The sequence below is a fragment of the Polypterus senegalus genome, chromosome 15 (genome assembly GCF_016835505.1).
Source record: "Polypterus senegalus isolate Bchr_013 chromosome 15, ASM1683550v1, whole genome shotgun sequence".
Lineage (NCBI taxonomy): Eukaryota > Metazoa > Chordata > Cladistia > Polypteriformes > Polypteridae > Polypterus > Polypterus senegalus.
In genome coordinates this window covers 137,375,417-137,519,595 of record NC_053168.1, presented here as the reverse complement: position 1 = coordinate 137,519,595, position 144,179 = coordinate 137,375,417, and the positions used below count along the sequence as shown (strand labels likewise).

At 37.7% G+C, this 144,179-nt stretch overlaps 2 protein-coding genes across 3 annotated transcripts; both read left to right on the top strand.

Annotated features, from left to right (window-relative positions):
* The first annotated feature begins 583 nt into the window (after positions 1 to 583).
* On the top strand, positions 584 to 16,647 carry LOC120515787 (glyoxylate/hydroxypyruvate reductase B-like). 2 transcript variants are annotated; one of them, XM_039737099.1, is made up of 7 exons: positions 584 to 636; positions 3,319 to 3,430; positions 4,065 to 4,440; positions 10,524 to 10,605; positions 11,377 to 11,555; positions 13,917 to 14,013; positions 15,110 to 16,647. In XM_039737099.1, exons 3-7 carry the CDS (start codon positions 4,068 to 4,070, stop codon positions 15,264 to 15,266), a joined length of 888 nt encoding a protein of 295 aa, XP_039593033.1. In that variant the 5' UTR covers positions 584 to 636; positions 3,319 to 3,430; positions 4,065 to 4,067; the 3' UTR covers positions 15,267 to 16,647. The 2 variants fall into 2 exon arrangements, with proteins under 2 accessions (XP_039593033.1, XP_039593032.1); XM_039737098.1 differs by having other exon boundaries at positions 10,434 to 10,605.
* Positions 16,648 to 31,602: 14,955 nt separating this feature from the next.
* pard6gb (par-6 family cell polarity regulator gamma b) lies at positions 31,603 to 140,232 on the top strand. Its single transcript, XM_039737051.1, is given in 6 exon segments — positions 31,603 to 31,931; positions 51,137 to 51,359; positions 137,907 to 138,577; positions 138,579 to 138,616; positions 138,700 to 138,738; positions 138,778 to 140,232. Coding segments are annotated over 6 exon segments (1,158 nt in total). The 5' UTR covers positions 31,603 to 31,859; the 3' UTR covers positions 138,893 to 140,232.
* Positions 140,233 to 144,179: the final 3,947 nt, after the last annotated feature.

The window sequence follows — 144,179 nt, the reverse complement described above, 5'->3', positions numbered from 1 at the left end:
AAAATAGCACTTAGGTAAAGAGACATATATCTTTTTTTGTTTGTCTGCATACACTGCTGATAAAAACCCCAAAGGAAGCTCTTGACAAAGCACAATAGTGGTGTTGAGGCCGGGTAGGCACAAGTTTCTAGGCATAAGTAGAAATGATGTCCGTACAACCGGTCTCACATCCAAAGTTTCATAGCCACTCTCTCTAAATTCTCGGTAATTTTCATCTTTTTCCCACCATGCATTGTTATACACCTCTCCATTCCAAGTTTCAGGATCCCAGTCACCTATTATTGTAGTTGTGGGCTAAACTTCACACATCACAAACCTTTGGCTACAGGCAGCAGCTCTGAGTGCTGTGCCGCCACACTGTCTTCAAGCAGTGCAATATTAAATAAAGTCTAGCCAATTGATACATTATTTAAGTATTTTTAAATCAACTGTGTGTTTTTTGCTGATCTCAAATAAAAGAATCGTTAAAAGATAATTGTTTAAGTCGACTTTGCTAGTGTTGTAAAAGTGAAAGATTAGCTAGTTAGCCAGACTGTGCCCATCTGTTAATTATCTACTCCTTCACTCCATGATTTCAGACCCAAGCTGAGCTGCTCTCAGTTCTCTTTTCAGTGGAGATCTGCACACCGCAAACTGGTAAGAACCTCAAATGCTAAAATAATAATAATACTTAAAGGGAATAATTTGTAATTATTGCAGTTTATTTGCAAGGATTTGCAATGCCCAAATTTGTTCAGCAAACAAAAGCACTAAAGGGGCAAACTTAACATATGGACTGTTGTTACAGATTAGTTGCACTGGAAGAGCCAAAGCACTCGGCCATCGCCTTACATTTGATCAGTCAACTGTTGTTATTGTGTATCCGAGAACGAATATGCACTGGAGAACAGCAAAAAGGCAAACAAGCTTTACAAGACACAAAAATCTTTTTGTATGGTTTGATAATTTTTTTATGATGCCACATTAATTCTGCCACTTTTTGAATTCTGTATTCAGTTTGATTCATTAAAGTGAGTAATGGATACTTACGTAGGTAATAGTTGTAATTAACAGTTTAATTAATGACTTACATTGCTATAGCGCTTTTAGATAGTAGGGGGAGCCACTTCAACCACCACCAATGTGCAGCATCCACCTGGATGATACAACAGCAGCCATTCATGTGCCAGTATGTTCACTTCACATTAGCTATTAAATGGTGAAAGTGTGAGAGAGACAGTTAGGGGGTGGTTAGGGGGCAAGAATGGACAAAGACAAAAATACCCTGGGATCTGTTATGATCAGAGAGAGTCTGACCCTCGGTTTTACGTCACATCCGAAGGACGGTGCCATGTTGAAGCGCAGTGTCCCCTGTTCACTGGGGCACTGGGAACCAAACACAGACCACAGGATAAGTGCCCCCGATGGCCTCACCAGCACCTCTTCCAGCAGCAATCCAAGCTTTCTGTAATTCAGGGGTACTCAATTACATTCCTGGTGGTCCGCAGTGGCTGTTCATACCAGCTTTGTAATTGGAAGCCAGGCCTAGCAGGTAATGAAACTTGGTATGGTTTGTTAGCACTTTCATTGTTTGTTTTCTGAGAAGTTTATACATGAGTTTTGCGGTCTTTCCCTTCTCTCTCAATTATTTCAAAACATTGTATTAAATGAGATGCTTCATGATGCACATACAAAGGTTTAAATGTAAGTATGTGAACTGTAGAGCTGCTGGTTCCTTTGTAATTTGTAACTCAATACTAACTAATGGCTGGTAAAGACAAACAGGCAACAATTAAAACCCAAATGCTGCTGTTGAAATGTAAAATACATAGATAGATAGATAGATAGATAGATAGATAGATAGATAGATAGATAGATAGATAGATAGATAGATAGATAGATAGATAGATAGATAGATAGATACTTTATTAATCCCAAGGGGAAATTCACATAATCCAGCAGCAGTATACTGATACAAAGAAACAATATTAAATTAAATAGTAATAAAAATGAAAAAAAAATTAAAATAAAATTAATGTTCGCATTTACTCCCCTGGGTGGAATTGAAGAGTCGCATAGTGAGGGGGAGGAACGATCTGCTCAGTCTGTCACTGAAGCTACTCCTCTGCCTGGAGATGATCCTGTTCAGTGGATGCAGTGGATTCTTCATGATTGACAGGAGTTTGCTTAATGCCCGTCGCTCTGCCACAGATGTTAAACTGTCCAACTTTACTCCTACAATAGAGCCTGCCTTCTTAACAAGTTTGTCCAGGCGTGAGGCGTCTTTCATCTTTATGCTGCCACCCCAGCACACCACCGCGTAGAAGAGGGCGCTCGCCACAACCGTCTGGTAGAACATCTACAGCATCTTACTGCAGATGTTGAAGGATGCCAACCTTCTCAGAAAGTATAGTCTGCTCTGTCCGCTCTTACACAGAGCATCAGTATTGGCAGTCCAGTCCAATTTGTCATCCAGCTGCACTCCCAGATATTTAAAGGTCTGCACCCTCTGCACACAGTCACCTCTGATGATCACAGGGTCCATGAGGGGCCTGGTCCTCCTAAAATCCACCACCAGCTCCTTGGTCTTGTTGGTGTTAAGGTGTAAGTGGTTTGAGTCGCACCATTTAACAAAGTCTTTGATTAACTTTCTGTACTCCTCCTCCTGCCCACACCTGATGCAGCCTACAATAGCAGTGTCATCAGCGAACTTTTGCACGTGGCAGGACTCCGAGTCATATTGGAAGTCTGATGTATGTAGATTGAACAGGACCGGAGAAAGTACAGTCCCCTGCGGTGCCCCTGTATTGCTGCACACAATGTCAGACCTGCAGTCTGAGAATTAAGTGCTCTGAGAAAGAGAGTTTCCAAAAGCTAAGCCCTAAAAATATGTGCTTTATTAGTAAACTAGCTGTGCTATCCGCCTAAGATGGGTTGACACCTAAATAATTAAAGCAGACCTCAGCGTTAACATTTGCAGTGCACCATTCAATGTGTATGTCTGTTATGTTCCATTTGGAATGGAATTTGTAAAAACAGTGTTAATGTTAATGTACCATCAGTTGGAAAGACATGTGCAATAAATATGCCTCTGTTTTATGTCATTTGGTATGGGGTTTGTAAAAGCAGTGTTAATGTTTGTGTGTCATCTGGTGGAATGAAAAATGCAATGCATATGTCTCTGTTATACGGCATTAGGATTGGAATATGTAAAAACATTTGTCACGCATGTGCGTTGGAGGACTCCACAGGCTCAGTACAGGTACGTATGTAATAACCCACTGAGACAAGAGGGGGAGCTACTGCTAACTTTATCTCCTCTTTCTTCTTCCCTTACAGTATAGGGAAGCTGTCCAGTGAGGGCACCTAACTGTTCGGTCCAACCGCCATAAAAGCCAGACGACCCTAGAAGTTGCATCTTACCAGAGAAAACCACAAGACAAGGCACCAAGTAGGGATCTTTATTTCTATTTTATGAGAAACTCCGGAGCAGGGAATAGTGCAAGGATGCGTGTTTTTCTTTCTTTTTTTAAAAGCATTTTCTTTGTCTAGTGACCCAAAAGTTCTTTGAGACTGCTGTTGCACTGCCCGACCACACAGTACTAATGTTTGTGATATGCCATCTGTTGGAATGACAAATGCAATGCAAATGTCTTTGTTACAAGCCATTTGGTATGGGAGTTGTAAAAGCAGTTTTAACATTTAATCTGGTAACAGAAACCTATTAATAAAGCATCTGTTTGATTAAATATGTTTATAAAACACAAGGAAATTATCCAAGGCATCATGCTTATTTTCAAATTCACGTTGGCCGAAGATGACATTTAAAATTTGTTGTTCAGTTTACTACTGAAGTCAGAGTATTTTGCCAAAGGAGAACTCTAGAAAATTATTTGCTTATACAAATGTGGATTATTAGGAAAACAGGGTTCTGCCTTAACTGGTTATTCACTTTAACTTGATTATGTGTGTGCATGTAAACGCACTGATTAACATTTTCATTATATTTATACACTCAAGGTTCATGTGTAACGGAATATTTTTGAAAGCATATTACAGATAAAACCTAAACATCTGTTTTTCAGGAGATGGAGAAGCCCCACATACTAGCCACGAAACCTGGAGAATACAAAGGCATACGTCAGATATTCGCACCTCTCCTCGAGAAGCATTTCACAGTCGTCCCCTATCATGAATTTGAAAAGAATCCAAATCTCTGGGCACACAAAATCCAGGCTGTAATCGTATGGTTCACCATTCCTAAAATTAGCAGAGATCTTCTGCTCTCCTTGCCCAATCTGAAGGCAGTAATAAGTGGAGGAGTTGGGGTGGACCACCTGGATATCCCTCTGATAACTAGCTTTGGGGTAAAAATAGCCAACACGCCCAACATCGTGGACAATGCAACAGCGGACATTGGGATGGCATTACTACTGGCGTCTGCACGAAAGCTCATAGAAGGTAACGAGAATGTTTGTTTTCTCTTGAGTTCTAAATTGGAAAGACCTACGCTGAAAAGCAAAATCAGGAGGGTTTTGGAATCGTAACAGGGCTGCTACTTTTCTTTAGCTGTACTTATACTTATTTTATGCTTTCTCTGCTGTGCTCCATACATGAATTTACTTGATCAGCCTAAAACATTGAGTCAGGTTTGACTTTAAAGATTGTTTTTCTCTCTCCATCCTCCTCCACATCCTCATGACGTCACAATTGGCTTAGAGGTACACTTCCAAATGACTGGTAGGACATCTCTAACAGTGTTAAAACGACACAGCCCAAACCTTATCTTTTCAGTGTACCCGCTAAAACCATGGGTGTCAAACTCAGGTGATGGGAGGCAGGGGCATAGCCCTGAATTCATTTTGGGACTGAAGTACATGAAACTTCTATAATCAATCAGTTGAAACTGTCATAAAATATATTTGGGTGAAGCGGGCAAACACAAAATCAACCTCCCCCAGGTAGGCCTATGCTGGGAGGGCTGCAATGGCTGCAGGTTTTTGTTCTACCCACTTTATGGATTAGTAACCAGTTGATGATAATGGAGTACCCTTCTTTGGCTTTAATTTTAATTAACTTGCTTTTTAAGATTCCAACCCCAGACATATTTTGTTGTGAAATGGGAGTCCCAAAGCATATACATTCTACTGTATTAAGTTCCAAAGCACGTAGTCCCAAATACTTCCAAAAATGCCTACTTGAAAGAAAAACCATCAAACCTGGCTAGTAACAATGGCTAACACAGAACTTTATAAAAAATTAAACAGTTTAATTTCCACAAAAATGCTCTGTCAAACAGTGAAGCTCTATATAGCACAAAAACCGTAAAGCTTTTGCCTAGACAACAAGGCAATCCCAAGCAAACACAGTCCCAAAAATCCAAAGTGAGGTCAAAACACAGGAGCAGAAGGTCAAATATCCAGAAATATCAAAAGGCACAGTAGAAACTTAATAACTCAAATGAACCACCAGGTGTATAGGCAGTTCCTGGCAATGATAGGCAATGTGAAAGAAACACAAGAAAAAGGTTTGGGGCAGCCACCCGTATATTGTCCCTGGCTGCAAAAGGGTATTGAAATAAGCAAATACTGTATGTGCTCTGGTTGAGTTCCAAAACTGAATTCACTTGAGTTGAGAAATGATGGCAGCTTTAAAAGCCCAAACCAGAAGTGATGTCATCTAAGGCTGGAACCGGAAGTGACGTTGTTCTTGGCACTGGAACCGGAAGTGACGTTGTTCTTGGCACTGGAACCGGGAGTGACGTCAATCTTTGCGCCGGAACCGGAAGTGACATTGTTGATGTTAAATCCGATAGATTTTCCCGTATCTGGCCTGCAGAGACAACAGAAGTAGGCTTAGCACACCCTGCCACCCCCGGTCTGGTGGGTAATTACCTCCTCTTGGTCCACTCAGCTTCCTCCTAATCGCACATGTGTGACAGCAGGAAGACTTGCCTCTTGGGACACCACCCATAAAATGTGAAATATAACCAAGGCATTGATACTCAGACAAAATGAAAAACAAAGAACCCAAATAATAAGCACAAACAATATTAATGTGCTCAGAAGCTATTAAGAAGGCAAGCAGAATGTCAGGTTAGTGGAGAAGGACAAACAAACTATAATGGCCTTTACTACATTATTTGTGCGTAGACTTATCTTGCTCAACTGGAAGGATCCTAACTCACCTCTTTAAAGTCAGTGGATAACTGATGTTATAGATTATCCGAAACTGGAAAAAATCTAATTCTCACTTAGAGGATCTGTACAAAACTTTTTCAGAACCTGGCAGGATCTAATTAATAACACTTTAGAATAAGTATTTCAATGGAGGAAGCAGATTCTCTCCCCTCTTATTTATTCTGTTTATTTTTATTCATTTATTAATGTATCTATTTACTTATTTTTACTAGTTTAAAGTTTTACTCTGTTGGCCTAGCTCTCATTCTCATGGTTGGGAGTTGATGTTCGAACCTAGTTTTGTTAAACTTGAGTTGCTTGTATGGAATGTTATTTGATTTTAATAAACACAGAACGGCAGGTTATATAGCGCCCTGATGTGTGGAGTACAAGTCACAGGAGGTTCTGCTCCAACTTTATAACGCATTGGTGAGGCCTCATCTGGAGTCGTGTGTGCAATTTTGGTGTTCAGGCTACTAAAAAAGACATAGCAGCACTAGAAAAAGTTCAGAAAACAGCGACTAGGCCGATTCCAGGACTACAGTGGATGAGTTATGAGGAAAGATTAAAAGAGGAGACCTGATTGAAGTGTTTAAAATTCTGAAGGCAATTAGTCCAGTGGATGGAGACGGTTATTTTAAAATGAGTTCATCAAGAACACAGCTGGAAAATGGTTAAGGGTAAATTTCAGACAAACATTAGGAAGTGAGGAAGTGCTCAACACCTGCCTAATATAATCCCTTCAGTGACTTATGGTGGTGACAGCTTCATGTTGTTGGGGTGCAGGGACAGGGAGACTGTTCAGAATTGAGGGAAGGATGATTGTAGCCAATCCAAAGTGCACACAGTTTCAGACTGGGGTGACGGTTCACCTGCCGACATGACAATGACCTGAAGCGTACAGTCAGGACAACATTGGAGTGGCTTCGGGACAGGTGTCTGAGTGTCCTTGTATGGCCCAGACTTAAACCCCACAGAACATTTGTATTAAGACCTGAAGATGGCACTTTTCAGATGCTCCCCATCCAATCTGAGCTTGAGAGGATCTGTCAGGAAGGATGGAATATACTGCTCTAATCCAGGTGTACAAAGCTTAAAAGAACTTACACAAGGAGACTCAAAACTGGAACTGCTGCCAAAGAGGTCTCTGCAAAGCTCTGTATTCAATTTTTAATAGATTTGCTAGACTTTCTGAAGACATGTTTTCACTTTGTCATTATGGGTTATTTAGTGTAGACTGATGGCAAAAATTGCAAATTCATTCATTCAAAATTAAATTTACAACACAGGGTTCTGAATACTTTCTAAATCCATTGCCTATCTTTTTATCCTTGCAGTAACAAACGTCACGATCAGTGGCAATTGACCACATTAAAAAAAGGGATGTAAATGGAAAGTGACGGATCACACAGACCACATTTGGAGTTGGCCATAAACTGACAGCGATCACAGTTATTATGAGTAGAAATACAAATGCTTTTTTCTATCCACATACAACAATCAAGTCAGCAGAAAAAGACTCATGTAGAATGGTGGCAGCAGACGGATATACCAGTAAAGTGAAGCCAGTGCTGGCACCTGTACGGCTTTAAAAAGGAAATGAAATCGAGCTCCCGCCTCCTTCATGAGACTGTCTCATCTTTGGGATCATGCTAAAACACTAAAGCACTCTATGGCAAGTGAGGCATGTCACCTTCCTCTTGTTAGATCATTACGAGTGCCCCATTTCCTTTCTAACTATAGTCCTGGCCAGTAATTGTGATGTTCAGCGCTACGCAGATAAACACAAGAGAACACTGGAGAATAACATCTGTGTGCATCTGTTTGCAAGGGTGTCTCCTCCTCGCCTTTAAAGATCTAAAATCAGGCACATTGTAGGAATCAAAAGTTAAACGAACGTGAGACTATGAATATCTTAACATGTAGTAAATCAGTTAAACTTAAACTGTAAACAGAAGCTAAAATATGTAAATATTAATCCTGTCTCAGTCACGGCCTAGTGAGAAAACTGGCCCCTGAAATCCATTGACGGCTTACTGACTGTTGGAGTATGTGAGGTCAGCGCAACACGCAGGCACTTCACAAGCTGCTCATGTGGGAAACGGTCACACTGACTGCTCTCGGCCAAGTTCACCAAGAACAAACAGAGTCACACAGTTAGCTCAATCAGAACATGGTCGGCAAAACAGGACAAGTCTGCTGAGTCCAGAATGCAGCAGATTCAGCACTTCCGAATCTTCTTTTTAAGAAGGCAGAGCTTTGAATTTTTTGCCATCTGTAAGTGAAATTCAGTCCCATTAATCACAGGCAGAAGTCTCTAACTTTAAATGAAGTTCTGAGATTCAATTTAACAAAGAACAGACAAATCACAAATAGAAAAACACTATTCAAAGAAAAGTACTAAATTGAGCTTTTGATTTGCTTTACCAGCTTTATGACGTTTAATACTTATGGTTGAAAAGGAACATTTTCATTAGCCATCTATGCAGCAGGGTAAAGGTGTTTTTTGTCAGGAGGTGAAACTGTTTGCTTCCTATGGCCACTCCATGTCCCAAAATCAGTTTATACAGATTTATATACTGTATTTATATATACTAGGGGGCTTTTCCCCCTACTCGCTTCGCTCACCAAATCCCTGGGCCTGTGCTACGCGCTAGCCTCTTTGCGGTTCTGTTGCGTATGGGGATGTGGATGTACAATATAAACAGATTTTTTATTTTCATGGGAATTGGTATATATGCATAATAGAACTATTTTACATTACAGCGAGTAATTAGCCATATTAAAAATGAGTAAAACGTAATCATTTGAAAGTAAATTATGCTTCATGTTGCGTTAGAGTTATTCGTTGCGTAATACAATTTCATTCTGTTTGGCTTTGAAATTAACACACAAATACTTTTTAAACTTATACTTTTACTGTAAAACATTTTCGTCAATATCGCATTGCATTTTGATTCTGTTTGGACTTTCATTGTAACAACGCGACATATAACTGCCCGTGATTAAATTTTGTTTCTTTCTCTCTATTAAATAAAACGACTTTTTGGAACGTTTGGCTCTAAGATTTGTTAAATGTCTTTGCAAAAGCTATTCTAATGGGAAACTGTTAACGTTTTAATATGAATGGCATATCAAAATCTCCTTTGGTGTCTAATGTTATCTGCAGACTACATTACCTTTCTTGGATACGTCCTTCTTTCTACAGTAATTTGTGCGGTGGAAGACCAGATGGTGTTAACAGTTGTAGATATTCTTTGTGATATTCTAAGTTGATGTTTTCATGTTCCGCACCATCACCACCAACTGTTTCACTATAGTCTGTTGATACGCATTTAACCAATTTGCTGTGTAACCAATCAACATTTTTGCTGTTAATTCATTTGACTTCATTTGTTTCTCAGTGCTAGAAGAATTGTACGTCTACTCATTTTTTCTGTTGATAACCCTTCGGGATGAAATTCTTCAATAAGATTTGGACATAATAAGTCTTCTTTAATTGAGAACTTAAAGTGAGGAAAACGTTAAAATTTATAAGAGCTGAGAGAGCAGAAACTGTGTCTGTCAAAAGCATTCACATGAATGAGAGGTGAGAGGACCGCGGGCGTTGACTGTTAACCGTAAATGGTTGAGATGAGGGGGGGACTTGAAAACATCTCATGGCCAAAGTCTCAACTAGCGGGACTTGAAAACATTTTCCAAAAAGTCTTGTCTTGTCGCAGGAATGTTTTATATAATAGAGAGAAATCAATTTATGTATAGGGGTGGGCAAAAGTAGGTTTACAGTTGTGAGTACATGAAACACAAAGTTGATGCTTGTATTATTATTTATTTATCAATTATTGTATTATTTATTTGTATTGTTTGTCTTCTTCTTTTTAAAGTTATTGAGTTGATAAATCTATTGCAATAATCCTAACCTGCATGTCTTTTTTCATACAAACAACTGTAAACCTACTGTTGCCCACCCCTGTGTATATGTACTGTAGTTTAAAGGTTATTTCTACTCTGCAAAGGAAAGATGCAACATTTTGGCTCTATAGGCTCTACAAGGACCCCATCCTGTCATTTTGCTGTATGTTGACTCAAAGTGATACCCCTAAATAAAATGTCAATTGTTTTCTATTAAACACATTACTTTGGCCATTTTGGATTTACACCCTGCTTGCTATTGTTTACCAGAATTGATGTCGTTCAGTGGAGTTACAACAATAAGCCATTTTCTTTATTGTTGTCTCGCTTGTTGCAGTTTATCAAATGTCTTACTCTTATCAGGATACAAGCTTGCCATTTCTCCTGATATGACAAAATTGTCGCATTGTGATCTTGGACATGATGTCAGCGGCTCCACTCTCGGTATTATAGGAATGGGCCGAATTGGACACAAGATTGCTAAGCGAGCGCAAGGATTCGACATGAAGATTCTGTATCACAATCGAAAACAAAGGTAAGGCAAACATGACGTGTATGCTAATGAACTAAAAACAGGCCAACAAAATGTGTTGATTATAACTGGTACTGCAGCATCAGTGTGCAGGCCTCCATTTCAAAGCTTATATATTATGCATTATGGCTTTCATTGAGATCATATGCACATTTAGAAATATAATTCATGTATTCTTTAATATTTGTTTAGCTTTAGTGATCCACTCACGTGAACTGGCCCAAGTGGTGTAAGACCTCTAAAATAAGCATGAAAGCATCCAAAGGCAGCCTAAGATCTTCTAATATGGACTGGCTTAAGCCTACACTAGAACTAAAGTGTGCTTCAAAATTACATATCCTTAAATGTCCCAATTATATCAAAAATCTCCAACTAGAGAAGGGACGACCAAAAACCCTTGGCTAGGAGACAAAAAGGGCAAATGATGAATCCTTATAAATTATTTATAGATTTATTTCAGAAATGTTCTAAGAAAACTCAAAAGAACAGAAAGGTACAATGGGGTTCAATAAAAAAGGCCAATCCATTTACACATAGATCCCCAAAACACAGAAAACAGAGCAAGAAGGTCAAAAATCCTTCCTTAGCTACCTGGTTTGAAGCCTCCATTGCCCCCTTTCATTTTTACATGTAAAGTTGACAGCACAGCGATCACACTCTTAGCAAGAGGCAAACTGGCACCATACAACCAAACATATTTGCAATTTTTTTTTTGTAGACGGCATTGTAAACCTAAACTTTGACTGGCTTTACTTGTTTTGGGATCTAACTTAGGGAAGCAGAAGATGAAAAAGCTGTGGGTGCTACCTACTGTGCAAAAATTGAAGATCTGCTGCGTGAGTCAGACTTTGTGATGCTCTCTGTGAACCTGTCTCCTGAGACGCACAAGTTGATTGGGAAAAGGGAATTGAGCCTGATGAAGCCCACGGCCACACTTGTTAATGTTAGCAGAGGTCAGTTTCAGCTCATTTTTAATTTACAGATCAGAGTCTTTGGATATTGGATGACCAACCCCAAATCAGCCACTCCATTGCTGACAATACTCCTTCCTGCATTCAACTTATTCAGAGTGATGAAAGACCCTCAGCAAGAGTCTTTGGGCACCTGGAGAACATGTAAACTGCACACAGAAGGTAGTTTTTATTGGAGAGAAACACAGAAGAAGCACTATATGATAGATAGATAGATAGATAGATAGATAGATAGATAGATAGATAGATAGATAGATAGATAGATAGATAGATAGATAGATAGATAGATAGATAGATAAGGCACTATATAATACATAGATAGATAGATAGATAGATAGATAGATAGATAGATAGATAGATAGATAGATAGATAGATAGATAGACAGACAGGCACAATGTATGATATATAGTGGGTTCATAAAGGATTCAGACCCTTTCATTTTCTGCACACTTTATTGTGTTATAGATTTAATTTTAAATGGATAAATTTGCTATTGTTGCCCTTCAATCTACACTCAGTAACCCATAATGACAAAATGTTCTCAGAAAGGTTTGCAAATTTATTTAAAATCAAAAAGTGAAATCTCTCCTTAATAGAAATATTTCGACCCTTCACTGTGGCACTCCACATTGTGCTCAGGTGCCTTCTGCTTGCTTTAATTTTCCTTGACGTGTGTCGAGAACTTGATTGGAGTCCACTTGTGGCAAGCTAAATTGATTGGACACTGTCTAAAAAAGCACATACGAGCCTACATGTCAAGCCACAAACAAGCCATGAAGTCCATGGTAGGCTACTCTCTGCAGACCCCCATGACCAAATCGTGGCACAGATCAGGGCAAGGATATAAAACCATTTCTAAACCTTTATGTAAGCACAGTGACCACAAGAATTGTGTAAGCGAATAAGTTTGCAACCACCAGAAAGAAGTCTTCCTCGAGCTGGCCATCTGGCCAAACTAAATAACCAGGCAAGAAGAGCCTTGGTCAGGAAGGTGAGCAAGAACCCAATGGCCACTCTAACAGAGCTTCAGAAGTCCTTTTCTGAAATGAGAAAACCTGCTGGAGAGACAACCATCTCAGCAGCACTCAATCAATCAGTGACTAGACAGACGCCACTTTGAAGTAAAAGGCATACAAAGAAAAGATTATCTGGTCTGATGAGACAAAAATTGAACTCTCTGAGCAGAACTCCATTCACTATGTCTGGTGAAGTCCAAGAAAGGTTCATTGCCTGTCTAATACCATCCCTATAGTGAAACATGATGGTGGCAGCATTATGTTATGGAGGTGCAGGAACAGGGAGACTGGTCAGAATTGAGGGAAGGAGGAACATAGACAAATACAGAAAGGTCCTTGAAGAAAACCTCCTGTGTACATAGCACTTCAGACTGGGGCAACAGCTCATCTTTCAGAGGAACAATGACAGGAAGAACAAAATAAACTGGCCAAATACAGGTGTGCAAAGCGTGTAGAGACTTAGCCAAGAAGACTTGAAGCTGGAATTGGCACCAAATCGGCTTCTACAAAATACTGAAATAAGGGTCTGAATACTTCTATGAATGAGAGATATTTCAGTTCTGTATTTTCAATAAATGTCTTTATTTAATCTTTATGAAAACATGTTTTCACTTTGTCATTATGGCTAATTGAGCGTAGAATGATGGACAAAAATTACAAATGTATCCATTTAAAATGGAATGTACAACACAATTAAATGTGCAAAGAAGTAAAGGGGTATGAATACCTTCTAAATAAATTGTAGATATAAATATAAAAAGCAAAATGAGATAACTGTAAAAAACTTTAAACGCAGTATTCCTGAATAGATGAGAAAAGCTCATTTCAAGTCAAAATGGTTAGGTTCTGTAAAGATACAAAACTAAAATTGTCCACTAAGTGGCACTGTAAGCCCATGAAGCAGAAGGCTTTAGTTGACAACCTTCTGGTCTCCTCATTGCTGCTAAAACGTTAGGAGTCTTAAAAGGGTCCTTTAATATTTTGATTACCTTTCCTTTATAATAGTCAGCAATAGGTAACATGGAGTGCCTCTCTTCCTTTGTGATTCTTTCTCTCATACTGGTGCCCCCCGTTTATAACCCTTGTCTACACACACTATCATGTAAAGTGTCTCTTCTTTCAGCAGTGTTTCATTCACGTTCTGTCCCTATGAGGCCCTTCAGCAGTCTTGTGCCTCTTTTCTACCTGTGACAACCCCATATCAGCTGGGCAACACAATGCAGTGGGTTCCAAAAGGACTGGAAAGAAATACGATTTTGCATTAAAACACTTTAGAGTGAACTGTCTCTAACATTTTATTTTACTTTTATGTGGTTGGGAATGAAGGGCTTGTAGTGGATCAGGATGCACTGGTTGAAGCACTTGAAGATGGTGTAATTTACGCTGCAGCGCTTGATGTGACATATCCAGAACCCCTTCCAAGGTCAGTCATGTGCTTACTGGTCTTAATGTATCATTTTTACTCATTAATAGAGCTTAATTTTGCAAATACCCCTGCATTTTTAACCATTTCAGTATATTCCATAGTGGTAAATGCTGATTCGGCATTATAACTCAACCACATATAGTTTGTTTGGTCGGATATGCAATTAAGAATTTCACTCTATTAAGTAAATGGGGCAAGAATAGCACCACTACTACTAAACTGGCCCAGTGGATGTGCGTATATGAGAGGGGGACGATTTGTGCCTTGTGTCCATGGAGCTGGCATGTACAAGTAATAGAGTAAGATGGTACAGAAAAGTAAGATCCAAAGGGTGGAATGGCGACATAGTGGTTAGCACTAGCTTGCATGCTCTGCTTTGGTGTATGTAGGGTTCTTGCCCTGGTATTCCAGTTTCCCTTCCACATTCCCAATTAACTGGTGATTGTGAAGTAAGCCCTTTGATAAACTTGAGCTACATCAACAGATTCTAAACTGCACCCATGTCTGGGTATGCAATGAGCCCCTGCAACCTTGAACTGGATTAAAAAGTTGAAAAATGGATGGATACAATATATCTTATATGTACGGTTAAATGCAAATAAAAGTGATATACAACATAGTGGTAGGCAACATGGATGGACTGACAATGGGAGACGACTTCCCGTGGCCATGTTTCCCCCTGTGCACTTCTGTTTTGACAACCATGGGGATGAACGGTAATTGATGTTCTAATTGGCTACCATGCTGGACTTCTTGAGTACTGCTGAAGGGAGCTGCCAAACAAAGGGCTCCCCTGTCATGCAACGGTTTTGTGTGACCCCAGAAGTGCTTCCCAGATTCAGCACGGTCAATTACTCCCAAGTTTGACTTGGACAGAAACCTCTGAACTCCAGCTATGTGAGGCAGAGTGTAGAGTGGTAAAGGGCAATGCTCACCAGGAGAAGAGTGGAAAAGAAAGTATTGCGTTTCACTTACTTAATTCTGTTTGTCAAATTAACATTTAAAATACTTGTCTACTGAAGATTCATCGTGGACAATATAAAAAAATTGTTTGGATTAAACCTTCAAACCGAATATATTTTGTTTATTGCAGAAATCATCCACTGCTCAGGCTGAAGAATGTCCTCATTCTCCCACACATGGGGACAGCCAGCTATCAGACAACTCGGGCCATGGTGGAGAGAATAATCGCCAACACCCACTTAGCATTGGAGGGTAGTCCATTGTTGGATGAGGTGAAACCTAATTAAGTAGAAACAGAATGTGCGGGGAAAAAAGCATTTGGTACTTCTCTGGATCAATAAAATGAAATTGGAAAATCTTCAAAATCTGTTGCGATGAGAAATTGTAACTAATGTGCAAAATTACCCACCTATTAACATTTCTTACACATATAACACCAATTTCAACAGGTGCCTATCCTGGCAGCATTGCACACAAGGCATAAACCAACCAGGGACCCTATTCACTCACAGGGCCTGCACACAGCCACACTCAGTCTGGTGTGGCCAATCAAACCAACCATCACGTCTTTTGGGATGTGTACCAGGTTAGAAACCCACACATAAACTGCAAAAACAGATAAACTCCAAATGAGCAGTTATTGGGCATGGGATATGAACTGGAAGTGTCATCACCATGCTAATGTGCTGTTGTCTTATTAAATAATTATTGCATAATTTCATTCATACACTTAACCAAACATGAAATGTTCATATTTTAATGTTTGTTCTTTTTGTTTTAAATAGCTAGAGTCTTCTTAATAACACATTATCTCATGATTGGTTGGGTCAAGGGTTAGCACTGTCAGCATCTAAAGTTTGAATCTCCGAGCCTGGTGTTTGTCAGTGTGCAATTTGCAGGTCAGTTTCACTGGACTTTGCAAATTTGGCCCCATGTGAATGTATTGACATGCTGGACTGCCACATCATCCAGGACTGGCATCTGCCTTGTGCCCAAGTGCTGCCCTCTTCATCTGAACCAAAATTAGATTCAGTGGGTTTGAGAATATTTTGTTGTTATGTTATTTCATGGATGATTACTGTTAATGCAACACTCCAAAACATATTTTGTAATTGCTCAGGAGGATAGATAGGCATCCCAGCGAGGATGAAGGAGAATTTCTTGCTGGCCAGGAAGCCATAATGTAAGGATGGCCAGACTGCAAACACTACCTGGTTGGAACACCTTATAATTCCCGTCCTGGCTGGGATGCTGGAAGGAAGAATGGATTGGAGAGAGCTGGACGCCAGGAACAGTTAATTCCCCAGATTAATAGGTGGCAGAATTCCTCACAAGTAGTCCCAGTCTGGACACCTGCAGGGCTGCATGGGAACTGGAGTCCAGAAGTACAGCCATGTAGTGGTCCTTGGCTGACAGTAGAGGGTGCTGCTGCAGGAGGACCTCCCTGGTTTTCACACGACCTGGAAGTGCTTCCAACAAGCCAAGACGTGCCACTGGAAGTACTCATGGGTCCAGCTTAAAAGGTGCCTGCCGCCATACCTCATGGAGTGAGAGTCAAACTCTCTTAGAGGATGGAAGGAAATAAGAGAGAGCATCAGTTTTCTGACTATTTTTGACTGTTTGTATTGCATTATTGCAGCTGGTTGGATTAAAAATGTGTTTATTGAACCCAGAGTTGTGTTGGGTCTTGTGTGTCTGGAGTTTGAGGGATCAGAGGCAACCCCTGGTGGTCACAATATGTTTGAGGGGCCCAAAATGTAAAAAAGCTAAAGTTGTTTTAGTATAACTAATAAAGTGTTTTGAGAATGCATAGTGAATACTGCATGTGTTTCTTGCGTTACTGACAGACTTCACAAAAGATAGAAATACAAAAATTAGAAAAAGGTAGAAAAAAGCTTCACCCTTCCAGGATAACTCAAAGATATCATAGATGCTTTTTTTCATCCAGAAGCCTTATTTATAGTTCAACATAAAAGAATAAAAGATATTGTACTTCTTACCTGTTTTTTAGTGCAAAGTCCACTTTGCTGCAGGTTTTGCAACATCTCAGAAATACTTGTGAGCTTTGCCAAACTCAGCAAAATGTCTTGAAATCAACGTGGAAGAAGAAACTGAACTAATCTGGAGTGGATTACAATTGTGCAATGGTCTTTTAAGTGACCCAAAGTTACTGTCTAGCAAATTCAATTAAATCTGTGAAGAAACAATGTAACTTTTTCTATCAATTTGATTTTTTCAATTTTTTTGTAAAATCCAAAACAATCTATCTACTACGTAATAAAATACTAAGGTCTGTGTGTCCAGTCTCACAGAACAATCTGATTGGTCAGCTTGGTTTTGGTGATGAAACGAATGAGGAAGTGCAAATCTGAGGAGGAATCACAGCATATGAGGCATACTGGGAGAGTTGCCTTCAAAGACGGCATTTATAAAACCGGATAAGAGGAGAAGGCACCTTGGAAATAATGACAAACTCTGAGAAGCAAGCTTTACAAGAACATATCTGAGAGAGGAAGCGCCGTTGAAGAGACATCCATACATGTGAATACAGAGGAAAGGCTCTGAAGATACATAAGCCAAGAGATACCATTTATTTTTTAATTATTCTATTGTCTGTCTTTGAGAGGTAATATGGCTAGTAAATAAATAAGTACTTTTCACATCTGTGTGGCACAGTGGTTAGTGTGTAGGACTATAAACTACATGGGTGCCAATTCAATCATCACGACTGACAGCGTGACCTTCAGTGAGCCAATTAACTCACATGTGCAGCCATTGTAAATAACGATACATACATAATACATATGAACAATTGTAGCCTATAATGGCAGTTAAAGACCACTGCCATAGCAATGACAAAACTGAGCATTCAAATAAGTGGAAACCCTTCTAGAAACGGTACCCAATGCTTCCCAGGTTGGGGGGGACCAACTAAATTTCATAACAAAATATAGTCTGTGCTGTTCTCCTGTACAAATGGTGAATCTGTGCCAAATTGGGTGGAATTACATATCGGACAAACACAAGCAGGGTTAACCTACACTGCCTAGGGTGGGGGCACCAACTTACACTTCCCAGTTGGTGGACACCAACTAACATTTAGAGCAAAATATACTCTACTGCAGGGGTGCCCAATGTGTCGATCGCGATCGACCGGTAGATCGGAAAGGTAGTGCAGGTAGATTGCATTGCAAACGTTAGTCTATCATATATCCTCCCTATGGCATTTGCCACTTGATTGACACACAAGGTGGCCAGTCTGAGATCTCTTCTCTTCTAACACACTGGTCATCCTGCACGCACGATCAAACGCGCAAGCTACTGCAAAACTCCGGCTGTGATCTAGTTAGCTTTCCAATTTATATCAACTAAAGAAGGGATTTAAAAAAAATTGTGAGGGTATGGGCTGGATGTGGAATTGGAAGAGGATTTTTTTTCTCACAATGTCACAATCGAAGTGCATTTGTCTGATCTGTCAATCTATCATTGCTATTCCAAAGAAGGAAAATGTGGAAAGGCACTTTTGAACTGTTCATAAAATCTGTAACTGACGTCCTTCCAAAAAACGATCTGAGAAAGAGAAAGGAGAGGGAACTAAACTCGCAGTTAATTGGACAGCCGTCATTTTTCACTCGGCTGAATTCAAAAGTGACCATTAATGTATTGAATTGTTATTGTGCCATAAAGGTTATTCAGTTATGCAATGGTACAACAACATACATTTTATTTATATATATATATATATATATATATATATATATATATATATATATATATATATATATATATATATATATATATATCTATCTATATTGTGGCCTTGAACCCGGACACACACAGACGGACATTGTTGGCTCCACCACACACTGTTTATTTACAATATTTACAATAAGTCACATGCACCACAAACCCCAGTGCCTCCAGCACCGTTTCCCCAGTGTCCAGGCCTCACAGTCTCAATGCCTCTCCCCTGGCCGCCTCCAGTCCTCTCTCCAGTTCCGTCTCTCTTCCACCCGACTTCCGCACTCGACTGAAGGGAGGCAGCCCCTTAAATAGGAACCCAGATGGGCTCCAGCTGCATCCCGGCACTCCTCTGTAAACACACCCCAGTGTGGCGGAAGTGCCGGCTGCGCACCCGGTAGCCGTCCGGGTGTCCCCTGTCATCTTCCCCCCAGGACTTCCTGGTGTGGCGGAAGTACTGGGCTCCAGGAATATTCAGGCACCGGGGCGCCGCCTGGCGGTGGCCACGGGTCCCTACAGGGCTTGGCTTCCAACGTAACCAGGGTGGATGCCCCCTCACGGTCTGGAGGAGGCACAAGCCCTCCTCCGGTCCTCCTGGATGCCACAATATATATATAATTATAATTTTTAATGTATGTAGATTATTTTGACCTGTTCATTTTAAAATAAAAAGTGTGGGCACCCCTGCTCTACTGCATTCCGCTATACAAATGAAGAATCTGTGCAAATACACATTTTGCTTTAAATACTAGACATGGATGTGATATTGGAACAATTTAGACATTAGCTAACCAAATCAACTTGATGGTCTGCGTGTTCTCCTCTTGTTTGTCATCTTCTGATATTCTTATGGCAGTCATCTGTCCAAATTGTCAGAGTGTGCTGTGCATTGTGAAATCACATTCTAATATATTATGACTTTTGCGTGAAGAAGTTTCAAAGGTTCTCAGCCTAATGTCAGATACAATCATTTTAATCTTTAAATGGCTTTAAGGCACTTGCTCAACAATATCTGGAGCAGTTTGTGCAGTATGGACCCTTGAGATACTGGCATTTTTCCATTACTTTATTCCTTTTTTGTTAAAGAAGATGTTAACATTGACATTTCAATGTGAAATTGTTACTACACAATGAAGAACATAGGGACTGTTTCTTTTTCATCTGCTACTAATTCTAAGACTTAAACAGTGACAGTTTGTTTTGAGAAAATGTGGCCCAAACGTTTGATACCTGGGAAAATTATTTACACAGATAAAAACATATTTCTGCAAACATTAACAGTTTTTGGGTAGGACAACAGTATACGGTGCTGCCTGATGGATGCTGGTTTGTATTCTGCTACTCTCGGTATGGAGTCTGCACCTTGTTCTAGAGCGTCCTTAGAATTTTTCTCCAGGTACTCTGGTTTTTCTCTCATATCTGAAAGTCATGCAGATTAGGTGAACTGGCAGTCCTAAACTGGCCCCGTGTGAGTCTGCACGTGAGTGCGTCCTACAATGATCTGTTGATCCATTCAGGGCTGCTTTCTGCCTTTCACCCAATTCTGAAAAGAGACACCCGGCCCACCTGAACCATGGAATGGATTAAATGGGTTTCAAAATGTTACGTTGTGTTTTCTTAATAGTTTTCAATTGTATCTGAACCTTTATCACTAGGTGAACTACTGTATTATTTTATTCTAAACCAGTGATTCTTAACCTTATTGGAGTCACGGACCCCTTTAAGAATCTGATGAAAGCTATGGACCCCCTTCCCCTTTGTATGCAATGAATATAATGTACTTTATTTATTGAGATTTGATTGTCTCACACATACCGTATATGACATACACAAAGTAGTATTAAACTTTAAAGTAAACAATGTAAAAAAACACACCTTTTTTATGAAAAAAGTAATGGCCACTCATTATAATTATGAAATACAATCCTCGTGTGCAAATTAAAATAGATCTACTACTACTCTAAATCAACAGTACCGGGCTGTATAGTGAATATAAATGTTAATGTTTATCTGACTCTCACTGAGCCCCTGAAACCCATCCATGGACTTCATGTTAAGAACCCCTGTTCTAAACACTTAATGAAAAATCAGTCTTTTGTGACAGTTTGGATGAGGTATCAAAGAAACAAAAATTTTCTATGAATTACTCTGCCATCTCCATAAACTGTTTTGGTTCTAATTATTGATTTTTTATACACACTTTCCACTTTTTAAGACTCTTGATCAATCAGTCAAATTTTACTTTCCTGAACCTTCCCAAACCTTGACCAGTTTTACCTATTCCTCCTTGTGTTATTTTCCCTCATTTTTGTGTTTAGAACTTTTCATCAGTAAACTGAGTAGGTCCCTCCTTGCGCTTTCTGCTTTTGTCTTTGTTATCACCTGTTAAGTTGACTTTCTCTTCCAGCTATACATCTAAAACAAAGCGCTAATTCTCTGTATGTCAGTCAAACTGTGCCATTCAGAGTACACCACTAATAGCAAACGAGAACACATGTGACAGCTTTACGATGCTTGTGGTTAGTACCTTAAAGTTTATATACACTGCCGTGCAAATGTCTTTAGCCACCCTAAACAATTATTTTTAAAAATAAAGTTTTTGTTTTGATAAACCACAAATATGATTGGTCATCATTCTAGATAGGCTAGTGATATTTATTTCATTACTAGCTTAGACTATCTGGCATTGTCTGGCCTTGTTATACCTAGAACATCAGCATTTCTGGAAATGTGAAAGCGAAACAATGACATATTCAAATTAATTTAGAGATATTTCATTTTTAAAAATTTCATATAGTGTATCATTTTGTTCTTCTATAAATACATACTTCTTCTTCTAAGTACATGCATAGATTATTGTAATATGGCTAATTAATTCATCTAATGCCTTGAAATATACAATATTTTTTTTATTTTGCCAGTGTGTAAATGTATAAAAGTTTTTGGTGTCCACCCGTTAGAGCAAGCAACATACAAGTGACCAGGGGAAACGCATGGACTTTCTAAGTTGATGCCAGCTACCCTGAGTGAATGACCTTGAGCCTTATTTATAGTCATGGCAAATGTAAGTCACACTGGATACTGCAGTGGCTTAAAACTGAAAGGCATGTCAGTGGGACTCATAGGAGCCATGGAATGTTCATATTGTCTCCTTTAGCACTGCCTGTTAAAATTGTTGCTTCTAACAAAAAATAAACAATGACCTCCGGTACAATACCTACATTTTTCACGTGGAGTAATTTTAGTCTGCTATATTAGATCTGCCATCTTGAATTTAGAAAAAAAAAAAAACATTTCAGATTTGTAATCTGTGATCCGCAAAACCCCAAGGACCAAGTTTAGTCACATTTGGTTAATAAACAAACATTACGTACATTTTTTATGTGTCAAGGAGATGAAAACGGGGTGGGGGGGTTGTTGTCCAGACTTCATGGTAGCCTACCTCATCCATATGGTCCCAGAGAGTAACTATTCAAAATTTGGTCCAAATCAGTCAAAGGGCTGATGATTGTATAGGAAACAGACAGACACGTAGACACATTCTATTTTCTGTACAAATAAAAACCCTGAAGAACTATACATTATTATATTATTAGAATGACTATATCTCTGCCTGGCTTGCTCCCTAGACCAGCTCCCATTACCCATAACCCTCCCTCCCTGGGTTATGCAGGACAGAAATACTGTACATCTGTGGAGCCGAGCTTTACATTGTTGCCATGAGAGGTCAGTATTGAGCTATCTAAGGTTAGTCATGAATCCAAGCCACATTAACAACAAAAGAATTGGGAGTGGCCACAATATGCCCATTAACAGGTAAGATTACAATGAAGTAGAGAGTGCAACACAACGTAATATAATATAACATAACATTCTCAAACCTGCCTAATTTAATTCAGGGTTGCGGGTGGCATGGAACCAACATGCATTAAGAGCGCTGCCAGGTCACACCACCAGACATGGCACCAGTGCAATGCAGGGAGCCACACTCACATAGCACCAGTTTTGAATGGTTAATAAACCCAACCAGACCGTCTTTGAGGATGTGGGAGGAAACTCCACAAACGCTTGAAGAAGAGAACAGGCGTAGGACTGGAATGCAGGATCCTGGATCTGTGAGAGTGCAGTCCTGACAACTGTGGTACCATTGACACCATATAGTATAGTATAGTATAGTATAGTATAGTATAGTATAGTATAGCATAGCATAGTATAGTATAGTATAGCATAGCATAGTATAGTATAGTTTAGTATAATATACAATGCTGCAGTTGGTCCTGGAGGATCCCTGTGGCTGCAGATTTTCACTCACACCAATTATTTAATGAGACACCAACATCTGTTTGTAACTTGACTTCTATTTTCATTATGCATGATTTTATTTCCATGTTTCTGTGTTCCTAATGGAACAGGTTTGTTCACTTTTCAAAAGAACAGAGAAGTATTTCTGTTTTTAATATCCAGGGATGTTTTGAATGTCTAATCTTGGTTAGGATGCTGGTGTATTATTTATTTTTCAAATCTTTGTGTAGTTTCACTCACTAACTTAATAAAGAGGAAACAATGACATTGAAGCCTTTCTCGTCAACTTCTTTTTAGTAAATGGTTACAGGGATTTGGAAACAATTAGGGGAACGCATTTTAAAGAAAATAAAATGAAAATGAAAGAGACAAGCAAGCAGAGCAAAAAGGTTTTTTTGTACACGCCTGACACATAAAATTGACAAACCATTCAAACCTTAAATCACATGTGGTTCAATTCTGAATACAGAACAAGTACAACAAAGGCAAAGAAAATAAACAAGAAATTCAGATAAAGACAGGAACTGGCTCTGATTGATATATTATTTGGAACAAAATTTTCAGCCATAACTAACCCCTGGATATACGATATCACCAGGGCTATGTCAAGGGGGGCCTGGGGTGAGTAATCCATGAGGGGCCCACTGTTAATGTAAAGACAAGACCAGCCACTGGTGTACACGTCAATAATACATTCAAGCTGAATATGCACTTATGCTACTCATGTATCCACCTTATTAAACGACAAGCACCTGTGTGCATCTCTGTAACTGTGTTTCTGGGGTTAGGTAGGAAATTTTAAAAATACACAAGACATATAGAAGACGGGGAAAAATTTTACAAATGATAATAACAATACCAAATAAATGTCTAAAAATAAAAAAAAATTGGTCATATCATCCTATTCTGTTGTCCAATGATGTTATATGCCAGCAACAGCAGTGTGGAAACAACTTTCCGCCTTGGCCACATGAATGAGGTTTATAGCTGTAATGTAAATGAATAACGACTAATAACTTTTCATGTTTGGAAATGGTTGAGTGAAAATGATAACCACGTGCACATCAGGAAATTGAAGACTTGACACAACTACGCTAGAATTGCTAAACCAGGCCAATGCAGAAATGACCCTCACTGTATTTTCCCAGCAAAACATTTTGAGTATAAGAGTGATCAGTCTGACAAATAATGACGAGAGGAAGCAACAAGAATGGTAGGCTCTATCCAAAGAGAAAAAGGCTGCCGCAAGGGAAAGGGATCAGGTGCATATTATTATAACTGACCACATGGACAACCCAAGTATCAAATAAAAAAACATGAGATCCATGTTGATTACTTAGATTTCAACCCATCTTGGATGAGTAGTATAGCCAGCGTATCATAGTAAACAAATAACTTTCATTTTACTGACTAAAGTAAAGTTTACAGTCTAATCGTTCTGGCCTTCCTTATGACGAACTCTGAAATTAAATCACTTGTCAGGGTCTCTGCTGCAAAAGTTGGACATTTTGACATGGTCACATGGGGGGGGGGTGCCTAGGCTATACAAACACATAACGTCAACTTTTGTAAACTAGTTTTGTTTGTAAATAACTTTCGGTGTGTTTGGTTATGTTTTATACAAGATTCTACATCATTGCAACTTGTATTTAAATATTTTAATAAACATTATTTTAATTAGCTTAATGTTCATCTCACATGGGCTCCCATAAATTATTGGGGCCTGAGACAGTTGCCCTGGTCACCACCCCTAAAAGATGGCCCTTGAGTATTATATTATTACACTGGGCATAAAATGGGAAACAGACTGACAACGCATCTCAAGGCCCGCGTACATATAAACACACTTACACTCACTCAGGTGCAAATTTGAAATCACCAGTTAAACTAACCTGCACATCCTGAGGGATATGGAGTGAAAACTGGAATAACCAGAAGATAAGCCATAGAAACATGAGGGAAACATACACAAGACGAGATTTCAGGATGTTGACTCCATGAGGCAGCAGTGCTAACAAGTGCATCCCAATGCCACCATATTATATTAATAAGGCAGTGGGCAATGTAAAAGATCTAAATTCCCCTAGTACTGTATGTCCAAAGCATTCCAAAATACTTAGGCTAATAAACATTTGCTGATTTTCAAATTCTTGAGAGAGGCCTGACAGCACTGCTTCCATAATTTAATAATGGCTTCTGCACCGAGTCGAGTTCTGGGTAGATTACAAATGATGTACCTTATATTTAATATCTATATCAAATTTGCCGCATCTTTATATGAACAATTATTACTATTCCATTAAGATATTGTGGTTTTTATTTTATAATCATATGTATGTCTTTTATTTCTTACAAGAGCCTTACAAACACAGTCCTATTCAACTGTATGTTTCTACATGGCTGCACGTTTTCATTGCTGACAGTGTGACAATGAATAGTTAGAAAGTGACTATTAAGGAAAATATTGCAGAATATTCATTTACTTATTTGTAAATTTAAAATAAACAAGCACGGTAATTTTTGGTTTTTCGACAAATATAGGCACATTTTTTTTTTTTATTATTATTTCTAAAGGTTTCAAGCTGCATAATTCTGGGAAAAAATACAGATTATATTATTTGAAGAATAACACTATGTACTGAGGTATTAATTATTATATGAATTTACTTATTAATTAACAAGATGCATTTTTATTGCTCACCTGTTTACCTTTGTGTGTGGACAAATTCTTAGGACTACTCTACTAACACTGGGTAGGCCCTCCTTTTGCCCTCCAAACAGTCTCAGTTCTTCATGGCATGGATTCCACAAGATGTTGGAAACAGTCCTTTGAGATTCTGATCCATGTTAATATGATTGCTTCATACAATATCTGGGGATTTGCCAGCTGTTCCGTCATGCCGCACGCCTCCCGTTCTAGCACATACCAAAGGTGTTCTGTTGTATTCAGACCAGGTGAATAGGAAGGCCACTGAAAAACACTGAACTCATTGTTATATTCATGAGACCTGTTTCAGATGACATTTGCTTTGTGGTATGGTGTGCTTCATTCTGAAAGTAGCCATTAGGAGATGGGTAAATTGTGGCCATGATGTGACGCACATGGTCAGCAACGATAGTCAAATAGACCATGGCATTCAAGCAATGAATAATTTATGTTAATGGCAGGACAGGAGTTGAACCCAACATGGTTGACTGTTGTTGTAACCCATCTGACTAAAGGTCTGACATTATATGCATTATTAGTTGATTTTTCTGCCCACTACAGTTGCGCAGAGTTGTTATCTGATTTACTGTAGCCTTTCTGTCAGCTCAAACCTGTCTGGCCATTCTCCTCTGACCTCTCTCATAAACAAGTAGTTTCCGCCTGCAGAAATTCCACTTGCTGGATGTTTTACATTTTTTGCACCATTCTGTGTAAACTCTAGAGGCTGCTGCACGTGAAACTCCCAGGAGATTGGCAGTTACAGAAATACTCAAACCAGTGAATTTCAGCACCAAACAGTCATGCCATGATTAAATTACTGAGATATCCCCATTTAAGTGTTTGATGTGAACATTAACTGAAGCTCCTGACGTGTATCTGCATGATTGCATGCATTCTGCTGCTGCCATATGACTGGCTGATTAGGTAGTTGTATTGATAAGCAGGTGTAAAGGTGTTCCTAAGAATTTGCTCAGTGAGTGTATATTGTGCCTCCAAATTGTCCCACCCTGAGTTAGTGCATCCTGCAATAAACTGTTTACCTGCCCAAAGCTCTTATTTGCTTTGAGTTTTTTTGCTGTCAATATAGGCTTGTCTTTATTAGCCCCCTAAATGTTGTTTAAGTGGGTAATAGTTAATGGACTGATGGATGGAGCCTGACATCAAAGAGTTCTTTCACAGTTAAAACAACCACTTAGCTTTTAACAAATATATCAGTACAGCTACATTCATGGAGGAAAAGGATTAGGATACAAACTTTTCAGAATTAAGGATCCAGTGGTTAATGATATCATCAGGGACAGAGAGATTAGTTAACACAAATAAATGTAGCATTTTGTGGTAGACATGATAAGCACAAATGTGTCTTTGAATGAAACCAAATCAAAGCAGTATAACAATTAAGAAACAAGTTGTTTGCAAAAGTGAGACAAAAGTGCAACTGTGTTACTGTAGTGATATTTAGATGTACTTCTGTATATCCAACAATTTGTGAATTTTCAGGCCAAGAGATATGGAAGTACTGCAAACATGCATTGGACAACAATCTAGGAACAAAAAAGAAAAAAAAAAAAACACAAGATAAAATGCAAATATTTACCTGCCTGTCTTGAGTGGATTGCTACTGATTGTTGTATCACGTAGAGCTGCAGTGATCTTTTTTTAATGGATTGGAAGGCTGTATGTATTCTGCATAATCTATTAGGAAATGGAGGTGACAGACTTGTCTACAACAGCCTTGGTTGGGTCACAGGGAGTATTCAATGTAGATGGATGGATGTGTTGAGATTAAAGAGTGTTTGAAGGACAGGATGGACATGTTTACTGAGCAGAACACAGTTACAACTATAACACAGGTATACATTGAATGGAAATGGGAAATGGGATCTTTATATATGTTTGGGTGTTGAATTCAAAAATGAAAACCATTGTCTCCATCACATACCTTTTTTTTCACCAAGCACATTTTCTGCTTTGCTCCCTCTCCCATCATAACCTATTGTCTATGGGGGAAAACCAAAAGCTTTAGATTTGTGAAAAATTTTGATCTCTGGTTTTCAATGGACCTCGACGTTTTAGGGTCCCCTGATACCAAAAACATTGATATCTTGATGGTGGGTGTCTGTCTTTCTGTGTGTCCATGTATCACAGTTTCTTGAGGACAGTCTAGAGCTAAAACAGCTGGACGGAAAAATACCAAACTCGAAACTTAAGCCTGTTATGAGATGACGATGTGCTGATTAGTTTATGAGCCAAACTGTGCAAGAGAAAGAGACACTCTAGAGGAACCCTCAAATACTATAATTCTGCAATTAATTATGATTTTTTCTCATCAATTGCTATCGTAATGGCCTATTTTATGATCAGAAAGATAAATAAATAATTAATGAAATGTTACAGAATACTTTGGGTAACTTGGTTCCTCGGAGGCAAATCCTACTGACGGTCATGTCTGAATTTTTTATCTGTCAGTTATAGTTTTTGTTGGTTGTTTTCACACTATAATTAAATATAAATATAGTATTTTAATGAAAATTTGTTTGAATGTAATATTTTCTAACATTAAAATCTATGTTTAAAGTAAAACAAAGAGAAAATTAACTTCAATGATCATTGCTGGTTCACATATGAGGTCTGGGTATGTGTGTCTGACTGGGTCAGCAGTGAGGACACACAAAATTTCCATGTTTTTTTCTGTGAGTTGGACAGCAGAGCCAAGAACTGATGATGGGTTCAGAATGAGTGGCCAGCCAGAAGAAAGCAACAGCTTGATGCTAAAAACATCATCAGATCCAGCTTGATGGATTCAGATAAAGGGATGCTACCATCACTTCATATTAAGCTTGGTGTAATAAAGCAGTTGGTCAAAGCTCTATCAAAAGATGGAACCTGTTTTATGGATTTGTGCTCAAAGTTTCCAAGTTTTTTTGAGGATAAACTGAAAGAGGGCTTTTTTGCCAGAACTTATATTAGGAAACAGAGCTCTTATTCATAATTTGATGGTGAGATGAATGACTTGGAATGAGAGGCTTAGGGATCATTTAAAAAAGTAATTTCTGTACTTTTAGGTAACAATAAATATCTAAATGATAATAAAATTGTTAAAAATGTATTGTTTAAGTTTAAAGAATTGGGTTGCAACATGAATCTCAAAGTTCACTTTTTGGATGTGCATTTGGAATTTTTCCCTGAAAATCTCTGAATGAAGAGCAAGGTGAAAGATTCCATCAGGATATTAAGGACAAGGAAAAAAGGTACCAGGGACATAATTGATATGACGGTGGACTACTGCTGGATGATTCATCTGATGCATGCATCTATCCATTTTCAGACCTTCTTAATCCAGTTTCAAGTTAAGGCAGTTGTCAACATACGAATGGCCTGGTAAGACTGAACAAGGGCCTGTAAAGTATATAGAGACAGCTATCCTGCTCTAACCTTGGTTCATGCTAGCATATTAGCTTGAAATGTTATGATTGAGTGACTAAGGCTCTGGACCACCACAATCTAGAACATGACTTACTATGCGACCCTGAGCAAGTCACTTAATTTGTCCCTGGTCCAACTGTAAAATTCAGCAATTTTAGTGAATATTGATCTAGTACAGTATGTGACAATTGATAAAGTATATCAACATCAGAATAAGTGTGTTCAGAAAATTCTAAATGTACAGTAACTATGTTGCTCGGAAAGGAAAAATGAAGAAAATGACCATTGTAATATTGTTAAACTTGCTTTATTCGGTTCATAATTTTAGGGGGCTGGAGCACTGGGTGTAAGACAGAAAGTGGCCCTGGATGAGAACCCACTCACACACACACACAGGGCCAATTTGGATCCACCAAATACCTAACACATTTTTGCCGGATATGTTAACTGAATCAATCACAATGGAGTCATGGCTGGGTAGTACAACCCACTCTGCCATCTGGAATACATCAAAAACAACAAATGAATCACCTAATAATACTTAGTTTTGGGGTCATTCTGAATACTAGATGGATCGCTTTAAGGAGTGTGTATTTCCTCAACCCATCTTTTCACGTGATGGGTGGGATGCCAATCCGTTTTATGAAGCACCAACATAGAATCAGTTGTGGTGCTGCTGGCATGTCTTGGTGAATTGAGAGGAGACCCATACAAACGCAAGGAGAACATGCATGCTCCACATAGAAAGCACCCAACCCAAGAAATAAACAGATCTCCGAGCACCTTGTGTTGAAAATGCTACCCATTGTGTCACTCAAATATGCTACAGGAAGACTGAATAAATGTGTTCGAATTAAAGTAATGACCAGTGTCCATTTCCATTTATACACCTCTACCATAGCTTTATTCCTTTCAGGGGATTACGAGGAAATATGCGTACCTGATGCAAGGTAAGAACACATTTTGCACAGCATAGGGAGAATGGCAGATGCTGATTAGTGTCTATTGAGTTATTAGATTTCACTAATCTGTGTTTGTCCAGGCATCCTAGGTTTGAATCCAATACTTGTATAGACTTTTCTTGTTCTCCTCCTGTGTGTGTGTGGTTTTGGGGGTGATTCTCTGGTACACAGGTTTTCCTCTCATATCCTCAAAGATATGCAAATTAGATTAATTTCCAACTTTAAAATGGCCCCAGAATGGGTGATTAGGCAGTGTGATGGATTGGCACTAACACCAGGTCTGTTTCCTGCCTTGCTGCCAAGCTAGGTTTTGTCTCCTCTTGACTGTGAATTGTGTTAGGCAGGTTCCAAAATGTCACGTTTTGATCAGGTGCATGGAAACACATTCATTATTCCAGTTACCTCACAGGTTCAACATCCTGGATTCAAATCCTGTGCCTATGTGCACTTTACGTATTCTCCCCATTTATACATGAACTTCCCTGATACTAGGGTTTCCCTCTTACAGATACTGATTAATATTTATTTAGTGATTGGATTTCACTAATCTGTGTTTGTCCAGGAGTCCTGGTTTTGAATCCTGCACCTGTGTGTGCATTGCTTAATTAGCGACTTTAAATTGGTCCATGTGGGAGGGTGAGTGGGCATACATTGTGATGGACTTGTGCTCTCTCCAGATGTGCTTCCCACCTTCCTTCCAGGCAAGGTTTCAGCCCCTCAAGACCTTGAATTGGATTAGAGAGGTTCTAGGGTGTTAAATTTTGCTCACTGAAATGAAAATACAATGATTACTCCACCCACTTCACAGATCCAGCATCCTGCATCTGTGTGGATTTTACATATATGGGCTTCCCTGGTTCTCGGGATCCTCTCACACCCTCAAAGATGTGCAATCAAAGTTAATTAGTAATGTAAACGTGGTCCTAGTATGGGTGGGCGAGTGCATTATCATGGACTGGCGCCCCCTCCAGGTCTACTTCCCGTCATGCTGCCTGATTCGGCTCCGGGACCCCCAGATCCCGGAATTTGATTGTTTTCCAGAATGTTAAGTTTGTCCGCAACGACTGTGCGCTGATGCTGCCATGTATTTATTTCTTTTGTGACTTCGATTTCACTAATCTGCGTTTGTCCGGAGTGCGTAGGACGAGTCTTCACTACGCTCAACCTGGCTGTCCAATCGTACCTCCATTTCTGCTCTCCGTCCCGCCTTGCTCAGCCGCGAAATGTCAGACTCGCTCCAAGCATTGTATTTCTGCTTCCATCGATAAGGGTTTCCTGGTTATAGCCAGCTTTACCAGGCTGAGAATGGCTTCTCTTCTGTGACAGAATACCCAAATACTGTCCCCAGTCAGCGCCGTCTCGGCTCCATGGAAACGCGTCCTCTGCTGCAGCGGCGGTCCTACGGCTGTCGTCACCCCTCCCTTCCCACCTCTCGTGCCCTCCCCTTTTCGCGCTCACTCACATGCACTGTTTTGTGTCCCGGTCTGGACGGGGCGAGGTGATGTCATTGCAAACTTCACTCCGTCCCATTCAGACGCGCCGCTTTTTTCTACGCTTGCTGTGAAAACTGAGCAGAAGCAGTGGCTGCTGCATTACAATCAGAGCGAGTTGCAGAGCAGTTTATTATTTTTTTATACATATAAATCCGCCGAAATTTCACAATCCGTACAAGGACAAAGGGTAATCTTCTGGAAGCCCTTCGTGGCGAGGGCGAGTGGGGAGAAACTTGGAAAGTTGGAAAAATGAACCGGAGTTTTAATAAGTCTCAGTCATTGCGGTATCTTGACTGCACTGCCGTGGAAGTTAAAAGCAAGGTAAGAGGAGAGATTTCAATTCTTATAGCTTTTTTGTCGGGTCCTTGTTAATGTTTTTGCATTAGCCAGATTAAAGAGCAAGCTGAGCTTTTGCAGATTAGAGTGCAGTCTGTCGGAGGAGGGGGTCGCCGACTGCCGCTTCCTGGTGTTGTAAATGTGCGCACTGATACCGATGAAGGGGGCCGTCTTGAAAAGCACTTTCTATGAACAACGGGCGGCTTCTTTTAAGGGATCATGGACTCATCAAACTCCGAGTTTCGGATTCGATGAAGGGGAGGAACAATGCCTGAGCTAGACATCTGCAAAACAAGTAACAGAAAAAGTTTCAGTGATCTGTAAACGTACGACCGCCTTGAGGAATTCTGCACCGAACCCCCGCGCGGCCGAGTTGTAATTTTATTCCAAATGCTAGACATATTTCTTTGAGAGACCCGATTCGTTCCTTTCAGTCTGGCAATATGTTGGGTCGCAAATCCGCATTCTGAATCGCAAACGGCCGACTTATCTTGGGTCGTCTCTGTTGCCAGACTTTAATTCAGTCCCTAAACTTATGAGCAGTTGCTCCTTCAGGTGTTTCCTCCCGATTTTGGATTAAGGGTCACTTTATTTACGATCAGTTCAAAAGTAAGCACGTTGTACCCGTGCGTCTGCTGTATTCACGAAACCCTCTTAACCAGTATGTACACCCGAACGGTGATCGACCCCTATCGGGAAGTCCAATTAGGCAAATGTGAACACAGAGGGGTTTGCGATGGCTCACTTTAAAAGTCGCGCCCACGCAATGCTGATAAAAAAGTTGCCGTGCAAGCCCTTCTTGCTTGGCTTGTCTGCGCCCACAAAGCCTCGAATATATCGCTATGCAGGGGTAAAAAAAATGGAATTGCACGTGTTTAAAAAAGATAATCCACTGCAAAATACTATTGTGTTTTCAACCCGTTAACACTATTAGTTATTTTGAATTGTTCAACTTCTCTTCCAGTACGGTGTTCGGGGCGGTAAATGGAACCAATTGGCAGTACATCAGATATTAAATCACTTAAATTTCGGGGTAAATACTGGAAAATAAAAGACAATACATAAATTATTTTTATTGCACTGTAGATACCATAAACGGTTCATCTAGAACAGGGCAGGGATATGTGTCCTTTAAAAGTTGACATTTAAAGATATGCATTTTAATGGTTATGGTTTTTGACCGTTATCTTAAAAATAATGACTCCTGATTGGCACTTTACTGGGTTTTGTGGTTACTCATAGAATCATTAATGGACCAAGAACCGTTTTATTCTGGTGAGGTTTCTCTGCAAATGAAATTGGTTCTTTAAAGGCTCCTAATATGTGGACAAAACAGAACTCTTTAATACTGTATATAGTAGGCTAGCACGAAACTAATGGATCAAGAAAAGCTGACCTGAGTCTGTGTTATGGTATGCCGAGAGAGTGCTTCAAAAATCAGGAATTCATTGGGATATCACAAATTTGTTATCATTTGTTCTTGGCTATTTAAGGAACTTGTTACAATATCAGTAAATGAAGGTTCTTTCTTGAACCTTCATATGGATGGACTTTCCTCAACCAAAAATGGTTCCTCAATGGCATCACTCTGTAGAATCAGTGCGCCACCTTTATTTTTAAGAGTGCACTTCATAAACAACAATGCTGTTTTATCAGAAAAAAAGCATTGTAGTCCTGACAATGTACTCTGTGCGTGACCTCTGCATGGTAATCAGACAAGTAAGAATTTGACTACACAGGAACTATGCAGGAAATACTATAACTACATACCTATAATGAAAGGATTGAGCAAGCAGTGCAATCAGTGACTACATACATCCAAATAATCTTTGCTTTAAATTAATATCATCAGGAAACAAAGACTCATCACTCAGTGCAGGAACCACTTCACATGTCAGTAGTTTCTTTCCAGCAGCCATTACTCTGGTCAGTTTAACATTTGATTCCTATCTGTCTTCTCCAGATTCCCAGCCGCTTGGAGTATATTCAACATAAATAAGTTAACCTGTAAACATTGCTGGACTATGTGGCATTATAAATTCAATATATTATCATATGTATTAATTTTGTAATGTGCACTGGACTATAATGTCATTTGCTTTTGCATATACTGTAGTATAATAGTGATGTCATATGTTGAATATAGCTAGTCATCAACTGTATATAATGATTTTGTATCTTCATCTGTAATAGAAAGTCATATTTTTAACAGCAATGTTTTTTGGCAAATAAAGTTTGATTCATTAAAAGCCCTACTGAAATAATAGTAAAATATTATCCTTTTTTCATTTGTAGTCCATAATCGTTCAGTTTGAGCAGTGTGTGATGTGTTTTAGGGAATGAGAGAGACTGAAAAGAAAGAAAGGGAGTATGAGCAATCATTCAAGATAAGTAGTTGCTGTGCTTGTCTTTCATCTTGATGAAGAGTTTCTCAGCCGATTATCACTTAATAATAAAACAACATTCAAATCATGCATATGGTCATGGCTTTTTTTTTTTAAAATACAGATTATCCACTGTAAATATCTGTCACTTATCAATTTATCAGCTAGTCCCAGTGTGCATATATTGGTATGAGTTCCACATTAGGCTGGCATCACACTACATGATTTACGTAGATAGATAGATAGATAGATACTTTATTAATCCCAAGGGGAAATTTACATACTCCAGCAGCAGCATGCTGATAAAAAAAAAATGTTAAATTAAAGAGTGATAAAATTTCCAGTTATTTTCAGCCTTTGCCTTTATTTCCATAATCAGGGAGTCTGGGTGAATCGCAGCACATGCTGTGACTGACAGTCATGTAGTGTGGCATCTCATTACAACACTAATCAAACAGGTTTGATTTTTGTCTTAAGATATAGTTTATGTAAGAGAGTCAACAACCAGTGAAATAGAAATAAGGGGGAGTTTTGAGCAGCAAAACTGAGAAGCTTTCTTGTCCAGTGTTTCATATTTGTAGTACTTTGCCAGAAGGAAGAAAAAAAGATGGATTAAGACTGCAACTTAACTCACCATACCTGTAAAACATTCATGTAGTCATTGGCACAGTTAAGACGGCACATTCGCTGGCTGTCGAAATGCAGCCAGCTCACAGAACTTTGGAAGTTCAAAACTGTGCTGAGAAGTTGTGAGAAAGGTGAATAATCCATCATCACCTGCAGTTCCTAGTTGTGCAATATGTCACCCTCAAGGCAATGAGATTCTGCAACTTCAGTCATTAAGGCTGACGTGCTCTCTGACTCAGAGTCATGTGAATGAGCTGTCAGCTTCAGGTTTTAAAAACTACTGAGACTCTCCACAGGTGATATATTGAAATTCATCTATTCTTTTAAAGGGTCATTCTGGGTAACCAGTTTTCTTTCATTGTTTATCATGTGAATTGAAAAATCAAATATGGGTGATTATTTTTAAAGCTAATGATCAATCAGGAAATATCATGTCTATCGACATTTTGCAATTACAGGGGCCTTAGCAGAAAACTGAAACTGCATGGTAGCAAGCAGAAAGTCAATCAAAATATTGTGCGGCATTTTGTTTTTCACTTTTAAGTGACTTAGCAATGATTTCAAAGTCACTCTTATCACTTGCTCTTATATAAACAGGTACCAGCAAACATCTGTATCTGGCTCTCTGGCAACTCCAAAACTCTGCAGTGCAACTCTTCAGCCGAACAACTTGTGTGCAGTCTGTGAACCTTTCAAACTGAAAATAACATACATTTAAAACAAATGTTGATTATCTTGAAAAGGTTGTGTGGGGAGGAAGGTTTTCAGTAGGATGTCATGTTTTTGCTTTGAAATGAGTTACTAACACTGCCGTCTTGTCTCAGAAATGAGCTAGGCAATAAACATACATACATGGAGCCATAGTGTCACACTTTTGTCTCTGAAATCTTTAAGGGATGCTCCCTGCTCACCAGAATAAAGGTGACACACAGCTGTTTAGCTGCTGAGGTAAACCTACTATTTATGCAGTAATCTGCATGTCCAAAGATTTTCTGGTGGTTGTCCATTATTAACAGGGAATTGTCAGCAAGCGTAGTGACATCATAAAGGTAATGAAATTTGTATTTTCAAAGCAGGCCTTAAAAGCCACCCTTTCTCTTTCCGATTTTAGATTTGCTATTACTCTTATAATTTTTCGTGATTCTTCTGTAAGTGCAATAGTGATTATTGATCCACTTTTGTTTGAAATATATGGGGGTGAAGTGTCAAACCTTACACTATACTTGAGTGCTATAGCTCGGTTTGTTTTTTTGGGAAGAACTCGCACACAAAATGAGGCATCATGTACTGATGGAAGATCCACTTCCACTTTTTGAAGATAAAGTGGATGTGGCAGGCTTCATGATACATTTGTTAGGGTTGTGGTTTTCTGCCTTCCTTAATTTGCTGTGCACAATATGGGATGGCATAGGAAACTTTCTCAAGAAGTCGCCATCTCCTAAAATGTTCTCTGTATGGTGGTTAAAAAATGTTTGCTTTAAATGTAAGATTAGCTCTTACATTAGATTCAATAAATACTTTTTAAGGAAAAATCTATAGTTTATTATGCTTAGTTGTTGCCTTAAAGTAGATTCCTCAGAGGTGAGTGTGTTTATGTATTTGAATGTATCCTATTTAATAAAAGGATATGTGTCTATGTGTCCATCCAGTTATGTCTCTGCTATCCAAAGTTGGTGCATCACAAACATTAGCACTGCTTTTACGACTCCTATACCCAATTGCATGTAACAGAGACTTAGCAACCAGACAGACATGCTGCACTGCAGCCTTAATCCACCTTAATAAAAAGACAAGTGTCTGTGTGTTCGTCCAGTTGTTATGTCTCAATCATGTGTTGTGTTCTGTCTTGCTTTGCATTTGTCATCTCAACAGAAGGTGCATCACAAACATTTGTTGTATTAAAATGCATTGCATTTCTCAGTCCAGTAGAATGAATTTTACAACTACAAATATTTGTGATGTGCAATCTGTTGGAATGAAAAATGTAATACATTTTATTACTACACACATGGCAAAATATGTTCCAAGAAATGGTGCACTGCAAATAGTAACACTGAGGGCTATGTTGATTAGTTAGATTTCAACTCGTCTTAGACATGTTGCACAGCTAGTGTAATATACAGAAGAACGTCATGTTACACAATTGAAACATCTCTAGGCACTAGATATACTGAAAAGCTCCTGGATAACCCCATAAAGTGCCCCTAAAGTACAGCAAATGTGATTTTGCCTATAACTTTTAATAAGTACAGTATATATACATTTGTATATATGTTTATAAGTAGTTTGAAACACAATGTAACAGTGTTCAACAATTTGATTTATCATTCAGCTCCACACATGAGGCTACAGTAAATTAAAACAGTAGCACCTTGTAAAAGTGTAATACAGTATAGCCAAAGTTTGAACTGAGCACTGTTTCACAAAAATCAGTTAGCCAGCTAATATTTATACACGAGGAGGTAGATGTGGTAATATGGATTAATAATGTCAGAGCTGTGCAGCATGTTTCTCCTGTTTGTGGCACAGTAGTAGACAATAAAGTACAAGAGGTGTGCATCTCCTTCATTCTTGGGCACTATGCAGTAATGAATGTGAGAGACCAACAGTATGCGAAAAGTGTGTTTTCCTTCAACCCTCAAGTCACTGCATGGCAACTTAAGTGGAACAGAGCGAAAGTACAAGGAGAGGGACATCTGGTTTGTTCTCACGCTGCTGTGGATGAGATGGAATAAGAGTATCGAAGGTTGCTTTACGTGTAACAGGGCAGCACAGCATTTTTGTGAAAGCAAGATTACAGAGGCCTTGATCTCTCTTTTCCTGCAGCATCACACATAGAAGAGAATGAGGCCCTTGCTGATTTTATGTTCAAACATACAGAATTTAAGCAGTTTAAGTTGCGGTTCAACTGTATATCAAGTTAGTACGTGTAAGTTATTTCCACACTAAAAAGTTAAACTGAAGGTTAAAGGCATAATTTGGCTATAAATCTGATGTTTTATAGATAGATAGAACTTTATTTGTCCCCAGAGGGAAATGTGGCTTTTTACAGAAGTTCTTTAAATAGATTAATACATAACTAGGCATGTAAGTAAATAAATAAATAAATATACACACACACTTTGGTCTGAACATACACCAGAATGATAGTAAAGACATTATGCAAGTGTGTTGCTTTTGGTATAAAGGAGCCCATGTCACATTTATTGATTCACGCCTGCCGAATAATTTGTTAGCTGAAAGTCCACAGTGTTTGTGTCTCAGTTGGAGGATGTGCAGCATGTTCATATTGGCACTCAGTTTTGTTTTAATTCTCTCCTGAGCTTGCCCTTTTAATTAACTTGTTGATTCAGCGGGCCTCTCTTGAAGTGATGTTACTAGCCCAGCATACAGTATCACATCACACAACAGAAAATCGCACTGGCCGTCACAGAGTTATAGAAGATGTGATGGATGTCACTTCCCACATTAAAGGAACACAGTCTCCTAAGGAAAAAAAACCTTCTTTGCCCTTTCTTCTATAGTTCTTCTGTGCTCTGAGACCAGTCTAACCTGTCATAAATGTAAACCCCCAAGGACTTGTAAGAGTGGACCACCTCTACATCCACTCCTTGAACAGTGACCAAACATGGAGACTCTTTAGTGAGGTGAAAATCAATAACCTGTTCCATGGTTTTGGTGATGTTAACATGCAGACCATTTTCTTTGCACCAAGAAACAAACATTTCTACTTGACTCTTGTACTTTGTCTCATTACCTTTATCAATACACCCCAAAAGTGCAGAATCATCTGAGGATTTCTGCAAATGACATTTCTTGGTGTTATATTTATAGTCTGAGGTGTACAGAGTAAAGAGAACGGGAGACAGGACTGTTCTTCGTGGTGCTCCAGTGTTGATTATTCTAAATAGGTCCTGTGTGTGAGTTTGTGTGTGTGTGCGTGCATGTAGACCATACAAAGGCCTCATGCACAAATATTGGCTTTAGCACTCCCGTGACCAAGAATTAAATTAGGTAGGTCAGAAAATTTAATGTCATATTTAGTTATCATTCATCCGTAATAATCCATTCACATTTTCTAACCTGCATAATGACGTTCAAAGTTGTCTGGAAATTTTTAATTTACCCTCATGTAAATAAATTTATTCTTACACGTTTTTAACCAGCCTATCCAGTTTTAGGTCATGTTGCAGTTGCGTGAATTTAACGGCAACATTAGGTGCAAGGCAAAAAGCAGCTGTCAATGAAACAGCAGTATATCCCAGGGCACACCCATTCATTCTGGGCCAAAGTAGGGTCACCAGTTAGCCTAACTTGCATGGCTTCATGATTTCGGTCATCACTGTGGTGTTTTGAATAATTATTGCCGATACTAACTCGCTCTTAACTCATTATTTTATCATACTACTTTTTTGTACATTCATTGCATTTACAGACATCTCAGTATGCATCCCCCAGTGTTTATTTTTATTTGTGATTTATCATATATTTTAACATTTTGTTTTGCTTCATCCAAATCAGGGTGGCAGTGGAGCTGGAGCCTATCATGAGCATCATCAGCATGAGGCAGATAGCAACCTATGACACTTAAAATTTTTGTGTGTTTTGCAAAGCACTTCTGATAGGCAACCAATATCTTCAGAGTTCATTTAAGTGGGTTAAGAGTAAAAGCTTGAAAAAATATCACAGGCATCATATGCCAAAGCAGACTTTCTAGATGAGACATCAAATACTGTGGCGGAGGGTCTGTAAGACTCCATGGTTGTTACCAAACTTTTATTTTGAGAAAGTGACTATCAAATATAGTTACCAATGTCCACTTCACATCTAATATTACCAAAATGAGCCATGGCTTAATGAAACCAGAACTACAACAAGCAAATTCTGAAAAAAAAATACTGATGAATGATTGGAAGACAAAAATAACATAACTCATCAATCCTTATATATACTTTAGAATTAAAAAAAGAGATGAAAACAATTTTGGTCACTCAGCAGTGTAATTGCAAAAAGAAAAGAGACTGTTTACTTTTCCTTTGTTGGACTATTTCTTTTGGAAGATGGAAAGGTTTTAAGTTTCTTTGTGGACGGGAGATCATTCTTTTCTCTCTAATCTCTACTATTTTGACCATAATATAGTTAACTTCTTCTTGAGAACGAAGGAATTATTTTTGAGAGATTTACATAAAACTTGTATCTTAAGTTGTATTTAGGTTTTATTACCAATGTGAATGCCATTCTGAATCTGGGTCAAAATGTTCAAATGGCTGTAAAGTTCTGCTTGTTAGTGCATTACATGCACTCTTACTCACTGTAGAATTTTTATGTTCATTATTTATAATATAATAATTTTCACATTATGTAAAAGCATTAACAGCATTTCAGGAGACCATTTCAAGGTATGTTCCTAGTAGGGATGTAACTGAACCATCAATAATGTAGCTATACTACCAGTCTGAGATGGGCTAAAATCTAAATAATCAATGTAGACCGCAACATTAATATTTGCAGTAAACCTTGCAATATATATGACTCTGTTAAATGCCATTTAGTATGGAATTTGAAAATGCAGTGCTATTGTTTGTGACGTACCATCAGTTGAAATGACAAATGCAGTAAAAACTGCAGTCTACCCATAAAGCCTGCATTTAGCCATAGCAAGTTTTGAAGCATACACCCATCTACCTTCCCTCATTATTTGACTGATCAAATGCTACCTGCATGTAATGTGCTCAGAAACACATTCAGATGCTGCTGTAGGTTGTTTGTGAAAGGTGGCTGCATATATTGTTCATTGAAACACATTGCCTTACCAAAAGCAACCAGATATAAAGGTGTTGACTTACTCTTATTACCGGCTGTGGTCCTTTTCAATGTTGTCAAGGGGATATTAATACATTTTATGTAAAGAACTAGTGTTCAGTTTATTGACTTACTGCCTGTGGTGAGGGCATCAACAAATCTACCTCTAAAAATTCATGTTTAAATCGCCTCAAGTTTTAAACATGCGGCCTTCATTGTGAGTATGTATGCATTGCTCAACTGCAAACTGACAACTATCTTTCTTAGCCTTGGATCATCTGATGCATTTATAAGTAGTTATAAGTGTGTGTATCTATCTATCTATCTATCTATCTATCTATCTATCTATCTATCTATCTATCTATCTATCTATCTATCTATCTATCTATCTATCTATCTATCTATCTATCTATCTATCTATCTATCTATCTATCTATCTATTTAAAATATCAGACAAGTGCATGACCTTGATTGTTTTATTAAGCGATAACTGGCTAAGGAAATGACCATTCTTCATTCTTTAATGGGGGCTGAGGTTTATTCATTCATCTTACAACAAATCATTCTGTTTGAACAGGACAATTATTTACAATATACATTCAGCAGTCAAAATGTCACCACTGTTTAAAATGTCAGTACTTAATATCAAGAAATGCTGTTAGGTCTCCCCCTTTATAGTGCCTCATTGTGACTGTAACTGCTCTTTTTTATCTTCCGCCAAGTTGGAGGTTTTCTTTGTTTTTAGTAATTCTGGTGTTTATTTAAAGGAGGCTGTTGTTGTTGTGGTGTTTTATTTATTTATTTATTTATTGAGCTGCTATGAAAAAGCTAAATTCCCGCATTGGGACAAATATGCCTGTATATCTGTCACACAGGGCTGTCCCTATCTGTCTATCCCGTCTATCTATCTAAACACAGAATGTAACACTGTGATCAAACGTCATTAAGATCTGGGGTCATGTAATATGCTAGCATATGGCGCCATGCTGTATGCCTACCTTTAAATATTCAGCGTGGGGTTACCAAGCACTACTGAGCATGCTCAGCCCATCAAGGAGAATCACATGCCTGAAATTTAAATACGAGTTCAAATTACTGTAAGGCTACGATCAGCACACAGTGTACTACACTTCATATTGCTTCAGTGGGTTATGTAAATATGTGGTTTCGGACCTAAATAGCATTTTAAAATGAAATTGTGTTTACATGCGATCACTTGACCCTTAAATCCCCATTCCAGCATTTTAGTGGGGAATGGTATTCATTGTTGCATGACCAGCCTTCCTTTTTGGTACCATAAGTTCAAAAGATTTAGTCATGTAAAAACAATGATGTGCAATATACTCTGCCAAGCAGATGTTTTTGTTTTAATGTGGCACTACACATAATGTAGTGGGTACTGCTGCCTAAAATGTAAAATTTTACTTTCACAAAATGTGTTTGGCAGACTTGAAAGGTACTGTAACACTTGTAGATGAAGCATGAATGGAAACTGGAAAAGCAACATTTATAGCTTGTAATTGGAATTGGCCTTAAAATTCTGATTGGTCTATTTTGTTATGTTGCTTTTTTGCTCTAGGGTAAATTCTTATGGACTAATTTATTTAAAGGCATCTGAGTTAGACTAGTTCTTTGTATCTGTAAAGTCAAGAAGCACCACAAGTTAAGGTCAGCCACGTAGCCATCTTTGAAATACATACCTTCACATAATGGATACATTCATAAAAAGGTAAACTGTTTACCTACGTTTGAGACAGAAGTCAGCCACCCATACCGTAAACACCATTATCTGTGTTAAAAATGAGAACTTTTGACTCTATGTAGTTTCAACAAAACTTATTGTTGTCTTTTAGAACAACTGGCACATCCGACACGATAAAATGTTCCTTGAACAATTTCTGTGACTTGTTTTAAGTATGCTTTATTTCTTCTGCTGAGTCTAGACAAAATATTCGCCCCAACATTTAAATATTTAATCGTTTTTAGAAAAAATGTGAATCTTAATGTAATTTCATTTAAATTTTGTTAGTGTGATCTGAAAAGAAAAAAACAAACTTATTGAAATTCTGCAGATTTTTCTAACCTAACTTTCCCCATTCCTTGTCCTAGTGGAATATAATGGCTGCACGTTTTCAGAGAACTACTTTCATAACTGGACTTGAACTTCTTCTGCCTTTAATTAAAGCCACATTTAATTAAAGCTTCTTCTTTTTTTTACCATTTCTTCTCGTATTAATGTTTTTTAAATGCTCTAAGACTAATTCACTTTTAATGCATTAAGCACAACTGTGTGTTTTACTTGCAAGTGAATTCAATATTTTGTCTGCTTATTCATTTCTAAGTATTTTTGAAAATAATGAATTCTCAGTCAATATACAGACACAGGAGTGGGAAAGCAGCAGATTGATGTATGTCTTCAAGGTAATCCTTACTCTGAAGTTACAAATGTAATGTGCCAGCTACCCTTACCTGTGTTAATTAATTTGTTCACCTTGACAGCCATTAATTGTAACAATAACAGCATTGCTATAGCAACCCCTCCATTGTGTATTATACAGTATATACTAAGACCAGCAGTGTCATGAAAGCAAAGTAACACTCAAAGCAAATCCAGTGTAAGGTTATTCAAAAGGACTTTGGGTCAGTGCAGGGCGTTAAGAATGTAAAATCATCAACATCATGACAGGAAGTTGACTTTTTCCTGTCATGAATTTTGTAGCAGAGCTACATATAAAGGACTTCAAATCCCAGCAGTTGATGAGGAAAATAGGAGATGAGGCACTGGATTTAAAAAGGAAGCCGAAAGAAGCTGGGAGGATTATGATCATTTTGTGTGTCTGTTACCAAATTTTTTTCACCACTAATTCAAATATGCTTATTTGGGTTACAATACCACTACCCCTAAAGGATTACATTTTTTTAGTGGATTTATGTTCAGCCGTTTGTCCGGCACAAGGCTTGTTAATGTGATTTCATTTGGTTTGGAAGTGACTGTCTCCGGGCTGAGGAGGTGACATCAACTGCCTTCCACGAACACTCAAATCTGCATATATCGATCCCATGAATATGAATATCCAATTGTACAAGGAAAGTAGAGAGAATATAGTGCAACTGTAGACAGGTGTAGATCAGTGCTTGCTTAGAATGTATCGTTTTGTTCGCAAAGGGAACTTGTCAAAAGGTTTAGGGCAATACTTAAGAAACTGCAATCTTAATTTCAAGTACGGTATACAGAAGACAGATTAATTATAATACAATCATGTGGTTAAATGAGACCAAAATACATTTTTTGACTGTACAGTAGTATTAACTGTTATGTTTGGTTTAATCATAATACGTTGCATCCTCCTAAAAGTATCAATCCCACAATTTAAGCATTTAAACTGATGCTATAAATGATTCAAGCTTTAGGACCGTTAGCACTACCTCTAAATTCAGAGACAGTTTCTTATCCTCAGGCCGTAAGGCTACTCTGCTGTTGCTAATTAAGACAATAACTGAACTGACAACTGCATGTTTGTGTTTTTTTTTAATATATATTGTCTGATGATATATTTAATGTAACACAGCTATTCACAAATGTGCTTAATGCAATTACAGCCTTCATGTCAGACTCAATATTATATTAGAAATGGCAGTTGGCATTTGTGTGCTTTTAGAAATGTTTGCTAAAAATATGAATTAAAGTGCAGAAAAGGTTTTTCAGTTCAACAAAATCTTAAGTACTAAGCACTTATATCAAAGTTTTGGGAAAAAAAAGCATTCCGGTTGATCCTCTTGTTGTCTCATCTCACTTTGCCCTTACTTGAGAGCGTTCATGATCCTTGGGTGAGAGCTGCATTAGGCCTGAGACCAATGTTATTCATGGAAAACAATTTTTAAACTGTACTTCAGCAAGTAATCTCAAGTGACTACATTTCAGAGTGGGTGTGTGTAATCTTGCTGGCATCTCTCTGCTGTTTCTTATCAGTTTCAAATTGCAGTTTCAGTCTGTGTGTCTACTTCACCACTGTTTGCTTTCTCCTTTAAGTTTTAACAAAATGTGGCCATGGCAGTGGACTTCTTAATGAGATCTTGCCGGCTGGAGAAAGGCTGAACAATGGCCACTTTTGTGCAGTTCTCTGCAAGTATAGACTGATCTACAAGGCACCCAGAGATTTTTTATTTATTTATTTTTTATTATTATTATTTTTTGAAATGCAGATAATGGTGTTCATTTTTATTTTCACATAAGCATTGAAATTCTTACCACATCTTTATTAAAGTAATGATTTATATGTATGCTGTAACAATATGATTTGTAAAACTACATTCTCTCTGTAAGGCCAGCTTTTCGTGCTGATCTGGCAGGTACAGTACAAAGGTTGCCATTGTTCTGCAGCCCTGCTGCTGGCAGCGGATCACTCTCTCCGAGTCCTCCAATTGACAGTTTGTAATAATAAACTCTCTCAACATGAAAATATATACATTTATGTTCTGACCCCACTCCAACTCCCCCAATAAAAGTGAGTTTCACAATTCTTTTTTTTTTTGATGTTGAACATCCAGTCCCGGGTTAGGTCTTGATTTGTGTTGGATGCTACATACTATGTGCTCCAAGACAGTAAACAGCAGGTTCAGAAACTCAAAAGGATGATACCCTTTAGAAAGACTTTAGTTCAGACTACTTTAATTTAAGTTGGCACACTTATATCTGCAAACCCATAGCACTGTAATTATTTAATATAATTATATAATTAAAGCACCAAATCCTAAAAATATTTGACTTTCCAAAGCTGTCTAAACCAATTCAGGGTCATAGGAAGCCAGGGCCAATCCTGGTAGCTTTGGGCATGAGTCAACAACCAGCCTTTGACAAGGCACCAGTCCATGCAGGACCCTAAACAGAAAATAGTAAACTATATTATGTACAAACCATTCTGTTTATTTTTGAATAACACTGGATCCAGAGTGCTTGAAGAAATATACAGCTGTAATGCCGTAAGAGCAAATTGCTAAACTTACATCTTTAATACTCATGAACAGACTAATTACTTTAAAAATAAAAATGTGAAATAGAGTAATTTTAATCATTTAAGAAATATACACAGTCCAACTTTAATTGTGATGACTAGTTAACATCTTAGGAGAGGAAAATAACTCCAGTTGGTTCTGACAGATTTATAAAACCATTTATTATACTCAATGTGTTTTATAGGCACCGATCCGCTGTACACCGTGCATTGTTTATGCTTGGAACAGTTAAATGAGTTGGTCAGTCAGCCTAATTCTGTGACTGAATTAGTGACTTTGTGGTTTGAAGTCCATTCCCTTGCCACTAAGCCATATACGCAGTAGCACATACAAACACAATTTGTATACACAAAATATATAGTTTTTATTGTGTGTATAATGGTTCTAAATATTAAAAGAAAGGAAGAGTATTAATGTATTTAACTATGGTTATCTGGTCAGCAAGAAAGAAAAGGATAATATTCTAGTCCATGTTGATTCTAACAACCAACTCCCAGCTGGGCATACTGCAATACTGTACAGAAAAATGTGTGATTTTTGGCAGATTACAATAAACAATTGACATTGTGTATATTAATGATGCTCTGAATATACTACAACTCTACACAACACTTTCAGAATCACTCTGTCCAATTCAGAGGCCATAGGTGGCCAAAGTAAGGCAGGAAGCACCTTGGACAAGACACCAATCTACTGTATCATACGGCCTGCTGTCAATTTGTTCAAGTTTAAGTTCTAGAGTACGTATGGCAAAGATCAATAGCCCGTGTTTGGTGGTGTGACTTCAAAGACTACTCTACCCAAAAGTGATGTTACTTACCCCATGCATTTTGTAGTGGTGGCCAAGAAAACAAATGAATCTCACGTTTCCATGCAGAATGGAAAGAAAGACATTTATGATATAATGGAAGCCAATAGTGACCGATGCTGTACAACAGCAAACAATGTGGAAAAATGTCTATGGGGAAGAAAAAAGAAAAAATCCCATGTTTTTCATATCACATAAGCCTCGTTTCAGTTATCCAGTCATATTGTCAAAATATGCAAAATGCGTGTTTTTTTTTTTTTTTGCTAAAATATTGAGTTACATTTAGGATTCTCGGCAAACACATCCTAAACTAAGGCTTCATGGGAATCAGTTTTTGAAGTGAATCCCTGCCTCTCCCCCACATTCGTTGCTCAAGAGTCTTTAGAGGTCCTGTTTATGATATCCACTGATAATTCTGAAAGTTAACTTTTTAACATTATTTTAACAAAAAAGCATACATGTTGAGCATACACTATGACTGGCCAATGGACCAGTATATTATGTGACACAAGTAATGTGAGATTCCCCATGGACATTTTTTTACATTGTTACCCATTGTACAGCATTGGTCACTATTGACTTGTATTAAGTCATAAATGCCTTTCTCTCCATTCTGCATGAAAACATTGGATTAAACATTTTTCTCAGCCACCACTAAATAGTAAAAGTGGGAAGTAACATATAAAAAAATACAATTTTTGGCTGGATTTTGCCTTTAAAGACCTTCATGTTATAAGACTTATTTTTTTATGGCAAAGGATATACTTTATGTGCTGGAGTTATACTGGAGTTGGTTCTGTCCAGCAGCTGAATGAAATCATTAGAACGTGGGAAGGAGCAGTATTAAAGCAGTCCTTCTGAGCCCTCTAGCATGACTACATTCAGAGGTATGTTTATTACATTCTTTTCCCATGAGGTTAGGAAACCCCAAATTATTCCAATGAAGCCTAAGCCATGCATACATGAGCACTGCTTCTATTCTGCTGAATATGAAAGTGGCTTTCGGTATTGACACAGGTCCAAGAAAGTGTTCTAATGATTCTGTGATACAAATGAAAAATAGTAAATGTCCCCTATAATTTAAGGAAAAGCGCAAGTACAGTATGCTTCAATAGACAAAATATGCCTTTTGTAAAAATGAAAGGCAGTATGTTTATTAACCTGTGTTTTCACTTTGAGATGCCTGATACTGAGCAATTATACATCACCAAAGATGCCATTAGTGGCTGACAATTAGTTGTTATATTGGTGCACACAATAAAAAGAAGAAACCACTGAGTTGTTGTAACTCAAACCTTTGAGCTCCAGTCTCACCTGCTGTACTTGTGCTTTATTTTAAAAGACATTCGCAGATTCAGAGTCAATGGGTGAATTCATTTTTTTTCACTACACTACTTTGTGCTGTTGGCAGTATGTCTCAAGAAACACATGATGTTATGCATCTCGGGTTTAACTTCTTCCATCAGACATTTAAAGGAATACTCCACCCAAAAATAATATTTTTATATGTTACTTCCCCCCTCCCCCCATATACATTACAGTGGTGGCAAAAAAAAAAATCATGTTTTTATGCAGAATGTACAGAAAGAAGTTTATGATATTAGAGAAGTTAAAGGTGACCAGAGCTATACAATGGTGGCAGACAATGTGACAAAACATCCGGGTTCTTATGTTACTTGTGCCAATTAATCCACAAGTTTGTGTTATCCAATTGCTTCCTCAGAATGTGCAAAACAGTATTTTTTTTCATCCCTAAAATACTGTTAAATAGTTACTTCTGGAATTATCAGCACACACATAAGCAGGAAATTCAGAGACTAAAAGAAAGACTTTTTAACTGAAGACAGGACTCTTGACCAACGAATGACCGTGCACAAGTGGGCCTTCCTGTCAAAAAGTCACTCCCAGGAGTCTTTGGGTTTCCTGTTTATATGTGTACTGATAATTCCAGAAGTAACTATTTAACAATATTTTTAAAAATGATGCATTTGTTTCAAGATAGTAACTGGATAACTGACATGTGGATTATTCAACACAAGTAAAGGTGATATACAATATTTGCCAGTACTGGTCATCAGTTAGTTCTGTTATGTTTTAAAATTCTTTATCTCAATTGTGCATGAAAACATGAGATTGCTTTTTTTTTTCTTGGCCAATACTACAAAATATATGCGATAGGTAACATATAAAAATATTTTGTTTATGGAGCATTCCTTTAAAAGTGTATCTTTCATAAGTGATAGTAAAACATTGCAGCTGTCCTACTGCTCCCATTAGACATTACAGATGTTCTATGGGCACTTGCATGAATATTAAAAACTCTTGTCTTTGATGTTTTTCTACTGATTTTCTTTGTTTTTCCCTGAACTCTGTACTAGAAGAATCTTTCTTTGTCTTCAGCTTCTACTAGCTCCCCCACGATCCTGTTTCACCACACAGTAATGCAAACCAGTTCTTTCATGAAAAAACAACATTCACAGAGGTGCACAATACTTTTCCAGAGGAAGCACAATATTTAAAGACTAGAAGTAAAGATTTGAACAATAAGGAAACTGGAAGTTATATAATAAAAGGCAGCCATGGGTTGAAATTTGTCTGTCATGAAATCTTTGATAGGTCACAGCGCTGAGATTTTGAACGTTTTTACTTTCTAGTTCCTAGTTCCAAAGCCTGATTCAAATTTCTCTGTGGAACCCAGAAAAAATAATTATGAGACTAATTACATCGCAATTATAATACATAATATATGATTAATATACTGTATACAGTATGGTTGCAAATCATTCAATCATTATATGTATGGGCAGCACTAGTGCTGAGGTTTGTGTTGCTGCTTTACGATCCTTGAGATTTGGGTTCATTTCCCAGGATGACCACTATCTTTGTGGAGTTTGCATCTTCTGTATTCATATGGATTTTCTCTTCATATTCCATTTCCTCATGCATCCCTATGTGTTTGTGTGTTCTATGTGTGTGTGTGTGTATGTGTTTTTAATAATATTCACTGAGGTGCAAGATACTGGCCCTAGCCTAGTGTTATTCATTTATGTTTACAACTTTTTTTAAATGGTTTTGTGAATTTCCCCTTGGGATTAATAAAGTATCTATCTATCTATCTATCTATCTATCTATCTATCTATCTATCTATCTATCTATCTATCTATCTATCTATCTATCTATCATATAGTGCCTTTTACTTCTATCTGTCTATCTGTCTATCTGTCTATCTATCTAAAAGCGGCTGCCAAGCAAACAAATATAAATGTAGTGAATAACTTAACAGTTTAGGTGATACGGTTTTGTGCGGGTATGTGTCTTAGTGTACCTCTTTTAATAGAATATTTTGTAATACAAAGACTATAATAATGCTTTATTAATCGACTTCTTTACTTACTCAATACTCCTATACAGTATATACTGGTAAAACATTGACAGGAAAAGATTGGAACATGAGATAACAATCTATTTAAATGTTTCATTAGCAGCAGTCATGATAAAAAGTGGACAAGTTTCATTGTCTTGTTTTTTTTATTCAGTTAAGCATCTACTGTGTTGCTCTAGGAATCAAATTTGTAAAGCTTGTCAAAACGTCTTTGGATGTTAGCTGTGAAGGTATTATTTATTTTTACATGTCCAGTAAAGTTTATCTCTTGCTTAAAGATAAAAATTATTCCATTCATCCATCTATCCATTCATTTTCTAAACCTGCTTAATCTTAAGCAGGGTTTCAAGAGATCTGGAGCCTATACCAGCAAAGCAGGAACAATCACTGAACAGGGTGCTAGTATACTGCAGGCTTGAAGATTAGTCCTTCTCCATTATCTGTGTCTAGCAAAACTATAAGAATTGTTTTCATACCACACACAACACTCTAAAGCCTCTCTATTTTAACACACAGTTGTGGACATCCTGAGCCAATTGCAGCTGAATCATCCAAAAAGACAAGGAATCTTGGCAGGCAGTACAGGGTCTACATTCTATTCACACTCGACCTTAAGAGTTAAGAGTTAATCTGCCTTGCCTGTAGTTTAGGGGTGTTTATAACGACAGCATAAGTGAAAAAGTTTTGAAAAGAACAAGCCATTAAAAACAACATCCATTCATTATTTTGTTTTTCCCTAATGTGCCATGTGTTGTGTTGAAATTTGGAGGTCCCTATCTATCTATCTATCTATCTATCTATCTATCTATCTATCTATCTATCTATCTATCTATCTATCTATCTATCTATCTATCTATCTATCTATCTATCTATCTATCTATCTATCTATCTATCTATCTATCTATCTATCTATCTATCTATCTATCTATCTATCTATCTATCTATCTATCTATCTATCTATCTATCTATCTATCTAAGGTGACCTAGTAAGCCCCAGCACTTGTCTCTTAATGGAATAAGAAGACTTGGATTTTTTTTGTTTTATTCTTGCTCCGTTTAAGTAAAGATAAGCTGTATGATGGTATCTGCTTTGATATGAACACCTTTGTTTTTTTTTTTTAACCTGATGTAATATAGTCAATGGTGAACAGTTTCTCTATTTTCTGTTTTCTAGTTTGGAGCTGAATTTCGAAGATTCTCTTTAGATCGACTTAAGCCTGGCAAATTTGAGGAGTTCTACAAACTCATTCTTCACATTCACAGGATATCCAACATGGATGTGAAACTTGGCTATGCTGATGTACATGGCGATCTACTACCCATTAACAATGATGACAATTTCTGCAAAGCTGTCTCCATGGCAAACCCGCTTCTCCGTGTATTTATTCAGAGACAAGGTAAGGCTTGAATGTTTACCAGTGGCAATGAAAGAAAATGTATGGTTTTCTTAATTTTTAATACAAGTACCCAGTGTGGCTTTTGCTATTGGTTCTGAAAATTCTTTGGTGATCACTGTTAAGCAGATCTCAATACTACAACACTTACATTAACATCTTATGTGACTTCCTCCCCTCTGACCTGTGGTCTCTTTCTATAGTTTGTAGGCAGGCTCCATGACTTTTTGCCATCTTAATATACTCATTGATTTCAATTTTTGCACTTAGGCATTCTGGAATAAAAAAGGTTACGCATTTTATGGTTTTTGCAATGGTATATTTTACTTTGCATTGTTGCTACTCTTTCAGTGTAAAAGATGGTAATGGTTGTGCGTTTGGTAGAAGGATTGACTGGCCTTTGGCAGGATTACAGTTTTTTTGCCTAGTGCTACCCACTTAGACATTCATATCTGAAATTCATGATGCACTAGACCTTACAATGTCTAATGAGCACACACCATTTTTTTCTTTCTAAAACAAAAAAAAAAGTAAAGTTGGACAGTTTAACATCTGTGGCAGAGCGACGGGCACTAAGCAAACTCCTGTCAATCATGAAGAATCCACTGAACAGGATCATCTCCAGGCAGAGGAGTAGCTTCAGTGACAGACTTTTGCCACTGTCCTGCTCCACTGACAGACTGAGGCGATCGTTCCTCCCCTACACTATGCGACTCTTCAATTCCACCCGGGGGAGTAAATGCTAACATTATTTAAAGTTATTGTCTGCTTTTTTTTTTCTTTTTTTTTCATTTTTATTACTATTTAATTTAATATTGTTTTTTGTATCAGTATACTGCTGCTGGATTATGTGAATTTCCCCTTGGGATTAATAAAGTATCTATCTATCTATCTATAGATGCTACTCTTAATATTGTTTTACCCAGCAGTGCTTACTTTAAATGGTATGCTGTGTCAATTGGGCATGCATTTTGGTGGTTACCATTTGTGTCATGGCAAGTTCTCTCTTTGTTCTATTCATGTGAATTTCTGGTCAGAATTTTGGGGAAAGTTTATGGTTGCTTTTTGATCAACACCAACAGGACCTAATGGTTTGTGCTAGCTTTATTTTAACTAAAAAAAAAACCCAAAACATTAAGCACATATCATATCATATATCTGTTCAGCAAATACAAATAGATCAGCGAGAAGTGGTAATATATGCAATTAATCAAGAGGTCAGCATTCCATCAAAACTTTGCGAATTCAGGTTGTGAAGTTACCTCGACGAAGTTATGCTAATGGGAGCTACCACCTTGAAGGAGTTTTGTGAATGTTGTATATGAATGTCAGGAAGAGAAGGGAGCTGTATGGCAGTAATAGTTCACCACTCTCTGTGGTGTTTTGCAGCCTTTGGTTGAGCTCGTACTGTATCAGTTTTGCAAAGTATGGACTCCAGTGTGCAACTCTGGCCATTAGTGAGCATGGATGGAGGACATAAAGGCATTTGTGAGCCTTTGATTATAAAAAAAGATGTGTTGTACTCACTGCACATTGCCTGTGTCAGTAACTCCAACAAATTTTAAAGATGCTGATCCTATCCACAGCAGATGTGTTATCGGTCTACAGGTTCCTGAAACTATCTCCTAGGATTTGCTTAAATTAAGGATAAGATTTTAGGTTTTTCCTGGAACTACTGTATCAGAAGTCAAAGGTATTCTCTAAGTTACTAATCAATAACCTGTGACGGTTATGTCATTAGAAAATTTCAGTAGAGTGTTATTCAGGGGCCTGTGACTAGAGGTCTGAAGTCGAGAGTCTTGGCACAGGGCAATGTGTGTATGTAAAGGTGGATATGGATATTGAGCATAAATAAATATGTAAATAAGGCTGCGTTTCTCAAACAAAAAAGCATAATATAAATTAACTACTATACAAATTTAAAAACAAAAGGGAGTTTACTATTTCAGCATTTGTTACTGTAGTGGAAATCTCCATAAATCTAGTATGTTTAACCAGCTAATATGTAAAAGTGCTATCTTGTTAAATATACTATATTTTTTCCAAGAAACTATAACACAATTTAATACACATACTATATAATTTCCAACCACTTAAAAATGCAGTTTGCCTTGTCAAGTCAGGTGACTTCATATTTTTGTAAATAAAAATCACAGTAAATTTTATATAAGAGTATATTTATCAAATTGTGATATCATTGCATGGAAATCCAGCAGCCACCTGATTACCCAGAAGATGGGCCTGGGTGGATGTTTGATTAACAGCAACATGTCACACTGTCTTGGGAAGGTCTTTGCTATATTCTATAAGACTGGAAAGATTGAAGAATGTAAGCAGACACTTTCAGAGGAGAGAATAAATGGCAGCCCAGAGCAGAAGATGGGGGTGTCTTTTGGCAAATCGCAGGGGGAATTTGTGACTGTTGGAAGGACAATCCGAGATCCTATCTGTGCTACACAGTGAGGGACAGAGCAAGAATAGTTGTATCAAGTACACATTTGTTACTTTATGAGGCATGTGCCATGGCTGGTAACAGCAGAAAAGTGACTAGTAACGTTGGGTTTCCCAGGGTTATGGACAGATGATTTGTCTTTGTAAAATAAATGTACCAGTTGCTGTGCTTAGCTGCTGTTTGGTGGGTGTCTTATACAGTAACAAATACTGAGATGAATAGACTAGAGGAGTACTAGCTGGTTCACCACTGGTGCACATGCAGGGTTCCCCAGTTTATTCATGTGCAGCATCCATATTTGCCTTTACATGAACACATACATTTATCCACTAAACTAAAGTTTTAGTCCTGGGGACCCACTTAACAGTGCATATTTTCAAGATAGCCCTCTGCAAAGACTAATTAGTGTACTCGTTATTTTTGGCATCTGAAGAACAATTTGTTGCTTGAAAACAAAGTATCCTTTGTATATATAATGCATACATGTTTTTCTTTGTGTACTTCCTCCAAGTAAAGATTTTTGAGTGTAAAAGTGAATTTTGAAGAAAAAAAAAAAGGTGGTGATTATATTTAACTTCTGTTTGTTCTTGGTTGCAAACAAAGTTCATAAACAATGTTGCAACATTATGTGCTGTTGCCATTGTTCATAGTGGGTACAATTTATAAAAAGAAATGCAAATCTTTTGTAGCTTAATGCATCTGCTCTTAGCTGAGGACAAGGAACACGGCAAATTCTGCTGTCTCACTGTTTATAGACTTCCAGTTTGTAATCACATACAGTAAATGCTTGTATTTTGACTGCTTTCAGTACACACATGCTATGCTTTTATACATGTGGCCATCACAAGTTTTAAGATGATATTAAGAGAATAAATGCCAGCTCTACGCACTGTCTCTCTCCCTCTCTCTGCATGTTAGCAATGTCATATGACTTTTTTTTGAGTGTCTTGCTTGTTAACATTGACTTTGCACAAAAGTATGTCATTGCTTGAAGTGTTAAATGTTGCTCCATGAGCCACCCAATTTCAAAGTAGGTTAACTCAAATCAGTATTGCAGAGTGCTAAGCCTATCCTGGAAGCATTGATTATAGGCAGGATACCATTTGTGAATGGGGACACAATGTCTGTCACAGACATGTGCACTTGCCTTTTTTATTTTATTGATTTCTTTTGCTTTTTTTGTTCACTGCAATGAATTAAGTACAGGTCAGTAATTGATAAAGAAATATCATATTCAAATAATATCACATTCCTTGTAATTATTGCACACTATAATGTCTCTGTTACTAAATATTATTTATTTACTCTGCTAATCATATTCTTGTTATATTAAATCCCATGGCAGCTGTAAAAATGGAGTAAAAAATACAATGATTTTGCAATGGTACAGATAGCGGAACCTGACTAATTGAACAGCATGGATAGCGCAGTGTGCAGAGACATGTCCTAAAGCAATGCATGTTGGAAACCGAGTCTCCTATTTGTGTAACATCACTGTGAACTGTAGAATTTACTTTTTGTATATAAAATCAGATAGTTTTGTTTCCTTTTTAAACATTTATTTATTGCTTAAGGTGCATGTGCTTTTTCAAACATTATGTCTACATCGGGGGGCTGGCAAAGAGCTTTCAGATGCATAAAAGGCATTGTTACAAAGGCACAGATTTAAAGTAGCATGTTCTTTCTACTTTCTCCTTCCCACTCTGCTGCCTGACATTTTCAGAGTGCTGGGTGAGAATTCTAACTGTGTAAAGTTTATATGCTTCCCTGTATTTTTAGGGTTTTAATCTCACGTTCCCAAAGACATGCATGTTAGGTTATTTGACAACTGTTAAACGGGACCATGTTGAATGAGTATAAGAGTGTGTGTAACCTGCCCCTGTGAAAAACCATTCAGGGTCAGTTCCTGTCTTGCACCTTGAAACTGCCAACATAGACTGTGGTTCCCTGCTACCTAGATGACAGATGAATACATTTTAATTTTTAGAATTCATTCAAATGAACATTCAATTGTCAACTATATTTTTAACCTCTACTTTTTTTTTTAATGAGACTTAATAAGTCATAAAAGAAAGCATTACTAAACAAAATGGAGTTGATGCTTATAAATGTTGGTGTCTCGGTTAATCTCTTTGCAAAGATACAAGGTTCTGTGTTCCAAAAAGCAGTGGTTTCACATTTCTTTAAGGAGATTCCAGAAAACCAGACCTGCCAAAGCAGATGACAGACATTCGAGGCATCTATCATCGCTTATTAAAATAGTCAGCATTTCAAGGTGGCATGTGGTCCACTTGCATACATTTCAACACACACACAGCCCCAATTTAGAATCACAAATTAACCTAACCTGCATGTTTTTGAGGAGAAGGGATGAAAATCAGAGTACCTGCAGAAAAATCCATGCAGATACAATAAAGTAGAAGGTGTAAACTCCACACATGCAACAACCTGGTTTGAACGACAAGGCAGCAAGATGCCACTTCAACACCATGCCATCTCTTTTGTAATTCTTTCAATGATAAAGCCATTATTCTTTCTCATAAAAAAGCATTATAAAGAAAAAAATAGGTTCTTGTCATTTGAACATGTTTTAAATATGTGCTGTACATTTTTCTTTAATACAGATAAATGTAATCATTATATTAATAATGGTTTAAGTGATTTAAACACTGGAGATACGATATGGGTAGATGTTAAAAGTTAAAATCATGCGTGATTTATGGCCTAGCCTGAAGCTTTGACAAAGTCTCTGAACAAGTCCAGATAGATCTGAAAGGTCTGTGTTGTTTTGGCTCCAGTGATTTCCTCCATCTCAGACACTTCTATTTATTTATGGCTCACTTCCTCAAGTCAATTCCTATTTTGTGCTAAAACTGTTGTTTAGAATCTTCTGCCTTGTTGAAAGCTGTGTTTTTTAGATGAACCATATTAATGAATATTTTCAAGTTCTCATTTATGACCTCATGTTTTGATGTTTGGTTGAACCTTGTAGTACTGTTTGGTTATTTTATTTTTTTCTTTCATTTTTTTATCATGTAAATTCTGTGATGAAGTCAATAATGTTTATTTTTATAAGACCAACACAAGTAATGAACTTAATATATTTGGCTCTTTATGTACGTCTTTGGAATATAAGAAGAAGCCCGTTTACCAAAAGAAAAAAAATATTCTTTGTGTGTCAGTGTGGGTTTTCTTTTGCATCCCAAAAATATGCATGTTGATTTAAATGGCTTGGTATCCATAAACGTGAGCGATCCAAATGACTCCCAGACACAGGAAGAACGTACTGTATAGATTTCACACAAGCAATGAGCGAGTCCCCAGAGGTGTGAAGTACCAGCTTTACATTTAATATAACTTCACAGAGCATTGCAGGCATTAGCAACCAGTAAACCTGATCTCATTCAGAGAGTTGTTTTTGTCCAAAGACAAAATTTAGCTTCTACAGAAGCTCAAAGGACATATAAATATTACAACAAACAACAGCCACCCCCTTCAAATACAGTCAAGAATCACAAAAAAAAAGAAAAAAACCTTCTGACTTGACTAGTTCAGCTGACTAAATACTTGCTTTTCTTCCATGGAAAAACTGGAGCTGCACAGGAGGTGTAGGTTTAATTTTCAGCCAGCATGTACTTTTATTTTTCCCAAGTCCTATGTTATTTTTGTCAGCTGGTGCAGACACATATGCACTTTGAGGTTCAGAACAGTAATACAGGATCCTTGAGAATGAAGAACATCTGCTATGGGCATGGATGTTACAAACAAAGGAAGGGGTCTGAACAATTGGACATTATGTATTCTTTCATAAGCAGCATTTCTCTGTTTTTTTTGCCTTTTCTATGATTTCAGCTCATTGACTTTTCTTCGTCTTGCTGGTTGCTTTCTCTTCTGTACTTTCATTTTATTGGTTTGTCACCACTTTCCCATCCTGATTTTGCAGACTTGCCATCTCCTTCATTCTCTCAGCTTAGCATTGGTTTTTGGCCATTCTGTAAATACTGTTGTACGTCTCCCTTTTTCTCTGCTCTTGATGTCGCTAATGAACTCCTTTCTCATTTGAAACAATATAAACAGTGTGTGGGACTTTATAGTTGTGTTTTTTTTTTCACCTCTTTAAAGTTTCAAGTCTGTCTGGTTTCAGTGGGACTTTGTTGTCTTCTAGAGATGGTGCCTCCTCAGACACTCTTCCTCTGCTTGTTGTACAAGTATCTGAGGAGCTTTTAAAGTTTCTTTTGTACATTTGCCATTTAAGTGTGAGCCTGCTTAACTAAATGAAGTGCCTTTGTAATTGAATTATAATCTATCCATCCTATATTGAGCCAGGTTAGTTTAATTCAGGGCTGTAGGCACGGAGTCTACCGTGACATTATCAGGTACAAGGTGGAAACACCTACTACTGGCTTTCCAAAAGTTGCTTTAAATTTCAAACAGTGAATTCACACATTTTTTTTTTTTTTTATTCAGTTTCAGGTGCATGCATGAAATGGAGGAGGTGGATCACCATAATATGATGAGTTTAAAAAAATTAAAGTGAAGTGAGGAGCAGAGGAGTGCACAGATATGAAAGGACTACAATCTAATAAAGATTTGTACTTTTTATAATTATAAAGCCCCAAAAACTGAACAAATTTGCTTTGTGCCGTGCACGAAGATCTGCCTATGCCTGTGAATGCCACTCCCATGTGAGAGCTTGCTTGTGTAATCTCAAAGACTAGTCATATATTTTAATTTGTGTCCTATCAATTTTTTTTTTTCATGCTTGGTTTAGAATGGCTCCAAATTCATGACTAAGCATGCAGATTAAATGTACGCATCATCTCGCCTCTTCCTGCTTGCACACTTTCTCACTCTGCTTTTTCCTAATTGCTTTGCCCTGGGCTTTATGTGTTATGACTTGTTTGACTGACTTATTATATAGCTTAGAAGTGTACTGTGTGAGTTCCAGTGAATAAAAAAGCTGTGAGGATAAGTACAAAAAAATAATTAACAGTCCGTCTTATATTTGTTATGCTTTTATGGAAATACGATTTAGCTATGTTTTTCGGTTTCCAGAGGCTACTGATAAATATTCATTTACTTCATGTTAACACTGAGGTCCTTATTTAGTGAGTAAGTAGCTGCCCACCTGCCTGCATCCTTATCAGACATGAAGTAGCTCAGGCCTTAAACTTTTTACTACACATAGTCTGAGAAATGTTTTTTCTGTTTCATTTATTTTCTTAGGGTTGTGAAGTTGTCCTAGTTATTCAACTTATTTTTATACACCGCACTTTCGATCTGTCATACTCTATGTTAAAACTTAATGTTTCTTTCTTCAGCTAGTTTATTAATACACAACAGCACCATCAGGCACATACCAAAAATTCACCAATAACTAGGATAAAAATATAAGAGTTAAAGCATCAGACTTTGTGTGTGTGCTTGAATATTCTGCTGTTTGATCTTGCCTTGAATACAGTGATGCTAGGGTAGCCTCCAGCACCTTATAACCTTCTGAATGAAAACTGCTGTATAGAATTAAATAGATCAGTGAGGGCAGAGATGCCCAGCTTTCTGCTGGGTTTGTCTCTGGTACCATATAACCCAGTGATGGAAGGGTGATCTGCACAAGTAAATAGATGGACCAGTGAGGGTGAGGTGGAGTGGCCATATTTTGCCAACCAGGGCTGGATCCTGTCTTGCTGGCCAGTGTTACTGTGAGAGGATGTGGCTCCGTGTGACCTTTATGATGGAAAACGTGGCTATGAAAGTGAGCAGATGGATTTTCTTATGAAGCAACTTTCTAAGCTCATAAGTTTCACAATTCTGCTGTTAATGTTAAAAACTATAGTGGAAATGCTCTTTATAAACCACAAAATCCATTCATGTTAAAGACAAACTCATAATTGCAGTGCTTTGCTTTAGTTAATTATAGCACTGGATTGTTCCTTGGTCATTATCAAGCCACACAACGAAAGATAAAATATCACCTGTGTTTTTGTGTCTTAAAGTCTGTGATATGGACACAATTGTGTCATTGGCCTTTTGAACCCTTTAGCATGCTGAAACACTAGGCCCATAATAACATAACTGAGGGCCTGCATGCCTGTCTGTCAAGTGCAAAAAAATCATTTCTTTACAGAGCACATGGGGCAAGGTGCCAGTTGTTTTGTACTGAGTAATAACAGCTTGTTTGATGCTTTCCTAATTGAAAATTGTTTTTTAACATCTGCACGCGTAGTGTAGTGGGCGACTATAAATTATTAATGAGCCCCTGTTCTGTGTCCTGCTTTTGTACTTGTTTTTGTGTTGAAAGACTTGCATGTACTTTATGGTTTTAATGGCTGGGTTTAGAAATATTAAACCTGTCATCTTTAGAAAGTACAAAGCAATGGCACGGACTCCAACGGGTAACTCTTAATAGGATCACACAAGATTAGAGGCTCTCATCGAGGTCCTGAGGGTGTTCTTCTTAAGGAAATTAAAGCTCTTGTTGTGATGGCCAGAAAAAGCTTGTGTTTATTGAGAGTATACAGCATATTTTTGTTGACAGGTTGTTTTGTGTGCCTTTGTAAAATTGGCTTCAGATTGGTCCTAAACTAGAAGGTGGTGTTCTTCCTGGATCCGTTGTCTAAATCCAAGTACCTGTAATAATTTGTGCACTTATGAGGTGCTTCACATCATAAAATAAAAAGAGCTTAATTTTCTCCTTATGATGATAGTCTACATGTATGTTCTTGTTCATACATTTAAGCAATGTTTTGGTTAGAAAGTAATTGATTTACCTAGTTATGGACAGTTCAGATATTCTCTGGTGTCTTGAGTACCAGTGACCTGTAGAGTCACAGAGCACAAAGTCAAAAATCATGTGTTAGTGCTTCACAATGTAAACTTCATTAGACCTGCTGCCATACTTCTTCTGTAACTCTGTGATGGCCAGTGCAATTTTTCTACATTGTGGTGTACTGGGCTGGTAGTATCACTTCAAGAGAGGCCCACCAAATCAACAAGTTAATTAAAAGGGTGTGCTCAGTTGTGGAACACACTCTGGACCCCCCGGAGGTTGTAGCAAAGGACAGAATTAAAACAAAAGTGAGTGGCATTATGAACAATTCTCTCTCTCTCACACACACACACACACCAACACTGAGGACTTTCAGACAACGAATCATTCAGCAGACGTGCGTCAAGAAATGCTATTGGGGCTCCTTTATATCTACTGAAATATGCCTGTAATATGCCTCACTGTGACTGTAACTACCAAGTCAGTAGTTTTCCTTTTTCTTTCTTTTTTGTCACTCTGATGCATATTTGAGAGGGGTTTGTTGTTTGGCATAATATAACGTAACAATATTTACATTTATGTATATTTATTGAGCTTCTGTAAAAAGCCAAAATTTCCTTCTGGGGACAAAATATTCTATCTACAATCCATCTTAATTTAATTGTTGACTACACTGGCTTGTTATTTGTGAGTGTGGTGTTTGACAGATTGGTGCCTCATCCACATTTAATACTGAGTATATATTTTTGGACCTAATGGTAGCTTAGCATCTTGGGTTCGGATCCCACAGCAGGTCACAGATTGTGTGGAATTTGGACATTTTTCCTGTTTTTTTTTTGTATAAGGTGTTTCTCCAGGTACATAGATTTTCCTCCCACATACTTTAAGATATAAAATGTTCAGCATAGATTTTAAATTGTCTCTCTTTGAGCACGTGCTACTGGGAAGGCTCTAGTCTCCTAAAACCCTGGATTGGATTTAGCAGGTTTCAGAAATTTGTATTCTGTTCTGCTCTCTCATGCTTGTTAACTGTCAAATTATATCCATTATGTAATGTTTTGTCTTTATTAAGTCATCTTGGTCAAAAGCTTTTACCTAATAATAATGATATGTAGTAGTATTCACTAACTTTGCTCTTCATAATGATGGTCATGATCACAACATGCCTAACTGGACAGACTAGTCCCCTTGTTTTTCCAGAAGCATTTTCAAGCATTTCTTTGGAAGTTCTCAGACAATCCTTGGGCAGTCAAGAGATATAATCCTTTCATCTTGTCCTGGGTCTTCTTTTAGTAGAACATGCCTGGCAAATGCCCTTAAAGGGGTGCACAAGGACATCCTCTGCCCTTGCCCAAACCACTTCAACTGGCTTCTCTTAATCTGGAGAAGCAGTGGTTATATTCAGAAGACATCCATATTACAGAGTTTCTCACTCTATCACTGGACTGAGTCCAGTAACTAGCTTGTCCTGGCAAGCTTTGTAACAGTATGGCCCTTGAAAAGCTTTAACACTCAGGTGGACAGATTGTTACCGTTTTGTAAGGACACTCCCTTTGCTTTTATTTAATTTGTGTCTGTCCTTTGTGCTACTTTCTTGCACTACATTATCATCCATCTCTTTTTATAAGGCTATTTACAGACAGTACAGTTGAGAATAATTTCACTGTACAGCATTAGAGTAAATCATGTGTGACAGATTAGTGACTAATTATCAGCGGTGAGGTGGCTTCTTTACCTGAAATGGTCCATGCCTCATAAAGCAGTGGAGATCAATGATTTAGGCTATTGTGGAACATTTTAACCCTCTTAGCTCTTACTGATTGATTTCCTACCCTGGAGTTCCAGGAAAATCCATTTCGGATTCTCCCTGCTGTTTTTTCTGACAAAGGCACTATCGTGAATAAAGCAGGCTTGAGATGTGCTGGAGTGGGCAAGAGTTGTGAAATCCTTTATTACTGCAGGCTTACCGTAGAGGGTGGCCTCTTGCCAAGAGGTTGATCATCAGGGGAAGCACAGGTTTCTCTCTTTCTTTAAGAAGCTTATTAAATAGGCAGTGGCCTTGTTCTTGTCTGCAGACAAAGGGGCTTGGGTGGTCAAATCTTGTACCTGCTTTTTTTTTTTTTTTTTTTTTAAAGAATTTATCATCTTCTTCTTCTTTCGGCTGTTCCCGTCATCTTCTTCCATATCTTTCTGTCCTCGTCATCTTGTTCTGTTACACCCATCACCTTCATGTCCTCTCTCACCACATCCATAAACCTTCTCTTAGGCCTTCCTCTTTTCCTCTTCCTTGGCAGCTCTTCTTAGCATCCTTCTCCTAATATGCTCGGCATCTCTCCTCTGCACATGTCCAAACCAACGCAATCTTCCCTCTCTGACTTTGTCTCCCAACTGTCCAACTTGAGCTGACCTTCTAATGTACTCATTTCTAATCCTATCCATCCTCGTCACACCCAGTGCAAATCTTAGCATTTTAGCAACTCTGCCACCTCCAGTTTTGTGTCCTGCTTTCTGGTCAGTGTCACCGTCTCCAACCCATATAACATAGCTGGTCTCACTACTGACCTTTCGACCATCCCTTTCACTCTTGCTGATACCCGTCTGTCACAAATTACTCCTGACACTCTTCTCCACCTATTCCACCCTGCCAGCACTCTCTTCTTCACCTCTCTTCCATAATCCCCATTACTCTGTACTGTCGATCCCAAGTATTTAAACTCATCCACCTTCGCCAACTCTACTCCTTCCATCCTCACCATTCCACTGACCTCCCTCTCATTCACACACAAGTATTCTGTCCTGTTCCTACTAACCTTCATTCCTCTCCTCTCTACAGAAGATCTCCACCTCTCCAGGGTCTTCTCAACCTGCTCCCTACTATCGCTACAGATCACAATGTCATCAGCAAACATCTTAGTCCACGGGGACGCCTGTCTAATCTCACCTGTCAACCTATCCATCACCATTGCAAATAAAAAAGGGCTCAGAGCTGATCCCTGATGTATTCCCACCTCCACGTTGAACGTATCCGTTGCTCCTACTGCAGACCTCACCACTGTCATACTTCCCTCGTACATATCCTGTACAACTCTTACATACTTCTCTGCCACTCCCGACTTCCTCATACAATTCCACAGCTCATCTCGAGGCACCCTGTCATATGCTTTCTCCAGGTCCACAAAGGTGCAATGCAACTCCTTCTGGCCTTCTCTAAACTTCTCCATCAACATCCTCAGAGCAAACATTGCATCTGTGGTGCTCTTTCTTGAGATGAAACCACACTGCTGCTCACTAATCATCACCTCACTTAACTGAGTTTCCACTACTCTTTCCCATAACTTCATGCTGTGGCTCATCAATTTTATCCCCCTGTAGTTACTGCAGTCCTGCACATCCCCCTTATTCTTAAATATCGGCCCACCAGTACACTTCTTCTCCACTCCTCAGGCATCCTCTCACTTTCCAAGATTCCATTAAACAATCTGGTTAATAACTCCACTGCCATCTCTCCTAAACACCTCCATGCTTCCATAGGTATGTCATCTGGACCAACGGTCTTTCCATTTTTCATCCTCTTCATCGCTGTCCTTACTTCCGTCTTGCTAATCTGTTGCACTTACTGATTCACTATCTCCACATTATTCAACCTCTTCTCTCTCTCTCTCTCTCTTGTTCTCTAACCAAAGGCAGATTTTGTTTTGTTGGCTCTTGCTTTATGCAGTCTAACTATGGTCCCAAGCGGCTTGATGTGTGTATATATATATATATATATATATATATATATATATATATATATATATATATATATATATATATATATATATATATATATATATATATATATATATATATATATATATAAATTATACAGTATATATATATATATTAATTATACAGTATATATATATATATATATATATTGTGAACGCTGGCCCGGACACACACAGACGGACAACATAGTTCCACCCAACACACGTTTATTTTCACAATATTTACAATTAGTGCACTCACAAACCCCAGTGCTTCCCGGACCGATTACCCCAATGTCCAGACCACACAGTCCTGTGCCTCTCTTTCTCCTGGCCGCCTCCAGTCCTCACTCCAGCTCCGTCCTCTTCCACCCGACCCGCTCCATCTGCTTCCCGGCAATCTCCCGCGGACACATCCCCGTGTGGCGGAAGTGCCGGCTGCGCACCCGGAATTTGTCTAGGTGTCCCCTGTCGTCTTCCCCCCGGCACTTCCTGGTGTGGCAGAAGTGCCTGGCTCCCGGGATAATCAGGCACTGGGGCGCCGCCTGGCGGTGGCCATGGGTCCCTACAGGGCTGGGCTTTCAAGCCCTCTACCCGAGGCCTCGAGCATAACCAGGACGGACGCCCCCTCTCGGTCTGGAGAAGGCACAAGCCCTCCTCTGGTCCTCCTGGGTGTCCCAGCCGGGCTCCAGCCCTGGCCGGGGACCACACGGGATATACCGGCATCGGGGCACCGCCTGGCGGTGGCCACGGGTCCCTACAGGGCTGGGCTTTCAAGCCCTTTACCCGAGGCCCCCAACATAACCAGGACGGACGCCCCCTCACGGCGCCCGGGTGCCTGAGGAACCCTGGAGCCCAGCACTTCCGCCACACCAGGAAGTGCTGGGGAAGACGACAGGGACACCGGACGGCTTCCAGGTGCGCAGCCGGAACTTCCGCCACACTGGGGTGTGGCTAGGACTGATTGCCGGGAAGCAGCTGGAGCCCATCCGGGTTCCCATAAAAGGGGCCGCCTCCCTCCAGTCAAGGCGGAAGTAAGGTGGAAGAAGGACGGAGCTGGAGAGAGGACTGGACGCGGCCAGAAAGGCATTGTGTGATTGTAAGGCCTGGACTTTGGGGGATCGGTGCTGGAGGCACATGGGATTGGAGTGCACGGTAAATTTGTATATAGTGTAAATAAACAGTGTGTTGGGTGAACTATGTTGTCCGTCTGTCTGTGTCCGGGCCAGAGTCCACTATATATATATATATATATATCTATATCTATATCTATATCTATATATATATATACTGTATATATCTATATCTATCTATATCTATATCTATATCTATATATATATATATATATATATTTTTTATTTTTTTTTTTTTTTTAAAACGTCAAGCTGCTTGGGACCATAGTTAGACTGCATAAAGCAAGAGCCAACAAAACAAAATCTGCCTTTGGTCTGTTTATTTGCTCTTTTTTTCTGCTGTTTGCCTATGGGTCAAGGAGGTGAGGAGCTGGTTCGAGTATCCTGAAAGACTAAACAATTGTCTGTCATGCAGATGTTGTTTAGTAGGGATGGGCCTGAGTGACTGAGTACCTTGATTATTAGGCGATGAGGTCGGTGGAGTTGGAGTTATTTTCATATGCCTGAAATAGTGCTGCTTCTCAGATACAGCAGTGTTGCTGGATAGGGTATAGCCACTTATAACCCTCAACTGAACAGACCATGTTCAAAAATGTTATGCTATAAATTCCCATCCTCACTTGTGATCATGTGTTCTGTGCAATGTACAAAAGCACAATGGGATTATAAGTACAAGTTGCTTATAAGTACACAGTCTTTGAGATGTGAGAACCAACTGGATGACACTGAGAAAGCCCAAGAAAGTTCAAGGAGAACATGTAACTGGTGCAATCACCTAGTGCAAAAGACTGCTTGGCTTGCAGTTATACACAAAGACTATTTTTAGAGGAAAGAAGCAAACAAAATATATAATTAAGCATGTGAATCATTTTAGATAAGGGGTTATTGTGCTAAATTGGAATGTAAACCTGAAGGCAATGTGCAATGCCAGGTGGAAACTTTGTGAGACATAAAGGTGTATGTATTTTTATATATAATGTGGGATAAATCACAATGTGTTATAAGCAGCATCCATTTATCTTACACCATTTGTACACTGCCTGCATTTGCAAATAAAGGATTTGTGATTACTGGAAACCCCTCCACTCTGCGGGCAACACAAAAGGCTGTAATAAAACATGGGTGGCCAGCTCTGTAGTGTTTGGACACCAGGCCGTTGTCTTATTGCCATGTCTAATGGGGTTCTTGTCTCACTGACTGCAGAAAATTTGGCAGGCTGCAAAACAGGCAGCTTTAGTCAGCCTCCGCATAAATCAAACCGCAGGTTCACGTACCAGGACAACGATGCCTTCGCTTTCACAGCATGAGTCTGGCTTCCACATAATAGCTGAAAATAACAAAATTTATGGCAACAAGTTGTCTGTTTAGAATGTGCAGATGCATGGTTTGCAAGTATTTATTCTAAACCAAAGGTAGCTTAAGCAGTGTACAACAAAAAACTTTCAAAGATTATTAGACCTGTAGGTTAAAGGTGACAGCGATGGCATTGCAACGATTTCCACCTTAATGAAAGCCACAAAGAGAAAAACATCTTCATTATAGTCTTTCATTTGTGAGTAAAAATACTGTAAAGGCTCACCAGTTGTCCATAGTAGTTAAATTTATAGGCTTGACGAATGAAATTTGGACAAATTTAATGGTATTTTCAAAAAGTATTAGATGATGGTAATACAAAATTGTTATCACAATTTTTTGAACCAAAAATATACTGTTATATACTTTAAAGAGGGAAAACAACCATTTTTAAAATACTGTGTTTATCAACAGCAGGGCTAAGTAAGATGAGCAGTCTTAGTAGGTAAGTACATCCCCCATCTGGCTTTTAGGTGCGTGTACTCGTATAACACAAGATAGACAGTTGCTCTGGTTGTGCCATGGGAGCCAGTGGCAAAGTGCTATAGTTTCACCTAATTATTTTGGATTCTATAAGTAAAATAATGATGTAATTTAATGCAGTACATTAGTGTTTTAAATTAATTAATAAAGGAATGGTGATATTTTAAACTTTGTTTAGTAAAATTATTTAGACAGATTTTACAATGTGCCCTAAGTAAACATCCAAATCTGGTATCTATACTTTTGGGATAAGTCACAGCTTCTTTGAAGGTTGTAACTTAAAAAAATGATAGATAAAACAAATAAGCTTCTCTGTTTATACTATTCATTAAGTAAATCTATGATTGTTAAGTCTTATAGGAATTGTTTAATCATAAAAAATTTAGCAATTGAGGGTGATGGAGATTCGTTTTTTCTGTATTATTTTAGAGGCTGGTTATCAATTAAAATTCGACAGTTCGGTTTCAGACACTGTAAACAGAAGGCAAAACATCCACATACCATCTTCAAAGCCTAGCCACTCAAGTGAGGAAAGCTCTGTGAAGTTATTTATCTTAATAAAATGATAATATACTAATATACATTATATTTAAAGAACAGTTTTCTGCCCGATGCATTGCCACAACCCCTGCTGTGAATGTGTTACAGCACATAAAAATGCTGCATGCAATATGACCACCAGTTCCTATAAAAGTATAATACCAACAGAACATGCTTTTTGAAGTCCCAAATGCCTAACCATTTGTAACCATATAGCACTCTAAAATTACTGTATGTAGTTGAACCAGTTTTGAATGGATTATAATCGTGCAGTGGTCTTTTAAGTGCCCCCCCCAGGGCTAGGTAGACATCTGTCATTATGCTGGGCCAATTATTGTGGCCGCAAATGTGACCTGAGCATTAGTGTGCCTCAATGGGATATAAATAATAGAATTAAATGCCAGAACAGTGCTAATTCTGTAGAGGGTTGGACCTCTCGCCTGACCTAGGACCCCACATAAGCATTGGCAAACCATTTAGACAGTAAGTAGGAAGCTGGACAAAGCTACATTTCCAGTGCATGCTTTGTAATCTTGCAGATTAATTCCAGCCTTGTGACCCATAATTTCTTGAAGTCATTAGTGTATATGGACTCCTGCTCTAAAACACTCCAGATAGTCAGTCACCATGCAGTCCAGCCAATGGCAGTAACTGCTGCTTCTGTCACATGTCTGATTGGGTCATTGAGGCTGGAAAAAGTCTTCACATCCATCCATCATATTGCCATTAACCAAGGCTGCTGCTGCTTGTTGGGTTGGGTTGGGCTGGGTTGAGTTTGGAAGGTTTGGGGTAAGGATGGAGCAGAGGTGATGTATCCAGCATTGCCTACTAAAGCTTGGTGATGTCGCACTGGCCTCGTAAAGCATCATGGGGCACCTGGGGAAAGCGATTCAGCTACATTAGCCCCACAATGAAATTTCAGGGAAGAATTTGGTGAACAAGGTCACTGATGAACCCAGCAAATTCACTGTGAAAGATTCTTTGGTGAATTTTGCCGATCAACACTATAGAATGCTACTCCGTCATAAATGTCTCAGGAAATACATGTATGTCGTTGTTACGATTTTGTCCCTGCTTACCAACCAGTTAGACCTCTGATAAAGATGTGCATATCTTTATTATAACTGCTGTTTTTAAGCCACAAAATCAGTGCTCTTTAGCTCTACTTTTGCAGTGAATCATAACAGCATGTATTCAGATTTTTTTATAACCAATGAACTGAAATACAAATGTAATGTTATAAATAATTTGCCTGAATAGATAGATGGTGTATATCATGAGATGATTATGAACTGAAAATCATTCTTCAGTTAGTTGTTGTTATTGTGTGTGAGTGTTATATCGCATGCCAGCATGAGCCCTGTTGTGTCATGATCAGACCAACTACATCTGTTTGTTTGCTGCCATCACACAAATGGAAAAATGAAAGCACCTACAAGCCAGGTGTAACCAGTATGTACCTGTGCAAAGCAATTGTCAACAATGTTCCATCAATTCATTACTGAACACCCCCAATCAATTATAGGCTCACAGTAATCAGTTTGACAATGCCTTGTCAGGTAATGCAGTACGTTTAGTTTGGAAAAACATCTTTGTAGAAATATATGGTCATCAGTTTAATGTAAACAAAAATTTCTAATTTTTTTAATAATTTATGTACATTGTCTAAGTATTAAAAATATCAACTATAATTTAAACCTTGTAAACCTTATAAACTTTGGAATAATTGATAAAGTGTTTATATGCCTCAGGCCAAGTGTATGTGCATGTTTCTGTGGCAACAGCACTTCAGGACTTGGCAGAAGCATCAACAAGACCGTGAATGGGAAGTGCAGAAAGGCCTCCTGATTTATTGTGACAAGAGTTAATTAAAATGACTCCCACTTCTACAGAGTGCACATTAAAAGTATAGGAGTATGCTCCTGAAATTCATTAACCTACAGTACAAAACAAAAAATTATATTTTTAAAGCCACTTAATTTAAATCTGGGTCAAGGGATGCCTGAGACTATCCTGGAAGAAGTGGGTGCAAGGTAGGAACCAGCCTTGGATAGGGCACCAGTCTATAACAGGACTGACACAAGTGGGGTTAAAAAATTGTAAAACTGATATTTATTTACTAAGTAAAAGTGTGAAGTTTTGTATTGAAATTGTATTGAGTTTTTATCTATACTAATAAAAGGCAAAACCCTGACTGACTCACTCAGTCACTCACTGACTCATCACTAATTCTCCAACTTCCCGTGTAGGTAGAAGACTGAAATTTGGCAGGCACATTCCTTACAGCTTACTTACAAAAGCTAGGCAGGTTTCATTTCGAAATTCTACGCGTAACGGTCATAACTGGAACCTACTTATGTACATATATACTGGCCATAGCCTGCAGCTCGGTTGCCGTGTGAGGCTGAGTTGCATCCCTCATCGCCACGCCTCTCACGTAATTGAGTGCCTGCCCATATAAGGCCAACATCGCACGAGATAGCACAAGCACAGCTGAGAACCTTTGATGCATGTACTCCGAGCAGCTCACGTGAACTGACTTTGGAGCTGTTGCTTTTTGTCTGTGTACTGCGTTCAAAGAGCGATGAACAAAAAACGCATTACACAATTGAGAAGGCAGCAAAAGAATATGAAGCGAGTGACGCATACAAGCATATTCATAAGTGCAGCTACTGCGGAAACAAAGCACACGGTGGAAAAAGTCAATGTCCAGCTAAAGGAAGACAGTGTAAAAAAACCCGTGCATGCAGTGTGTGATGTCTCAAATAAAACGGAAAAGGAGCTGTTTATTGATGCAGTAACAAATGAATCGATGAATGAAATCTGTTATCTTTACAGCGGTTGCAAAATATAGCAAAATACCCGCTCTTCGCAGCAATGTCGTGTGTTAAAGAAGTTATGAAAAAGAAAAGGAAACATTTTAAAAATAACGTAACATGATTGTCAAAGTAATTTTTTTGTGTATTTGGCGGCAGCGCACAAAGTTGTTTTCGTCTAGCTGCATCAGAAAATGTACCACGATGTCTGACACGCCTCCTTTTTACTGTTTTCTCACAGCTTGGATTGCTGCTGTCATAATGGGTTTGAGTCTACACACACATATACAGTATATATATATATATATATATATATATATATATATATATATATATATATATATACATATATAAACTGCTCACAAAAATTAAAGGAACACTTTAAAGAAACACATTAGATACATCAGATCTCAATATGAAGTTGGATATCTATACAAATAACGACAGGGCAATGTCTTAGGAACAAAAGGATGCCAAGTCTTTTAATGGAAATAAAAGTTTTCTGCCTACAGAGGGCTCAATTGTGTAGACACCCTAAAATCAGAGTGAAATGAAGATGTGGCAGGCTAGTCCATTTTTCAAAACTTAATTTCTGCTACTCAAAATGCTTTTCAGTATCTTGTGTGGCCCCACGAGCTTGTATGCATGCTTGACAACGCCGGGCATGCTCCTAATGAGACGACGGATGGTGTCTTGTGGCATTTCCTCCCAGATCTGTATGGGGCATCCCTGAGCTGTTGTACAGTCTGAGGAGCAACCTGGCGCCTAATGGACCGAAACATAATGTCCCACAGATGTTCTATTGGGTTTAAGTCAGGGGATCGTGAAGGCCATTCAATTGTTTCAATTCCTTCATCCTCCAGGTACTGCCTGCATACTCTTGCCACATGAGGCCGGGCATTGTCGTGCATTAGAGGAAACCAGGACCTACTGCACCAGCGTAGGGTCTGACAATGGGTCCAAGGATTTCATCCTGATACCTAATGGCAGTCAAGATGCCGTTGTCTAGCCTGTAGAGGTCTGTGAGTCGCTCCATGGATATGCCTCCAAGATCATCACTGACCCACCACCAAACCAGTCATGCTAAACGATGTTACAGGCAGCATAATATTCTCCACGGCTTCTCCTGACCCTTTCACGCCTTTCACATATACTCAGGGTGAACCTGCTCTCATCTGTGAAAAGCACAGGACGCCAGTGGTGGACCTGCCAATTCTGGTATTCTATGGCAAATGCCAATTGAGCTCCCCGGTGCTGTGCAGTGAGCACAGGGTGCAGTAGACATTTGGGCCCTCAGGCAACCCTCATGAAGTCTGTTTCTGATTGTTTGGTCAGAGACATTCACACCAGTGGCCTGCTGGAGGTCATTTTGTAGGGCTCTGGCAGTGCTCATCCTGTTCCTCCTTGCCCAAAGGAGCAGATACTGGTCCTGCTGATGGGTTATGGACCTTCTATGGCCCTCTCCAGCTCTCCTAGAGTAACTGCTTGTCTCCTAGAATCTCCTCCATGCCCTTGAGACTGTGCAGGAGACACAGCAAACCTTCTGGCAATGACACGTATTGATGTGCCATCCTGGAGAAGTTGGACTACCTGTGCAACCTCTGTAGGGTCCAGGTATCACCTCGTGCTACCAGTAGTGACACTGACTGTAGCCAAATGCAAAACTAGTGAAGAAACAGTCAGAAAAGATGAGGAGGGAAAAATGTCAGTGGCCTCCACCTGTTAAACCATTCCTGTTTTGGGGGTCATCTCATTGTTGCCCCTCTAGTGCATCTGTTGTTAATTTCATTAACACCACAGCAGCTGAAACTGATTAACAACCCCTCTGCTACTTAACTGACCAGATTAATATCCCATAAGTTTCATTGACTTTATGCTATACTCTGATTAAAAAGTGTTCCTTTAATTCTTTTGAGCAGTGTATATATATATATATATATATATATATATATATATATATATATATATATATATATATATATATATATACACACATACATACAAACATACACACAGGTGTATATATATATGTGTATATATATGTATGTGTCTATATGTGTGTGTGTATAGCTTTGGTCACTGAGTGCAAGAGAAAATAATAAAATGTAGTCTATAAGTTATTAAACAGTAAAACATTAACGTTTTAAGATGTACAGGTACATTGAGCACTACTGGAGTGGTTGCGGGTAAACTACATTTTAAAAACGGTATAACAGAACAGGTAAGTAGTACTAACAGCAGCTAAAATGTATATGGATTATCTCTCGGTAGTTGATCTCTTTTGAAAGGCGCTACACGACGGCTGTGGTATAGAAATTACATTTTCTATGTGAACGTCCAAATATCTGCCACTGGTAATGTGCCTAACCGGCATTACCAGCAATTAAAGAAAATTAGTTTTGTGTCCTCTGCAGTGTTAAGAGAGAGGGCTTTGGTTTGTGATAAAAGGAAAAAAGGTGTAAAGAAAGTAAACTTGCCTTTTTCTTTTATATACTATAGAGAGATGTGTTCGCTGACGATATGTGCGCCTTTTGGGGACAGTCGCGGTGGGTCTTGTGTAGACTGGTGAGATGTCCCTGCCATTAATTGGCTGTGATGGCACTGTCGGTCCTCCACTTATGTGCGTGTCTTCATAATCCGAGCTGACGACCTCATAATCGTATACGTGCAAAATAGAAAGTGCGAATCGCCTTAATATTAGTTTGCTACGGTGTAGAAAAGGGGTCCTGTGTTTGCACTTGTCTGGGCTATAGCTCAGGGGGAGGATGAAAAAAATTAAAAGTGCTCACTTTGACTTAAGGTAGAAGCGCAGTCAGCATCTCAAAGGCCGGCACAGCTATGCGCGCGTGCCAGTTGCTCGACTTTTGCTGGGCAGGAGACCCCACTTTTTGCAGACACGTTCACGTTATCAAAAGTCTCTGCGCTCTTTGGAGGTCATTCATATATATATATGTATATGTATCTCAAAATACCCGCGCCTCGCAGAGGAGAAGTAGTGTGTTTAAAGAAGTAATGAAAAAGAAAAGGAAACATTTTAATAATAACGTAACATGATTAACATTGTGATGAGTGTTGCTGTCATATATACTCAGCAAAAAAAGAAACGTCCTTTGACTTTCAGCTGTTTTTACTTTCAGTAAACTTAATGTGTAAATATTTGTATGAACAGTAAAAGAGTCAACACCATAAGACATAAACTAAAAATGTTTCACAATGTGTCCCTGAATGAAGGGAGGCTCAAAATCAAAAGTACCAGTCAGTATGTGGTGTGGCCACCAGCTGCTTGAAGTACTGAAGTGCATCTCCTCCTCATGGACTGGACCAGATTTGTCAGTTCTTGCTGTGAGATGTTACCCCACTCTTCCACCAAGGCACCTGCAAGTTCCTGGACATTTCTGGGGGGAATGGCCCTAGCCCTCACCCTGCGATCCAACAGGTCCCAGACATGCTCAATGGGATTGAGATCCGGGCTCTTCCACTGCGAAGATGATCAGCTGTCCTTCCTGTCTCCCTGTAGCGCTGTCTTAGGCGTCTCACAGTGCGGACATGGCAATTTATTGCCCGAGCCACATCAGCAGTCCTCATGCCTCCCTGCAGCATGCCTAATGCACGTTCACGCTGATGAGCAGGGACCCTGGGCATCTTTCTTTGGGTGTTTTTCACAGTCGGTAGACAAGTCTCTTTAGTGTCCTGCGTTTTTAGAACTGTGACCTTAAATGCCTACTTTCTGTAAGCTGTTAAGGTCTTAACGACCATTCCACAGGTGCATATTAATTAATTGATTATGGTTAATTGACATGCATGGAAAACATTGTTTAAACCCTTTACAATGAAGATCTGTAAAGTTATTTGGATTTTTAAAACATTATTGTTGAAATACACAGTCCTGAAAAAGGGACGTTTCTTTTTTGCTGAGTATATATGCCTTCCTGAATAAGTCACCCTCGCTTCGCTCTTACTTTTTTACCGTTCATTTAATCATGGCTAGTGGCGGAAAAATTATAAAATGGAAAGAGGATTACACTGAGTATGGCTTTACCAAAACAATTATTGATGGTGAATCGATTATTCATAAAGCTTGAATTAGTGATCTGTTTTTCTGTGTTAACCTCATATTTTTTCATACTTCTTCTCAAACCAATGGGGTGCGAGGGTAAAATGAATTGGGAAGCGCTGATCAATGTAATCGGTGTACCAGGAAATCATGCATTGACAAAAGTTCCCCTTTGCTTGTAATGCAAAGTGTGATTAAATGCATTATTTTTTAACACGTTATGGAGCACATGCATCGAAGCTTCTTAGCTGTGCTTGTGCTAAGAAAAGGAAACATTTTAAAAATAACGTAACACGATTGTCAATGTAACCTTTTGTAAGTAGTGCCTGGAGGATTCAGTGTGGAGAAACTCTAGAGACAGTGTGTGTATTAACTTGTGGATTTTTCTGTGAGTATTTGGTGGCAGTCGCTTCGGAAGACGGCGTTAGCCGCGGAGCTCAGCTCAGAGCAAAATGAGGTGAATGGGAGGGGAGATGATGACGTCACTCCTCCACCCGCCTTAACTGTCAATCCCCCCACAAACACAGTCTCTCGGAATTTGCATAAGCACAGCCTTTGACCAGCAATTTGAACTTAGTTAGAAAGTAATCAAAACTGTCATTTATACCCTGCGTCCTCTCATTAAACTTGTATCCCGCATTAGCTGTGGGCATGACAAACGCCAGCGGCAGCCTGTCTATGAACTTAATTTAAACTTTAGGTTTACACCGTGCTTTGTTTCCGAAAGTAGCTGCAGGCATGAATATGCTTGTACAGTATGTGTCACTCGCTCACTTCTTATTCTTTCGCTGCCTTCTCAATTGTATAATGCATGTTTTCTTCAGTGCTTTTTGGAGCTCTTCCTGGTTTTCTACGTAATGCGTTGACAGTCAGTTCACATGATTACGTGGAGGCATGATGATGTCACACGAAACTCCGCCCCCCACAGCCATCGAGCTCAACTCCATTACATTATATGGGGAAAAATAGCTTCCAGTTATGACCATTACACGTAGAATTTCGAAATGAAACCTGCCCAACTTTTGTAAGTAAGCTGTAAGGAATGAGCCTGCCAAATTTCAGCCTTCTACCCACACGGAAACTTGGAGAATTAGTGATGAGTCAGTGAGTGAGTCAGTGAGGCCTTTGCCTTTTATTAGTATGAGATATAGATATATATATATATATTATAGACAGCAACACTCATAACGGTAACAAAACAATTATTTGACAATCATGTTACGTTATTTTTAAAATTTTTCCTTTTCTTTTTGATTACTTCTTTAACACACTACTTCTCCGCTGCGAAGCGCGGGTATTTTGCTAATGTGTTAATAAAATGGATATATGAAGCATTAGGCATAAAGCTTAAATACAGTAATCCCTTGCTATAACAAGCTTCACTCTATCGCGGATTTTATATGTAAGCATATCTAAATATATAACGCGGATTTTTCGCTGCTTCGCTGGTTCTGCGGACAATGGGTCTTTTTACTTCCGGTATTTGCTTTCTCAGTTGGTTTGCCCAGTTGATTTCATACAAGGGACGCTATTGGCAGATGGCTGAGAAGCTAACCAATCAGAGCACGCAGTTAAGTTCCTGTGTGCTGACTGGCTCAGTGACGGAGCGCCAAATTCAATTCCGCGGCATTAACTAGGAAGTCTCGTCTCGCTCATTCAGCACCAACGTGTTTCGCTGTGCAAAGAGTTAACTTTTATGCTATTTTGTGTTTATCTTTGTGCATAGTGAAGCCCTTCGTTATGGCTCCAAAACGATCTGCTCCTGCTACTGGTTCAGGGGCCGTGCCCAAGCACTAACGATTGCCGAAAAGGTAAACATTTTGGATATGTTGAATGAAGGGAAAAGCTACACCGCTGTAGGACGCCATTACGGCATCAATGAGTCCACGATTCTTTTTATTTAAAAAGGAGGAAAAGAATAGAAGATCTATGGCAGCAGTGTCCTTTAAACCAGGGCGCAAAACGAGTTGTAGTGGACGTAATAAAGGAGTAGTCCGGATGGAATCTGCTTTAGGGATTTGGATTGAAGACTGCCAGAAGAAGAACAATGGCAGTGCTACACAGTCACCTGAAGAGGCTACTTTAGAAGGGCTGTAACGCTCTCCTTTGTTGCGCAGTAAAACTAAACTCATCGTTCTCGGACAAGTCGTCGTGTCATTGTTGGCGAGTAACCATAATTGATTTTCTGCTTACAGTACTTAGTACATGTACGTACGTTTAGTGTCACTGTACACACATTTACTGTATACAATTTTTCTTGCATTGTACGTATTTATTGCTGGTGGCCTGTCTATCGTAATGTCTGTAACATATGTGATATTTTAGACGCTCAATATCTTTAAAATAATATTTAGGTTTTACTGTATATAAACAGTGTGATAGTGTGTTTACATACATAATTTCAATGAATCTTACCTAATATCTAAGAGAATACAAAGGGTTTATGCTGTATAACTGTGCGGGGAATATTTATGTATAGTGTGGGAGAGTTTATAAGGGTTTAAAATATATAAAAATAACCATAAAAACACATGGTTTCTACTTCGTGGATTTTCACCTATCGTGGGGGGTTCTGGAAAGCAACCCCCGCGGTTGAGGAGGGATTACTGCACTAATAATACTAATACATTCTTTAAAACACTAATACATTCAAGTTTAAATATACAGAATATTACATACTAATTGTTTAATTTAATAGAGATCTGTTCTATAATTGTATTTACTGAAACACATAATATTGCTAAACAAAATGCTATATGTGACAGTAATTATTTTCAACATGTAGAAAATAATGATGGCAACATTGTAGCACTGTGGAAAGCTCTGTAGCCAACACATGCATATCACTGACATGGTGTTCATCCCTGTAGTTTTTTATATGCACGTTCTACTGGTTTTTTTCCACTGGTTATTCTCGTGGTGTTGTAATTATCTCCCAAAATTACAGTGCCTATAAAATCTATTCGCTTCTACTGAAGTTTTTCCCTTTTTATTGTTATACAACACTGAATCATAGTGGATTTAATTTGCCTTTTTGTCCCTGAACAACAGTAGAAGACATTTTCTGTCAAAAGTGAAAACATATCTCTGCAAAGTGGTCTAAATGAACTACAAATATAAAACAAAATAATTGATCACATAAGTATTCACTATGTTCAAGTCGGTATTTAGTAGATGTGCCTTTAGCAACCATGTGCACAGGTCTCTCTCTATCAGCTCTGCCATTTTTCCAAATTCTTCTTTGTAGAACTGCTCAAGCTCCGCCAGGTGTCATGGAGATTGTGAGTGAATAGTCTTTTTTAAAGTCTACAAACAAATTCTCAATTGGTTTGAGATCTGGACTCTGACTCAGCCAATCAAGTCATTCCTGTGTAGCTTTGGTTTCATGTTTGGACTCATTGTCTTGCCAGAAAACACATCCTCTCCTATTGTGCAGGTTTCATGCAGACTGCATCAGCTTTCCTCCAGTATTTCTCCATCTTTTTCTCCATTCATTTCACCCCCACAAGCCATCCAGGGCCTGCTGCTGAAAAGATTCCCCACAATCTAATGCAGTGAGGATGGTATGTTTCTAATAATGTGCAGTGTAGCGTGGTGTTCTGTCTTCAGATCATAGAACATTCTTCTTACATCAGAGTCTCACATGTGCCTTTGGCCAAGGTGTCGTGTGTTTGTTTCTCTTTGCCACTCTTTCATAAAACTGCAACTGGAGAAGCACCCGGGCACATTTGTTGTTTGCAAAGTCACTTCAATCTGAGCCACTATAGCTTCTAACTCTTACTGACTTCCCTTACTAATCATGATCACACAGTTTTTGTGGACAGCCTGCTCTAGGCAGATTTAAAGATGTGCCATACTGTTTCCATTTCTAAATGATTGATTTAACCGAACTTAACGGGATATTCACTGACTTGGATATTTTTTTTTCTCTTCCTCCCCAATTTGTGCTCTTCATTGACCTTTTCAAAGAGCTCTTTGGAGTGTTTTTTGTTTCCGTCACGTAGGTTATGCAATGATACTGACTCGCCACAAGTTTTATCCTCCAGATACAGGTGCATTTATACTACAGTTAATTTGAACTCTTCATCTGAAAAGGGTGTGTATATACTTAAACTATCAGTTGTATGGTATTTTATATTTGTAATGTAGACTAGTTTGCAGAGATCTCTTATCATGTTGACATTCAAAGTCTTTTTTTTTTTGATAATGGTCAAAACAGCCCAATTTAGTCCACTGTGATTTAATGTTGTATAACAGTGAAATGTGAAAATTTCCAACAGGTTGAATACTTTATAGGTTTTTGTATGCATGTTAGGCTAACTGGGGGCTTTGCATTAGCTCCGCATGCTAAGTTAAGAAATGCATCATACTAACAGTTATTGTGTTGCCAGGTTTTGTTTTTTTTTAAAAAAAGATGTTGTTTTGGGTTTAGAAAAGATTGCAAAAGAAAGTTAATATCATTATAGGCTTCTAAAATAATTTTTAAAAATAGTAAGTCCAAGATTGTCTTGTGTACACAATACATAGTGTTCATTGTGTGATGAAATTGATTCATCAGAACTGTTACAATTGTAAAGTACCAACAAAACACACACACAGAAGTATACAAATCATACTATATATATATATATATATATATATATATATATATATATATATATATATATATATATAAAATATACATACATTGTAGGTTTGCTAGTCTTTTTTTTATAACTATACTGCTAACACATAATGACTGGCTCCATGACAACTTCACTAAAAGGTAATTTGACCATCCATTTCTATCCCTCAGGAGAATATTAAAATAAAAAAATTATCTAATATTTTATATTATTTTGCTGCAAGGCTCATCTTTTCTCCCTAGCAGCAGACTATACATGCTCAGTGAGCCATTTAACAAAACAAACATGTAAACTCAGCCTTATGGATATATATGGAGACTGGTGAGGCTTTTCTAATTTTAATTCTAACTTTGAGATAAGGTATTTATACTCCCTGATCATGACACTGGAAAACCGATGTACTGATTAGTACTTTCAAGTAAGAATTTCTTTGTACTCTGTATAAGGATCCTATAAACCTGTTATAATAAAGCAATATATTTCCATCTATTTCTGCTTTAAATCTGCCTTTTATCATCTGTATAACATTGACCATATGCAAGAGCTGTTATGGTGAAGTCTCTCCAACATCTGCAGTCACTTGTCTCCATTACTATTGGTGCTTTTTACTGACTGTGACGGGCCTGTTACCAAGTGCTTTTTTTCTGTTAAAAGAAGGAATGCTAAGGGGTTTTTGCAATGGAGTAACTGGCATCTCTAAATTGGCACTGTATTTGAGAATGTTGTAGTGTGAGAGGGTATGTTTTAAAATGTAACAGCACACTGGCTAGAGTTGCTTTCTTTCCTGGCTCCACGCATTTGAAAATTGTAATGAACAGTTTTGGGAAGTAATGATATCCAAATACAAAATCACTATTAATTGTCATCCTTAATGTATTAAAAAACAAAACTAAAAAACAAACTACTGTCACAAATGCTAATGAAATGCATATTCTATAGAGTGGTGATGTTGTTTTGCTTCTTTACAAGAGGCATGGGAATCTGAGATTTTTTTTGTGGTTGTATCAGCATTTCAATAGTTCAGCCGTTGTTTTGGGTGCTACCCAAATTGCTGCCATAGATCACAAATTCCTTTGAACATTTCCCTGTCTAAAGGAGGGTTAGCTAGTATTTAACAATGCTGACCGACCCCAGCATGTGAGTGACTTGTATCTTGACCTGCTGCAGTTTTTGTGCGTGAGTGTTTGTAAATTCTTCTACTATTAGACCACCCGTTCTCTTAATTATAATCTCACATGAGTTAGCTAATCCCTACTCCCTTCTCACCTCTGTACCATCATTATGGTATGACGCTTCCACCTTTCTTTGTGACAAAGCACTGCTTTCCTGTCCAGATTGTAATTTTTCGAATGATCCCTCCAATGATCTTGTGCCCTGATTAGAAAAGAAGGGTTACATAAAATGGAAGACAGAGCTCTTTAATGACATTATTCCTTCTGTTCTGCCTGAAGTATTACAAACTAACAAGAAAGCATGCTAAGTTATAGGCCAGTGTGCTTAGATTTCCTAGTAATATTCATTTGTAGATCTCTTCTAACACATTTTAGATTGATACTCCACTCTACCAGTTCCAGGCTTCCACTGTTTCTGAACTTCTTAGCTAAGTTAAAGTCTACTCGGGTTTGTTTGCAAACAAAATAATGAATATTTTACCCTTTTTTGCAAATGACAGAGTAAGGCATTTCTCATCTGATTTGAATAAATTAATACTTTGGATTAACAGAGTCAAGAATGTCGATGGATAGATGTATCTTTCTGTACTAAACATAATTTTAAGGCAGTCTACACTGCAGAACAGCATTGAAAAGTGAGTAAAAACATGTTCAAGGTTTTAGAGAAACTGAAGAGGTTGAAACAGTAGCCTTGGTGTTGATGCTCCCCAGGTTGCATTGTGAGTAGTTGTACTTTGGCCAGCTGGTAAGAGCTTGGAGTGTAAGTGTGTAAGGACAGATGAAGATGTTATGGAGAAATGAATGCAGTGAATAGTGAGGCATATTTTGGTCTAGTTTTAAATCAACCTGGCATTACATGACAGGCATTTACAGAACATCTAAATATGGACTGGCATGATGTGTAAGAATAAAATTTCACGTCGGTGAGTTTCTTCTTCTAATGTTTTGACAAATATGACATATTTAAACTGATTTTCACATTTTAGCTACCTCCTGTTAATTATATATTTTTGTTTTATGATATATTTGCAGGATGGCTGCGTGTTGTATTTTTCAATGTAAACTATATTTAAATGGAAATATAGGATGCATCATAATGGAACTCATCCAATCCATTTTTTTTATCCACTTCTTCCTGATCATATTTACTAAATTTCAGAATTTATCTTGATATCAGCAAGCTCAAAGCAGGCTGGATCCATAAGTACACTAATACTGTATAGGAATGCATGATAAATGAGATATCATATCAGTTTTGACACATAATAGAGAGAAAGAAAATGTTGGGTTGGGTTTGATGTTGACATTATAGTTAATATGTTGAGTCATATGAAACATTCATTTTATGCCACAGAAGCAGGACTTTTTCACTGAACATAGCCAAGTTTTGCTAGATAAATGTAAGTATCAGTAACAGCAAAACAGCAGTCTACCTCACTTTTTCTTTTTTAAAACGCGTTACATATTAGGAAAAAAAAATTCAAATAAAATATTTTTACTGAGTTATCCGAATGAGAACAACTTGGACAAGCATGCTGCCTGCCTCAAAGTTGAAAAATGGGGAGGAAAAAAAAAACAAGAATTGCCAGAGCCGTAGCCTGCTCGTGCTTTGTCAGTTGAGCTGTTATTTGAGAAAGTTAAGACATTTAGTCAAAACACCATGAAAGCAAAATCGATTACTTTGATGTTGAAGGCTGCAGTACACCATGCTTCCATTTAAAACAGCTAAGAGGTATTAGTTTTAGTTGATTTATTCCGTAGGCTGAACTGACTGGCAGATGTTAAACTAAAGGGAAAAAATCTCCTTCATTTCAGTAGTCTGCTCATTTAAGTCAAAACTATGCAGCAATTTCACATCATAACATTCAGAAAAATGATACAAAATGTGTGTCCATATTGGTACAGGAACCAGTAGATATGACACGGAAAAAAGATGACTAGGATCAGCCTAGGATTTGTACATAAGAATGATAGCACTATATAGACCTGAATGACTCCATGGTGGAAGTTTTGTATGTCAAGCCTGCCTTCTTTCTAAAGTCTGCCTAAAAACAGAGTGAGCTGTCTCAAGCTTTCATTCGCTCCTTCACCTATTAATTAATTTATGTTTACTCATAGCCTCCCTTGTACATTTCTTTATAAGCATAATACAGTGACTGATTAAAAAAAAAAAATCAAGGTTAAAGAAAGCCTGTAGCCGTCTGTACATCGCTATTGTAAAATATATTAATGATTTTGTTGCATCAGCATTTATAGGATAAATAGGTAATAGATTTAATAACATTTAAAGTAAAAATGGATGCATCATACACAGTCCTGCAGTCACACCTGGGCCCCTTAATATTTACTGAAATTCTGTACTACTTTAAATAGTTTTAAGTTGTATTTAATTTTACACTGCAAAAAATGAAATCTAAGCAAGTGAAAGCATTTATATCATGACATTAAATCTTGTTTTCCTTATTGTAAGAATTATTGACTTATCAAGAAATTTGTATTTATGATTATTTAGCTTTAAGAAATCTTGTCAAGTAAATTTTGCTTACCCCATTGGCAGATTTTTTTTGCTAAATAAAAGCAGAACAACTGCCATTTAAAGTTGTTTTATCTAGTTTATGCATATTCATTTTGCAGTGATAGTAATTATAACATTTTTCCCTGTTTCCAGTTTTGTTAACAGGTTTTATTCCAACCCACTTACCAAACAATAAGACTAAATAATTAACAGCACAAAGGTAGCATGGTCGCTCATTAAGATTTGTGCTTCACAGATCCAGAGTCTTGAGTTAGAATCTCAGTCATTGTCTTTGTGGAGCTGTACCTTCTCATCGTGTCTGTGTGGATTTTCCTCCCACAACTCCAAAGATATGAGGATGTGCAGGATAGGTTAATTATTAACTGTAAAATGTATGTGTCTGTTGTGTTGGTGCTCCCATCCAAAGTTGTTTCTTGCCACCCCCCACCCCAACCCCTCTGGATGCTTTGACCTTCTGCACCCGTGACTTAGATTAAGGAGGTGTAAGAATTCATGTATTTAGTCAAGCAAGTCAAATATATTTAAAGGGTTCTTTTCTTATATGTACATACGGCTCACAGATGACACTTTAGATTTCACAAATTTGAATCTCCCGTGTTTATTCCCAAGCATGTTTCCATCACTTGGCCCGCTTTAGATATTTTTGGTATTTATCATCACCACTTTTTACACATAGCCAAGCATATGTTGTTTAGTATAGACTTGAGAGCAAACATTTAAGTAAATGTTCTTGATACTAGGCAGGCAGTGTGGCGTAAGTGTGTTTAAGACTTTGGATTTCAAATCCATCTTGCATTACAATACATTACATCTTGCCTGAAGAAGGGGCCTGAGTTGCCTCAAAAGCTTGCATATTGTAATCTTTTTAGTTAGCCAATAAAAGGTGTCATTTTGCTTGACTTTTCACTGACTTCAAATCCAGAAATTCTGGATTCAAATCCTTCTTCTGAAACTATATGACCATGAGCTAGTATTAGAATAAAACTGCATATATAATAGTTCTATGAAGGTAACTTATGAGCATAAATGTAGGTGGTGTAGTGGTTAGTGCTGCTGCTGGGCCTATGAATCCAGCATCCCAGGTTCAAATCATGCAGTTAGTTGCTTAATGTAGTTGTATCATAAGTGTGATTTTTGTTATTTTTTTTCCTTCTTGGTGTCCCAGTTCTACCCCCATATCTCCAGAGACATGCAGGTTAAGTTAGCTGGCAACACTGAACTTGCCCTGTGTGTGAGGTACATAGGTCCTTTACTGGAATGAACACCCCCCCAATTCTACAGCTGTATCCTATTTTGTACTCACTGTTGACTAGATAGGCTCAAGTCCCTTGTACCCCTTTAGTGGATTAGGGTTAGGGTTAGGGTTAGATTCCACTCACGTATATCCATGTGATAATGAAGTAACAGTGTAAAAAATGCTTGATTTTGGATAAATTGCAGCTAATTATAATTTAAATAACCAAGTGCCCTGTTGTAGCACTGATTCTTTATTAGTAACCCTGATTTGCATTCAACACCTGATATCTGAAGAATTTTCCAAAATCAAGCATTTTTTACACTGTTACTTCATTATCACATGGATATATGTGAGTGGAATTTGACATCCTACTGACCATCTGGTCTACATTTAGCATGGATTTTGGGACTGTTACTGCGCAGTGCTTTTACCCTAGTATTGAACTCTATTGAAGGTTTCTGTTGAAAGACTCCAGTTGCAGATGTTAGAAGTATGCACTTTGCAGTAAATTCAGTTTATGGCCATCAAGCAGTAGGCTAAGCTGGTTATTTTCCACAGCAGCTGCTAGACTACACATGGTGGGAGGAGGGGAGGGAGTGTTTCACTGTAAAGCCTGCAAAGGCATCTGTTTTGGCAGTGGTGGCGGGGCCGGGAATGTTGATTGTGTCAGCTTCTCTCCCATTCATTCATTATTTCTGGTCTACAAAAACAAAATGTTTTTCAGCTTGTACTGCTCAGTATATTAAAGATAATATAACATAGCTCATAAAAATTTGGAGTATGACACTATTGTATAAACATAACAGTATGTGAAAAGCATGTATGATTTTCAACTTTAAAATGTGACTATGTCCCAGTAGCAATGGGCTCAGGAGAGGAACAGAACTAAGTCACTGACATTCACTCATAATGGAAAGACTTGGAGCCTTCAGTTAGTTTGTGCATCTTTGGGATGGGGATGTAAAACTGGGCTATCTACAGAAAGCCATGGCACACCAAAAGCATCCAGATCCCACACAGACGTGACCAGACTGTGAGATCAACTCACGTTCCAGGAAATGTAGGCAGTAATACAAGCCAATGTGTTATCTGTAATTAAACATAACAGGTTCAAAACTGCTTAAGCCAATTCAGGGTTGTAAGTTCCCAGAGCCTAACCCTACAGCACTTGGGCACAGGGCAGGAAACCGCTCTGGACAAGGTTCCAGACCATTCCAGGGCTCCTATAAAAATAAAACCATGAATTTTCTTTGGTGAGTGGACTTGTTTCCAAGGAGTTTCCCACATGACTAGTCACCATCATATTGTGGTGGATGTCTCTAAATATCAGGGTAGGCTTTGCATCTCCTTGGAACCACAATTGGAAAAGCCTGGTGTAAAACATGTAATAATCACCAGTTATCAATAATTATCAATAATTATGAGTTGATCAAAAAGTAAAACACCCAGTTTGCAATTGATAAACCATGAACAGAAATTGATATCATGCAGATATATACAGTAGTTGTGTTTTTTATAAATAATTTTTCAAATGATAAATGACTATTAACCGACATGGAGTTTTTTTTATATCCACCTCATTCCAGTGAGCACTGAATACAGAGCCAATAATGGTCGGTTCAAGGAGGAAACCAACATTATGGCCATGCATATGACATTTGCCGGTCAATCTGATTACATGTCTTTGAACTGTGGGTAAAAACAAGAATCCACGCACTATGATGTGAATAACCTGCTTGCTGTTCTGTCACGCAGCCTGAAAAAAGTCTTTTCAAATTCTGAACTCATTTCACTTCACTCACATCACTTCTGCTACTGTGACAATGTCAGCCAGAGTCTGCCCTTGCAGAATCAAGTCCAAGGAAGAAGCCCCGAATGACATTCTGATTTTATCATAGGGGATAAATACCCAAACTCACTCAGAACATGACAATAAAGAGTCATCAGTCAACCCAGTATCTTTGTGATGTGGGTGGTAACTGGATTAAACCTACATGAATGTAACCAGAACATGCAGCTCTCTAGAGACAGTGACCAGGCTAGGAGTCTAACAAATGTCTGGTGGGTCAGGGTAACATCATTAACCTCTGCTCCATTATTCCCTCTCAAAACATGTACTTCAAATTTCTAATTTGGTCAGCTCTTCTCTGAATTCATCTAGTACTCACATAATTCTCTGCATTAATTTGTTTTATTGGTGTTCATTCTGGCTTGAGAAACTGTTGCCTTTACCATATGATAGGAACATCTCATTTTAGCTTTTTTTTTTTTTTGTGGAATGTTGCATTGTTTTTTGACTCACAAAAAGCAAAGCCCTATGAATTAATGTACAGCCATTCACACAGTCATCCCAGAGGAATTGATTGCTACCATCCAATTTTTTCACTTCCCTCCTATGCAGCAGTAAATATCAAAACCATTTGATAAAGTGTGTTCAAGTATCCTCTTTAGTGAGTAAACCAAAGCCAGATAATTGATGAATGTAAGGACTTAACACTTTAAGTTATTGTCTTTTACTGGCTGGCAAAGAGTTGTTGTTTTTTGGCAAATACCCCCCTATAACTAGCACCCAAGTGTGACATTTGTGCCATATGTGTCACAAGCAATTGCTAATTAGCAGTCATGTCTGATAAGTATAGATTAGACAATTAGAATACCTTATAGTGATGTATACCCATTTAACAGAAGTAAATGAATATATTGCCTTTAGAACTTATTTCCTGCTGAGTCACAAATTCAGGCAAACAAAGTTATTTAATATGGGAGAAATAAATATAAAACTTATGTAAATGTAAAAAATTACTTCTAGGAAGTAGAAATGTTAAGATTTTGATCACACAATGAGAGGTCTAAAACTTGAACATTCACCTTATGATATTAACCTGGGAATCACAGTGAACTCATCACTGTATGCATCAAGACAGGTGGCAGAAGAGACCAAGAAGGCTAAAAGGTAGGAGATTAGGTTACTACTGTCATGATGTGTGGAGTACGAGTCAAGCGGGGTTATACTTAAGTCATCTAGTGCACCAGTGAGACCTGTACTGTGTACAGTTTGGGTCTTCATATTACAAAAAAGACATAGCAGCAATTGACAAAGTCCAGAGGATAGCAACTAATCAGATTATAAAGAGAAAGAGTTATGAGGAAAAGTTGGAGGGAGTTTAAGCAAACAGTGAGTAACAGGTGACATACTTGAATTGTTTAAAAGTTTGATGCAAATCATTACACAAAATTACTTTAAAATCTGCACAAATTTTGTACAAATGTTAGTTTGTCTTTATGCAAAGAACCATTGACTAAAATGCCAAGTACAGTAAAACCCCATTAATCTGGAATGGATGGACCACACTCAGTCTGGTTTAGTGAAAATATATATTAACTGGAAGCTATCTTGCACATATCAATTTTTATTTAAAGTTTTCAGTTGCATTCCTTTTTTTAACCTAACTGGAAAGTCTTTTGCCATTCCTAATTTGAGAGCAAGTTTTTTAAAACTTTGTCCTTTACCAATGTAATAAAGCGTGTTATTGTTCCATCAGCATTGTAACACCCTTTGTTTCTGTTGTCTTCTGTAACCCAAACCACAAAAAATAAAGAAAGAAATAAATGCACAAGTAAGAACAAAACAATACAGATGTAAATAACTGAGGTAAGGTGTATGTGTAGACAATGCTAGCAGCAGCTGTGAACTGAATACAACAGGCGAGTGGCTGATTTGTGGTGATAGCCGCTTCTAAGAATGCATGATGCACGGTAATGCGCACCACCACATTTGCAGTTACCACGTAATATACATGAACTAGTTGCAGTCCCTTTATCTCTGATCTTCTTCTTTACAATGATGTCATTAATAGAATCTTAGCTAGGTGAGCTCACGCTGGAAAATATATCGTACAATTTGCAGAAGAACCCTCATAACTCAGCAATTTTAATAATTCCTTTCATATACTGTTTTTACAGTAGTTAGATCATTTTTATTTTTCTTGGATGGAAAACAAGTTTGGGTTAACCGAAAGTTCAGACCACTGCCATCTAGATTAATGGGGTTCTACTGTTGTATGGATGTGTGTATGACTTTATGGAGCTTTAAATCTCAACTTGACCTTGTTTTGGACAATCTGTGTGAATTGGATGGACACGATTTTTGTGTCCTGAATGGCCTGTTTTCGTCACAACTGTTGTAATGCTTCAAATTATCTATCTGTGTTGTACAACACCATTCATACATATCTTCATTAAGTGTATGGCTGCTATTAACACATGCAATTTCTTGAACTTTCTGCATTATAATAATTCACATTATTTTTAATCTCGTGATTGCATGACCCTACTTTTATTAATATAATAAAATAGTTTTATGTAAAATATTAATAGTATGTTTTTGGTTGCTTACAAAAAGCTGCTTCTTTGTTCCTAAAGTAAAGATAGTAGAGTCAGTAAAACCTGTCCTGCGTAATGGAACATTATAAGCACATCTAACTAACTAGCTTTAATTTTATAGCGGAGTGGAGAATGGAGATGATGGTAAGGAAGATGAATCTAGAATAAAAAATGATGCGATCATACAGATCGCTTTCCTTTTTAACAATAGGCAAATCTCTCTAAAAACAGTGCTATATTTAAATTCCGTTCAGTGTTGCTGTTTGTTTTGCATCATCTGTCTTGTTTTATCTTCCTCCTAAGTTGTGGTTATTGAATTTTGTGGCATGTAAACTTAAAAGCACCTAAAAACTCAAACATCTGCTGCTTAATTTAAGTTTTCATTTTGAAGTTCTAAATCAGTTATTCTTCATTGTGCCCTCATTTTTTTCCATTTATAAGAATGCACAACAAACACTGAAGAGTTTTGCGTCACTCTTGACCGTGCCCATCATTCCATCCCACATCTCGCTTCTACAGTATCATCTGGGCCTGTTTAGCAGTGAAATGTGACACTAAGAAGGAAAATACAAAAACCCTGGCAAACAAAGTTTAACTTTAGGATAAATTTTATATCTCTCCATCTGGAGTCATGAAAGTAATAAAATTAAAAATAAATTAACTTATTACTACTTGTAATTTTGATTCAACACACCATAATAAGTTGTCTTTTCAGTAAGGCTCAATAAAACGGACAGTTGGTGGCTGCACCATTTGGTCCACTGGCAGCCTCCGGGTTCATGGAATCTGACCGTGAGAATGCTTGAAGTATGGTTTCCTCTAAATGTTGCTGATTTTTGCCAGTAGTTATTTTGGGTGACTTTAATTACAGTGGGCCTCCCAGACTTTACCACAGTTGTATCACAAATATTTGGCAAAGGTTCGGTGTTCAGCAAAGACTAGCATACAGACATTCACATTTTTCTGAAACTGGCATAAAGAGGGAATTGGGGTGGAGTTTTATTAAATCAGTGGAGCTGATAAGTGCATCAGAAACATTGTATGGAATATCATTCATATTAGTTGAGATGATCCCTGTGACAAAGCTAATATTTCCAGAGGAAAAGACAGCGGTAATTGTTCTAAACACCACACTGTATCTAAAAATATATTCTGACCTTAATGATACAGTGTGCCATTCTGTTCTATTCATTCTTTTCAGACCATGGAATTTCAGTTTGTCTGTGGTGTCTGTTACTGAATGATACCCCCCACTTGTAATCTATCCATAATCCAGTAAAAGTTTCAATTAGTCCTTCCTTTATATAGTACTTTTAAAAGTTTCAATCAGTCCTTCCTTTATATAGTACTTTATATAGTAGCATTTTTAGATGGTTCTGGACCCCCTGGAGGTAGTAGCAAAGGAGAGACTTGAAACAAAACTGAGCATCATTATGAACAATGCTGCACATCTCCTTTCTGACAAATTAACGCTGAGAACTTTCAGCCAATGAGTTACCATATTCAACAGAAGTGTGTCAAGAAACTACAAGAGCTCGTTTACACCAATGTCAATATGCCTTTATAGTGTCTCAACCGAAATGGGACTGTCAAAGCAGAAGTTTTTCTTTTTTACTTAAAATTTCTTCCTTTTTAGTCATTCTGATGTGTGCTGAGACTATGCATGTATGTATCTATCTATCGAACATCTGTTAAAAGCCAAATTTCCTCCAAATGATAAATCAAGTTCTATCTAACCTATCTATTCTTTCTAATAAATCTGTCATCCACTTACTGCACTAGATTAATTTGATTTTAGGGCGTCAGAAAGCTGTAGCCTTCTTGGAAGCACTGAGATCATTTCAAGAACCTTCTTCATGGGTTCTAAGTCCATATGCAGTATAATTGTAGTTTTATATGTTTTCCCCAGATTGATTTGATAGACTGCAGGTAGAACTAAGGTATGTTAAGTTCCTATCGGATGGTCTCCTCCCCTTGCCCAGATCTGCGCTTCTGTACAATTTTATATCCCTGACTTATTTTGAGTGCTCACTTTCCTTTATTTTGGTTTACTTTGTGGAAAATATCTGCCATGCTATTGGACCTCAGTGGGGACAAATGTATCCTCATAACTGAATCAATTAATGAATTATAAGGAAGCGGTGAATCATCAATAAATTGGATGAGTTGGTCAGGTAATACACTGAACCTGAGCAAAGTTAATCTTATGTTTACAAAGGTATGACTATGTTTTAAACCTCAAATTTAGATTGTACCTCGTTCGCTTTTTGTGCAAAATGGATGTAATAAACGGGGGCAAAAATGTCTTGTGTCTTCCAAACATTTTACAGCTGATGCAACACAGGTTTAGTCACTGAACCTCTCTGTGAGGCACAATAGCCAATTCATGTACTGTATTTAACTTCCATCAGTAGCACAGCTGACTCAAATTAACAAGGTAGTGATTAGCTGAACCAGGCGTGTTAGTGGTGCCATTTAACAAAATGGGAGTATGTCTGTCTGCATCTGATGAACTGTACTTAAAGAACTGTACACAAAATTCTTACTTGTTTGAAAGATACAGGACATTCTAGTTACTTTTTATTGTATTATAGTTTATTTGTGTTTATTCTGAGGCAAATAAACACTGAGTAGTTAATGTACTTTAAGCAAATCTCAGTGAAGTTGGAAGAAATGGGCATCACGTGAAGCACATTACAGTGCAGTGAAATAAAGAAATATTAACCCAGGTATTAGTTTTGGAGTTCATGATTGTGCCCTGTGTGGATGACTATCCAGTACAGGTTTTCTTCCTCTTTTAAAAATTTAAATTAATGCTAACAAACATGGCTATGGTATGCAAGAGGAAACCAGTAAAATCCCACACAGACAAGGAAAGAGCATGCAGAATCTACACCGACACTGAGAAGATTGGGAACTGAACCCATGTTCCTGGAATTGTGATGCAGCAGCTCTAAAACTGCACTACCCTTGTGTCTCACGCCTCGTCCACTTTATCATTTTTGGAAGTCTTTATACATTGTAAAACCCGGATTTACAACTCTAATATTCATTTTAATATAACTCATGTGTTGTGACGCTGCTTTCTACGTATTCACTGTTAAGTGAATGACTGTAAGTATCATGCCACTCCAGTACATGGATTTCTAAAGTAAATTTTAAGAAATTAGATAATTAAAGACCGCATTTCTCTTGTTTACTTTCTTTGATTTCACTGAATGGAGCACCAGATGAGCTGCCTTTGCTGCTGTTTAGAGTAGCTACCCTGTAGCCCAGTGCTCTGCTCAGTGTAAAGTCATCAGGTTATTGATGAGCTGCCAGGTGGTGCCATAAGAAAACAGGACTAGGAAAGCTGATTAATGGGAGGTCTAGGAGCACAGGGCAGAGGAGAGTAAAATGGAGATATCATCACATTGCACACATGAGAGGTTCTGTATAGATTTGAAGACAAATAGCAGGAGGGAACAGCGATAAGAGCACCGCAGCATTGTCAGAAATAAGATCTGTGACAGAAGCAGCCGTAAAAACAACCCTTAAAGAGGAGGTCAGGCTGGTTATTTAGATATAAGCTGTGATTGGCCCATCATCTTTTAAGGTCTGTGAATTGGAAAAGGTATTTTTTTAAGTGCTATGTTGTTTTGAAAAATATATTTTCAAAATATTGAAAAATACATAGACATGTTTATGTGACAGTACGGCACTATTAATGCTAACATACTGTTTATAATTTTGCAAAAGGAATTGGAAAAAATATAGCTGGTAAACACATATTATCAAATGTGTTAAATACAGGTGCCGGTCATAAAATTAGAGTATCATGACAAAGTTGATTTATTTCAGTAATTTCATCCAAAAACTGAAACTTGTATATTAGATTCATTCATTACACACAGACTGATGTATTTCAAATGTTTATTTCTTTTAATTTTGATGATTATAACTGACAACTAATGAAAGTCCCAAATTCAGTATCTCGGAAAATTAGGATATCAATTAAGACCAATGCAAAAAAAGGATTTTTAGAAATGTTGGCCAACTGAAAGGTATGAACATGAAAAGTATGAGCATGTACAGCACTCAATATTTAGTTGGGGCTCCTTTGGCCTGGATTACTGCAGCAATGCGGCGTGGCATGGAGTCGATCAGTCTGTGGCACTGCTCAGGTGTTATGAGAGCCCATGTTGCTCTGATAGTGGCCTTCAGCTCTTCTGAATTGTTGGGTCTGGCGTATTGCATCTTCCTCTTCACAATACCCCATAGATTTTCTATGGGGTTAAGGTCAGGCGAGTTTGCTGGCCAATCAAGAACAGGGATACCATGGTCCTTAAACCAGGTACTGGTAGTTTTGGCACTTTGTGCAGGTGCCAGGTCCTGTTGGAAAATGAAATCTGCATCTCCATAAATTCAGCAGCAGGAAGCATGAAGTGCTCTAAAACTTCCTGGTAGACGGCTGTGTTGACCTTGGACCTCAGAAAACACAATGGACCAACACCAGCAGATGACATGGCACCCCAAACCATCACTGACTGTGGAAACTTTACACTGGACCTCAAGCAACGTGGATTCTGTGCCTCTCCTCTCTTCCTCCAGACTCTGGGACCTTGATTTCCAAAGGAAATGCAAAATTTACTTTCATCAGAGAACATAACTTTGGACCACTCAGCAGCAGTTTTGTCTTTAGCCCAGGCGAGACGCTTCTGACGCTGTCTCTTGTTCAAGAGTGGCTTGACACAAGGAATGCGACAGCTGAAACCCATGTCTTGCATACGTCTGTGCCTGGTGGTTCTTGAAGCACTGACTCCAGCTGCAGTCCACTCTTTGTGAATCTCCCCCACAGTTTTGTTTCACAATCCTCTCCAGGGTGCGGTTATCCCTATTGCTTGTACACTTTTTTCCTACCACATCTTGTCCTTCCCTTCGCCTCTCTCTCTATTAATGTGCTTGGACACAGAGCTCTGTGAACAGCCAGCCTCTTTAGCAATGACCTTTGTGTCCCCCTCCTTGTGCAAGGTGTCAATGGTCGTCTTTTGGACAACTGTCAAGTCAGCAGTCTTCTTCATGATTGTGTAGCCTACAGAACTAGACTGAGAGACCATTTAAAGGCTTTTGCAGGTGTTTTGAGTTAATTAGCTGATTAGAGTGTGGCACCAGGTGTCTTCAATATTGAACCTTTTCACAATATTCTAATTTTCTGAGATACTGAATTTGGGACTTTCATTAGTTGTCAGTTATAATCATCAAAATTAAAAGAAATAAACATTTGAAATACATCAGTCTGTGTGTAATGAATGAATCTAATATACAAGTTTCACTTTTTGAATGGAATTACTGAAATAAATCAACTTTGTCATGATATTCTCATTTTATGACCGGCATTTGTATATATGCATATTTGTAGCTAGAACTCCACAGAGAGAAGAAAATTAATCTCATATCTTAAAATAGTTTTTTATTCCTAAGCATGCAGCTTGGGTTAACTGGAAAAAACAAAATGGTTGTGTGTGTGCATGAGAGGAACTCTGTGATGGACTGGCACCCTGTCCACAGATGTACCTTCTGTAGTCTGAAATGGATGACAACCACAGAGAACCTCACAAAGAACTCTCAAAAATCAATCCCTTTGCATGGCAGTGAACATTTCCACAGGATTTTTCCAGTACAACAGAAACTTTAAAGTTTCAAATTACAAATAATTACTTGTGGTTAATGGGACATGCTATTTAATTAGATGCTCTTCTCCTTATTTTGCTGTTCTGCTGTGCCAATGTATTTTTTTTACTTTTCTGGGATAATCAGCAAATTCTTTAATTGATGGGATAGAATTAGAACTATCCAAAAAATCTTTTTGTGTGTCATTATTTTTTAGAGGAACTACTTAATGGTGAATGCATGTAGATAGGTAAAAATAGTACCAAATTACGTGGTTAGATCCTTTCTGTTTCCTTATTGTTAATTATCTATTCCAGTACAGTGGTTGCATCACTGCTCCACAGATCTAGGTGACTGGGTTAACCTTTCAATGTGGTCACTGTCTCTGTACAGTTTACATGTCCTCACCATATCTATTATGGTTTCTCATCAGGTACTACAGTTTACCTCTGATATCCTAAGGACATGTAAGTTAGGTCGATTAATAATCTATACTAGACCAGTGTAAGTATTATGTGCACAGATGTCTCAACATCAGGGCAACATTAAGTATAACATATCATTCTTATACCTTTCTAATACAATTCTAATACAATTATGGGTGCCAGAGCCTATCCCAGCAGTATCAAGAGCAAAGCACTTATGCACACAGTCACACTGACATTGGGCCATCTTGGAATCACAAATGAACTAAGTGTGCATGTCTTTAGGTTTTTGAAGGAAAATATTATTATTATTATTATCACCCTCCAGAGAAAAAAATCATGCAGATAGGAGGTTACCTGCAAACTACACATGGACAGCAAGAAGGTGCAATAATCATACCTATGATGTACATTTTTCTGAATTTTGACAAAACATAATTTATTCATTCCTAACATAGCAGATGGGTTAGCTTTCTGATTGGGAAAAAAATGTCAATTAATAATAAAGACTGTCATCAAATTAAGAAAGATTTTGGAGTAAAAAAAGAATTGCCCGTGAGAATCATGGCTGGACTTGACGGTCAGGGCAGCATATCACAATGGCTCATTTATACACTTGTATATATTACACTAACTTTCACCTTGCCAATTGAAGTTGATAATCACGAACAGTATACAGTATACATACTGTGTGAACATCACATACTCACCCACATAATATAACATTCTCAAACCCACTCAATCCCTCTTAATTTAGGGATGAATTGGACTGGAGCCTCTCCCAGTATTTTGTTACTTTAATAATAAGGTGTTCAGTTTAATAAACTAGTGTTACTTTGTTGAATTCAAGATATCTTTACCTTTGATGTTTGGTATGTGCTGAAATTCTGCCTTATCTAAACCGTTTTTTTGTAAAATACCTAGGTAAACTAAAACTCTGTTAGTTTCTGTTGTTATTGTATAAAATTCCTTTCATAATGAACACTAAATGACTTCGCTATTTAAGGTGCCCTGCCCAGAGGATGTAATTGGATCCCACATAAAAGGTGTCTGGTGTCAGGACAGAAGAACATTCACACAGTAAGAGACCATGATCCCAAGCTAGAGAACTGGGGTCTCTGTATAGCTTGAATGGGTTATGAAGTTAGTGCACACATCAATTTCTGGTGTTTGGAGATTAACAGAAAATTAACTGCTCCCACTGCTAACTTGAACAATAAAATCTTGTGTCGCAAAACCTAAGGCCCTGTCCATGCTATTACATTTTTGTTTAAAAAGGCAGACCTTCGTCTCCATGTTTCCTTTCATCCACACTACCCCACCTTTTTAACTCAGAAAATGGAGACCTTTGAGAATGCTCTTCTGAGCCCTATATGTCTGAAAATGCACCCTCCGCATTGTAATGTGGATGGGTGAAAATGCAGATTTTGGAAAACACAGAATTGAATCACTCCCAGATTGGTTTATTACATGGCCATTCTCTGATTGGACTACATTATTTCATTCTCTTATTGGTTACCCTTTACAGAAGAAAACCATATTCCAACTTTCTATGGCACATGTTGTGTTGCTTTCCTGTGTGCTTGTAAACTGTGTTTTGTACAGTTTAAAAGCTGCATATACAGTGGTGTGAAAAACTATTTGCCCCCTTCCTGATTTCTTATTCTTTTGCATGTTTGTCACACAAAATGTTTCTGATCATCAAACACATTTAACCATTAGTCAAATATAACACAAGTAAACACAAAATGCAGTTTTTAAATGATGGTTTTTATTATTTAGGGAGAAAAAAAATCCAAACCTACATGGCTCTGTGTGAAAAAGTAATTGCCCCCTGAACCTAATAACTGGTTGGGCCATCCTTAGCAGCAATAACTGCAATCAAGCGTTTGCGATAACTTGCAGTGAGTCTTTTACAGCACTCTGGAGGAATTTGGGCCCACTCATCTTTGCAGAATTGTTGTAATTCAGCTTTATTTGAGGGTTTTCTAGCATGAACCGCCTTTTTAAGGTCATGTCATAGCATCTCAATTGGATTCAGGTCAGGACTTTGACTAGGCCACTCCAAAGTCTTCATTTTGTTTTTCTTCAGCCATTCAGAGATGGATTTGCTGGTGTGTTTGGGGTCATTGTCCTGTTGCAGCACCCAAGATCGCTTCAGCTTGAGTTGACGAACAGATGGCCGGACATTCTCCTTCAGGATTTTTTGGTAGACAGTAGAATTGAATTCATGGTTCCATCTATCACAGCAAGCCTTCCAGGTCCTGAAGCAGCAAAACAACCCCAGACCATCACACTACCACCACCATATTTTACCGTTGGTATGATGTTCTTTTTCTGAAATGCCGTGTTCATTTTACGCCAGATGTAACTGGACATTTGCCTTCCAAAAAGTTCAACTTTTGTCTCATCAGTCCAGAAGGTATTTTCCCAAAAGTCTTGGCAATTATTGAGATGTTTCTTAGCAAAATTGAGATGAGCCCTAATGTTCTTTTTGCTTAACAGTGGTTTTGCGTCTTGGAAATCTGCCATGCAGGCCGTTTTTGCCCAGTCTCTTTCTTATGGTGGAGTCGTGAACATTGACCTTAATTGAGGCAAGTGAGGCCTGCAGTTCTTTAGACGTTGTCCTGGGGTCTTTTGTGACCTCTCGGATGAGTCGTCTCTGCGCTCTTGGGGTAATTTTGGTCGGCCGGCCACTCCTGGGAAGGTTCACCACTGTTCCATGTTTTTGCCATTTGTGGATAATGGCTCTCACTGTGGTTCACTGGAGTCCCAAAGCTTTAGAAATGGCTTTATAACCTTTACCAGACTGATAGATCTCAATTACTTCTGTTCTCATTTGTTCCTGAATTTCTTTGGATCTTGGCATGATGTCTAGCTTTTGAGGTGCTTTTGGTCTACTTCTCTGTGTCAGGCAGCTCCTATTTAAGTGATTTCTTGATTGAAACAGGTGTGATACACCACAGTTAGGTTATTTTTTAACAAGGGGGCAATTACTTTTTCACACAGGGCCATGTAGGTTTGGATTTTTTTTCTCCCTAAATAATAAAAACCATCATTTAAAAACTGAATTTTGTGTTTACTTGTGTTATATTTGACTAATGGTTAAATGTGTTTGATGATCAGAAACATTTTGTGTGACAAACATGCAAAAGAATAAGAAATCAGGAAGGGGGCAAATAGTTTTTCACACCACTGTATGAGCTAAGGACAAATAATCTACTAGTCACTACAGTTTTGCAATAAATTCCATGATCAGCAATGTTACCATACTTCAAGGATTTTTCCACTGATGAATGGCTTTAGAAAAGAAAAGAAAAAAAACGAACCTTCTTTTAGTTTTTATTGTATTAATAAGGCAACTTGCATTCTGTTTTTTGAATTTCTGAGTAGTTGTGGCTTAGCTCTGTTTACTTCCAAAGAAGCCAGGCTGCAGTTCTTGACAACACTTAACTGGATAAAAGAACTACCAAAACGGGTATATAAATGGGTAGAAGGTTGTATCTTAAGACTGACAATTATAAATTTGTCATTTTTTGTTACAGGTGAAACCAATTTACACTTTCATGCTAATATCTTGAATCTGAAAAATGGCACATAGAAGGCCACTGCCGAGTAAGATGTAATTAAGTGATTTGCAGTTTTGTGTTTTGTATTGTGTAAGTGTTGCTTAGAGGATTCCACAAAAAAGTTCTTTTCCATGGATTTAACTCCACTAAAATGCAAGCGGTGTGCTGAGGGAATGAAATGCTCTTTACAAAATTGCTGAGGGACATTTTTTTGGTTTACCAGCTTTGCTCTTCCTCCAGTGCAATTACTTACTAACGTTACCGTCTTCCGTTTTCCGAGAAATGTGCAAGAACAGGGCCAAAATCATCTTGGCCTAATGTGCACATAAATTTTTTTTTAATAATAAAAAAAAATGGCAGCACATTAGTTAATGCTACTGCCTTTCAGTTCCAAGACACTTGATCTTCATCCCAGTATAGTAACTATCTATATGGAGTTTGCACAATTCTCACACGTCCTAAACATGTTCAGAATTGCTACCTTCAGATTGGCACTATGTAAGCATGTGTGGTTATGTGTCAATGTCTGTTTAGTGCTGGTTCCTGACTTATCCCTAGTGTAGCTGGGGTAGGCTGTGGCCATCCTGCATCTACTTGATGGAGATATGTAAAATAAAATCTAGACATTTAATATATTTACAGGAGGCAAAAAAGTCCACCATACAAGAAAGTGGCGGAGCAGATACTTGATTACCATATACTTGTGGCAAAAGATGGCCATATACAGTGAAACAATCCATCGGTTGGTTCTCTTTTGTTCCTATTCACTTCACCACTTACTTTGTAAGGTAGCCATAAAATATTGATTAAATTATTTCAGGTACACACTTACTGTAGATATATAAAATCCAAGTTATATTTTGTTATGATTCAAAGCCTTGTACCACATAACACTTTTCAGAAGTCACCCAATAAGAATTAATTCTGAGCCCAATAGTGCAAACAGAGGAAAGAAATTTCAGTTCACTTTCTGACCTTATGATTCATCTGTAAGGTTATATGGCGCTTATCCAGGAAGAGCCCAGATATAATGACCATGCTTTGTAAGACACGTTGATACACACTTCCAGAATAGAGTAACATGCATTTTCAATAACTACATTATTTATGTGCACTGTCATGGGGTGACTAAGCCTGCCATGGCACTAACAGGTACATGGCAAGGAAGAACCCTGCATGAAATCATTCATTACAGGGCACTAGACTGGATACATTTAGATTCCTCAATCAGCCTAACAGTGTGTCTTTGGATTGTGGGTGGAAATACCAACAAACTGCATCCATTAAAACTACACATTAGCACATGTGGACAAGGAAGTTGCTTACTACTTATCCAGTTCAGAGTTGTGGGAAGCCAGAGACTTTTCTGGTAATGTTGTGTGCAAGGCAAAACTAGCCTTCGGTTCAATCATGCATAAACCAACACAGAGCCAGTTTAGAGTCTCCATTTCACCTAACCTACAAGCCAATGAGGTGCTGGAGGAAAACCAGAGTACCTGAAGAAAAACTCCCGCAGGGAGACCATGTCAGTTTTGGGCAGTGCCCAGACTGGGATATTAACCTAAAGCTGGATTGATGAGTTTAGACAAAACTGGCGTCAGTAAACAATAGCATTGAAAAGGACAAAGTTTTCAATAATTTTACTCCAGCATTTAAAAGTACAACTTTTCTTAAATAATCTTCTATGCTTGACCACAAATATCCAAAAAAAAAACACATCTTGGAATTTATTTCCAAATCTGAAAATTCCATATGCATCCCATGACTGGTGTAGCTTCTTAAAATAACATTAAAAAAGTAACCTGCCACCCCCAAGTGCTTTGGCAATTGCCTCTTATGGTGTACACGTGGCTGTTCTGAGCAGTACAACAACTTGCAGATGTTCAATGAGAGCTTGTGAGGTGAACAAAAAGATGCGAGTCTGAAGTACATCTGGAATCTTACTGCAGCAAACAAGAAAAAGTAAGCCCAACAAAAAAAACACACAATGGCTTGAAATAATCATGAGGCACGCAAAGACTGGTCTGCATCACTGTACAGTAAGCATAAAAGTAAGCTATTGAAACCTCCTCTGCCTGCCATTTGCTTTATAGGAGTACAATAATTCCAAGCTTGTGGCTACTGTGTTAAATGTTTTTTTACCAACAAATTCTGGACACTTTATCAGGAGGCAACATGTTAGTCATCTTAAACATTTACTACATATGGTTTAACATGAACAGTACAAAACAAGATAATGGTTAAAGCAAAGATTTGAAGCCACAAAGATGTGGATTCAAGACCCATCAAATAACCATGTATGTAATTGGCTGGTTGTTGATTAAATGCAGTCCATCAGTTACAAACCATTAGCCTCTATCACCTGAAGTGCATTCCTAACATCTAACTTGAAATCCAGTAAGTGATATGACAGCATAGGTGCCATACAACCAGGCTTGCATACAGCTGGAATAGATGGGCCATTAAATTGTTAACTTCAGTAAAGTCATCTGCTTAACTGCTAACCAGGACTCCATGATGCAAGTACCTGCACTACTGACTTAGTATTACTCTCCACAGCTCAGCAACTCGGGTTTTCTGGTTGTTAGGTTTTCTGTTTTTGATGCATCTTGAATGTGTATATCTTACATATTTATTTTTGATTTGATTTTATTAGTCACCAGATTTTTGAATAGTTCTTCCTTTTTGATCTTTCATGACAGTGTTGTACACAAAAGCCCACCCAGGGTTACTGTTCATGTATAAAAGATTAATTGATTTTGCCTGGTGGAACACTTTTAGTGCTGTTAAAAAAAGAAAAATCTTTTTACCTGTTTTGGCTCGTGTTTATCACGCTTTGATATTCTAGTAGTTTACAGTATCGTACTTAGTGCCAATTAAATATTTAGACTTGCCCATTCTTCCTTTCAATTGCAATGGCTGTTGGTAGATACCTGCCAGTCTACCTGTTTTCACATAAGAGGCCTTCACTGATTAAGCAACCACTTATATGAGGAAAGGGCCAATGGACCTAATAAAGTGAACACAGAGTCACATTGAATGAGATTGGACTTGCAAATGTATCTGACAATGTTAAATCAAATGTGTTTCAGTATTGCACAGATAAAAAAAAAGACAAGGTAACAGCAGTTCTATGAATTAGCTGCTGACCTTGCTTTCCAGACCGACCCAAATCTATACTTGGGTGCACCTAACACAATGACTGGATTGTTCATTTGTGGTTGACAGTGTTGGAAATATGTATCTCTTCAGTATAACTGTCTCTTCTGTTTTTTATTTCTATAAGCAGAAATTTGACTAATCTCTCCAGTACATTAACACCATCTTTAGGCATAAGCTACAGGTGGGCTCTTTTAACACATTGGCAAATAGTACAAAATTACTGGCACTGTTTTATTTTAGCATGCTTAATGTGGGAAGTGGAAGCTACACTAAGTGGGCACTTTATTAGATACACTTGCTCTTCAACATTATTATATAAGACACGTATGTAATGGAAACCTTCTAGTCAATTTTGGTATTTCAGATCATCAATTATCCAGGTTGCCAGGACTGGACTGGAGTTCTGCAAGTGGTCTTCCCACAATGACAGTAATCACTGTACCACTAGGCAATAACTTGGAAAATAGAAATAGTATAAAAAACAAAATCGCCAGACAAAAGCTGAATCATCCTTATAATTTAGCTGTAATTGTTTTGTTATGAGAGAATAAAAAATGTTGCCTTAGCAAATGTGTTTTACCATTTGTAGTAGGTCTATAATTTTAAATAAATGGCTGCATGTAGTCTCTTCCCTGTCACATTCTTTTTTTTAACTAAAAAAGGATGAATGGGAATCCAACAGCATAAACAAATTCTGTAAGAAAAAGTAACATTTGTATTATTGTTGTTTTAGTTGTGGATAGTATCTATCATTTACTAAAAGTACTGCTAAAATTGTTTGTAGTAAAGGGTATTTTTCTTTTAGTCTTTCTTCTGAATCCCATTTTACCAATTAATGGGCCACATTAAGCTTGTTGTGGTAGTGGATCAGCAGTGGAAAAGAAAACAGTCCATCATATGACACACTCACTGATACCAGAGGAATTCGGAGCTGCCATTTAAAATAACAGCATGTGTTTGGGATGTGGGAGGCAAATGGGTGTCTGAAGAAAACCAATATATATACCACCTAGAGCTGAGGATTCCTGTAGAGGAATACTTACACCAAATCAGTGGGTAAACACAGCTTAATGAATTCTTGTATTTTTTTGCATGCACAAGAAAAAGTTTACATAATCTTTGCTAAAACAAACTCCCTTTATGTTTTTTGCCTTTTCAGCAGAAAATATGATAAAGTTATGTGCTTTAAACCTTTACAATCAGTACGGTATGCTGTGAATTACTGCACTAAAGCACCAACAGCTCTCTTTTCTGTTGTTGAAATTCAGTCACAAATTTAAAAAGTTGCTATTTACAGATGACTTTGGATTCCTCATAGTTCTGTCAGCCAAAAGCAAGTCCTTTAAGTAAGTTCAATGAGAATCCCAACCCCCCCTCCAACCCCCAAATTTTCTTACTTGGTTGGCGGAGACACCAGCAGACCACATTTAAACTGGTTGTTTAGTTGGGGTGGAGTTTTGGAGTAAAGCAGCAGGAGTTAAAACACAGCCCCTTAGATCTTCAGAATAGAGCCATGTGATACTGTGCCTTTAGCTGAACAAGAAGATAGGGTTACTGGCTTTTATTCTGCTGGAAAAGTCATTTAGTAAAAAAAAATGAAAAAGATGAGAAGGATATTTTATCAAATTCTTTGTATATGTGTAAACTTTCAAAAAAGACAATTATTTACTTATTTCATTATGGCATTAATTAATGACACTAGCTACGTTGTGGTTTATGGATGTATATATGTGTGTGTGTATATATACTGTATATATATATATATATATATATATATGTATATGTGTGTATATATATATATATATATATATATATATATATATATATATATATATATATATATATATATGTAAATATAATATACTGTGGCGTCTGTGCCGAGCGCCACAACCAATGATCCTCTTTGAGGTGACTCGCTGTTTTTCCATTAGATGGAAAATGCATGTACGACTGTGTGGAGTTGCCGTATTTATAGATGCTCTTGCTATAGATGATGAAATGCCAGTTTATTCTTTTGGTGATTCATCCCTTGCAATATAGGTATCTATGTACATATATATATATGTATATGTGTGTAAATACGTATATATTGTCGGAGATGGCTATGGGATGGGTTGCTGGGATGCCCAGGTGAACCGGAGGAGGGAAAACACCTTCCCCAGACCATATGGGGGTGACCACCCTGGTACCTTTGGTAGCCACGGGTACAGAGCTTTGAAGCACAAGTCTGTAGGGGCCAATGGTCACTGCCAGGGGGCACCCCTATGCCTTTGGAGCCCTGGACCTCAGCACTTCCGGCTGGGGGGGAAGAGGAGCAGGGACACCCGGAGTGCTTCTGGGGATGCAGCCGCCACTTCCGTCACACTCGAGCGTGTCGGTGGAAGATTGCTGGGACACACCTGGAGCACATCCGGAGGAATATAAAAGGGTCCGCCTCCCTTCATACAATGGCTGGAGTCAGGAGAGAAGAAGGACAAGGTCTTGGAGAGGGCAAGGAGGTGGCCTGAAGAGTGAGAAGGCAGTGTGTGTTGGCCAGGATTTTTGGGGAACTCTGGGGTTGTGTGGCACTTTGTAAATAATAGGGCTGTTAATAAATGTGTGTTGGGTGTAACAACGATGTCTGCCCATCTGTGTCCGGGCAAGATCCCACAATATACAGTATGTATGTGTGGAAAGAGAGCTATAGGATAGTAGAAAAAGGTGGGAGAGAGAATGCCAAAGCAAGGCTGAAGATTTTGGAATGAGTTGAGGCCAAAATCTCCAAACACCCAATGCACTGATGCCACACTGCATCCAGGCAGACAGAAAACTTGGGTGATAACCTAATGGCAACAGGTGATTATTTGATCTGACTGAACTACAAACTCATTTAAGCCCTCTTTCCTAGGCTGTGATTCTTGTGGGTGATTTAATATCTATTCTGGCATTCTTACATGCTACCTTTTGCAAATTCTTATTTGTTCATGGCTCTCTAGCGTTTTGCGTTTTTTCCCCCCGTTTGTGTTTCCTGTTCTGATTTAGAATATTTGTTTCCTGTATTAATCTAATATTTGGTGTTTAATGTTTGATATTGGTTTGTATCTTGTGTTACTAATTTGTTCTTTTTCTGCCCTTTTTTTTTTTACACATTCAAATATCTGTGAAGCACTTTAAGCATGGGAAAAGTGCAATATAAATAAAATACTTTATTATCTTTATTATTATTAAAGATGGACAATTTAAGTACGTTGTCTACAGTACTATAATTTCGTTTTACACCAACTTTGAATAACATATTTTATAATTGGGCTCCAGGGGAAGTTTAGTGATCCTAAGTTTCAAATTGGCACATATAACTGAACTTCAATGTGTAGGGGCACATAATTTGCAGGCTCAGTAGGAAATAAGGATAGGATGTTTGAACGGCTCAATGGTTCCAAGCTGGATGTAACACAAGCCCAATGGAATAATCCTAAATGTAGAACTGAAACACCTGCATCACGCCTATGCTGAATTAAGACAATATGTTTCAGCATGGGTCGTCTGTCATTTTAAGTAAATCTGGGTGGACTTTTAAACAAATGCACTGGGTCTGCATGGATTTTCCTTTAGGTATTTCATCATTTTAATTCAACATCACCAAAGATTTGTGTGTTTGTGGTGGTTAATTCAAAATTCCAAATTATCCCTGTGTGAGTGTAGATGTGTGCAGGAGTGTGTCTTGTGATGGACTGGATTCTATTCAAGGTCAGTCGAGGCCAGAATAGGCTTCAGACCTCCACAGCTACAAACTGCAGGTTTGAGAATGTAATGTTGTATGTTTTTCACTATAATGTGGATATAACTGCATGAGAGAACCTAGGAGTTCCAGTGCATTGCAAAAGTCCTGTTTCTTCAAAAAAAAAAAAAAAATAGATGAATTAATATGCATGTTGCAGCTTGAAACTTTTATTGTTCCTTTAATAATAACTTTGTTATTATGCCATCATTTCATGTTTTGCTTTAGCCTTCACACAAGTACCATGGCTTAGGTAAATATTTAGTAGGGGAGGGTGGGAGGACCTTTTGTGGGAAATGTTTAATTTTTTTTGTGTAAATACAAATGTCTATCTTGAAAACAAAATTTCTTCTGCACGAAGTAAACAGATGTAACATAATTGGGCTTCCCAAGAGTAGTTTTATAGGTGTTAAGAGTTTCTGAAGCCAAGCACCAGGCCTGGAAGAAAAGGAAAACGAACTAGAGCCTTCAAAGAGAAGGGGAAAAAAATATGTCCCAACTATGCTAACCATTAACTTGTCCCAGATGTTTCATGTACAGTACGTGGTAGTAATAACAGAGGGGGAAGGGAATGCACTGAAAAGTCTGAAGTACATGTGCAGCAGGCAGGTCTTCCTTTTTTAGCTACCAAAATATCCTTTATTTTACCAACAGTACACACACCAGTAGATTCTGGGAGAGTTTCAATAAACCGGTTAGATAGCAGCCACTCATTCTGATAAACACTTTGTTAATTTCTTATATGTAACACACACATACAAGAAACGACCATGCATTGATCAGTATGCATGGTTGTTAACTAACCGGTTTATAAAAACTCTCCCTGAAGATGCTGTAATTGTTTGGTGGTGTATTCATCATCTCTCTCGCTTTTGGTTTTGTAGTTAGTATTATATTTCTGTCACTAGTCTGGGGGTGACAAGCTGATAAGAATTTCTTCGTGCTATGTACAATACTGTACATATAACAAACATGTACTTGAAACTTAGTTTGAGTAGCACAACATTTCTTCTTATTTTTTTTTATTGTTCTTATAGGATATTAAATTAAGTACTTGCATCTCTGCCTATTCACTCTGTCTGTGGCTTTTGAACCTCCTCCCTGTATCTGCAAGAGGTTTCTCTGAGTTAACCAGTTTCCTTTCACAAACCAATGATATGTTGATTCATGTTAGTGGGCAACTTTAAATTGGCCCAGTATAAGTGACTGTGTCCAGTGAGGAACTGCTGGCCTGTCCCAGGTTCACTGCTGCTTTCTGGATAGACCCCTACTTCAGCAACCCTAAAATGGAATAAATCAGTTTAAATAAGCTGGAAATTGTCTGCATGTATGCAGTTATAATACAATCACATATGTTAGAACACATTAAATTCACAGTTTTTAACAGCACTTTACAATATCATCTATTTAACAACGCAGTCAAAGTGATATATGTGGCTTAATAGCTTTCATAGAGAGCAGACTCCAGTTTACTTATGTAAAAATGGCACTGATTAATGTCCTATTTTTAGTTATTGGTTGTGGAGCGTCTATGATTAACTGTAGTTTAAATTTCTTAAACATTTTTGAAAGATGTATACAAAAAGTTAAAATCTTTAAGTCTCTCGGGGTAATATTTTTGGCAGCTTTAGACCATTATATCGAGCAAGTTTGGAGTTTTGCTGATAATATTAGACAAATACTGAATCTAAGAATAATTAATTTGTTTTTACCTACATATTAGTGGTGATTAAAGGTGAAAACGCAGTTTGCCTTCATTTAATTAATTTTATATTATTGTTAGTGTCCTTTTGTTCTTCTTCTCCTTGAAGGTGCAGTCATTGGAGTTGAGTAACTAAGCATTTCTCTACATATTGTATTGTATGTCTCATTTTTATGTGACAAATAAAATTTGTTTCAAAAACTTACATTTCTTAAAGGATAAGTTCAGTATTTTTCAAGTCAAAGTTATTTCTTCACAAGTCTTTGCATATATTAATTTGACACATTAAATTGTGTTCTAAAGTTAAGCATTTATTTTTATAAATTGTACAGGAAAAAAAAATAGCTGTTCTTGTGTTTTAAAATGGAGGTGATGGGGCTGGGAAAACAAACATGAAAACAAAAACCTTAAAACTTAGATCCTCTTTGAAGTAGCAGATGCTTCAAGTTAAAAAAAATTTGCATTCCATAACTCTGAGGCATGCTTGTGATAATAAAGTTATAATAGAAGTAAAATACTATGTCACTGATTCTTGGTATTATTTTCTTGTTTGCTTCTCTGCTCACAGTGGCCATCAAGGGTGAAGTTTTTTAATAATAATAATACATTTTATTTATACAGCACCTTTCCCAAGCTCAAGGCACTTTAACATTTCACACAGGCACACCACCAATACACAGAAGTTTCATAGATTCAGGATGCATGTTATCCTAATTTTATCACTGCAAATCTGCTTTAACAATTATATTCTGCCATTGCTTGCAACAAATGATGCTCTGTGCAAAAGTGTGCTGAGTGTCTGACATAGCAGTGTGCCCTGAAATCATCTGATTTTAGTACACTTGTGCTGACAGCACACACACATTTTGAATCATGAATTCTATGCACCAGCGTACTGTATATGTATGTATACTGTATGTATATTTTTTATTTATGTATGAAATAATATATGGGTGGGATGTACTGTACATACTTATTAATCTGTTTACAGGAGAATATTTTGGGAATTCAGAATCCTCATAATTTTTCTGAAGAACATTTACTGTAGGTAGGTGAATAAAGTTTAATTCCCAATGCAGCACAACATGTAATGAACCTGAATGGACTGGAAGCACTCAATGCCATTTATAAGTAATGCGGTCAGCCTTTGTTCTGGAACTCCTGTCCAGCTTTATTCAAGTCCCGTTTTTCTTGGATTTCAGATGCTAAGATACTAGTTCTGTTTTGAAGCCTCAGAGAAACAAAGTGCAGGTGGTTTGAGTTTGGGCTGGAATGATTTATATGCTGAGTTTGCATATCCTCCCATGTTGGTGTTGGTTTTCTCCTACAGCTCTCATTTGCACTAACAGCCCACACATATGCCATCAATTTCTAAATAAATTGACCAGATTTATTTGCAAGTACAGTTAATATGCATCTCTATACTGCACCGGCAATAAACTATTCCTCCAATTCAGGGTAAGGGTTTGTTGATTTTTTGCAGACATACATAGTGACTTATTTTGTTCCCAGGTGTACTAGTTTTCCTTCTGTAACATAAAGAAGTGTGCTTGGTTAATTGCACTGCATTGGTGTCCAGAGGTTGATATCTGCCTTCCTGGTTTCTGGGTTGGTCTCAGACAGTCCACAACCCTGTAATAGGCAAAGCAGATTTTAATGTGATTTAGTAATAAGATTAGCAGTGAACTGGTACTCCATTGCAAGAAAAAAAAATCTTTACAGATACTCTTAATGTTGGCTTCTCAGAAGAAAAAGAAGCTGCAGTGGAATTGTAATTTAGCATTATAACACATTAAACATGACGGGCAGTGAGAATCTTAGTTATTGTGTAGACTGGCACATCCAGACAGGAGAGGATGTAAAAGAAAGCATGTAAAAATGAAAACGTATTTTATTAAAGTCCATAACCGAACAAGCAGGGTCAAAACCATGGTCAATCAAAAATACTAAATACACTGCACGGAATCAAAATGTCAAAACAAGACAGTTTAAATACTCTTAACCAACTAAATATCCTGAGAAAATAGACACGGGCACCCACCCATACAGCAAAGCCTCATTTTGAGATCTCATTTCTTTTTTTTTTATATGCCTTGCTACTGTATGTCATGTGATTACTGTGTTATTACAGTTGCATATTAACACACACTGATGATATGGTGTAGGGTGCAACCTCAGACATAAGTAGGAGGGACCAGGCCAAGTATCAGGCTGCACAAAGGGTATGGGTCCCAGCATACACTTAGCATTTTACAAGATGACAACTGCATAATCACAATACCTGCTAACACCCCATCTTAGATGTATAAAGAGACTGAAGTTTCAGGACTGTCTTAAAGATACTCACTGACTTGAGGATGTGTTGGTGTTAGTTCTCTGTGATACTAGAATCATTTATTCTTTTCTGTCCATTTTTCTCACGAAATTAAGGATATCAGAATGCATGTGCTATGTGTCGCCATGTTTTCCATAGCTGGGGTTTCAAGTGTCTTCATTGCATGCATGTTAAAAATAAGTACAGCATCTAAGCATTAATTTCTCCTCTTTGGTTATATGTATAACATTGTGGTTACAGTCACATGCTTTTGGCAGTGATTTAAAGCCTATATCCAGTAAGGTTTCTTTTTGGAATTTAGCACGAATGAATACATGGTAACTGAGATACTTTTCCTACCCACAAATTTAAATTGTTGCAAGCGTGTGGCACAACAGCTGTAATGACATTGACTGCAACTTGCTGAAGACAGCCTTGTTGCAACAGACATAACAAATCATTTAAAATAACCCAGAAAAAAAAGCTTGGCTTTCAAAATGGAAGGGAAATATCTTGTTCTTGAACATTAACTCTGAAATGCAACAAGTTAACCTTGGTAAAAAATCTGCAATGCAGTCAGCCGAAGTTATAGTTTAGCTCTTATTTTATTTTGTTCATCAATCTATAGGATATTTGTGACTTTTTTGGCATATTTTGTTAATGTACTGATAAAAGAAGCAATGAGCTTTGTCCTCTATAGGTGACTAACACAAGTATTAATTCTGCAGATAATATATTTTTGGTTTAGTGGATTATAGGCTTTAAGGCTGCATTAATTTGGTATTTAATCCACTCATTTTCATAGTCTGCTTAGTGTAGCTTGAAGCTACAGGAAAGTGAAGTTTGCCCCAAGAAAATCATACATAAAGGTAGGAACCAAGAACCATCTAAGAGGTGAAGCCAGCCCACCAAGTTAACTTTTATTGAGCTGTTTCTACTCTTAAGGTATACAATATACAGCTTAATTATGTGCTTTTTGGGTAGATAAATTTTACTATCTTTCAACCACAGACGGAAGGGCAGCCATGGACAATTTTCAGGTCTTCACTAAGGACTTGGGGTACATCAGTCCCTGTAGTTCATAAGCACGACTTGCACTTGCTGTTGCAGTGGAATCTTAATTACAGGGGGTCCTTGGGTTACGACACAGTTCTGTTCCTACAACAATGACGTAACCCGAATTTTGGTGTAAGTCGAAACACACCCTAGCCTAAGTCATTTACCTATCCTAACACATTTGGAAAATCATAATCTAGAACATAAAAACACACCTAAGCCACAGAAAAAGGAAAAGGACATAAATATACTGTACTGTACTGTAGTAACAGAAAAAATGACAAAAAATGACTGTAAAAAAATTCCTTACCTTTATTCCTTCTGATCTCTTTACAATGTCTAATTTCACTTCCATTGTGATGGCTTTTCTCTTCTTCGAAGCACTACCATCTGAAGACTCTAATTTTCGTTTAGGCGCCGTGATGAAGTCCACAAAGTCGGCAAACAGAACACTTCCTCCGCACGCAACAAAACTAGTTTGCCCACATATTCTGTAAGTACAACGCAAATGGCGTAAGCCAAAACACTCATGTCTCAATTTTTTTAAGTTTTTATGGGAGTGAGCGTTGTAAACTCGAAACGTTGTATGTTGAAACGTTGTAACCTGAGGACTCCCTGTATAAATTTCAACACATTACAGAGTGTAACACTCATAGTGAATACCGTTGTTCTTTTGAGGAAGGTGGTGGTGCCATGTAGTTTACTTTTTGACATGTGCTTCTTTCAGCTGGTGCCTGTTATGTTGCTCCAGACCCATATATAATCTATTGTATATACATAGTGGATTCAGAAAATATTCAGACCCCTTCACTGTCTGCACACTTCACTGTCTTGTCGAATTTATTATAATGGACTCATTTTGCCGTTTTTGCCCATCAATCTTCACTCAATAACCCATAATGACAAAGTGAAAACAAGTTTTCAGAAAGGTCTACAAATTTATTAAAAATCAAAAACTGAAATCTCTGTTTGAAGTTTTTAAAAATCTGCAATTTTTCACACTGAGACTAATTTTCTAAAAAGCACCAACTAACACTGCATTCAAAACCTGCCTGCTGATGAAAGAAATGTGTGTCATTTAGATCTGTGGCACTAAATCTTGTGCTTAGTTTAAGCCACCAACATTAAGAGTAATCTTTATACAGCCACACATTGTCAGATGTACTGTTTGTAATACACACCCCTGCTTGACGCTGTATTGGGATGATGTGTTTATATGTGCACAGAAACTAATTTTAAAGGATCAACCAAACGGTGTCAAACTAAGCGCCCTATGAGCTAAGTCACCATTTACCACGATTACATAAATAATACAAAGTCACAGTTATGAAAGAACTTTTTTTCATGTTTCCTATTTTGAAGGGGTTTTGAGTAAATCTGACTTCTTCAGCAAAGTGTTGCAGATAATCCTTGTGTCCTTTATAAAGAGGTAAGAAGTCCTGATGAAGCGTGTTTTGGCAAGATTTACAGTCTTCTGCTGCGTATGATTATGGAGTATGCAGAGTTCTATGCAAAGCCTGTCATTAGACCTGTGTTTCATGAAAGAAAGCTTTAGGCAAAAGCAGGGTTTTCTGTTTGTATTATTTTTGGGGTTCAGCAAAAATCAAATGAAAATTAATTCTAATACATAATAAATATTACTTAAGAATTATGTTATGCCCTCCTCTTCTGCATCACTGTGAAATGTTTCATGAAAAATAATAGTTTTTGCTTTTTTTCTTCACAAAAAATATTTTTGTTCTTTATATTTTCTCATTAGATTGTTTGATTTCATTCTGTAATATCACAGTTTTTTCACTGTGATCCAGGTTTAGACTTGGCCCTGCTTTATTTTCATTGCCTTTTTAAGAATGACCTGTTAAATTTCATGTGATAACAATGCCAAGAATAATGATATCTGCAATATGATCGATGCATTGCTGCACGGGGTGTCACTTGTAAACGCTGCCGTAGCTTGACCTGGATTTCTTGTTGATAAGTAATCTTTTCAATATTGTTTATCATATATCCATCAAGATCACCATAGGCACCTAAAACATTCTCCAACCCACTTAATCCAATTCAGTGCCATGGAAGCCTGTCACACCAGCACCAGATACTCTGCATGAAACAGCTCTGGATATGGTGCCATTCCATTCAATGTTAAAATCCATAAACCTCTGGTTGTAACAGTACCAGCACAGTTTTCAAATAAAAGATTTCAGTACTCAGAATTTTCTGTTTTTAATTTTAAATGGAGTAAGTAATGAAACATTACGGTATGGACATCTGATGTGGGCATGTTATTTGGAGGTGACAAACCAAATGGAAAACAAATGGATGTAGAGTATGCCAATATGTGATTCCTTTGATCTGCTTATTTTTGAACTTGAAAACCTACAATAACAGATACTTCTGTATCCCATCTCAGTTCAATATAAAATAAATGGCTAAAAGTTATTTGATAGGCCTAGCAAGAAGAAGGACATTTTATATTTTTAATAAAACCACCGACTTTGTTTTTTAAAATTAGTGCCACTATTTGCCATACTGTTAATAGTACAGCAGATCAGTGCCATTTTATGTCACTTTTGGAAAAAAAAATAGTATATGGGAGAGAATATGCAAACTATTCAAAATATGTAGTAATTCATATAAAAATGCCTGGGGTATGAAGTTCAAGAATTCACATGTCAAAAAGGGAAACTTTTTTGCAGCCCTTCCCAGTCCGTTTTAGGAATGAGAATGAGTTTGCTTTACTCATTAACTTAGGGTATACATTTCCATTAAACACCTACAAAAACAAGGTATGCATACTTTTGAACAATTGTGGTCTATATACCATTCACCTATTTTCATCTTTTCCTTGTGAGCTTTTCCTAGTAAAATAGCAAGACTCAAATCGGATATGAGTGGGGCAGCAGTACATTGCAGGGAACCCTTATGCATGTACCCACACTTGGTTCAGCTGGGCCAGTTTAGGCTGGGCAGTTGAACTAAGAGCTTGCATTTGAATTGTAGAAGGAAAGAACAAAAACACACGAAGAACATTCTTGAAAAGAAATATCAGACACCCCTACTAAGTTAGATTGCACGCTCTGAGAGTTAATGGTGCTGCTGCATGCTAATGCTAGTCCATTATGAAACTCACATAACCTTAGTAGTTATTTAAATCCGCAGTCTTCTGAGTGTGACATAAATTTTGGTAACTAAATTTTATGAAAATGTGTATAAATAAAAAGGAGACTAGATTTAGAACATGGTGCCATTAGGTTAATTATATAATTACTAATTTTGTGATGCTTTATGTCAGTATCCCAGTTTTAAATTTAAAATATCTTCACTGCTTTCAAGTCAGGCATGCCCAGACTGAGTCAGAGCTGAAATTAGTGCTTGATGTGTTTTCTTTTGTTACAGGTCTGTGTATCTTAAAACTACACTAAACATCAGAAGTGGTTATGTTTATCTACAACATATACTTGCTGCTCAGAATAAATGCCAGCTAAGCAGAAATCACTCCTATAAGACAATGAAAATAACAATTTACATCCAGAGGAATGGCTGAAAGTACAGAAGATTTGTAATGCTAACAGCACAAACCCATGCACAGCTGCTCCCTAATGTAAAGCATTGCACAATAAGTGGCTGGTATGTCTTTTTCCTACCATGTTCCTCCTCATTGGGACATAGTTTCTCATTTTGACTACATTTTCAGTATACTCATAAACATGTTTAGTCAGGCAGCAGGTTACTTCTGGTAATTGGACTTTGAGTCTTTTCCCAGTTGAAGTGTCTCCTGCCTCATACTTCCTCCCACAACACTTGCTGTTATGTTTACACGGCTGTTTTAGCAATAGCAGCCATTAAAAACAGGACAGTTTTAGTTAGTGAAAGAAACTGGTGTACTTGGGGTAATGTAATGCTAAGTGGGTGATAATAGAACAGGCAAAGTTCACATTGTCATCCACAGATATTGTCCTTGAAGTTGTATGACAGCAGCCCTACCCACTATACCATCCTGCCACCTTACATTGTTGATATATTGCTTGAAAATAAATAACTTGTATTATTTTTTGTCTTAATGGTCTGAATGCATGTTAGAGACATTGTATAATAATTTGCCTATTTAGTGCACAGTATATAATCCTGTGTGTTAAATTAACTTACTGTGTTACCCTTCAAAGTACAAATATAGAAAATGTGTTTTCATATATATCTTTCAAAAATTAACTGGCCATTTTTTTTTCTTTGTGGTGCATTGTTAAACATATTATAAGAGCTAAAATGGGACCTATGAGGTCTCTCTTCCTTCCACTCTACCCAGCTACCTTGTTTTTCCCTTTCATAAAGCCTGCCTCAGTTTTCAGTCCTCCTATTGGCCTCGTCCTTTCTGCTCTCGGTCAGTCCCTGGTATTTCATTATCTTTACGTTTCTGCAGGAATACCATGTTCAAAAATATTACAAAAACTGTAGGAATCTTAATCGTCAGTTTACTCAGTTTTAATACATATACTTTAGTGTAATTTACCCCTCACACTTACAATGGATGTTCACCATGATCCCCTTTGCCTTCTCTGCCCTGTACGTGTAACCAGTACTTTTATGCACATTTAATGGTTTTGTCTTCTTGTTTTTGGGTCCTTAATCTTTTGCTCACCTTCTTTGATGATGCCTGTTACAATTTACTCCTGGATTTCCTTGGCCTCACTGTCTCTGTGCACGAATATAAGTTTATATGATTCAGAACAGAACTGCTAAACTGCTCATTGCTCTCCGATGGAAGTCCCCTGAATTTGGAGAATTGACTTTCGTAATTTTACCATTTGATACACCCGAAGTTCTCTGCATTAGAGTTTACAAATGAAGCCAGCTACTCCAGCCCAAATCAGGATTTTCTGCTTCTCTGGTTAAATCCTTTATGACCAGTAATTTGTGATACAGTGGCTCCCATATTTACGTCCGGTAAATGTGTAGTGAGGTGGGGTTGCTGTTCTCTTTGCAATATAGCACAGAACGTGGGACATGACAGAGAGGGATGGGTAAAAGGTACCATCTGGGTTTGTTATTTCTTATCATTTCTTTCCATTACGTGTTTTTAATGATTTGTTAGTTTTTCAAATAAAAATCTGATCACCAAAATGGCTAGAGGAGGAAGGAAGCAGGATAACAAGAATGGCAAGATGCTGGTTTAAGAACAAACTTATTGCATTTAGCATATAACATTTCAACAGAATTATTAATCAAAATGGCTGCTTACTAACGGAGAGCTATTGACACCACTGTCAGATGACAACAGGTTAAAACGGCAAAGTTACTGGCGCCACAACGAGCTACCCATAGCAATGACTGGAATTCTCTTTTTAGTTTCAGTAGTCTGCCTCTGGCTTTAGTTGACAGGGCGTTTGAAAGGAATTAAAGGTATTAGTGGTAAATAAAACAAAAAACAAAAAAATTAAAAGAAAAATCTCCAATATTGTGTCATGTCCCATATGAAATCCTTTCACCAATTTTCTAATCCAGTTCAGAGTTGTAGAATGCATAGTTCCTTATTAAAATTATAAATGGCAATAAGAATGGTATATTGGATAAAATTGGAGTGTTAAAGTTGTGCTTTTTAGGCACACTGAGTGATGACAGTGCATCATTTTATCTCAGTAACATAAGCTATTAAAATATTGATAACAATACTGGAAAAGAAAAGCCTGCACAGCAAGCTGAAAACAGGGCAATGGAAACAAAGTTAGAGCCTCGGGGAAGATTCATGGGAGAGTTGTGGTCAAAATTCACAATACGAGACCTGTTGAATGTCATAATGCCATGATATTGTTGCCCACCCTTTCTTTTGCTTGTGTCCCTCAATTTTATTTAATCAAATAAACTTTTATTGTCCTTAAAGGTTTTGTTTATATATATATATATATAAGTTTATATGTTTTTACTGGTACCAGATAAGATAAGGAGATTAATGTTATATATTTTTTTTTTTTTACTGGTACCAGATAAGATAAGAAGATTAGTGTATTTCAGATGACATTTTCCAGTACTCAAGTGTATTAGCAAGCAGTAAACACAATACAGGTACACTCTATTTTTTACGATTGTAGAAAGAGGTCAATCTGAATGATACATTAGCACCATCTCTGAAAGGCATTCTGGAGCTGGAGTGGAGTAAAGATGGAAAACACCTCTGGGGTCATGGGAAAGCCAGAGCTCATGAAGACACCTATAGACAAATGAATGGGATGTCAGTCCACATATTGACCACACACAAGCATACTGAGGCATCTTAGACGAGGCAGACACAAGCCATCTGAGCAATATGTTGGGCAAAGTTTAATAACTCATATTGTAAATGCTGATATTTTTGTAATTGTAGTACATCTGTATTCTTTAATTATGATTGCACTTATTTTCTTTTATCTGTAGAGATGTTGTAGGCTGTATGAGCTACTCTTGAAATGTAAAGCCGAATTAGGCTAGGGAAAACTAATTTTTTTTTACATTCTTAGCTTATGGAGCTCTACTGCTGTAAAACAAGAGACATGTACAATTTGCTCTCGACTTTTATTTTATTGAAATACATTTTTTAAATAATGCTAAGATAGCCTTTTAATGATTCAGAAGATATATGTGTGCCTGTAATGGAGACACACAGGCACACACACACACACACACACACACACCCACCTCCACTCAGCGATGGCGGCTGCCTTGTGTCCAGTCCTGCTAAAATGGGCTTTTGCTTCTCAAAACCCTAAATTGCAGTAAAGTGTTTCATAACTTAGATGAATCAGCCTAATTTTACCGATTACAATAATGGCCATATCATAGAAGATCATTTAATTTTAAGGAATTGTATTAGAAAATTCAATATTATAAAATTTTATATAAATGTAATTAATTTTGAAAATGTGTAATGATTTGAAAGATGTGAAGGAAAAGTAATCTACAATTTTCAGTCACTTTATTCAAACAAGTAAAAATAATGTATTTCTATGTGACAGGTAAGTCCTTTAAATGAATGACAAATTTTAAAAACAAATTATTTTAAATATGTGTAGTGTATATAATTACCATGTAGCCTTGTTAAAATAAGTGTACTTTTTTTCTCGATATTGATGGTGCTTTGCTTCATGTGCCACTCTTACATTCTAATGGTTAGACGCAACTCTTACTGCTCCTGTAGGCCCCCCACCCCACCCTGAATCACACAAGCGTCCCGTTCAAGCCCTGGGAATATTTTTTGAACTCTGACTGAAGTCTAACAGCTGGGTAACAGCTTTTGTAAACTCTGTCAAGCACAAGGATTTAAAAACTTCCAGTTTCAACCTCATCTCCTGTGGGCTTCTGCTTTGCTGTGTTGTGCCCTGTTAACCCTCTTTAGAGTTTCAGAAATATATCTGGGTAGGATGCCAGTCCATCTTGGGTGAATTCTAAGCATATATATATATTTTCTTGTGTGTGTGCGCATGCGCGTGTGTATGAATGCATGTAGATACAAATATAAAGATATATAGACATAGAGCTATAGACAGAGATATATAATTTCCTACTGACATTTAAGATCTAATTTTAAGCTATAATTTAGAGAAACCTGGCAATAAATTTGCTGCAGGTGAAGGATGTAACTTTTGAGGAGGGGGTTGTGGTGTACATTACTACTTGGTAGAACTTAATAAAACCCAGATTGCATTAACATCCTTTGAACATGCATTGAGACATACAAAGCAGACTTGTGTTTTTAAAATTAAGTCAAAAAAGTGAACCCACAGACAGGTCAGACATGGTTTTGTAATCCATCTGTTTTCACTTAGAGCAAATAAGCTGAAAGTAAATATAATTGGAAACATTTACATATTAAATAAGACATTAACTGATTTTTTTTTTTTTTTGCCTGAATTGAAACTTTCAGTCAGTTTTGTTCTATTATATAATTCCCTCAATATGAATGTGTGTGTGTGTCTAGCAGCATGTAGAATAGCTTACAATATGTAGTCAAACATGGCAGTGTGGGAATTTCTCCCCTCCTTTAAAGTGAAGTGTTTATACTTGGTGCCCGTTAAGGCTTTTCTATCATTCTAAAACTATGAACAAAAGTTAACTATTGCTGACTGCTGTAAGTTAATTTCTTTTTTTCCTTTTTCTCCTGATCACAGCATAATATTATTCTAGAATCTGTGTAGTAATGATTTCAGTGAGATGACAATGCTAGAGTTTAGATTTATGTGAGACCCAATGTTGGCTCAAATCCACCTTGATTATTTATTACAGAGTTCATATAGCTGCTCCCACATGGCCTATTTTATGTGGATGGATTGATTACATGGACAAATACATTTTCACATAGGAACACTGGGTATTAATGACTTTGATTATGAAATTAATGTGAACATATTTTGCTGTTTTTTTTTTCTTCTATTCAGCTACAGTTTATCTGTTGTTAGGATTTAAATCTCAACAAAGGAGCACTCAACCTAAAAATTACATTTATATGTGCTACTTACCACATGTAGTTTGCAGTGATGGCCATTAAAAAATTCAAACCTAGGATCTAAAAAAATAAGCCTGCAAAAGGCAATTCCAAAAGCAACCAGGTCCCAAAACAGAATCCAAAGAATAGTCTGAAAACTGAACAAAAAGGGTTAGGAATCCAGAAAAAAATATCACAAAAAGCACAGAAAAGCACTGCTCAAATCTCTAGCACATTCAAAATGAACTGCCAGGAAATGTGGGAGACCCTCCAGATTTATAGGGACCTCTGTGGTAGTGCTAACTACTCTGCCACTCATTTAGCTTGGTGCTGGGTCAACTGCTAGACACCTGCAGAAAGAAGAAGTCTGCAGCTTATACTTGGGACCTCTCCATTAACAAGCAAGGACAAAAGCAACACAACAGTGTGGTCCTGCTTGCTAAGTTCACCAGGCCATTGTAGTGCATCTTGGAGTAGGTTATCTTATTGAATATTTACTCACTGTATATATGTATGACCTCATGAAAAAGAACTTGTTTAGAAAAAGCAGGATGCATTTCTGTCAATGGGTATTTTTCCAGTGTTATGTACTGATTTCCCTGCGTCTGCTCTTTCTATTTATTTATAGCGAAATTGACTTGTGGATCTTGCCCCATCCACTTTTATTGCCCACATCAACCAGCATGTTTGTCTCAAACAAAAAAATGACTGCTGGAGTAATCCTACCACCTGGACTTTATGTTAGAGTTAGAATTGAATAGTTAAAAACACACACACTCCTTTGGCACATTTTATATGTACTGCTTGGGTTGTTGGCTATTTTACAACTGCAAGCAGATTGTAGATTAACATGCTGTTTCTTGACAGAGGTCTGCACAAGGCCAATTTCATCTTCTACCTGCCATCCTGCCACTTATGTCCAGACTGTTGCCTCCTGCAAAGTTTTGAATCCACTCCTGCCTCCAGTCCCAAGGAAATAATATTTTTATTAAGATAACAATAAATCAACAGACAAAACTTTGTGTGGAACATAGCAGTGCTGACATAAAAGGCCTCACTGTTTAGTTAGCCTACAGCAGCATGTCTTGTGAAGCCAGATGTTATCAAAAGGATCCAACAGTCAAAAGTGCTTCTAATTTTAAGTTAGGATTTAACCTTTTTGGAGTACACGGAAACAAAGGAACAACCATTTATATGGTGTCTTCCTCAAGGGACACCATCCTATGTTATATTATAAACACAAAAGAGACAGCCTAATTGCTTATGCTTGGTACTTTTTTTAAGCTATTGGAGGACATGGAAGCTTACTAACTTGTGTAAGGCCATATAGCAAGTCAGTGGTGGAGGCTGAACATTTAGCATCATGGTTTCTAATCCAACACCAGTAAATGACACTGACAGCCAGTCAGGATGTTGTCAAAGAAAGGAAGATATAATTCATGTAAATGCATCAATAGATCAAATGGTTATCATTTATTTGTTAAAAAATCAGCAACACTTTGTGCTGTAAAAATGCTTCTATTACTCATTTACAATTATTTAACAAAACCTTAACAAACACTTTGGGTCTTCATAACAGTTACAAAGCATCAGTAAAGTGTTTATTAATGTCTGCAGGGTGACCTACTAAGGAAATGTCCCTTTGGAGTGGTCTGACGTGGCTTAACATTTCTCTTGATATTCCATATTTAGTGTATGACATGCGAATGCTTAATATTAACAAGTCATTTTACCATCATGTCAATATTCCACAGTGCACAGAAATGAAGAATCCATCTACTGATGTTTTAAAGTGTTATAAAGACCAAATGAAGCCATTGTTAAGGTCTAGCTACTAAGAGTAAATGAGTAATAGATGCATTTTTGCAGTACCTAAACTAAAGTGTTACCAAAATTTCATTTTAGAATACCTTGTAGTTTACTTTTAAAATAGCCCCAGTGATTATGTTAGTGCAGCATAAAAAGAGCATCATATGTCGTTCCTGAAAAATATTAAAGCAGGATATGCAGCTCCTTATTTAAGTGTGCAGTCTGTTGTGCTCAGTCGGATCATCTGCATGCTTATCCTCAGACTGTGTTCACCTTTCTTACATTTCTCAGTACTAACTGACAGGACAGTCCATAAGTACAGTATTTGGAAAGTGATACCAAGCATACTGGTCAAAGCTTTTAGTGTAGATTTTCAACATTAAATTGAGGGGATTCAACAGTACAGGAAATGTAGCACATTAGAATCCAGGATCCATGAGATAGCAATCCTAATTACTGCTCTGCCTATTATAATAATAAATAAATAAAATAATTTTCAAATGAAGGATAGAAGCAGTGACCCAAGTCACCCAACATTGTAGTCCATAACTATTTGGACAGACATTCAATCCTTATTTGTGTGGTAAACTACCTAAAGCATACTGGTATTGAAATGCAACAAATAATAACATAAATAAATAATAACTCAAACAGAATAATAAACTAATGAAGACAAGCAGCAATGACCTTACTGTGTCATCCATAACTATTTGGACAGTGACACAACCCTTATTAGTGTGGCCGTCTACCAAGGCATACTGGTATTAAAATGAAACAAAGGATGTGAGCTTTCAGTGAAGACTTTCAGCTTTAAATTGAGGTGATGTACATAGAAAAATAAGTGAAAAATATAGGAATTGCTGTACTTCTTATACATAGTCCTCTCTGTATTAAAAAGTAATGGGTCCAATTAATATGATCTTAAATAAAATTGTTATATTTAATATCTGGTTATAAATCCTTCGCAGTTAGTGACTGCCTGAAGTCTGGAATCTAAACACATCACCAGACAGTACAGTTCCTGTACTGTTCATCTGATTTTTTTTTTTATTTAAATCCCCTCAGTTTAATACTGAAGTTCTTCACTTTGTCTCATTTTGATGCCAGTATAGTTGGGTAGAATGCTATACTAATAAGGATTGTCTCACTAGCCTTCATTCGATAATATGTTTATTTATCTAGTAAGCAGAACAGTCATTATAATTTCTGTCTCATTGGGTCAAGTTTTTGGGTTTGATACTGTACTTGGATGTTGACCTGTGGAATCTGCACATTTTCCCTGCATCTGTGTGGGTTTTCCTCTCACATCCCCCCAAAGTCAGATAGGTTGTCTAATTGCCAATTCCAAATTATTATGAAAGGATGTGTGTGACTGTGCCATATGATGGATTAATAGCCTCCACAACCCTGAATTGGATAAAGAAGGTTTAAGAATGTTATTTTATGTTAGAGTATTATGTTTCTCAGGAAGAGAGTTTATTGAAACAGATGCTCAGTTCCAAATAAACTCCATCCATCCCAAACCCATTTATCTTAAGCAAGGTTGTGGGGGAAGCTGGAGCCTATCCCAGCATGCATCGGGAGCAAAGCAGGACCAACTCCTGTACAGGGTGCCAGGCCATCACAGGGTAGAGACACAAACACACACCAGGGCCAGTTTAGCAATGCCAATTAACCAAACCAACATGTCTTTGGTCTGTGGGAAAACACTATTACATATTAAATACTTATGTCCAATAGTCCAAATAAAAATAACTAGATGTTATGTGTTGAATAATGTCTACCAAAATCCACTAAATTTAATTTTATCAAAAAATAAAATTTGAGATGAGTATCCACTGTTTATCTAGTTTCTTTTGAATAAAATACAGTTTTATGTTTGTATACTTCACTAGCACGCAGCTTACTCACTGTAATGCAATTCTTTAGATCATTAAATAAACTAAAGTAGTCCATGGTAAAGACGTAATACCTCCAACATATGAAGTCTGTTACAAGTGTGATCAATTTTTATCTATTATTTTGAAATGTTTTCTTCCCACATCCCAAAGCACTGTATGTTATGTTAAATGACAATTCCAAATTGGCCTGTCTCTGTGTCTTGTTGTTGGATCCTGCCTTGTGTCTAGTCCTGCCTGGAGAGGCTCCAACCCCTATGATTGAGTGTATTATGTTAATATTGGCAATGTTCCTAAACAAATATTCAAAAATCAGTCCTAATAAACCAATGTAAATTTGTATTATGAAATAATGTGGTTGGTGGCTTTAAGAAATAAAGTTCATGTTCTGTATGTAATCTGCATGTGGACCTGAGCCTGATCTATGTTGTTCACATTGTTTGGGCTTTCGTATTGTTTTAACAGTTTATCAATACCCACTGGGGAGGCTTTAAAGTTCTATAAAGTACTTAGACATAACAATTAATTGTCAAGGATAGCCTTTTCACATGTATTCCTCATTTACTAATTCAAAATAAGAGAAAATACAGTACTATTAAGGGAAACAGTTTTAGCAAAAAAATAAATGTGCAAGGAGTCACAAGTCAGTATAACCTCGAAGGGCTGGTACTAATGCTACTCCTGATTCTGGATACTTGACTTTGGCTCTCCATGAAGCAGCATTTGACTAGTTTATCAAAACTGAACATTTGACACTGAATCATCATTAATGGTTTCATTTGAAAGATTCAAGAGTTAAAGTGGATTCTTCTTCCCGTCATTGGATGTTTTTGTAAAGCAGTCCAGTAATAAGACCTTGATATCTTTGCTGATCTTCAGACTAGACTTTTTTTTTTCCCCCCCCAATAATTTCTTGAATTTGCCTCGTGTCAAGGTGTCTCCCTCTTGTGGCCTGTGCCCTACTCTCAACATAACCCATTCCACAGCATATTAGATGAGGATGGAATGCAAACAGGCTTCTTTTACATAGGCATCTGTTCTGGTGTTATGTGAAGTGTGACGTGTCAAAAATGAGGAATGAGAATTTAAGACGCAATTTTTCAGTGTTTATTTACTTGTTTCTTGTTTGGTTTAGTTTAAGTAAACCAGAGAACATTAAAGAGAATACTTAGAAAAGCTATGTATAAAATTAAGGCTGATCCATCTGTTTTATGCATTTGTAAATTCTGTTTTTAGGCTTTTAATCTTTGGTGTTCGTTCTTCTCCCATGCTTCATACTGTGTCGGGTATGTCAGTGTAGTGACTGTCTGCAAAGCTGATTGCCCACAGAACACTTTGTAAGCAGAAGTGTATTCACATACTGCAGTGGACATGAAGTGTACAACTCTACATGTACACACAAATCTGATGGTTTTTGTCTTTTTATACAAATTCCTGAGACTGCAGTTACCCAAAAGATTGTACATGTCTTTCTGGGAGTATGTGAAATCTTTATGTGTGTGTGTCATTTGCAGCAGAAGGGCCAGTTGGACAGCTCTCACAACGAATGTGGTCATCTGGATGAACAGCAAAACAACAACATTGTATCAGTGTGCATCAGTGCTGATCTATATAGATAGATAGATAGATAGATACACAGAAGGACTGAATTGTCTTTCAGGTATTAAATCATTCCTTTAATTTTACACTTGTATTGCATGTTCCTCGATACCTAAATGGAGGGTGTAATCTCTGCTTTCCTCATTTTTGAAAGGAAATTAATGTAAACTCATTAGCCAACACAATACATGATTCAATACGCAGTGGAGAAGAAGTTAAGAGATACAACAGTATAAATAATTTAGCTATTTAATACTTAATTGTACATGATAACACAGGACAGCATGGTGGTGCAGTCAATACTGCTGCCACCTTAGAGGACCTATGGTTTGAATCTTGCACTTGACCATTGCCCCTTAGGAGCTTGTCTCTCCTAGTATTTTTTTGAAAAAATGGTGACAAGAACAGGCTACTCAGCCCAACAAAGTTCGCCAGATGAGATTTTGATTCTAGATCACCAAATACTTTATGGTTACATTGACTAGTGATTCCAGATTAGCCATATGCGGGATTGAATGCATACATGAAAGGACCTGTGATGGATTGATGGCCAGGCCAAGGCTGTTTCCTGCTTTTCATCCAGTGCTGCCAAACCCTGATTTGGATTAAGCGGGTTTGAAAACGTTAATGTGATGATAATGCAGGCATTTATTACAATACAGGCAGGCATCTCTTCACCTACTGACTACAGACTAGTGGCACTTATGTCTCAAATAAGGAAGACCCTTGAGAGGCTGGTCCTGGACTATATAAGTCCTCTTGTGGTAGTCCACCTGGTCCCACTACAGTCTGCCTATCAGACAAAGATTGGAGTTGAAAGGATGCAATTATCTTTCTGCTCCACAAGGCTTATTCTCACTTGGAAAAAGCTGGCAGCACTGTGAGCATTATGTTTTTCAATTTCTCCAGTGCCTTCATCACCATCTAGCCATCCTTGTTAAGGGATAAGCTCAGAGATATGCAAGTGGTTAAACCCATAGTGTTGTTGTTAATGGACCATCTGTCATGCAGATGGTAGTTTGTAAGACTCAAGGACTGTGTCAGGAATGCTGGAGCACCACAAAGAACAGTCATCTGTCCTTTGCTCTCCAATCAGTACACCTCTGACTACAAATATAACATCAGGTCATGTCACTTGTGAAAATTCTGTGATAATTCTGCATTTGTGGTGCGTATCAATAAGGAAGGGGATTAGACAGAGGAGAAGAGCCAAGTGGAGAACCTGGTTTCTCAGTACAAACACAACTGTCAGTATCTTAACATCAGCAAAACCAAAGAACTTATTAACTTTCACCGCACCAAAGAGCCTTTACATCCGGTCACTTTGCAAGTAGTGGATGTAAAGGTGGTGAACTCCAGCAAGTACTTGAGCATACTGCACTGGCAGCTGAAATCAAAATATGCAGAAAGTCAGAGCCAGGCAGGTGTTTGGTGACTTCCATCTGTACATGTCCAACTGTGCAGGACCCCTTGGCTGAACATAAGTCTTGGCAAGGCCTCAGAAGATGTGGGGGGGTGTAATATCTAGCCTTGAGGACACTTTGGTGCTGGCTTTTCCTCTGTCCTGAGGCACTTCTTGAATAATGCTGATTTTCTTTCAAGATGGTCTGTGCAAAAAAAGGAATTAACTGCTTTGTTTAGAAATGTCTCATTGTGACTGAAATTGCAGTAGATTCTTTACCTAAACTGGAAAATCACTCTTAATGTGTGTGCCAGTCTCACCATAGTTACACACCTCTTTTATGTTTTGGGCAAAAACTAGGATCCCATGCTAAATTAAAGCCTCCATTACTAACTTAAGCTGCTATACTGCTGCTGTATTTGTGAAAAGGACTGTGTTCTCTACTTGAAATGGAGGCTGAGGAAAATTCCTGCACAGTGGCGAGCCTCAGCTTGTCGCTCTTGGTGAGGTTGTCCTCCAGTGGCACTGCAGCAGGTGTCTGCCTGCCTCCTGTCCCAGACGGGAATGATGACTCATGATCTGAGCACTTGCTTCTGTGTGTCCTAGTCTGGATACCGAACTATTCATGAAATCACATTTTTATTGTTGAAATCCTGTGTGTTTGGAATCGGCTCTAATTTAGAATAGTTTTTATTATGTGAAACCCCAAATGATGTGTAGTTTATTAAGGAAATTTGTCAACAAGAAGTAAAAATGTTTATTTGATGTATAAAAATATAAATTTATTATGTACAGGGTAATTAAGTGTATGGTGTTAATCCTTCAGAGGTACAGGCGACTGGGTTCAAGTCCTAACCTGGTCACTGCTTGGCTGGACCTGGGGTGTGATCCCCATGTCCGAAAGGTGTGGGGAAGTGAATCTTCGTTCCATACTCTTCTTTCCCCCTTTCAATTTACTTGTTTAGATTTATTAGCAAGTCCAAACTGGTGTGGTTTATGTTTTTGTGTTGCATAAAGTCAACAATTAGCTACTTCCTATTAACTATTTTAGGCTCAATGCACCCCTAAGACTTATTTAAACAGGTTTACTAACTAGAAGGATTCAGCCATTTGTTAACAAATTTAAATAATATTTATTTAAACAATATGTATAGATAAAGGGGATCTAATTGGGGGTGTGGAATGAAAATTTACCTTTGTATTATTTATTTAATGAGAAATGAACAGATATGCCATTTCTGTCTATGGAAAAAGTAAATCGACCTTTGGAAGTAGCCAGTATTGCCCCCTCAAACAGGTGTTTTTTATAATGGTCTGCCAGTTTCTGACACTGACTGGGAGAAGGGTTTTCCCTGTGCATCTGTATGATGCTTAAGGGGTGTCTTGTGTGCAGAGCCTTCAAGTCCCCTCACGTGGGATTCAGATTCAGGCTTTGATTTGGCCATTCCAGAATCCTGCATTCCTTTCTTTTTAGCCATTCTTTGATTGATTTACTGGCATGTTTAGGGAAATTGTCATGTTGCAAGGTCCAGTTTTGGTTGAACTTTAATCTTATGAGAGGTGGTCACACATTATCCTCCAGCACTCTCTGGTACAATTATGAATCAAGATTCAATTCTCAGATGGTGAACTGCCCAGGTTCTGATGAAGCAAAGGATCTCCAAGCTTGTACATTTCCACCACCATGATAACACACAGTTCAACACAAAGAAGCAAACCAAACTAAGTTAGGTTAAATAAGGCAGGTTCAGGCAAGATCCTTTCTAATCATTTGTACTGGATTAAAATTTTAGGTTGTGATAAATATAGGAGTGGACTTACTTGTTCCACATGAGAAACATGCATTTACTGTATATTTATTTTATTATACAATAGACTACAAAAAGTAAATGTAGCAATATGTTCATTATACCATGTTAAATAACATTTCTCTGTAGACACTGCTTAAATAAAGATCAAGTTTTAATATGTTCACATATATTAAAAAAGAAAAAACATTTCACGGCAGTACTTACTTTCTCACAGGACTGTTGATGAACATTATGCACAGTTTCAGTTCTTTTCAAGCAAGTTATAAAATCATTATAAGAGCACAGCATTAGATCTAATGTAACACAAATGATATAACTGAAATAAAATTTTAATATCTACATAAAAGGATCACCAAGTTAAAGAAAATAGATATTAGACTAAAGGGCTTTTTAAATTAAAAATACTGAAGTCACAGCACTAGAAATCAGCAGCTATTCCAACCAAGCAGGCCATGTAGCTCACACGCATTTTCTCAAGACCACCTTTTTTATTCTTTCAACATACTGTTATCAAAGCTCAGACAGCATATTTTATATACTGTACTTCACTCATCATCGTCTATGACTGGTTTTACTTTTATTTAGCCTGTTTCTGGAAGAACCATAAAGTGGAAAAATGTAAAACTTCAAAGCAGTCAATTTAGAAAATACCAGACCCCTAATTCATTACAAAAATAAAATATGTTGATACGCTCAAGGGCTGCCAAGATCACTCATTTATTTAACTTTGTTATTTATTTAATTATTTTACAAGCCAGGTTTTGGATGCTTATTTCATTTCAGTTCCTTTGAGGTGGGATTGAACCTTTTAGTGGAGCAGCTGGAAGCATTCATAAGGTGCAATCACTTCAGTCCAAGGCCCTTGTGCTGCAAGGAATTAAAACACACACAGGCAACTCTGTTCTATTTCTTCCCATTTTGTTTCTGCAGGGCACTTTCCTAATGCAACATGTATTGTCTGTGCGTATGTGAAACTGTGGTTGTGTATGTGTGTGTATATGTATATGTATATGTATATGTATATATATATATATATATATATATATATATATAAAATGGCAATTTCTTTGTGTGTCTAGTCCCTCCAAGTAAACAGTCAGTTTTGCTTTGGTTACTCAGTCTAATGTGACTGAGACAGGATGCAGCAGGCAAGGAAAGACACAGAAGGAACAATGAGAGTCACCTCTAAACTCGGGAAGTATTTGGAAGAATAAGAATGATGTTTTCATAGCAGGTAATGGTGACATGTCTAGCATGTCTACTCTAGCAGGAGTAGTCAAAAAGTGAACGTTAGGTGTTCAATGCACCTTGAATGACAAGCGTCTGAAAAGCAGGTGTTATGAGAACATGATTCACAGAGGAAATGCTGGCCAACATGGGTTGAGACATATAAGGGTGCAAGTAGGATGAATGTTGGAGGTACATACAAGGCAAGAAAGATCAAGTAATTTTAAATATATTCTGTTACCTGTGTTTGCCAGGTAATGTAGCTAATGTGTGTGCTCATACATATATATATATATATATATATATATATATATATATATATATATATATATATATATATATATATATATATATATTACATAAATATAAAATCTTCCCTTTACAATTGAAAGCGACACTTGCATTCTTGGACCAGTGTCCTGCAGGCTGTTGACTCTCAGAAAGTTGTGTTTGGATTCTGTTGTGACTTTGGTCTGACAGACATATTCCTGTCACTTTCCAAGTTCCTTTTGATGGTGTAGCAAACCCCTGTGATACCTTGGCTTTATTTGCAATTTCTATAAAGGAAAGACTCACACTTAAGAATTATAATGGTGTATCTGTGTTTCTTTGGCAATTGCCTTTTTCTAAACATTATGACAGCAATATGCGATGAAATGTTGTGTAGCAACACAGATTGTTCCAGCACTGCTTTTACACAAACTGAGGGTTTGTAAATAATTAGCAGAAGTTAGGACACCTGTGTAGGAACTGCTTTTTTCTTCTGTGAAGGCTGAATTAATTTCCATTAATGCAGAAAAGCTGTAAGTTATTAACTAATTTTACTTATTCCCTGAAAAAGGCACTGTCCTTTAACTCAGAAACTTGTATTATTTCTCACCTCTGTCAGTTTACTGTATACCTTTGTACCATTTCAGGTTATTCACTGGACTTGGAAAGCTCAAATTTCAATAAAAACTAGCAAAACTTAAAACTAAACAAAAACTTTTGAGCAGTAGTGTATCTGTTTGTGCATGTATATTATAGTACTGTGATTGATTGCAACAAGCACTATATAGAATAATGACCTAATTGAAAGATCTCTGGAAATACAAATAAGCCAGTTTTCTTTCTGAATTAGAGTGATTACTCTTGAAATTTTACAAACCACTCCACACTCTCCGAGACAATATTCAGATGAGTAAGACACTGTCAGTGCTTCACCTTGTAACACTAAACTACTTGGAAATTCCCACCTTGTAGTCTTACCTTTGTGCTCTCACCATTTAGGATGGTTTATAATTACATCCTCTAACTAAAAACAAAACAAAAATTCTGTAGGGAATCTGATTATGTACACCATTTGTTTACATTAATAGTTCACCCAGAGTTGAAAGTTTCACAATCATTTTCTAATGAAATACAATTTTCTGTGTAAAGATATTACTTGGCAAAAGTAATGTGTTCTTTAATCCAGTTAGTGCTTTTTTTCTTTTTCATTCTTGGACTGAATTATCAAAAACTTCCATTTGTAATGGAGGTATCTACGCACAGAAGATTCAAAGTTAATGTCAATGGACCTTCACTGACACTGTGCCTTGTGGGCTTTCAATAATTTTCCACACTTTCAAGGTGCTCAGTTACCATTTGACACAATAAACCTCTAGTGCTCCCCTATGGTGTCATTCAGTGACAACATCACTGACCATGACCATTGGTATGCCCATGCACTGGTGTCAATGGGAACTGGATCTTTTACCTGGAACAAATTGCCATGTAAGAATTAGGAGTACTTGCATTGTGGAGGTAGAAAAAGGCATTTTGCAAAATGGTGGTGAAATGACAAAAAGAACTACTGAAAAATGAAACACAACATACTAGTAAGTAAATACACAAAATGTCACTAAAATCATTTGAAAAGTCCGGCATGTTGGCTTGTGGTCCTTTTTAAACAAAAAATTAACCAGATTTTCTTTATCCATCATGTGCTGATAACCACATAACATTGCATTTGTCTGGGAGATTCTGCTGAATGGTTTTGCCAAACTGTCAAAGAAAAATTGCCCAAAGCGACTTCAGAACTTGTGCCATTTGACTCCTTGTCTGAAATAGCCCCAGGTTACTTTTTCCTAATGCTGTGTGCACTTACAGGTTGACATCTTAAAAACAGGGTTACTTTTAAATAAATAAGGCAAATTAGGTGGAAAAACTTAGCTAACAACACTCAGTGTCTCATTTTTTTGGATCTATGGACTGATTGAATTGGAGAGAGCAAGACTGTTTATCATGTATCATCATTTATATTAAAGACGAGAGTTTAAATGTAGTGTGACATTAATCTTTTCTGTGAGTTTGAACTTGTCAGACGGAAGCCTTGTATTGAATAAATGCAAGGTTAAAATAACTGGAATAAAAGATATTCAAACACAAAAATCATTGTAACTTCACACAACTTTTTAGACATTGGTTATTAAAAGAATACTCTGTCCAAAAGGATATTTGTTTTATATGTTACTTACCCCGTGTAGTTTGTAGTGATGGCCGAGAAAAAATTTTAATCTTATCATGCAGAAAAAAAATTATGATATACAGTAATAGAACCCAATGGTGACCAATTCTATACAATGGCAAATGATGCAAAAAAATCTATGTAAAAAAGAAAAAAAAAATGTATGTTAGTTGGGTTGCAAAATTGACATTGATTATCCAGTTTTATACTCAAAACATGCAAAACACATACAATTTTAGTTAAACAATTGTTAAACACATAGTCCTAGAAAAAAATCAATGCACATTATAAACAGGAAACACATGCCCATAATACTTTATTTTTGAAATGAAGATCCACCTCTCACCCTCATTCAGTGGTCAAGAATCCTGTCTTCAATTCAGCGTTTCCTGAATACATAGAATGTGACTTTAGATTTTGATCGGTCCAGTATGACTCCCAGGTCCTTCTCAGAGAGAGAGAGAGAGAGGGGTTGGGAGCATTTGCTGATAGCACGTTGCCACACCCACCACACAACGAACCACCTGGATTGGGACCTGAGTGCAGCAGTTGACACCTCAATACCAAATAGGAACAATGTGAGGTTTTTTACAGTGGCTGGAGTGCCAATCCTGCCAGTAACCCCCACGTTTTCCCTAAAGTGGAACGACCTTCTTGCAGGGCTGGATGCAGATTAATGTCACACCCAGGACAAAGCAGATTAAGTAGAGTCACTTCTGGCGTTTATGGGATTCGAACCACCAACCTTCCACTTGCTGGCACAGATCTCTAGCTTCTGACCCAAGGATACTTTAAAGTTTCAGATCTCTCATTTTGTACTCAAAATTAACATTTACACTTTCAATGTGCAACACCCTACATCTAGGGCAGTAGCTTTAGGGAGACCTTTGACAGTATACAGCCATACATTTTCCCAACTATTGCACTTGAGGTTATTAAAGGCAGAGACTAAGCAAAGAGCATCAGGTGCTAGGTAGGAAGTACCTGAGGGTGGGTAACTGGTTTGGGACACAATATAAACTTAGAATACTTTAGTTTCTGCAAAAATACATCTGTTTTTACTCATAATAACAAGACTTTAACAAAGGCGTCATAACATCAGTAGATGGATTATTCATGTCTATGCAGTGTGGCATATTAAAATGACAGTAAAATTACTTGTAAATATGAAGAATTCACAGGTCCAATACTAAACATGTAATGACAAGAGAAATGCGTTTCAGTTCAGCCATCTCAGACCACTTCAAAGTGAAGTTTTGCTAGTGGATGACATTGCAGAGATGAATAAATGCTTTACTGATGCTCTGTAAGTGTTATAAATACCCAAAGAAGTGTATGTTAAGGTCTTGTTACTCAAAAGTAAATGAGTAATAGATGTTTTTAACAGTACCTAAACTGTTACCTATAAAAACATTATAGTCTTGAAGAGGGATCGCTATTTCAGTTTTTTTCTGGATTCTGTTTTTTTTTTTATTTATTTTTTTGGTAAATAAGAAAGCTAAGTAAATGTGGACATTTGTAAACGAGAAAGAGAAAGTACAAATGCAAAAGTGTAAGTCCTGGTTAATTTTGAGAAATCTTAAAACTATTTAAAAAGTATGACATCCTCTGTGGTCCAGTAGAGTGCAGCATGACGTTTACAAACCATTTGTGGGGGGCGGAGGGAGGGAGTGTCTAATGCCTTCAACCCCCACACTAAAAGCGTCCTCCTCTTAGCAGGAGGGACAACTCTTCCTGATTTAATGAGCCCGGGGAATGGCTACCAAGCTGTGTGAAGTGCTGCTCTTCCCATTGGAAGTAATTCTGCTTTGAAGTCCTATCCAGGACTGTCAGTTGCCGCCCTACAGCTCCCCTGAGGAGGGAGTAAATGAATATTTCGGAGGTGGGGAAGCCCAGCTCCATGGGCCTGCCAGCCTGCTTCTCCCTGGAATTTGATTGTTTATATAATCTTATCTGGCTAAGTAGTGGTATTTTGCCTGGCAGGCATTCGAATGAACAGCAGCTCTCCAAGCTGTCTCACTAATATTGATAAAACCAGTAGGCCTCCACTCCTTTTTAGTTCACTATACCAAAAAAACAATGTGCATCAGTCACTTTATTTATTTATCCCCTTGTCTCTGAATTGGATTAGCGAGTTAGAAAATGGGTGTGTTTGTTTGTTCCCTCAATTTTAACCTGGACTAGAAAATGAGTGGTGTGTGTCTATATGTTTACATTTAAGAATTTTACTAAATTGCTTTCATTTAATGACTATTTTTATGTTGCCATATACTGTTATATATGTATGTTTACCACTAAACACAGTGTCTCATTACATGACTTGTAGTTGCTGGGTATGTCCAACTTACCAACTAACAACAACAGTTTCCTATCTCTCCAGCAGACCATGTCAGTTTAAACAACTGAACATTGCTGGGCATGACAGATTTAGTGACTGCCTGTCAACCTGCCTGCACAGTCGTGCTCACTCCTCTTTGTGACCGCCATAATGTGCTCCCTGAAGGAGCCAGTGCTATATCAAGCTGCTCACCTTCTCACAGGCATCCTCTCTAGAGTCTGAAAGACACTTTCTTCAAATGCTATGTCTGCAAGGCCTGTTGCATTGTGCAGGACTCCTCTTACAGATTATTCATTCTATTGTCAAAAAGATACTGCAGCATCAGATTCAGATCTTCCAGGTTGTGTGATAGCTTCTTCCCCCCAACTGTCAGACTCCTCAGTACAATGCAGCCCCCTAAGATCTTCAACCTTACCTTGACTTCCTAGACCACAACCTTTACCTCCAGTTTATACATCCAACTGTGAAACTTACATTTAATGGGTCTCTGTGGGATTGTAATAGTTAAATGTATTGGCATATTGCCTATTTAAACTGTATGGTGAATGGTTTTGTTTGTTTGTGCATACCGCCTTGTTTGATTCACACTGTGTATACACTTTGGGCCATGAGCTTCATCAATTTTTTACATGTAAAGTTGCATATGGTTGAGATGACAAAGTTTATTTTGACTTTGACTAGATGAGAGTGTAGTCTGCCTTCTGTTTTATAAAGCCTATGACCAGTTCCTTGGTTATGCGAACCACAAAGTCAGCAGGTAGACCTCTTCTCCGTGAGCCGTCTTCTCATTGTTGGTGATCAGGCCTATGATGGTGGTGTTGTCAACAAATTTCATGAAGGAGTTATAATCGAGGTCAACAAGCAATACAAAAGGGTGTTCAGCACACTACTCGAAATGTACTGCAGATCTCATCAGTGATTCACTGTTTAGTAGGGGAAATATGGATTGTTTTCATAGACACATGATCATTAACACATTTTTTTTGTTGAATCCTGTTTTGACATCTGTATACTCGTTCAGATCTGACAAGGAGTCCATTAATCACGTCCCAGTTTGCAAAAATAAGCAATCCTGCTATTTTGCACTGAACCATTTTTCCTTCTGGTTCCTCAAACTTCAGTTTCTGCCTGTAAGCTGTCAGCAGGAGCACTGACAGGTGATTGGACAGTCCAATCTGGTTCCTCAAACTTCAGTTTCTGCCTGTAAGATTAACTGTTGTAGCTAAAAATCAACATGCAGTTGTTTCACTTTTTGCAGGTCAGACCTGTAACACATGTCTTTACTTTTTGTTGTTTGTATTAGTTATCAATGCCCTTGTGTAACTGCTCATAGCCTTGAATAACTCCCAAGCTGGATTTTACAATTTCCACCATACTCCATAAAGCTTCACAAAGAAACATAGACAACACAATAGTGCACACTGTACCCCCCCATGAGCTCTGTATTGCTTTTATTGTATATCAGTTTAAATTAATGTACTGTGGGGATTCTTTGACATGTATTATTTTTATTATAGAAACTACATAACTGTCAATTCTAAATTCATGTTCTACTATATATAATCATTTAATATACAGCAACACCGTTTATATTCAAGATACAGAGTGTGTTTTCAACTTTCAGGAGAAAAATGCTACTCATTACTTCTAGTTCTTTGAGCAGGAATTCAATGAGGATTTCCACTAAAGAAACAATTGCCGCATGAATGGATGTGCCCACTGTTTTTCCTAAGAGCTTTCTTTTGTGTGTGTGTGTGTGTGTGTGCACGCGCATGCATGCATTAGGTCTTCTATGAAGATTCTACATTCTTGAATAAAATTACAACAACAGTACATGGCTAACGACCACAGGCTCTCCCGAGTTCAGTTACTATGGTGCATCAGTTCTTTGCCTATCCCAGACTACAGACGGCTGTGCACTGTAGAATATTTTAGTGCTTTTGTAGTTCATCTTGGGCTTTCATCACCTATTGCTAACTCTCATGTTAATAATTTCCTTAATAAGAACTTAAAAATTTCTTTAACTAGAAAAAATGAAATTGGAAATTCATTTTCTTCCATTCTGGCTGGGATAGAAGAGAGTAAAAATACAACAAAGCTAAATGTGGGATGATGAGACAGTTTAAAAAATGCAGAGGAGTAAGTGAAACGTCAGATGCCATTACATGCCATGCTGAAAATTAAAAGCCAATGATATTCAAATATTCTAAGTGGACCTTGCTCAGTAGCCCTCTGAAGTTCCACTTAGACATATGGTGGACCTTAGTTTTAAGTGAGGGGGTTATACCTGTGGATTCAATAAAATGCTAACTAAAGCTTGTGTTCATACTCCACAGCTGCATTTACTGTACATGTATTGCTTGGAATTTGCATTTTGCCTTTAAAATACTAATGTTTTAGAAGTGGAGACCTAAATACCCAAAATGCATTCATACACTACTACTAATAGCAAATCAAATGTCAAGTATGTATTAAAATTTAAAGTCTTCATGTCTGTTTAAGTCAAGTTTCTTCTTTAGCCATTTTCTTTCATAATCACTACAGGTGAGATATAATAAAGTCATCAAGACATTAAAGGATGCTTATGCGATCAGATTTATGGGTGTTTTAAATTTGTAATTAATTTGAACACTTTGTAGAGATCTTTCTTCACTTTGTAATTATACAGTCTTTTTCTATTGATCAGTGTGGAAAAAAGTCAAATTAAATGTATTGGGATTTAATGTTGTATAACAATAAAATGTAAAAAGTTCCAAGGGGTGAATACTTTGTATTGGCACTGTAGTTGTTTCACATTTTGTAGGCCAAATTTTTAGAGACTTTTAAATTTGCATTTTGCCCATAAAAGTATAGAGGTTTTGATACCACCCCTCCAAAAATGTATCCACATCCACAAATGTATCCACATACCACAGTATAAATAGTGGATCAAATGTCAACAATACATTAAACAAAGTCTTAATATCCTTATTTGTGGTTTCTTTTTTTTAATTATCCATTTCTTTCAATGCTCACTACAAGTGAGACAAAACAAAGCTGGCTAGTTCAATCTTTGAGACAGTAAATAAAAGCAGATTGGCAGAGGGTACCATACAGAAGAGGCGGCAGCTGGTCTACAAGGGCAACCCTTTCAAACAGGAAGTTGTGCTAGTTTGATGTGTTATTTACTACATTTAAAAATGTAAACTGTACAGTTTATGTAAAGCTTTGCAAAGAGAATTCATTCCTGAAAATCTCATAATAAGGTGAATGATCATAACACAAACTGACATAAAAAGAAAACTGTAAGCTTTCCCAGGCTCTGTGAAATGACCTCTGTTTTTGTTCAAATTACACTAACTTACATGGAAATTGACTGTTAATTTAATAATAACATTAAATATCACAATAAAGTCCACTAAGATATTTTCCCTTCATTATATATTGTTTAATAAAGTTGTTTACCTACACTTTACCATTTCAAATTTAAATTCAAAAGAAAGGCTTTGTCTTGGGTTTTTCCAGCTGTTTCATATCATTTATGTTTTAAAGCGTCATTCTCAAGGTAATGTGGCAAAACACATAAGAAACAAATGTGACAAGCTGACTGAACTATAGCACATCAGCGCAACATTAGCCTTGAGAAAGTCTGACACTGTGATTGGACGTCTCTGAACATACAAACCCAGCCTGTCCCACAGGGTGCATTGAGGCGCAGTAGACATGACTGCAAATATGGCTGAGTGTTGGCTCTATTGGAGCGCGTCTTTGTAACATGAAAATTCAGTTTCATTTTGGTTAGTAAAACACAAAACGGCGATAAATGACTTTGTGTACCAACAGTTTTGTAAAGGCAATGTTATATTATGCAGCTTGTAGTCGCTGGGTATATCACAATTGCCAAATAATAATGCTGCTCTCATTGCCTATCCATGTCAATTTCCACGAGTGGAATCGCTAGAGATGTTATGTTTGACTGTGTGCCCCTTTTTGTGACAGACAATTGCATGCTGCCTGAACGAGCCAATGTTGAACGAAGGGTTAACAGGTATGGCAAGTTCAGCCACAATCTGAGCCCTTTTTGTTTTCTTTTTTCTATTCCTTTGTGGTACGTCAAACACAAAGCATTATGAGTGTCTCTGCTGTTTGTGAGGTTCTAAACACGTGTGTTTCTCATTCCTTGTTGCTGCATTATCCCTAATGGGATAACGTTACTCCTTTTCACAAAACTTAAGGGGAAAAAAAACAGGGATTGAGAATATAGGCACAAGTGGAGTGTCATTTTAAGTTATTTTTGATTTCTGATCCTTGTGGACGAGTATCACAATGTAAAAAAATTACAATTTTTTTACAATCAAGAATATTTCGATTTTTAACTTTTAAATTGAACTACACATTTTAATATTTCACATAATTTATGCAACTGTTCTGGTTTCTGATGTACTTGTACCTCATAAAGTAAATCGTTACATTTCTTATGAACACCTTAAATTAGGGCGGATTATGCTAATTCTGACTTTTTGAATGTTGTCTGGTTGTGAATATGGACTCCTTCATTTTCTTGCTTCACTTTGCATATCAGATTTCTTACTTTTTCATCTTTACTATTTTGTATTTCAGATGAAGTTGACTACAACAGTTATGGGACCAACACTTTAATGAGAAGAAAGAAAGCGGTGGTAACTCTTCGAAATGATGTCAATCGCAAAAGGCCACATATCAGCATCAGCATGCCACAAGATTTTCGACCAGTCTCTTCAATCATTGATGTTGACATTTTGCCAGAAACACACCGTCGAGTGCGTCTTTACAGACATGGCTCTGACAAGCCCCTGGGTTTCTACATTCGGGACGGTACCAGTGTCAGGGTCACACCACACGGTCTAGAAAAGGTACCGGGCATCTTTATTTCCCGTATGGTACCAGGAGGCCTAGCAGAAAGCACTGGCTTGTTAGCAGTAAACGATGAGGTTTTGGAAGTAAATGGCATTGAGGTGACGGGCAAAACCCTGGACCAGGTCACTGACATGATGATAGCCAACAGTCATAATCTAATCATTACAGTCAAACCTGTCAACCAGCGCAACAACATAATCCGCAGCAGCCGTATATCTGGAAGCTCAGGTCAGTCTACGGATAGCGGAAGTTCTACTAGTCACCACAGCCTGCCAGCACCTTCATCTCTACAGCAGCATCTGCTCCAAAACTTCCACCCTGATGACCTGGAAAGTGATGAGGAAACGGATATTGTCATTGAGAGCAGCCTAAGACAACCGCCACCTCCACTACACCAGATTACCCAGCGCCCCTCCAGTAGGCCTCAGTTTTCTGTGCCCCCTAGTCCTCCACGGCCCCCATCTTCTGCTTCCACTGTTTTTACTTCGACTTTAAAGACCCAACCCAGCAATGGTAGCAATAACAATAATTTAAGTTTCAGGTTACACAGAGACCTGTCCCTTCAGCACCAGAGTACCAGTGGGTCTGTCAGTAGGAGCAGCAATGGCAGCATCCATAAACTCTTAAGCACGCTGAAGTCTGATCCAAGGCACAGCTTGGCCCTGCCGCGCGGAGGCATAGAAGAGGATGGGACTGTGATCACACTTTAATATTTTCTTTGTTGGGTAGAAAGAAGAGAACATTCCAAAGCGGGCTTCATGTTATAATGAGCTGGTAGCCTGATTGGAACTTGTTTATTTTTATATTTTCCTATGGAGATGCCGACCAGGTATGATTTTTGTATGTGTGTGTGTTTTATAATTATTATTTTTTTTTTTTTGCTATTTCCAGTGATAATATTGCTGCTATAAAAATGGTTAACTTTCCCCAGACAAAAAAATTGATTTTAAACTGACATTTCACAATGTGCAAAATTTGCAGCCCATGCAGGACCAAACTGAAACACTAACTGGCATCCTTTTAATTTTTTTTTTTTTTTTAATATCACCACATTACACTGTAGAATTGAAATCTTTCCCTTTCCTCACATGGCCTTACACATCTTCATTTGGATAATCAATGTTTACATTCTTCTTGAAAGGAACCTGAACCTGAATAATCTGGAAAATGGTTCTGGTGTGTTTTGCCTATCTTCTTTTTTTTTATGCCACCTATCATCTGCTGTCTTTTTGAATGTCAATACCTTTGTCTCTAAAAAGTGTGTTTTTGCAAAGAAACGATCAGCATGTTTGCTTTATAAGCAGTACTGGTGTTTATTTCATACTTTTTGTGTCTTGAAGAATTTGTGTCAGATTATAACCAGTTTTGAATCTTCCCTGAACACGTATGAATTGTTCCATGTTGTGTGTTGTCATACTTCTTCCAAAAATTAGCACAAATTGTATACTATGATTTGAGAAAGTATTAAACTGCACATTCAAAACACCAACTCAATGTGTCTTCATGCAGGCTGTATGTAGTTCTGCTGCTGAGGCGCATGCTTCTGTCTAGTAACAACATGAGAAAAATGTTCTCTGGAGGCCAGCGCCACCTGCTGGCAAGAAATCGTAAGTGCATGTGGCCTCCTTTACCAGTTTTTATGTGATGTACTGCTCAGAAATATTTGTAGTTAAACGTGTATTTTATTTTTAGTTTATTTATTTTTTTAATTCACACAGTTTTACTGGATTATTACTAGCACAGAAGTAGATGTTTAATTATGTACTGTATACTTAACCTTTATTTCTCTGGGGTCACGCCAGTTGCAGATAATTATGGGCAATAATAAATATTCAACTTTCAGAACAACTTCATGAAATGAAAAAAAATCATTGGTACGATGGACATGAATTTTAACAATATTTTGTTTTATTGACTCTTAAAAGAGGTTTTATGAAGATGGTTATTTTATTTTAGTTTATAGTGGGTGGGGAAATGGTCATGCGTTGTAATTAAATGCATTTCAAATTATGATTTTTTTTTTTTTTTTGAAGACATTAATGGCAAACTAGTGCGGAGTTACAATACTTAACACTACCTGGGCTCTGCACATGCCCTGTTAATAGCCTTGAAGCTTTCTTTGTGGTACTGACTCAGTCACTGTTGTAGGACAGTGATCTGATCTCAACATGTATTGTTGCATCTGTGGAGAGCTGTGATGATGGTTGTACCATCACAATGATGACAAAGCAACTGTGTGGGTTATTGTGGTACTTAATGCAACAGGCATTGGGATTTTTTTCTTATTCTTTAAATCAAGGAATATAAATATTAACAATTTTGGAAAATATTTTACCAAATTTCACATACATTCCTTTTTTAGGGTCTCTGGTATTCGGACTTCTTTCTTATAAGAAAATGAGCTTGCATTTGTATTTCTGTATTAGAAGATTTTACACACCAGACTCAGTTTTGTTTGTCTCATTTTCTATGTAAATTAATTTGGCAATATTTTTCATACCACTGTTTGATGTTTTTATTTTGTATTTTGAAAAATGTCTTAAATAAAAAAATTGAATTTATTTAATGTTTGTTCATTGTCTGAGAAATATTGACAAATAGCACAACCAACTTTTGCGACTTGCAAGACACAATAGAAATGAAAGGAAAATGACCAGGGGAATTGTAAATCAAAGAACAGGCTAAAAGTCATAACTGGCAGTCAAGGAGATCTTTCATACAAGTCAAAATGGCAGCTGGAAAATTCTGTGTGAAAAACAAAAGCTGGGATTTGAAAAACCAAAAAATTAAACAAACATCTTTTAATGCAGTGAAACAAACTTTATCTGTCAAGCTTGGATACCCCAGGAAGGCCTGGGGTGACCTTTGTATTGTCACCAGATTGACATCACAAATGAGTGCACCCGGGGGAATTCTGGGCAAGATCTCCATGGAGACCGCAGGAATGGAAACTTAACATAGCGGCACCTAAGCAGGAAACAAAAATGGTCTTGCTACAATACAGGATTAAATAATGAACCTTCTCAAAACAGGTTCTAGACAAAAACTCACCGCATTTAAATTCCTCAAAACAATATAATCTGTGTACAGATCGTTAAGAAAATGCTCAGGAATTTAAACACAAAAATCACCGAAGTTGGACATCATAACACCAAAAACCTTTAAAACTGCTCTAATTTATAATTTCTTCACATAATGACAAAAAATAAATAAATAAAAAACAGCATATTCATTAAATTTTCCTGAAAGTATTAAGTTACACAGAATAGCAGACACCACACATGATGGACCTGGACTGGATTTCAAATATTGAATACAACCACCTTAGCTATTATTGTACAGTGAGGATCTCTAGAGCTAGAAACATCACCCAGTGTCCATTACACAACTTCTAGTCACTGGGTATGTCATACGTGCTAACTGAGGTTGCTGAACATATCAATTGAAATGACTGAAAATCACTGGTCATGTCACACTTGTTAACTGCGTGACGACCTCCCAGTACATTTGTAATTGCCCCTTTTTGTGAAAGCCAATAGCATGCTCCCTGAAAGAACCTGGTGCAGCAGGTATGGCAAGATCAGGTGCAATCTCTGCTCTTTTCTTTTTTTTCCATTCTATTGTAGTTAATAGAATACAAGACATCAGATAGACATGCCTCTCTTCTGTTTGATATCTGTGTTCCATATTCCTCAATGCTGCATTGTATGAACTGTACTTCCAGATGAGCACTCATCGGTTGTCATCGCTCATGCATGAAGAGCCCACCCCTAAGCCTGTTTGATTTTATTGGAGTGAGTCACTGAACTTGTCACCTGATGAGACTGCCTTCAACTTGCTAAGACTATGTTAATGAAGACTAGTCATCTAAATAGAACATGGCCTTTAAATTGACTGCATAAAGATGCAGTTGGCCACAGTGTAGGACATAACCCCCTTAATAAACTGCAGCACGATCGCCCATGCAGTCAATCTAGAGACATCAATTAGGCAAGCTGGTGCAGTTGGTTAGCGCTGCTGCTTCACATCCCTGCACTTGGTCTCTGCCTGTGTGAAATGTACATGTTTCCCCTTGTATGCTTGGTTGTTTTTCCTACGTGTTGGGTTATTTGGTGACTCTACACTGGCCGTTTGTGTGTATATGAGTGGGCCCTGTGCAACCTGACACCCATCCATCCTTTAAAATTGCTTCATATTCCTTCCTAAACTTGTGGACATTCGTCTTCTGAGGGCCTTTGTATGATGTGTTACAACAAAGTGTATGGTAACACATCACATAAACACACTGTGTTAGCAATTCAACTATTTGAATTTCCTAATCTTTCGAAAAGGTGGATCTTTTAAGCTACTCTTTGATGATCAGTGTATTGAGTTCATGACATGATTAAGTTACTGATTTATACAATACCAGTTTAGTTCATTAATTTTGCTTAGTAAATGATAGTGCAGTATTTTTAGTGTTATTTCAATATTTAGGTCACCATCTTTCGATGTTACTGAAATGAGGGTCAAATTATATTACATTCACTGTTTAGGAGGTCTACTTGCTGCCTCACAACTCCATTAAGCGGAAAAAACCTGTTTTAACTTGCACAGATACTTTCTGCTAAGGAGTGTCCAAACAAAAATTGCTCTTCTGAAAGAAACCAAAAAAAAAAATAAACTTTTCTAGACTGTACTTATAATTTGATTTGAATTCACTCTTCCAAATCTTTTTAGCAGGGCAGCAAACCTGCACAGTAACGCAGAGTCCAAAGGCGGTCTACTTTCTACTGCACTGAACCACAAAAGAAGATGACCAACAGTAAAATAAAATTATAATTACCATTTACATGTAATAATTTAAATAAGATTTTGTTAACTAAAAGGCACACTTTTAAAAAACTTAATAAATTTTATAAGCAAAAGCAGATTATTTTGTTCCTTCATACTCAATGCCAATTTATTTTTATAGTACCTTTCAATAACCAAAGTCTTATACAGCATAATAAGACAACAATCTTTAAAAAAAAAAAACACAAAAATAATCAAATGCATGTAAACAAAGTCACAAACTAAAAAATAAACAGCACAGATTCAAGTACCCAAAAAAGCCTTAAAAACAAACAGACCTTTAGCTGGGCCTTAAAGGCAGTAACAGAAGCAGTAGTCCTAATAAGCAGAGGTAAACTGCTCTAAAGCCACAGGCCAGCTACTAATGCGGCCCGGTGGTCTTTTGATTTCAAATGAGGAGCAGTCAAACAAGTGACTGTCTTGAAGACCTTACAGATCTTGAGGCTGACGATGGACAAAGAGGCTCAGTAAGGTAACAGAGAGCCAGACCTTGTAGAGCCTTACAAACCAACAAAACATCTTAAATTGAATTCTGTACCATTGTGAGAAATCAATGGAGATCAGCTAAAATTAGTGCTGCCTCCCATTTGAAGTGGGAAGCCGGAATTTCAGAGTTCCTAGTTGGACTATAATGCAAAACAGGAAGAAGGTTGGCAGGACTTATCCAGGAGTGCCCTCGTCCGATTCTCGGGGGGTACAGTAGCTGCTGGTTTCCCTTCCAAACACTTTATTTAAATCTGTGACTAATCTCGGCTGTGAATTGACTTTTTTCTCTTCGTTTTAATTGCTTTTTTTTTTAAAAACTCAGTCCTCTGAAATACTTCTTTTTTCCTTAAAAGTTGATCATTAAACTTGTTAATTAGTTCAATGGCTTGTTGGCGCTCATTTCCAAAACTGTTGAATTTCTTTTTTCTAAAACACCCTCTAAATGTTTTGGTGACTGGAGTAGATCAACTTTACTGAGACCTTCATCTGTCTTTATTTTCAAATATTATGTGATAGACACAAGTCAGGTGCTCATCTGTGTCTCATTTTGTATCTCATTGTTTACCTGCTAATTAAGGAAATATTGATTAAGGAGGTCTGAGTCTTAAATAACAAGCCAATTATCATTAAGGCAAAAGGAGTGAATTAGCAGCAAAAAATTGGTCACTGATTAAGAAA

Bases quoted from the DNA above. Each gene is read 5' to 3' on its own strand.
- LOC120515787 (XM_039737098.1), top strand. From the start codon at position 4,068: ATGGAGAAGCCCCACATACTAGCCACGAAACCTGGAGAATACAAAGGC. The intron at 4,441-10,433 runs GTAACGAGAATG...TACTCTTATCAG, and splicing joins TGCACGAAAGCTCATAGAAG to GATACAAGCTTGCCATTTCT. The intron at 14,014-15,109 runs GTCAGTCATGTG...TGTTTATTGCAG, and splicing joins TATCCAGAACCCCTTCCAAG to AAATCATCCACTGCTCAGGC.